Here is a 121,896-nt window from a genome sequence, read left to right on the forward strand (position 1 = left end):
AGGAGCTGGTACCATTTTTTCTGAAATTATTCTAAATGAGTGAAAAGGAGGGACTCTTCCCTAACTCATTTTATGGGGCCAGCATCACCCTGATACAAAAATCTGGCAGAGGTACATCAAGAAAAGAAAACTTTAGGCCAATATTCCTGATGAACATCCATGCAAAAATCTTCAATAAAATACTGCCAAACCAAATCCAGCAGAACATCAAAAAGCTTATCCACCATGATGAAGTCAGCTTCATCCCTGGGATGCAAGCCTCCTTCAATGTATGCAAATTAATAAACGTAATTCATCACATAAACAGAACTAAAGACAAAAACCACGTGATTATCTCAATAGATGCAAAAAAGGCCTTTGATAAAATTCAACATTTCTTCACATAAAAAACTCTCAATAAACTAGGTACTCATGAAACTTACCTCAAAATAATCAGCCATTTATGACAAACCCACAGCAAATATCATAACAAATGGGCAAAAGCTGGAACCATTCCCCTTGAAAACTGGCACAAGAAAGTGGGCAAAGGACATGAACAGACACTCTCAAAACAAGACATTTATGCAGTCAACGAACATATGACAAAAAGCTCAACATCACTGATCATTAGACAAATGTAAATCAAAACTACACGACAAGTAGCCCAAAACTTTATAAGTTGCCTACCAGGGTCACTGTAATGGAATTTATGATCTTAAGAAATTACTAGTTGTATCATAAAAAATGACTGAATTGTAAAGTTAACTTCCAATAGCTTGTATATAAAATAAAAATGGACAGGAAAGAGAAAAAAATGGTTAACATATAGAAACAAAAGCATACATATAAAAAACAAATAAAAATATTTAAAACTGCTACAGTTCTTATTCTATAATTGGTCACAAAGTCATAACTGATACCTACCATATTTCCCCAACCTCTACCAGAGCCTGGAGGAATCTTGCCTCCATTATATAGAAGCAACTCAACTTCCCCTTGGTAATTAGGATCAATCATTCCAACTGATAGCTTAATGTCTTTTTGTTTTCTGTTAGTTCTGTGATATAAGGCAGTAAAATGAGCCCTTTGATAAGAGAATATATAAATACAGGGTCCAAATTAAAATAGTTTCTGTTCTAATCCTCTTATGATATTTGAAGACTTTGCTGCCATTACTATACATGCAAATTGAAATCCAGAATATCTCCCTCTCCCAGTCAGTAACTATTAGTAACCTCCTGGGGCCAATAAAATCCACTTGCTAGCTATATATCAGTCTAGACAGTAGTTCATAGTGGCTTAGGTCTCTCATTATCATGTTGACAAGCAAAACACTTTTGAACTTCAGAGGGAGTCGGTAGATTAGATTTATCTATCTGATTTACCTATTTACTTACTTCTCATTATGGCATCACTAGAATAGCCGCATGACCACTCATCTCAGAAACTCAAAAATACTCTTCCAGGAAGCAGCTTAGAACATTCAGGTGTTGATTCTAGCCAATTTCTGAATTCAGAAGAGTATTTTTCTGTTGAACTTCAACATGTGCCTCTTTAAATTCTCCCTTTCCGAGCTCATAAAGTTTTCCATAATATAGCATGCCATAATGGGATTCCTGACATTATTCAGTAATTCACGGTTCATTTCAGATCATATCACCAATTTATTGTCTGTGATCTTAAAATGGTTATAATTCTATCTTACAAAATTGTTATAATTTAGCTCCTCTGATACCATGAAAAAATTCCATTGAGCAGATTCATCTTTCTTTGGGGTAAGTTGATTGATTTAAAAAAAAAAAAACTATCACAGAGAACAATCTGTCCCAGAACAGACTAATATTTCTATCAGGGAAAGTAATTTCATCACTCTTTTATTCCAGTTTAATTAACACTAAAAATATGATGTCATGAATTAAAAGAGAGACAAGTGATCCTAGAAGAAAGAACTGATCAACACGGATTAACTACTGGAGAGGATTCTGGTAAGATTAAGTTCTAAAATATGCCTATTATATTTGCCAATTTAAGTCATTAGCAAGGACAGTTTGTGTGATGTTATGACAAAAGTAAATTGCAGTGAGTTAAAACGCATTCAGGAAGTGAGAGAGAGAGCAAAATAAAGAAGCTATTCATAAAGTCTGGGAAAAGGGAAGTAGATAGGGGCACCCTCTGGAAGGGATATGGAGTAAAGATATGTTTGACATGGGGAGACTTCAGAACCTTCTCGTAATGAGGGGCAGTATTCATCAGATAGGGATGAATTAATGTCTGAGGAGTCTGGATGAAAAAATATTTGGTTGGCTGCCCCTGGGACTAGGGCTAAATGGGGTATATGCCTAGAAATTAGTTAGCTAACCCCAAAGAGTACTTGGGTCCTATTCCCATTGCAATGTTAAAAGCATTAGACCCTCAAGGATGCTTGTAGAGTAGGGAGGGCATAAAGAGCAGCACACTAGGACCAGGTATCTCAGGGATCTAACTTATACTAAATCCATAATCTCCAGGAGTGTTGAGCAAGGGCAGGAATCTGTTCTGAACAACAAAAGGGTGAACATAGGCAGCTGTGGCCAGGAAGGTAGAAGCAGCTACATAAGACTGCCAGCCTGAGAGCTTCTTCATAGCCCCTACTGACATAGTAAGTAAAGCAGTCAATGATCTGAATCTTGAGAGGTGAGGGAACAGACATGGTCCATGTCCTATAATTCTGTCCTAATCTCTGAACTTGATTACATGTCTTATCTTTGGTTTCCATAGTCAGCTTTCCTTGTTTGATTCTTCACCTCCAGTTTCCCCTTTTGCTCAGACTCTCCACCTTTGTAGGGACTAAGATCTGTGATCAGGAAACAGGAGAGAAATGAGGCTGAGCTAGGATGATCAGTGAATAAATGATAAACCAAGGGATCTAGAATAGTACAATAAATTCTTTGTGCAAGATTCCCAGAACGAAAAGTAACTCCGAACAAAAGGCTATTTTGTTACATTTGATAAAATACATGCAACTTTAAAAACAAAAGACACTATATTTGATGTAAACTCTAGCTGAATTACCTGTTAAATTCAACCAAAAAGTCCAAGATGTTTGCCATCATAATTAGTTTACACAGATTTTGAATTTCCAACCATTTCATTAAGACATGAAACAAAAATTAAGAGGCATCAATATTTGTAAAGAAGGAATTTATATTATTGTTTGCAAGCAACTTTTTATTCTACCTAGAAAAAACTTTAATATAAATGGGAAAATTCTGAGAATTGACAATAGTTTAGCAAAATGGATGATATACAAGACAAAATAACAAAACATATACAACTGCACCTCTATAAAATAGTAAAGACAAGATGTTTACCAACAATAGATAATTGGTTGATATAATACCAAAAAAAATCACAAAACATTTAAAAGTGGCACAAGTTTAGAAAAGTGGGTAAATGCAAGAGGAAATAAAAACATTGTAATATATATTCTAAAGCATCACATTATCACAGATATATAGATACATTCTAATGTATATTTCTGTGATATAGATCCCCTTGAATTTATCTTTTTTAGTGTTATTATATCAATTAGAATGTATAATGCGGGCTGGGCACGGTGGCTCACTCCTGTAATCTCAGTACTTTGAAAGGCCAAGGAGGGCAAATCACCTGAAGTCAGGAATCAAGACCAGCCTGGCCAAAATGGTGAAACCCATCTCTACTAAAAATACAAAAATTACCTGGGAGTGATGGCATGCACCTGTAATCCCAGCTACTCACGAGGCAGAGACGGGAGAATCACTTGAACCCAGGAGGCAGAGGTTACAGTGAGCCGAGATAGTGCCACTGCACTTGCACCTGGGAGACAGAGCGAGACTCCACTAAAAAAAAAAAGAAGTATAATGCAGAAAAACGTATTCACTAAAAACATTCCAAATACTAATAATGATAATAAGAACATTGCAATACAAAATTTCAATGACACTTTTTTTCAGATTTAAATAAAGGCAGACAGGATCTATATTTATGAATGAGAAGGCTTGATAATATAAAGATATCAACTTTTTTTCAAAATTAATCTACAGATTTAACACAATCCTAACCAAAACCATGCTATGTTGGAACTCAACACAGAATTCTAAGGGTAATCTGGAACATGATTACATAAAAAGGGTTTTAAATTAAGGGAGTAATAAGAGGAATATAGTTCTGTTATGTGTTAAATTTATTATTAAACAAAATTTTTTAATTTAGTTTAATATTGACACAAAAATAACCAGAAAGCAATAGAAACAACAGAATCCCAAAAATGCAATTTTATCTATATGTATGTAAATTCACTATGTGACAAATGACATAATAATCACTTGGTGAGAGCTGTAGAAGCCATTGTCTAATTATTTGAAATCTATTTATTTACATAGGTCTCATTAACAACAAAAGTAATTTCATGTAAATAAGTTATGTCACAAAACCAAAAAGCCAACTATTAAAGATATAGGGAAGTAAATATGGATCGAAATTTGAGTAAAGAACAATATTTTGCAATTGTTTCTTGTTTGCATTGTGGAACACTTTGAGAATTTGATGAAAAATAAACGGATCCTTTCTCTAGAAAAGTGTAAATATAGACTTACAAATTAAGGAAGTTCACAAACTTCCATGAGACTATCTATAAATTCTTGGTTAAAGAGTCCTATTTTAACCATAAAAGATAAAAAATTCATAAAGGGTAAATAGTATAAATAATATTTTAAAGGTTAAAAATGCATATATGTATATATTTACAGTATGTAAAACCAAACGAAAATTGGGGGAAATGTTATAAAATGATTTGATAACATTCAGTAGTCATTGAAAACATGTTTATAAAAATTTAAAATGTCTATAAGGAGTTTCCCAGTGAATTGGAAAGTTTATATATACATAATGTTAAGAAAAAGCACAGTTTGAAAGATCCTATTTTCATGAAACAGGAACTGTGTAAGAAGACTGCAAAGAAAAATGATAAAAATTAAATATTTTGAAACGTTAAATCTTTGCTAAGATTTTTATTTATAGCTATTTTTCTGCATTTTTTGTTTTCTAAAAGTGTTACTGTTTTATTTTTCTTATTTTTTATCAATTTCATGGATAATATACGCTTACCACAATGAATAAATGGCATAGTCATTCATTTTTCTCAGAAGTAGTGAGGGATGGACACTTGATCTTACACTTAATACCATGAAATGAAGCAAAGGCAGAGATTTGGGAAAGATAATATTAATACCTAAATATTTAACAAGATGAGATATTATTCATAGATAAAGGCAATATAAAGAATTCTCAGATATTCAAGGACTCCAGGCATTTTGTCCAAGTACACTTTTTGATACAACTGCTTGAAGATATTTTGCAACAATTCAAGAATAAACAAAATAAGAATGAAAAGAACCAAGTGTTACAGGGCCAAGAATGAGCCATAAAATTACTTAATTTTAAAAAGTCAAAATGTGTGCAATAAATGCTTGCTATGTTTCTAAATTATTCCACAGAAAAATCTGGAAGTGGTGGGAAGTTCATTGGTGATTTTCCCTCCTTACACCTTTTATTAATAAAATTGATTATTTGAAAATATAATTTTAAGTATATCTTTAACACTAGCTTCATAATCAGAAGAGGAAACAAATGATATTCCTAAAGGGTACTGACCTATGGGCTACAATTTGACGCAGGGAGTGCTGGAAATAAATGCAAAAGACTAAAATTTTTTCTATAGATTAGTCGCTAGTGTTTTCAACATATGATTCTTATCTAGACAACTCATTCAACCTATTTCCTCATATGCGAATAACAATACCTCTATGGCGAAGATTAAATGAGAGGGTTTGCTGCAGATACCATTTGCCAGCCACAGGCATTTTTTAAAAGAAAGGCATGGTCAGGGTTTCCACTATGGCTACTTATTCCTAACGGTTCCCAAGAATGGAAACGACACCTCTGCCCTCTAACTTTACCTGCTGAAAATCAGGTTCTTTATAATGTACATGTCTCATACTTTCTATCCTTATTCCCCACCTCCCAGAATTTCAGGAAAATAAAGCTAGAAAACTTTCACTTTTATTCTAGTCAATATTCTACTAAAATTTTTATCTTAGCATCTATTTTGGCCCATCTGTTCTTACCTGAACTGTTTCTTAGGGTCTCAAGAGTGTAGAGAATGCACGATGTTAAAAATGACTGAGTTATTGTGGGTAAGCCTTATTTCTCTACAGAAGTTTTGACCCTCAGTTGAGCTAACCACAGTCTTATTCTGTTTCCCCTTAATCCATAGGCAGATGCTGAGAACAAAATATCTCATGATATGAATATTGGCCTAAGTATAGCCAATAGCTCAGGGTTTCAAGTGTCTGAGTTCATTCTGATGGAGTTCCCAGGCATTCATGAGTGGCAGCACTGGCTCTCTCTTCCCCTGGCTCTGCTCTACTTCTTAGCTCTTGGTGCCAATCTCCTCATCATAATCACCATTCAACATGAGACCATGCTACATGAACCCACGTACCATTTGCTGGGCATACTGGCAGTGGTAGACATTGGCCTGGCCACCACCATCATGCCCAAGATCCTGGCCATCTTCTGATTTGATGCCAAGGCCATCAGCCTCCATGAGTGTTTTGCTCAGATCTATGCCATCCACTCTTTCATGTGCATGGAGTCAGGCATCTTCCTTTGCATGGCAGTGGATAGATATATGACCAGTTGTTATCCCCTTCAGTACACTTCCATAGTTACTGAAGCTTTTGTCGTCAAAGCCACGCTGTCAGTAGTGCTCAGGAATAGCCTGTTGACCATCCCAGTGCCGGTATTGGCTGCCCAGCGATACTACTGCTCCAGGAATGAGATTGATCACTGCCTGTGCTCTAACTTGGGGGTCACAAGTCTGGCCTGTGATGACACCACCATCAACAGGTTTTACCAGCTGGCCTTGGTCTGGGTTGTGGTTGGGAGTGACATGGGTCTGGTCTTCGCTTCCTATTCTTTGATTATTCGCTCAGTGCTGAAGCTGAACTCTGCTAAAGCAACATCTAAGGCCCTGAATACCTGCAGCTCCCACCTTATCCTCATTCTCTTTTTCTACACAGCTATTATTGTAGTATCTGTCACTCACCTAGAAGGAAGAAGGGTTCCCTTCATCCCTGTTCTCCTCAATGTGCTGCATATTGTCATTCCCCCAGCCCTCAACCCCATGGTATATGCCCTTAGGACCCAGGAGCTGAGAGTGGGCTTACAGAAGCTGCTTGGTTTGGGCGAGCATGTGTCCAGGAAGTTAGCTAACTTTAAATAGCAGAATATTATATGCAATGCTGAAGAAAGAGCACAGTCTTTGGAGTCCAACACACCTTGTTTAAAATTCCTTCTTTCCCAATTGCTAGGAATATCGATTCATCTTAATTAATCTATTTTGTATAGAACATAGCATGTTCAAGGCATTGCTCTAATCATTTCACATGTATTAACTTTTTTAATCCTGTAACAACTCTATGATGCAAGCACAATTGCTATTTATACACTTTGTGGATAGGGAAACTGAGTTGGGAAACTTGCCCAAGGTCACAGAGGAAGGAAGTTGCAGAGTAAGATTTCAACGGAAGCAATCAGCCTTCAGTGTTCCGTCTCTTAACTCTTTCTTTCTATTTAACCTCACTACTAATTTTTTAAATGCAAATTAAGATAAACAAGGTGAAATTACATATTACTTCTCTTTAATAAAAGAAAATTCTGTTTTAAAGTTGGCCACAGTTTTTCTCTCTAATGGTAAAGAGAGTATATTTTAAATCCTCCAGAAGGACTCATTCTAGTGGAACTACTTATATAGATGTAAATCAAGAATTTGACAGGAATTATTTTGTGACTTCACAAACTCTTTACCAACTCTTGAGTTAATTTGCATTAGAGCTCTAAAAGGAGTATCTCAAACACTTTTTTTTTTAACTCTCAACACAACTTGAACTTCTTTAATGAATTAAGAAATCTCAACGGAGCCTTGTAGTTCAATGACAGACAGACACCAAGGGTCTCTAAAGGGGAACTTTCCCCATAAGAAAAATGATGATTGTTTGGAGACAGAGAGAAAAGAAAGTTAGCAAAATTGTTTCTTATTTATTTAAATGCTAGGGTATATAGCTCAGCAAAGGTGAAATATTGGCTGCAGGATGAGGTTGGAAGTCTCTCCTGACCCAATCACATGGCAGACTTTGAGAAGAGAAACCTAACACTTCTGCCAGTAAATTTGGAAGTCCATGTGTGAGAACTTTAAGCCATTACAATTCAAGCACTTAAATCATCTTCCCTTTGATAGAGTCAGACAGCGACAGCAAGGCATTATGGTATCTTTGGACAAAGCAGAATGGGACCCTGTGCTTCCACCTGTTTTTTACAGTGACTTCACATATCAAGAAGAGAAAGTAATTGTACTCTATCACTAAGGATCTTTTCCTGACTACAGTCTTATAAATGTCTCATTATAAGAATATGCTAGCAAAGACTTGGAATCAACCCAAATGTCCATCAGTGACAGATTGGATTAAGAAAATGTGGCACATATACACCATGGAATACTATGCAGCCATAAAAAAGGATGAGTTTGTGTCCTTTGTAGGGACATGGATGCAGCTGGAATCCATCATTCTTAGCAAACTATCACAAGAACAGAAAACCAAACATCGCATGTTCTCACTCATAGGTGGGAACTGAACAATGAGATCACTTGGACTCAGGAAGGGGAACATCACACACCGGGGCCTATCATGGGGAGGGGGGAGGGGGGAGGGATTGCATTGGGAGTTATACCTGATGTAAATGACGAGTTGATGGGTGCAGCACACCAACAAGGCACAAGTATACATATGTAACAAACCTGCACGTTATGCACATGTACCCTACAACTTACAGTATAATAATAAATAAATTTAAAAAAAAAAAAAAAAAAGAATACCCTCTTCAAAGTATTCAAAAAGGAATGGGTTGGCTAGGTGCAGTGGCTCAAGACTGTAACTCCAGCACTTTGGGAGCCCGAAGCAGGCAGATTCGCTGAGGTCCGGAGTTCAAGACCAACCTGATCAATATGGCAAAACTCCCGTCTCAACTGAAAATACAAAAATTAGCAGGGTGTGGTAGTGCATGCCTGTAATCCCAGCTACTAGGGAAGCTGAGACAGGAGAATTGCTTGACCCAGCAGGAGGAGGTTGCAGTGAGCTGAGATCGTGCCACTGCACTCCAGCCCAGGTGACAGAGGGAGACTCCTCCTCAAAAAAATAATAATAATAAAATGAAAATAAAAATAAAAAATAAAAACAATTGGGTTATCTGTTTCAAAATAAGACTAACATTCTGCTCATTCAATTTAGGGGTATGCAAGTCATTAGAAAGAGCAGTTTCACTGGGCGCAGTGGCTCACACCTGTAATCCTAGCACTTTGGGAGGCTGAGGCGGGGAGATTACCTGAGGTCAATTCAAGACCAACCTAGCCAACATGGTGAAACCCCAAGTCTACCAAAAATACAAAAATTAGCTGGGTGTGGTGGCAGGCACCTGTAACCCCAGCGACTCAGGAAGCTAAGGCAGGAGAATGGCTTGAACTCAGGAGGCAGAGGTTGCATTGAGCCAAGATCGTGCCACTGTACTCCTACAGCCTGGGCAAAAGGGCAAGACTCCCTCTCAGAAAGAAAGAAAGAAAGAAGGAAGGAAGGAAGGAAGGAAGGAAGGAAGGAAGGAAGGAAGGAAGGAAGGAAGGAAGGAAGGAAGGAAGGAAGGAAGGGAAAGAGCAGTTTCAACACAGTGATAGGACAAGATTTTAGATGTATGGCCATAGGTTTTAAAGATGAGGAAGTGAAGGCAATATGCAAGAATGTCTCTTACAAGAGGTTGGGTCAGTGAAACGTAGACCTTAGGGATACAGGAGAGAGTCTAAGAGGTGCCATGGAAAGACCTAAGATGTACATGGAATTGAGGTATTTTTTGAAACTGGCAGTCCTTGGAATCTTTGTATACTGAGGAGCATGATTTGAGAGAGAGGAAAAGACTGTTAATATAAGAAAGGGAATATAATCACATCAGCTCTTTTATTTTGAACACACACATACATTAGTTACAACACTATTGATATATTAGTAAACAATTTAAGCCTAACTGAATTTTACATTTGCTTATGTTCAATTTCATCCACTAGAAATACTGACTGAATGCAGTGTCAAAAGACAAAATTACAACAAATTTAGGTTAAAAATACAATTGGCTTTGATTTATTATTCTAGAATCAGGTAGCATTTCATTGTATAAAACAGAATGAGGGTTCTGATTAGCTCAGCAGAGGAGGTTGACTTTTTAGGCAGAAAAGAGCTGAAGAAAGTAGAAACAGAGAACAAGAAGCAGGTTGGACGTTTCAAAGTTTCTTCCACTATGGAATTAAAACAGAGTAGACATATCCTTTGCCCATTTTTTGATGGGGTTGTTTGTTTTTTTCTTGTAAATTTGTTTGAGTTCTTTGTAGGTTCTGGATATTAGCCCTTTGTCTGATGAGTAGATTGCAAAAATTTTCTCCCATTCTGTAGGTTGCCTGTTCACTCTGATGGTAGTTTCTTTTGCTGTGCAGAAGCTCTTTAGTTTAATTAGATCCCATTTGTCAATTTTGGCTTTTGTTGCCGTTGCTTTTGGTGTTTTAGACATGAAGTCGTTGCCCATGCCTATGTCCTGAATGGTATTACCTAGGTTTTCTTCTAGGGTGGTTATGGTATTAGGTCTAAAATTTAAGTCTCTAATCCATCTTAAATTAATTTTCGTATAAGGAGTAAGGAAAGGATTCAGTTTCAGCTTTCTACTTATGGCTAGCCAATTTTCCCAGCACCATTTATTAAATAGGGAATCCTTTCCCCGTTTCTTGTTTCTCTCAGGTTTATCAAAGATCAGATGGCTGTAGATGTGTGGTATTATTTCTGAGGACTCTAGAGGACACTCATACAGCCAACAGACACATGAAAAAATGTTCATCATCACTGGCCATCAGAGAAATGCAAATCAAAACCACAATGAGATACCATCTCACACCAGTTAGAATGGCGATCATTCAAAAGTCAGGAAACAACAGGTGCTGGAGAGGATGTGGAGAAATAGGAACACTTTTACACTGTTGGTGGGATTGTAAACTAGTTCAACCATTATGGAAAACAGTATGGCGATTCCTCAAGGATCTAGAACTAGAAGTACCATATGACCCAGCCATCCCATTACTGGGTATATACCCAAAGGATTATAAATCATGCTGCTATAAAGACACATGCACACGTATGTTTATTGCGGCACTATTCACAATAGCAAAGACTTAGAATCAACCCAAATGTCCATCAGTGACAGACTGGATGAAGAAAATGTGGCACATATACACCATGGAATACTATGCAGCCATAAAAAAGGATGAGTTTGTGTCCTTTGTAGGGACATGGATGCAGCTGGAAACCATCATTCTCAGCAAACTATCGCAAGAACAGAAAACCAAACACCGCATGTTCTCACTCATAGGTGGGAACTGAACAGTGAGATCACTTGGACTCAGGAAGGGGAACATCACACACCAGGGCCTATCACGGGGAGGGGTAGGGGGGAGGGATTGCATTGGGAGTTATACCTGATGTAAATGACGAGTTGATAGGTGCTGACGAGTTGATGGGTGCAGCACACCAACATGGCACAGGTATACATATGTAACAAACCTGCACGTTATGCACATGTACCCTAGAACTTAAAGTATAAAAAAAAAAAAAAAAAAAAAAAAAAACAGAGTAGACTTCCATATTATGCTGACTCAGGTTGACTGAAATCTTTTGTTATTTGATGGAAAACTGGCCCATTTCAAAGTTTAGTTTGATTATCTGGCACCTAGCACAAATAACTCCATTCTGGTTTGAGCTGGTCTACTGGGGCCTAGTATAGAAGGCTAGTTCAAAATAATAGTATCCCATAAACTTTGTTTAACCATTCCCCCGCTTTGGGTCATGCACTCACCTAGGTTAGAGCATCATTGTCACTCTCCATCACCATTGTTTTGAGTTTACAGTCTCATCATGTTATTCATAGATTACAGTGTCCTTGTTATCATGCATCTTCTGGAGTTTGTCATCCAGGCAGGGAGAGACCATTTAGCATTCAGCACATGGCTGCATGTAGCTATTAAGACTTTCTGAGAAGATACAGCACACCAGGAAGATTACTACTACTACTATTATGACTGACATGATTTGGCTAGGTCCCCACCCAAAGCTCACCTTGAGCTGTAACAATGTGCACATGTCAAGGGCAGGGCCAGGTGGAAATAACTGAATCATGGGGGTGGTTTCTCCCATACTGTTCTCCTGGTAATGAGTAAGTCTTACAAGATCTAATGGTTTTATAAACGCGAGTTCTCCTGCACAAGCTGTCTTGCCTGTCACCATGTAAGACATGCCTCTCCTCTTCCTTCATCTTCTGCCATGATTGTGAGGCCTCCCCAGTTATGTGGAATTGTGAGTCCATTAAACCATTTTCCTTTATAAATTACCCAGTCTCTGGTATGCCTTTATTGGCAGCATGAGAACAGGCTAATATGTTGACTCTAAGGAAGATAACACCAAACGTTTGAGTATGCCCTTCGGCCAGAGTCTCCATGAGCAAAACCAACTAAAATTAAATAGATCGAAGAATGAGCCACATCAGGAATCTACCCACTTTAACCAAGTAGCCTACTCATTTATTTTTTGAAACTAAATCTCGAAAATACCAGTGTATTTATCCATGTTTAACGAGAAGTGTTAGCAACTGCACAGACTCCTTCCTGTCCAGCTACTAAATAGAAATTCTGTTATCTAGTATCCCATAACTAAGTTAAATAAAAGCAAGGAGTGAGAATATGTGGGTCTAGAAGTCTGACTCTATAAAATAGAGCAGTAGTGTAATTTGAACAAGCAGTTATATTAGGGCTGTTACTAAAGTTAGTCACTGGGTGGACTAAAGGATCTCTCAGGTCATGTAAAAAAGCTGGATTTGGCATGGCATATCTGACATTTTGTCATGTTGCCTATAGAAGCTACTGATTGTGAAATTCCATAACTACAGCAGGAGGTAGGCACAAGTAAGAAAAACTTAAGAGAGGTAAGGCCAAGTGCAGTGCCTCATGCCTGTAATCTCAGAATTTTGGGAGGTTGAGGTGGGAAAGTCACTTGAGTCAAAGAGTTTGAAGCCAATCTGAGCAACACAGTAAATCCTCATCTCTACGAAAAATTTAAAAATTATCTGGGCAGGGTGGTACATACCTATAGTCTCAGCTACTCAATAGGCTGAGGCAGGAGGATTGCTTGAGCCCAGGAGTTTGAGGTTATAGTGAGCTTTAATCACGCCACTGCACTCCAGCCTCAGTGATGGAGTGAGACAATGCATCTTTAAAACAAAAAAAAATTAGAAGGGGTAAGAGTCTCATGATAGGGAGTCTTGTCTGATGTCTTGGGAAAAGCTGTGCACAGCATGAAGTTGCCAACTTCTTGTCCTGGTTTGCAGGTTCAACATCTGTGGTTATAACATCACACGTTTTGGTGGACTCTCTGAGTGGCCCAACATCAGGTACAAGATTTGTCCCTTGAAATTTACATCTAGTTGTCCAGCTTCACCTTATAGGGATTCATGAACAGAACACTTCTTGCTCTTAGTTGGAGAATTGTAGCTAGATACCGAAAAAAATTAGAATAATTCAGGATCTAGTCCAGTCTACAGGTAGATAATAAAAACTCAAAAACAATGAGTATTAGTTACAATCTAATAACAGGTGTACTATAGTTTTTATTTTGGAACATAGTTTGTCTCTCTACAATCACCTCTATTTCTACAAAAGATACAGTAAGTCTAATTTGTTTGCAAAATAAGCTTAATATCATCAAACTTGGCTTGATTATTTACATAAAGGACACAAAACTAGTGATTGACCACATGGCTTTGTTAAAGTTTGTTTTACTGGAACTTTTGATAAGGAATCCTAGATTGCACTTTTAAAAACCTCAAGAATCAGAAGCCAAACCAAGGCAGACTTCAGAATTGGCTGAAGTACTTATAGGTTCATTTTACATACATTCTCAAATATGACTTCCTAGTCAAAGCATTGGTTACATAACCAATATTTCCAATTATCTATCCTGTCATAAAGAGAGAAGACTATTCCCGAATTTATACAAATAACTATATTGCCATAAAAATAAGAATACTCATAATAATTTCCAAATTCTGAAGAGATCAGATGGGAGGAAGTAAATATTTTCATTTTTGTTTAAGGAACTTTACCAATTTGCTAGAAACTTTAGATAGCTTAAAAGAAAAAGGTTTCCTTAAATCTGGAAAACAAAACATCAAAAGAACCAGCACAATTCCAAACTTAAAAGTCATTAATCCATCTTCATCAGTTCATTCAATTCCATGTAATTAATTCTCGTTCTGCTTGATTTTGGTTAGTAGTTTTATGAAGCCATCAGTTTCTTCATTAGAGTTTTGGAAATTCTTACCCAGTTCAAAGGTATTATCTGAAAACCATCAGAAACCTGTTTCTGTCAGAGTCCTTCCCATGAATCTCCTTAAGGATGAAGCACTTTAGGAATATAATGGCTTACAAAACAAAAAATTTTTTAGAAAAGCATCAGAATAAAGTAATTAACTATAAACAAAATGGCATGGTTAAAGAAATGATAAGAGCTTACTATAACAATGACACAATTGGCAAAGAAATTTTGTTACTTTTGTGGCATACATCTTTTTTTTATTATTATTATACTTTAAGTTCTAGGGTACATGTGCATAATGTGCAGGTTTGTTACATATGTATACTTGTGCCATGTTGGTGTGCTGCACCCATCAACTCGTCAGCACCCATCAACTCGTCATTTACATCAGGTATAACTCCCAATGAACATAACCAAAATTATGGCAGATAGCCTTATACCAAGACATATCAGATTGCTAGGAATTTCAAATAGTTTCTGGAACACATATTAATAACATATTCATACAAATGTAACTCAAAGAAGGTTAAATATAATTTCTTATTTAATAATACTTCCCATATAATTTAACATATCAAATAGTTCAAGGTCAAAAGATGTCATTTGGAATTTGATTTTGGAAAGTTAGTAAAAAATGTCAAAAGATTTAAAACACACGGTTATACAGAATCATCAGTAATTATGAAACAATGAAAAGCAAATACGGAAAAGTTACACAGTTTAAAAAAAAAGTAGCTCTTTTAACCTTAAGAAGATTCTATTTTTTAAGCAATCAAAAGAGCTAATAAAAGACAACATAAAGTAAAAGAAATTATCTTGGTAAAACACAGAATTTCTTCTTTATTTTTCCTTATGCAGATCACTTAAAGGGTAAAGAAAATCTTTCTTAGTCTTCTATAAACACTCCAAGGAAACCCTGGGTTATTTTGTGCTTTTTTTTACGCAGCCATAAAAAAGGATGAGTTCATGTCCTTTGCAGGGACTTGGATGAAGCTGGAAACCATCATTCTAAGCAAACTGTCACAAGGACAGAAAACCTAACACTGCAGGTTCTCATTCATAGGTGGGAGTTGAACAATGAGAACACATGGACACAGGGCAAGGAACATCACACACTGGGGCCTGTCAGAGGATCGGGGGCTGGGGGAGGAATGGCATTAGGAGAAATACCTAATGTAAATGATGAGTTGATGGGTGCAACACACCAACGTGGCACATGTATACCTATGTAACAAACCTGCACGTTGTGCACATGTACCCTAGAACTTAAAGTATAATTTTAAAAAATGAAAGACTAGATGCTTTTATATTAATGCTCATTTTTTTAAAACTCATAATAAATTCATTCGGTTTTAGCCCACCTGACCACACATGAAGTTTTTTTCACAATCCTTCTACATATAATGGGGAAAGGATAGTTTCTTTAATGAATGACGCCTGGAAAAATGAATTTTCACATACAAAAGAATGAAATTGACCCTTATCTTACACCATACACAGCATCAACTCAAAATGGATAAAAGACCTAAATATAAGGCCTGAATCCATAAGTTTCTAGAAAAGAGCATAGGAAAAAAAGTTCTTTGACATGGCCTTGGCAACAATTTTTTTGGATATCACATGAAAACCCCAGGCTACAACAACAAAAATAAATAAATGAAATCATATCAAACTAAAAAGCTTCTGCACAGCAAAGAAACAAAAATCAACAAAATGAAAAGGCAATCTAGAGTCTGGTAAAAATATTCACAAATTGCATATCTAATAAAGAATTAATATTCCAAATTTATAAAGAACTCTTACAACTCAATGGCAGAAAAACAACCTAACTGGAAAATGGCGAAGAAGCTGAATACACATTTCTCTAAAGAAGACATACAAATAGCCAAGAGGTACATGAAAAGGCATTCAATATCACCGATCATCAGCAAAATGCAAATTTAAACCACTGTGAGATATCACCTGTCACTTTTTAGATGACAATTTTCAAAAAGATAAGAGAAAACAAAGTTGGCAAGGATGTGGAGAAAAGGATGCCCTATTCCATTGCTGGAAAAAATGTAAGGTAGTACAGTCGTTATGGAAAACACTATGGAGGTTTCTAATCAAATTAAAAATAGAACTACCATACGACTCAGCAACTCCTATTTTGCATATATACCCAAAAGAGATCATTGTGGTTAATTTTAGTTAATTTCAGCACATAGCACAATAGCAGCTACCCATCCCCCACCATCAGTCCCATGGCAGACAGCTGTGCACGTGCTCTAGGAGCAGCTTGCACGCAGCTTGGAAGGGTCTGAGTGTGCAAAAATACACCCTGTCCTCCAAACATCATGGATCGAGGTTCTTATCACTGATTGCTGCTTCTAATCACAATGATACAGACAGACAGGAGCCATTGCTGTTGTACCTTCACTCATTTTTTCAAACTTCTCCCCCTCATCCAGCTGAAGTGACTTCCAGAGAATTTAAAGGGCTGGTACACTTTCCCTGCCTGCCCCCTTTATTTTATTTCCCCTTTTGGAAGCTAGACATTAATTACTAGGACATTCAAAAGGCACTGCATATGTAATGAACTTTAGAAAGTGATTGTGCATGTCAGGAAAAAGCACGGGCTCAGAAAAGACTTGAGAGGACCCTAAGTTTTCACCTCAGGCTAATCCTGAAGATAGCCTATAATCATAACAAATAAATAAACAAGAAAAATCAAACCCTAGAGAAGAAGAAGAATCTAATTTCCAGAGTTACCACATAATTAGAATCAAATATCCAATTTTCAATTAAAATTTACAAAGTATACAAAAAAAACCCAGGAAATTGTGGCCTATTCAAAGGAAAAAATTAATCAGCAGAAACACTTGATGAAAAAGAACTGATGGCAGAACTACTAAACAAAGACTTTATTTAAAATAACTGTCTTAACAATGCTCAAAGAACTAAAGGAAGATGTCAAGAACGTTAAGAAAACAATGTAAAAACAAAATGTAAATATCAATAAAGAGATAGAAAACCTAAAATGAAACAAAAAAATAACCATTCTGGGCTAAAAAGGACAATTGAAATATTTAGTAGAGAGATTCAAAGGCAGATCTGAGCAGAAAGAAAAATTAACAAACTAGAAGATAGAACGATAGAAATTATTAAGTATGAGAAACAGAAAGAAAAAAATTCAAGAAAAGTGAACACAGCCTAAGGGCTTTACAGGACAGCATCAAGCCGACCAACATAACCAAACAACAACCAGCATTATAGAGTCTCAGAAAGAAAAGAGAGAGGAAAGGGAGCAAAGGGAATATTTGAAGAAATAGTGGCTAAAAACTTCCAAAATTTGATGAAAGACATAAATATGAAATTAAAGAAGCTCAATAATTTCCAAGTAAGAAGAACTCATAGAGACCCATATCAAGACACATTATAAGCAAACTCTCTAAAAGACAATGAGAGATCTTTAAAGGAGCAAGAGAGGAGCAACTAATATCACATACAAGTGATGTACAAGAGGATTATCAGCAGATTTCTCATCAGAAACACTGGAGCATGGTAGGCAGTGACCAATATATTCAGAGTGGAAAAAAAAAAAAAAAGCTGTCACCCAAGAATCCTATGTCCAGCCAAACTGTACCTCAAAGATGAGAAAGAAGTTAAGGCTTTCCCAGAGAAACAAAAACTGAGGGAGGTTGCTACCATTAGCTCTGCCCTGCCAGACCTGATGGTTTCACTGGTGAATTCCACCAAACATTTAAAGAACTAATATCAATCTTTCTCAAGCTTTTCCAAAAAATTAAAAAGGAGGGAATACTTCCAAACTCATTTTACAAGGCCAGCATTACCCTGATACCAAAGCCAGAAAAAGACACTACAGGAAAAAAAAAAAAAAAAAAAAAAAACTACAGACCCATATCGCTTATGAACATTGCTGCAAAAATCCTCAACAAAATACTAGCAAACCAAATTCAGCAGCATACTAAAAGGATTATATACCATAGCTAAGTGAGATTTATTACTGGGATACAAAGATGGTTTAAAATATAAATCTCACTTATAAGTGGGAACTAAAAATTGAATACACATGAACATAATGGGAACAATAGACACTGAAGACTACTGATGGGGGAAGAAATGAGGGAGGCATGAAAATCCACCTATTGTGTACTATGCTCACTACCTGAATGATGGACCTGTACCCCAAACCTCAGCATCACACAACATACCCATGTAACAAACCTGCACATGTACTCCCTGTATCTAAAATAAAAGTTGAAAATGAATAGTCAATATTTATTAAAAGTAAAATAAAACTTGACATTATAAAAAAAAGTAACAGCACAGAAGGGTAAGGTTATGGGCCTATATTGGAGCAGTTTCTACATTTTATCAGAACTGTTTGTATTAATCTGAAGTAAATTGTGATTTTTTAAAAATCCATAGAACTGCTAAAAATAGCAAAAACATAATTTAAAATCAACAGAGGAAAGAAATTGGTACACTAAAAATATTGATTTCCCACAAAATAAGTCACATAGTAGTAAAAGAGTAACAGAGGAACCAAAAAAGGGAACTTGAGACATAAAAAGAAAAATGAGGCTGGGCGTGAGGGCTCACACCTGTAATCCTAGCACTTTGGGAGGCTGAGATGAGCAAATCACCTGAGGTCAGGAGTTCGATACCAGCCTAGCCAACATGGCAAAACCACATCTGTAATCCCAGCTACTCAGGAGACTGAGGCAGGAGAATTGCTTGAACCCGGGAGGGGGAGGTTGCAGTGATCTGAGATCGTGCCACTGCACTCCAGCCTGGGCGACAGAGTGAGACTCCTTCTCAGGGGAGAAAAAAGAAAAAGAAAGAAAAATGGCAGATGTAAATCCAGACGTACTGACAATAACACCAAATGTGAATGGACTAAACACTCCAACCAAAAGCACTTTGGTTGAAAAATAAAAGTAGTTTGAAAGAAAAAGAAAGTAAAAATATAAGCTATGTGAACAATAACCATTAGAATGCTGAAGTTACTATATCAATATCAAATAAAATAGACTTTAAGACACAAAATATTTCTGGAGTAATTTTTGTTTAAAAGGTCAATAAGTAAAGATACATTCATTATAAAATGTATAAACATTGCCCCAAAACGTATGAAGCAAAATCTTACATAATTGAAAGAAGAAGCAGACAATTCAACTATAATAGCTGGCATTTTAATATGCCACTCTCAATAATTGACATAGTAGAATATTGGCAAGAATTTTGAAGGTTTCAGCAACAAACACTATCAACCAACTTAACATAACCGACACTTACAGAACATTCCATCCAATGATAGCAGACTATAGATTCTTTTCAAGTGCACATGAATATTTTTCCAGGACAAACCCATGTACTTCTATTGTAGAAGGATAAGACTTAAACAACAACAACAAAAAAAAAAAACACCAAAGAAAAAATAATAACAGGATAGAAATCAATGAAGTAGAAAACAGAAAAATAAAGGAAATCAATGAAACTAGTAATTTTATCCTAAATATTGATTTCAAGAAAATAATCTATTAAAACATTTTTCTTTAGAAAAATCTTCATTGCATCTGTATTCACAAGATTAAATGCATTATGTCTACGGAACTTTATAATCACAGAAGAAATTTCTTATGAAATAATATAAATTTTTAAAAGAAAACTATAAAACATATCCAATAAGATATCTCTTATCTAGATGAGAAAGTACTTAAAATTTTACACATTTTTGTGGAAGAATAATAGATTTTTTTAAGACTACATATTTTTATGAGTTGCTACTCAAAAAATTTCTAGATATAAGCAATAAACTAGTTTAGAAAAAAAGCAACTCTAGGCTATCTTTTGAAGTCACTTCTTCAAAATGTAATTATTTATTGACTGTGAAATGCTGGAAATACAATAGTGAACAAGAAATCCATCACCTCGCCCTCATACTGTTTATAGTCTAAAAGAGAACCTAGACAGAAAACACAGAAATACATCTGAATACAGGGGTCTCTGAGAACCAGATCTAGATCCTGCACCTGATTCTGCCTCTGATTTGCCGCTTGACTGCAGTCAGCAACTTCTATCTGCCCTGCTCGCCTTTTCTGAAAAACACCTTCCCTATTCATATGGTTGACATGGAGCAACCATGTCTGTGTTAATGGCATCCCACCCTTCATCACAGCAATCTGGATTAGGAGTAGGAACCTGACATTAGCTGAGCCAAGAGATCCTTCCCCAAAATGTTTAGACTGTCACTCTCCAGCGGACAACATTTTCAAAATGTAAAACTGAAAAACTGCTTCCAGGCTATGGAGAAAGCCAATCTTAGCATGATATAAAAATACCAGACTGAAAATAGATATGGCAGATGGAGGAGGCTAGTTCTAGTCCTTCCTATAGTCTAATATCCTTGCCCTTCCTACAGTCTAGTTTCTCAGTCTTTCCTTCTAGTCTATAAGCCAATAAGTTCCAATTTTGCTTGATGGTGTGTGCTCTATTTTGGTCAGCTGCAGCCCAAACAACAGAACAAATAGTGTCCTTTTCAATTTATTTACCCTCCCTAATTTTTTATTTGTACATTGGAAATAGTAATTGTGTAAATATGTAACTAGGATTTTAAGAAGTTCAAAAGATAACAAAAGAGAATATGCCTTGAATGTGCTATCCCCTATACTGGTAATTAAAATTAATTTGCAATAAAATTCAAAGCCTGGAAAAAATATTCTAAGTGCCCTTTTGGTGGAGCCTAAATGATTTTTTTTTTGGCAGAGTCTCACTCTGTCACCCAGACTGGAGTGCAGTGGCGCAATCTCTGCTCACTGCAACCTCTGCCACCCAGGTTTAAGCAATTCTTGTGCCTCAGCCTCCAGAGTAGCTGGGATTACAGGTGTGTACCACCATACCTGGCTAAGTTTTTTGTATTTTTAGTAGAGATGGGGTTTTACTGTGTTGACCAGGCTGGTCTCGAATTCCTGGCCTCAAGCGATCCACCCTCCTTGATCTCCCAAACTGCTGAGATTACAGGGATGAGCCACCAAACCCGACCTCCTATTTTTATCTCTAGTAAAACTCTGGACAAAGCAATGTGTCTAGCACAGGACTCTGCATCCCACAGTGGCCTAAAATATTCTGTATGAATAGTTCAGTTGGTAAGAGGAAAAAATCTTCCAGACCATGAACTGAGGGTAGTCTTCAGGAAACATGGATGAATCCACTCTTGAGGATCAGCTCTTTGGAGGACAGAACCTGGATGTGGAGCAGTGATAGGAACCATGAGGCCATCAGGACTGAATGGTTTAATGAAGGACATCACACAGGGGCTTAAAAACCCAGAGCAGAGCTACAAGTAAGGAGCCCTTACACTAAGATGGATGAACTTGAGAGCTATTGAGAGATAACTGTGAGGAGAGAAGCTGCATTTTTTCTAACAAGACAGGCTGCTGCTTTCAACAATGGTTAGCAATTTCAGACCCCAAAGAATAGAGGTAAGGAGAGAGGCAATCACTGAAAAGGGTTCCAATTAAACCAATAGCTTCTATGTTTCCATCTGGAAGAGGCATAAGAGTAACAGTTATATCCTATATGAAATACTTGGCAGATTAAAAATTACTTCAAACACAATCTCATTTAGTCTTCATAAAATTCTGCTCAATATGCTTCTTCACATCCAAAAACTTCTGAGAATCAGAGTGATTCAATGACTTACTATGTTAATAAGGTTATAACTTCAAATTTTTGGTTAACACAATAAAACATGATTTGTTGTTCACAGAGAAAAGAAGAAAATGATGATGCTGCTGGTTGAATTGTGCTACTGATTGGCTCTCCTTCGAGTACTGCCTTAGGATTCCAAACTCTTCTTTATTTGAAATGCTGCTATTTTCAGCATGTGTTCTCTGATGTCACCATGAACAAGAAAGAGCACATGAAAAGCTACACTGGATATTTAACTACCTCAATGTGCAAGTGACACACATCACTTCTGCCCACATTTCTTTGGCCATCCTAGTTATGTGGTCCCATCTAGAAAAAAAGATTGGTATTTTTTTAACGTATCACTAGCTTGTTAGCTGTTTCCCAGGAACAGCTCTCTCCTTTGGAAGGAGCAGAATGGCTTAAATATTTCTGCATCATGGCCTAATTGACTGCTGGAGATCGTGTGAATGAGTTTACACCTGGGAATGTGATTGGCATTTAAGAGGACTATGAGTTCTCTAGACTGTCTCACCCATCTTCATGGCTGGAAGTAAATAACAAAAATGGAGGAGTAACAATATAGACGCAGAATTTTATTTGCAAGTGAGAAGATAATAATCTGATAACAGAAATTGAAAAAAAATGGTGATCTGTGCTATGCAATAGAAAAATAGTTGGTATACCTGCAGCATGTCAGGAGAATAGATCAGCTGCCTCCTAAACTTGTAGCTCTAGCAGAAAAGATGTTGGAAAATACAGTGTTGGTAATATATGTTGGCAACATTTAGTGAGGTAGCCAGATGGAAAGAATTGGACAGAAAAAAATTGAAAAATTGGGCACTTTGCAAGAGAAAAGAGTGAGACTGGGGAGTATGTTAGTTTACTATTGCTGCTGCAACAAACTACCACAAACTTAGTGGCCTAAAATAACAAAGTTTTTAATCTTCCAGTTCTGGGTGTCAGAGTCTGAAACGGGTTTCACAAGGCTAAAATCAAGGTGTGAGCAAAGCTGCAGTCCTTTCTGAAGGCTCTGGGGAGAATCTGTTTCCTTACTTTTTCCAACTTCTAGAGGCTGGTCCACAATTCTTGGCTCATGGTTCTATTTCACCTTAAAAGATGACAATGGCCAGTTGAGTATTTTCCAATCAATTGCCCCAATATTGACTCTTCTGCCTCCCTTTTTCATTTATAAAAACTCTTATAAATGAAATTGTGATTAAATTGTCTCCAACCAAAGAATCTTATAACCTTATTTTAAAGTTTGTTGATTAACAATTTAAATTCTATCTGCAACCTTAATTCCCTTTTGCCATATAACCTAACATAGGCCCAGGTCCCAAGGATGAGGTAACACATTCTCAGGTAGAAAGAGAGGGCATTATTCTGCCCACCACAGAAGGTTTAAAAAAAAAACTCAGAGCCTTGAAGAGACGGAAAAGTGAACTTCTCTTCTAAACTCCAAACAAAAACAGATAGTTATATGGTCTGGCTGTGTCCCCACCCAAGTCTCATCTTGAATTGTAGCTCCCACAATTCCCAGGTGCTGTGGGAGGGACCCAGCTGGAAGTAACTGAATTTTGGGGGCAGGTCTTTCCCATGCTGTTCTCGTGACAGTGAATAAGTCTCAGGAGATCTGATGGTTTTATAAAGGGCAGTTCCCCTACACATGCTCTCTTGCCTACCACAATGTAAGACGTGCCTTTCACCTTCTGTCATGATTGTGAGGCATCCCCAGCCATGTGGAACTACAAATCCATTTAACTTCATTTTCTTTATAAATGACCCAGTCTCGGGTATGCCTTTATCAGTAGCATGAAAACAGACTAATACAGGTGTTTTTAAAAACCTTCAGCAATATCTCCCAAAATTTTTTATTAACTTAAGTGCTTAAGGATAAAGATCCTGTTATGGGTATGGTATCCAGTAAGCATCCCAGATGGATAAAGCAACTAAAGCAACTGAGAACAAAGGTCAAATTAAAGATGGGACCATCACACTAAAGCATTATATTTCCAAGTGAGTCTCCAGTAAGTTCAGGGAAATGTACATGAGAATGATAAAGGGAAAAATAGAAAACTTGAGAATTATGTATTTAAAAGATTTTGGAGTATACTTACTGGCACATAAGTGGAACCAAATAGATGAAAAGCCTACTAGGTCTTAATAAACATATACAGTATTGCCAAAGAAACCTAGAGCTCAGTTAATAAAGACTTTCACTGTTTAAGAACTAACATAACTCTTGCATCTCAATCTTTCTGCAATGACAAGTGGACTGAGAAGGCTGTGCTGTCCCAAGAAAAGGGTAACTCCCAATGCCCCTTTTATTATTTGTTTAACTCTTTTTTATTTATACTTTATGTTCTAGGGTACATGTGCACAACATGCAGGTTTGCTACATATGTATACATGTGCCATGTTGGTGTGCTGCACCCATTAACTCGTCATTTACATTAGGTATATCTCCTAATGCTATCCCTCCTCCCTACCCCCACCCCACAATAGGCCCCGGTGTGTGATGTTCCCCTTCCTGTGTCCAAGTGATCTCATCGTTCAATTCCCACCAATGAATGAGAACATGCGGTGTTTGGTTTTCTGTTCTTGCGATAGTTTGCTGAGAATGATGGTTTCCAGCTGCATCCATGTCCCTACAAAGGACATGAACTCATCCTTTTTGTGGCTGCATAGTACTCCATGTGTATATGTGCCACATTTTCTTTTAGAGATGGGATCTCACTCTATCACCCAGGCTGGAGTCAGTGGTGGGACCACAACCCACTGCAGCCAGGAACTCCTGAGGTCAAGCAAACCTCCTACCTCAACCTCCTGAGTAGCTGGGATGGCAGGTGCATGCCACCACACCTGGCTCACAATGCCCATTTCAGATGTAGCCTAGGAAGAAAACAAAGAAGTTTCCAAAGAGAAGCTTCCATTGGCAACATAGATGCATGAACAAGAGAGTACCTCCGAAAGGGTCTAATTAAGAAACTTCTCTAAGACCACAGGTATGGAGCCTTCCCAATGTCTTCCCAATAGGGATTTCAAAATTTCTATGAATTTTTTTAAGATTTAAATTTTTTGTAGAGAGGCGTCTCACGATGTTACCCAAGTTGGTCTCAAACTCCTGGCCTCCAGGATCCTCTTGCCTCTACCTCCCAAAGTGCTGTAATTGCAGGCCTGCTTATACTGAATATTCTCTACACAAAACCTGGGTTTCTAACTTTCATGACTTTTCTTAAGTTTTTACCCTAACCTGGAACATACTTTTCTATCTTTAGTGTTTGTCAAAGTCCTACTGATCTTCCAAGTCACAGCTTAAAGTTTTATTATAGGGGAAGCCTTTCCCAGGTTCAAATCCTAGCCTTCTGATTTTCTGATTATTGGCAAAAAGAGTTTTTCACATCTCAGAAATTTAGCCTGATCTGTGAAATAGAACTATCCACACTTATTTTGCAAGAATTAATTTAAATACTTTCTGTAAACTGCCCAGCATAGTGTCTGGAAGAGAAACACTAAACAAATGCTACTTATTGCTATTACGTGGATCAGTATAACTTAATAGACATGTTAGAAACCAATAAAAATATATTTAGAATTCAAAATGTGATAAAGTAGCATTCACTTTAGTGGGGGAAAGGAAAGCCTATTCGATTAATGGCTTTGAGATATTAGACTATATTATTTTTGTAAGAGAATAAGATTAGTTCCCACCTCACTCAGTAAACAAATAGAAATTCCAGATTAATTAAAGATGTACATTTTTAAGGTAAAACTATAAAAATATTTTTTAAACTTCAATGAGGGTCTGAAGCAAAAACATGATAAAATGTTTTGAAGGTTGGAAAGATCTAACTGAGAAAAGAAAACAAAATTTCATAGAAAGTAGCCACTGAATAATGCAATTGTGTAAAAACTTAATAAATAAATAACAATTTTCAGAGGAAAAAAACACAAAACATGTAACATACAAGAGGTTAATATACTCTTAAACACTAAAAGTTGGTATAATTAACAAAAAAAAATTAGAAAATATGCAAAGAATCAAAATAGATAAAGTCAACGCAAAAAACAGATGACCAATATACATATGAATAGATGTTTGACCTCACAAAATTTCAAGAAATGAAATTAACATCATCTTGAAATGTCATAATTCTCTTATTATATTGGAAAACAGCTGCCACTGCTGGTGGCAGCCAACTTAGTACAGTGATTTTGGAAAGTAATTTAACAGTAGCTATTAAGAATTCTAATTGTTCAAATCATTTAATCTGATAATATCACTTTTGGCAACTACCTGCTGAAATTACAGCATAAGAACATAGAGATATATCTATAATGATATTCTTTGGTACACTGCTGCAATGGCAAAAGAAACTGCTAAAACTCTCATATCCATCAATAGGACAATAAATAAATTATGGTACACACATTACAATGGAATGTTTTGCTTCCTTTAAAAATTAAAAAGTATTCATCGTGGCATACAGTTTGTTTGTTTGTTTATTTATTTGAGACAGAGTCTCACTCTGTTGCCCAGGCTAGAGTACAGTGGCATGATCTCGGCTCCTGCAAATTCTACCACCCAGGTTCAAGAGATTCTCCTGCCTCAGCTTCCCAAGTAGCTGGGACTACAGGCACACACCACCGTGTCTGGCTAATTTTTGTATTTTTATAGAGACAGAGTTTGGCCATGTTGGCTAGGTTAGTCTTGAATCCTGACCTCAGGTGATCCACCCGCCTCAGTCTCCCAAAGTGCTGGGATTACAGGTGTGAGCCACCATGCCCAGCCTTCTGTAGTTAAGTTTAAAAAAGCAAATTGAAGATTAAAATGTGTAAGGTAATTCTTTTTTCTGTCTATCAGGTCAGTTTATATTATGAATAAGAAAAAATCCAACTCGATTTTGGCCTGCAACAAAGGGAATGTCTTTGGCCTGTAACTGAAAAATATGACTCTACTATCAGGTTTATCTAAAGATTCAAGATATTATCGGGGGCTCCACTTCTTTATAACTCTCTTAGCCCTCCAGGTGTTGACTCTGCTAAGACCAGAAATAAGGTGAGATGAGTGAGACACTTACCTTGAGTGCAAAATTTAAGTGGGTACTAAAAAACACAGTAAGCAAGATAAATAATTTAATATAATGTTTTAGAAAGAAAATTAATGCAAAAACTTCACAATGAACACAGTATTAAAATTTTAAATAAAGATAGGATCTGACAGTGCTATATACTGAGCTATTGTTTGGAGTCTGAAGCCCTTATAAATGTTTTCATGTATTGTTAATAGCTAATTTTTTCCATAATTTTATTTTGGATATATTATTCATTATTTCTTCTACTAAAGCCAGTAAAATTTGTTTAAATTCTAATTTTTATCTAAATAAAATATTTAAATTTATACTGATGTTATGAGTTTTAATATACTTACTTTTAAATATTTCAATATATTTTAAATACTTTAATATTCCAGAAAAAATATTAACCCTAGTCCTAGCCCTGCATAGGAGAAATGTCTGCAGCAGTTCAAGATGTCAAGATATACACTTTAGATAGTGTGTACTTATAATACACTGTCCGGAAGAATTGTGAAGATCTTGTCTGAATCAACAGTTTATTGGATTTATTTCAGGAAAACCTAAAAATCCTAGGAAGCAAACATTTATTCCCTGCCCCAAAACTTACCCCAGTTGAAGAGAAAGTTATTCTCCAACATGGGGAAGGAGCTGCCAGATGCACTCTCTGGAGTGAAACAGGACGTTATTTGTACCTCATCCTTAGGAATCCCTGGGGTGAGGAGATAGCTTCTACCCTACTAGGTCTTTAGGGAGTGTTTGATTTAATTAGACAGAAGCAGACCCCAGCAGAACCAGTCTCCAGTGATCACTGCCTCAGGAACCAAAGAGGATGGGTAATTTAACCGTCATTCCTGCAGCGCTCCGTACATACTGTGTTTCCTAATGACTCCATATCTCTGACTAACATATAAACACAGAATGGATTAGAGCTGCTACTGGTTAATACATAGAATACTAAAGCCCAAGCTGTACCTACTAGACCTCAATAAACATATAAACAAGTGGATAGATAGAAGAAATAGTAGGTTAAAAGGAACTAAGTGTATGGGTGGGTGTGTGTGCGTGTGTGTGTGTAAGTGATTCCAGTTATAAAACTAGATAATATTTAACAAAGGTTCAGAGGTCAACCACCTCACTAATATTTCAATCCATAAATATACATATGGATGCTCTATGTTAGATATTGGAACTATAATGATGAGGAAGACATATTCTCTGCCATCACAGAACTCAAGTTCTGGTGGGTTCATAGAGTTATTAATATTTAGTTGAGATGATAAATGTCATTGGTTTGGAGACCAAGAAGATAAAGTGATTACCTCTGAACTGGGGGAATCAGTGAAGAGTTCAAAGAACTCTACCATTTACCAGATGAGTGACCTTGACTACTTATTCTCTCTATGCCTTGGGTACCTCTGTGTATTAATCAGAGAAAACAGCAACACTCTCTAATGGGGTTGTATGAGAATTAAATGAGATAATGCAGCAGAGAGCTGAACATGGTTTCTAGCATAGAGTCATCCCTTAATAAACATGAGTTGTTGAGAGGAGCAGAGCAAGGTGGTCAAATAGAAGCCTCCACTGAGTGTCCCCCAACAGGAACATCAAATTTAACAACTATTTACACACAAAAATACAGCTTCATAAAAACAAAAAATCAGGTGAGCAATCACAGTGCCTGGTTTTAACTTTATATCACTGAAAGCAGCACTGAAGAGTGTAGGAAAAATAGTCTTGAATCACTGACGCCACCTCCCCCCACCCCCCAGCAGCGGCCACCTGACACAGAGAATCTGTGCACTTGTGGGAGGAAGAGCACAGTGATTGTGGGATTTTGCATTGGAACTCAGTGCTGCCCTGTCACAGCAGAAAGCAAAAACAAGCTGAACTCAGCCAATACCCACAGAGGGAGCATTTAGATAAGCCCTAGCCACAGGTGAATCATCTACGTCAGCAATTGGAACTCAAGCTTTGGTAAGTTTCACCACCACAAGCTAAAGTTCTCTGGAGTCCTAAATAAGCTTGAAAGGCAGTTTAGGGCACAAGGGCTGCAACTCATAGGCAAGTTCTAGTGCTGTGCTGGGCTCAGAGCTAGTGGACACGGAAGGCATGAAATTTAGTGAGACACCAGCTGAGGTGACTAAGGGAATGTTTGTACCATCCCTCCCCCAACCCCAGGCAGCACAGCTCCCACAAATGAAAGTGACTCCCTTCTGCTTGAGGAGAAGGAAGTGTAAAGAGGACTTTGTCTTGCAACTTGAATACCAGCTTAGCTACAGTTGGATAGGACACAGGCAGAGTCATGAGGCCCTCATTCCAGGCCCTAGCTCCCAGATGACATTTCTAGACACACCCTGGGCCAGAAGGGAACCCACCATCCTTAGAGGAAGGACTAAGTCCTGGCAGGATTCATCAGCTGCTGACTAAAGAGCTTTTGGTCCCTGAATAATCAGCAACACTACACCGGTAGTACCACCGTAGTAGCCGTGGGCTTTAGGTGAGACTCTGAGACATACTGGCTTCAGGTGACACCCAGCACATTTCTAGTTGTGGTGGCTAAAGTGAGAGATTCCTTCTGCTTAAGAAAAGCAGAGGGAAAAGTAAAGGGGATTTTGTCATGCATCTTAGGTACCAGCTCAGCCACAGTGAGGTAGAGCATCAGGTGGACTCTTACGGTCCCCAGTTCTAGGTCTTAGCTCTTGAATATCATTTCTGGACCTGCCGTAGGCAAGAGTGGAGCCCACTACCCTGAAGGGTGAGTCCCAGGTTTGGCAGCATTCACCATAAGCTGACTGAAGAGTCCTGAGCCTTAAGTAAACATCAACAGTAGCTTGGCAGTATTCCCCATGGGCTATGGGGTGATGGCCATGGGAAGAAGCTATTCTTCCTTCCCTGGTATCTCATGATTTGAGTGCCAGCATAGCTGCAAAGAATGGAGCACCAGGTAGATTTACAAGGTTTTTTTACTCCAGTCCCTGGCTCTTAGACAGCATCTCTAGAGCTGTCCAGGCCCTGGGAGAACTTATCACCCTGAAGCAAAGGGCATAAGACTGGCTAGCTTCATTGCATGCTGATCGTAGACCCCTAAGGCCTTGAGCAAACACAGGTGGTAGCCTGGCAGTAAATAAGGGAAGAGAACAAGAGTCTCTACCTAATAATCCAAATAATTCTTCTGGCTATTGTTTAAGACTGACAAGGTGGTACTTCTATAAGTATGCAAAACACCAATGTTACTAGGCTTGGGGTGCCTACTAATGCAGATATGGCTTAGATCAAAACACCCAAGTCTCTCCTTTGACTGGAGCAGTGAAAAAGAACAGCAACAAAAAAATTAAAACAACACCCAAGTCCCTTGAAATAGCTGTAAAGTCTTACCAAGAAGAACACGTGCAAAAAAGCTCAAACTGTGAAGATTACAATAAATACCTATTTCTTCAATGTCCAAACACTGACAGACATCCACAAACATCAAGCGCATCCAGGAAAGCATAACATCACCAAGCAAACTAAATAGGTCCCCAGGGACCAATCCAGGTGAGACAGAGATATGTGACCTTTCAGACAGAGAATTCAAAATAGCTGTTTTGAGGAAACTCAAAGAAGTTCAACATAACACAAAGAATGAATTCAGAATCCTGTCAGACAAATTTATCAAAGAAATTGAAAATAGTTTAAAAGAATCACTTAGAAATTCTGGAGTTAAAAAATGCAACTGACATACTGAAGAATGCATTGGTTTCCTAAGAGCAGAATTGAACAGGCAGAAGAAAGAACTAGTGAGCTTGAAGACAGACTATTTGAAAAAACACACAAGAGATAAAGAAAAAAGAATAGAAAAGAAGGAGGCACACCTACAACATCTAGATAATAGCCTCAAAATCAGAAATCTGAGTCACTGGCCTTGAAGAGGAGGTAGACAAGCAGGTAGGAGTAGAGAGTTCATGCAATGAGATAAGAGAATGTCTCAGACGTAGAGAAAGACATCATTATTCAAGTATAAGAAGGTTACAGAACAGCAAGCAGATTTAACCCAAAGAAGACTACCTCAGGACATTTAATAATCAAACTCCCAAAGGTCAAGGATAAACAAAGGATTCTAAGAGCAGCAAGATAAAAGAAAAAAATAACATACAACGGTGCTCCAACATGTCTGGTAGCAGACTTTTCAGTAGAAACCTTACAGGAGAGTGGCATTGTTACAGGACAGGGGTTCTGATCCAGACCCCAAGAGAGGGTTCTTGGATCTCACACAAGAAAGAATTCAGGGTGAGTCTGCAGTGCAAAGTGAAAGCAAGTTTATTAAGAAAGTAAAGGAACAAAACAATGGCTACTCCATAGACAGAGCAGCCCCAAGGGCTGCTGGTTACCCATTTTTATGGTTATTTCTTGATGATATATTTTAAAAGAGGTGGATTATTCATGCCTCCCCTTTTTAGACTATATAGGGTAACTTGTAAACTGTCATGGCCCTGGTGGGAGTGTAGCAGTGAGAATGACCAGAGGTCATTCTCGTTGCCATTTGATTTTGGCGGGTTTGGCCGGCTCCTTTACTGCAACTTGTTTTATCAGCAAGATCTTTAGGACTTGTATCTTGTCTTAACCTCCTGCCTCATCCTGTGATCTAGAATGCCTTAACTGTCTGGGAATGAAGCCCAGTAGGTTTCAGTCTCATTTTACCCAGCTCCTACTCAAAATGGAGTTGTTCTGGTTCACGTGCCTCTGACATTTCCTCCTTCCTTTTTACAAGAGAACCCTTAGTCCTAGGGGTTGCAGAGTGATGAAGGTCCATCTTCTGTAACTTCTCCAGGGTGAATAAGGGTGATGACATTCCTGAGTAACTATGAGGGTCTCCTGCGTTCAGGGTAGAGAGGAGCTCACTCAGAAAGCATCAGTATAGCAAAGGTCATTCATGACTCTTGAGTTTCGACAAGAGATGATACCTAGAAGATTAAGTGTTTAGTTTAAGAAAACATTCAGTAAGCTTGTCCGTATTCCTACACAAAGAGTACAATAGCAATATATTCCACAAGAGTAAAGCAAAATAAATAAAGTTATTTCAAGTAAACTAAATTAGAAGGCTTTTCATGAACTGGGCAACTGTTGGAACTAAGCTGATATGGAGTTGTTAGCTAATCGTAATGTGCCCAGAATTAGAATGCTGATCCAGAATTTTACATTACCCATCCCTCTTGTTTACTCTAAGCAGCAGTCAGAGATCACTGATTGGTTCACTGGAATAAGCAGGGTTACCCTAAATTGCAGAAACAAACTTAAAAACAACTAATGAGACTAGAATTTAATAAAAAGTGTACCATAGTTCTTGAAACAATATTTCTCTCTCCAGTTTCCAATGTTTACTAAAGACAAATCATAAGACCAATTTGTTTTATTATACTTGGCCTGATTATTTTTATAAAGTACAGCGAGAATAATTATTTTTCACAAAAGCCCTTTTTAAATTGGCTTTGATGAACTCTGTTCCATAGAAGGAATCTCACATAAGACTTTTTTAAACCCGAGCCCTGGCATGGGTTTTTACCCTCAAATACCTATGAGTATGGGTAAACTCCTCTCCTTTTGAGGTCCCAAGATAACTTGGGACTCCTGGACCTGTGAGAAAGTGACCTTCTTTACTTACCATATAGGTCAGAAACCCTGTACAGGGACTGTGTAGGCAAGGCATGAGGCCACTTCCCCAAAGGGCTTTTATTGGCAATATAAGTCAAGTTTGATTCCTTAAAGGAAAGCTCACCATTCCAGTCAAAGCATTGCCAAAATAACCAGTTTCTCCAATTATATCCTGTTACGAAAGAAAACAAATTCTTACCGCACTTATGCAAATAACTATATTGCCATAAATTAAGAATACTCACAAATTGTTTCTGAGTTTTGGAGAAATCAGGTAGAGAGAAACAAATATGCTCCAAATTTTGTTTAGAGAAGTATACTTTACTCAATTGTTAAAAGCTGTAAACAACTCAAAAGAAATGTTTTCTTTACTCTGAAAAACAAAACAAAGGACCAGCAGTGTTTTAAGCAAAGTTAAAAATATTAGACTTCTTCAATTTAGTCCATGTAGTTATCTTCTGTTTGACAGTTATGTACATTTTAGCTCTCTATGAGAATTCTGAAACTTTTTTCCTCTATTCTGATGTCGCCACCTCCAAAGTTATCAGAAAACCTGAATTTAAGAACACATGTTATAGTTCTGTAACTGATTATAAACCAACTTCTAAAGAGGATTAAGACAAGGAAATAATTGTTTTTGGATGACAAAACATCTTAAGACAGCCACAGGTAAAAATACAATTGACAAAGAAATTTGGTTACCTCTGTGGCATACAATAATTCAACACAATTATAATTATTACTGATAATGTAAACTAAGTGATATCAGAATTATGAGTTTCCTATAATTTTGGATCACATATGCCAATTACACATTTGTACAAATACAGCCCAAAGAAAACCAAATACCAGTTTTACAAATTTTTGTTAAAGAGGAGATCATAAGTAGGTTTTTGCTCTAAGAAAAACCTGTTGTGCTTTTATTCCAATGTTCAGTTTACAGAAAAACTGAATACCCCGGGCCAGGTGTGGTGGCTCACGCCTATAATCCCAGCACTTTGGGAGGCTGAGGCAGGCAGATTACCTGACATCGGGAGTTTGAGACCAGCCTGTCCAACATGGAGAAACCCCATCTCTACTAAAAATACAAAATTAGCCAGGCGTCGTGGCACATGCCTGTAATCCCAGCTGCTGGGGAGGCTAAGGCAGGAGAATCACTTGAACCTGGGAGACAGAGGTTGCGGTGAGCCAAGATCATGCCATTGCACTCCAGCCTGGGCAACAAGAGTGAAACTCCATCTCAGAAAACAAAAACAAAAACAAAAACAAAAAACCTGAATACCCCTTTAACTTTAGCCAATATGTTCACACAGAATCTCTTTTACAATTAATTTTTCACAAACCTTTCACAACTTCCTTAAACCTTCAGCTTTATCCTAACTTAAAACAATCCTTTAACTCTTTAGGCAAGAAAAATCCATATTCCCATGCTTTCTTATAATCTTTTGTTTGTTTGTTTGTTTACCAAAAACACATTTCACTTTTCCTACACACCTTGCATGTAAAATTGTTTCTTCGGTAGTCTCAATTACATGTTACAATGTTAACTCTTACCAACTCTTATTTTTGGTGAAAACCTTGGTAAGTTCAAGATTTTAATTATGTGCCAGGTGTGGAGCCTAGACACACCTAGGCATAAGTGCAGATAAAAGCTGACCCTCCAGCATAGCTAGGGGACATGGCTAACTCCACATGTGTCCAGGCTTTACCTTACTTAAGCAGGCAAGTTGTACAGTAAGAGTCATAGTGTCATTTTACAAAGCATTTAGGAGGCCTAACAACCTTTGAATTGTACAACATTTCTTGCATAAATTCCCTTTTATAAATCCTTTCATGACTTACAAAAATCATCTGAGACATTCTTGAACTTTCTGACTTGCCCTAAACATTCCTCCTTTAAACAACCAGTCATTTTACTTTAGGACAAGAATTTACTATGTAGGATCCTTTCTTATATAAAATATCTTTCTTTATAATCTTTATATAGCTAAGGGGCATGGCTAATTCCACATGTCCTTAGGCCTTATCTAGAATCTAATGGTTTTAAGGTAGGCAAATTGGACAATTTTAAAAAGTTAAAGAAGCAGTTTCTGATCTTAAAGCATTTAGCAAACTTAATATCTAACCTACATAATTAAGACTAAATGTTTTTACTTTATCAATCATTATTAAAGCTGTTTTTGTTTCCCAAAGATGACTAAACTTACATGAACTAAAAAGCATTACAGTTTTTATTTTGCTTTCAAAATAGTTGATTTAAGTGCTTGTTTTTTTTCAGCCAGTTAATTGGAGCTCTTTTATTTAAGCATTACACACAACATATATATAGCTACACAGAAAGACAGAAGATTACTACAGTAGGTATAAGATTTTTCAATTGCGGCCGGGCGCGGTGGCTCACGCCTGTAATCCCAGCACTTTGGGAGGCCGAGACGGGCGGATCACGAGGTCAGGAGATCGAGACCATCCTGGCTAACACGGTGAAACCCCGTCTCTACTAAAAATACAAAAAACTAGCCGGGCGAGGTCGCAGGCGCCTGTAGTCCCAGCTACTCGGGAGGCTAAGGCTGGAGAATGGCGTGAACCCGGGAGGCGGAGCTTGCAGTGAGCTGAGATCCGGCCACTGCACTCCAGCCTGGGCGACAGAGTGAGACTCCGTCTCAAAAAAAAAAAAAAAGATTTTTCAATTGCCAGTTTTTAAGTTTCTTTTTTTTCTTTTTGAGATGGAGTCTCACTTTGTCATCCAGGCTGGAATGCAGTGGCGTGATCTCAGCTCACTGCAACCTCCGTCTCCAAAATTAAAGTGATTCTCCTGCCTCAGCCTCCCAAGTAGCTGGGATTACAGGCGTGTGCTGCCACACCTGACTATTTGTATTTTTAGTAGAGACGGCGTTTCACTATGTTGGCCAGGCTGGTCTGGAATGCCTGACCCCAGGTGATCCACCCAGCTTGGCCTCCCAAAGTGCTGTGATTACAGGCAAGAGCCACAGCATCCAGCCAGTTTTGCAGTTTCTTAATTGAATTGCTGGCTTTAGGGTGGAGCCCTTAGACGAACAGGGCCAGGAAAGGGGTCTCTGGTGCCTCCTGTTTTTCCCAAGTAGTCCAGGCTGTAGAGCTTGAATATCTGCTTTTAATTAAACTGATTTTTAACCATAGCAGTTTTTAATAAAGTCCTTTTAGAATTTCTTATGCAAACGGCCCATATTTCTGGCTTTTGAACTTTACCAAAGGTAACTTCCCGGGTGCTTAAAGAAAGGGAAATTTAAGACAGTCTGTGGAGAAGAAGAGACTAGACAAGGTCACACAGATAATAAACCAGAAATAACTTACTTCCTATGTGGGGAATCCAACCCAACCACCACTGTGAAAGAGTAAAACCTTAGCTACTGAGCTACACAGCACAGGGCAGTCTCCATTCCTTTTCCCAGAAGGAGTCCAGAGTAGTTCATTTTGAGATTGCAAAGTGTTTTAACTATTTGACATATTTTTTAGAGCTAACTATGACATGAACTCTAAAATTCCTGTTCCCTGGAAGGTGGAGACCAAGAGAAAGTATGCCACATGGTTAAAAGGTCAAGCTCCTAAGGGCAAAAAACAAGGTGGAGACTTCATCCCATTTTTTTGTTTGTTTTTGCTGGGTCATCTTGAAAAGTGGGTTTATAGGTGTTCTAAGCCTATGTTTTATGCTAAAGTATCCCTCGACGCAGAAAATGGATTCATCGCACAAAATACACCAGCTTAAGACTAACCTTAGAATTCTTTTTCATATTAGTGAAAACTTTACAGAGGAGATAAATGTTGATATTTTTTCCATTCATTCAACTGTTTGTACAGAGAGAAAGAAGCTGGAAATCTGACTGGTAAGAAATTCTAACCCTTTTGCCGGCATGCCAGGCTTCTGGCTTCCCTTTCACTGAGTGGCCCTAGTGATCTGGCTTGCAGCACCATTGCCCTGGGGGCCAAGTCATATCATAAAGGAAAATTATTTTTTCTTTGTTCTGGCCAGAGCAAAATACATGTGATAAAACATAAACATTAGCCACTCTGCTTAGTAGCCAATAGAACCATCAAGGATTAAATTTGCCCCTAAATGGGCCCTGTCATTGTTAATCCAACCTCTGACTTGGAGTTTCCACACGTGGTCTCTGGGCAAGATGGTTGCCTGAGTAACAGAAAAGATAGGAAAGGAAAAGTAGAGATGGAAAGTATTGCCTGTGGCAGGGTGGGGACAGTAAAGAGCTTAGGGAGGCCAGAGAAAAGATCCACTCATTGCAGCAACAGTGAAAAGTTCAAGCAGTCACTTGTCGGTAGCGAAGGAATCTTTTCTAGCAGTCCCATCAGCTCTCAAGTTTCCCATTTTAGGGAGGAAAAAGCTCCCTATGTCCCATGATCCTGTACATGCCCAGCCCTGTCATCCAGAGCCATCAGCAATGAGTGCAAGGCAGATTAGCCCAAAGAGAATAGCAGTTAACATTCATTAGTGCCAAACCTGTTCTTAGCCGAGAGGGACTTTACCGAGAGGGGCCTCTAACTCCCTAAATCTTAGAAGGGACTCTAACCCTCCTAAATTGGGTCTCTAATCCAAGGTCTGTCAAGCGTCCTTGCCTTTTATTAAGAGGGGCCTCTAACCTACTCTGTTTTAGGAGAGACTCTAACTCCCCTAAGTAGGGCCTCTGACAGAAACCCATTCTTCACCTAGGTACTCCACCACTTGCCCAAACTCATCCAATCAGTGCTGCAGTCTGTTTCCTTCAGGTTGATGGGCTGGGGTGTGGGGGTGGGGGTGGGGGAAGCAGGGGGTGAGTCTCCTCAGTATTGTCCCTTTTATGGTTTGTGAGAAAGATGTTACTGGACCCCATCACTTACCTAAAGTTAGCCTTTGGGACAGGGGTTTCCACAGTTATAGTCACTTCTGTGGTCGCCAGAAAGATGTTATGGGACTCCAATCCCTACTCAAAGGTAGCCGTTGGGTCAGGATTTCTGCATTATAGTCCCTTCATGGTCACCAGAAATATGTTACAGGACAGGGATTCCAATATAGACCCCAAGAGAGGGTTCTTGGATCACACACAAGAAAGAATTCAGGGTGAGTCTGCAATGCAAAGTGAAAGCAAGTTTATTAAAAAAGTAAAGAAATAAAAGAATGGTTACTCCATAAATGGTTACTCCATACCCATTTTTATGGTTATTTCTTGATGATATGCTTTAAAAAAAGGGGGGGGTGTATTATTCATCCCTCCCCTTTTTAGACCATATAGGGTAACTTGCTGACATTGCCATGGCATTTGTAAACTGTCATGGCGCTGGTGGGAGTGTAGCAGAGAGAACAACCAGAGGTCACTCTCATTGCCATTTTGTTTTTGGTGGGTTTTGGCTGGCTCCTTTACTGCAACCTCTTTTATAATCAAGGTATTTATGACCTGTATCTTGTGTCGACCTCCTATCTCATCTTGTGGCTTAGAATGCCTTAACTGTCCGGGAATGCAGCCCAGTAGGTTTCAGCCTCATTTTACCCAGCTTCTATTCAAGATGGAGTTGTTCTGGTTCTCATGCCTCTGACAGGATGATATATTTAAGGTGCTGGGAGAAAAAAAAAAAAAAAAAAAACTTTTAACCTAGAATAGTATATTTGGTGAAGATATCCATTAAGCATTAAATCCCCCAAGCAAACAAAAGTTGGGGGATTTCATCATCACCAGACCTATCCTACAAGAAAGGCTAAAGGGAATTCTTCAATCTGAAAGAACACAATGTTAATGAGCAAGAAGAAGTCATCTGAAGTTATGAAGCTCACTGGCAATAGTAAACACAGAAAAAAGCACACGGTAGTATATGAATCTCAAAAATCTGAGACAGGTATCAGTTAATTTTGAAAGTTTATTTTGCCAAGGTTGAGGACAGGCACCCATAACACAACCTCAGGAGGTTCTGATGACATATGCCCGAGGTGGTCAGAGCACAGTTTGGTTTTATACATTTTAGGGAGATATGAGACATTGATCAACAAATGTAAGGTGAACACTGGTTCAGTCTGGAAAGGTGTGATGACTCAAACAGGGAGGGGGCTTCCAGGTCATAGATAGAAAAGAGACAAATGGTTGCATTCTTTTGAGTTTCTGATTAGCCTCTCCAAAGCAAATATTCAGATATGCATTTATCTCAGTAAGCAGAGGGGCGGCTTTGAACAGAATGGGAGGCCGGTTGGTTCTAAGCAATTCCCCCCTTGACTGTTCCCTTTAGCTTGGTGACTTTGGGGACCCAAGATATACTTCTTTCACAAGTATAGCACTGCAATTGTAGTGTACAATCTTCTCTTGACTTAAGTAGAAAGACTAAATGATGAAAAATAATAACTATAATAACTATAACAACTTTTTAAGACAGCACAATAAGACATAAAGAGAAACAAAAATTTTAAAAGTAGGCAAAGTTAAAGTGAAGAGTTTTTGTTAGTTTACTTTTTGCATGTTTGTTTATGCAATCAGTATTAAGCTGTCATTAGTTTATTTTTATTTATTTGTTTATTTATTTTATTTATTTATTTTTTGAGATGGAGTCTTGCTCTGTCCCTCAGGCTAGAGTGCAATGGTGCGATCTTGGCTCACTGCAACCTCCACTTCCTAGACTCAAGCAATTCTCCTGCCTCAGTCTCCCAAGTAGCTAGGATTACAAGTGCACAACCCCATGCCTGGCTAATTTTTGTATTTTTTAGTAGAGATGGGGTTTCACCATGTTGGCCAGGCTTGTCTCGAATTCCTGACCTCAGGTGATCCACCCATCTCAGCCTCCCAAAGAGCTGGGATTACAGGCATGAGCCACCCCTCCCACCCCACCTTGTCATCAGTTTAAAATAATGGGTTAGAAGATAGTATTTATGGCCGGGCATGGTGGCTCACACCTGTAATCCCAGCACTTTGGGAGGCTGAGGCAGGGGGATCACAAGGTCAGGAGATCAAGACCACCCTGGCTAACATGATGAAACCCCATCTCTACTAAAAATACAAAAAAATTAGCCAAGCATGGTGGCAGGCACCTGTAGTCCCAGCTACTTGGGAGGCTGAGGTAGGAGAATGGCATGAACCCCAGGGGGTGGAGCTTGCAGTGAGCAGAGCTTGCACCACTGCACTCCAGCCTGGGCAACAGAGCGAGACTCCATCTCAAAAAAAAAAAAAAAAAAAAAAAGAAGAAGAAGAGAGTATTTACAAGCTTCATGGTAACCTCAAGTCAAAAAACATTCAATAAGTACACAAAAAATAAAAAGCAATAAATTAAAGCATACCACTAAAGAAAATCAGCTTCACTAAAAGGAAGACAGGAAAGAAAGAAGCATGAGAAGACCACAAAACAACCAGAAAAAAAAAAGTAACAAAATTGCAGGAGTAAGTTCTTACTTATCAATAATAACATTGAATGTAAATTGACTAAACTTTCCAATAAAAAGACACAAAATGGCTGAATGGATTCAAAAAAGAATTAACAATGATCTGTTGCCTACAAGAAACACACTTCACCTATAAAGACACAGAGACTGAAAATAATGGGATGGGAAAATATTTATGTCAGACAAAATAGATTTCAAGGCTAAAACTATAAGAGACAAAGAAGGTCATTATATAATTATAAAAAGGTCAGTTCAGAAAGAGAATATAACAATTTAAAATATATATGCGTCTTACACTGGAGCATAAAGTTAACATTATGAGAGCTAAAGAGATAGATAGGCCCCAAAACAATAATAGCTAGAGACTTCAACACCCCACTTTCAGCATTATCCAGACAGAAATTCAACAAAGAAATATTGGACTTAATCTGCACTATAGACCAAATATGACCTAATACATATTTACAGAACATTTCATCTAATGGCTGTAGAATACACATTCTTTTCCCCTGCACATAGATCATTTTTAAGGATAGACTATAAGTTAGATCATGAAACAAGTATTAAAACATTAAACAAATGAAACAAGCATCTCCTCTGACAAAAATGGAATAAAACTAGAAATCATTAACACAAGGAATTTTGAAAATTATAAAAGCACAAAGATGTTAAACAATATATCATTGAACAACAAGTGGATCGATGAAGAGATTAAGAAGGAAAATAAAATAAAAATTTTCTAGAAAATAAAAATTGTCTTGAAACAAATGGTAGTGGAAATATAATTTACCAAAACCTATGGCATACGGCAAAAACAGTACTAACAGAGAATTTTATAGCCAAAAGTACGTACATCAAAAAAGAAGAAAGACTTCAAATAAACAACCTAATGATGCATCTTACAGAACTAGAAAAGCAAGAGCAAGCCAAACCCCAACTTATCAGAAGAAAAGAAATAATAAAGATCAGAGCAGAATTATAAGAATTTGAAATGAAGAAAATACAAAAGATCAATGAAACAAAAGTTTGTTTTTTGAAAACATAAGCAAAATTGACAAACCTTTAGCCAGACTAAATACGAAAAAAGAGAGAAGGTCCAAATAAATAAAATCAGAGCCAAAAAAAAGGACACATTATAAAAACTGATACTGCAGAAATTCAAAGGATGATTAGTGGCTAGTATAAGTAACTATATGCCAACAAATTAGAAAATCTAAAAGAAACGAATAAATTCCTACACACATACAACCTGCCAAGATTGAACCATTAAGCGATTCAAAACATGAACAGACCAATAACAAGTAACACAATTGAAGCCATAGTAAAAAGTCTTCCAGAATTTAAAAAAAAAAAAAAACAGAAAAATCTTGGGACCTGATGACTTCCCTGTTGAATTCTAGCAAACATTTAAAGAAAAACAATAGGATTAGAGACTTAAATGTTAGACCTAATACCATAAAAACCCTAGAAGAAAACTTAGGTAATACCATTCAGGACATAGGCATGGGCAAGGACTTCATGTCTAAAACACCAAGAGCAATGGCAACAAAAGCCAAAATTGACAAATGGGATCTAACTAAACTAAAGAGCTTACACACAGCCAAAGAAACTACCATCAGAGTGAACAGGCAACCTACAGAATGGGAGAAAATTTTTGCAATCTACTCATCTGACAAAGGGCTAATATCCAGAACCTACAAAGAACTCAAATAAATTTACAAGAAAAAAACAAACAACCCCATCAAAAAGTGGGCAAAGGATATGAACAGACACTTCTTAAAAGAAGACATTTATGCAGCCAACAGACACATGAAAAAATGCTCATCATCACTGGCCATCAGAGAAATGCAAATCAAAACCACAATGAGATACCATCTCACACCAGTTAGAATGGCAATCATTAAAAAGTCAGGAAACAACAGGTGCTGGAGAGGATGTGGAGAAATAGGAACACTTTTACACTGTTGGTGGGACTGCAAACTAGTTCAACCATTATGGAAAACAGTATGGCGATTCCTCAAGGATCTAGAACTAGAAGTACCATATGACCCAGCCATCCCATTACTGGGTATATACCCAAAGGATTATAAATCATGCTGCTATAAAGACACATACACACATATGTTCATTGCGGCACTATTCACAATAGCAAAGACTTGGAATCAACCCAAATGTCCATCAGTGACAGACTGGATGAAGAAAATGTGGCACATATACACCATGGAATACTATGCAGCCATTAAAAAGGATGAGTTTGTGTCCTTTGTAGGGACATGGATGCAGCTGGAAACCATCATTCTCAGCAAACTATCAAAAGAACAGAAAACCAAACACCGCATGTTCTCACTCATAGGTGGGAGCTGAACAATGAGATCACTTGGACTCGGGAAGGGGAACATCACAAACCGGGGCCTACTATGGGGAGGGTGGAGGAGGGAGGGATTGCATTGGGAGTTATACCTGATGTAAATGACGAGTTGATGGGTGCTGACGAGTTGATGGGTGCAGCACACCAACATGGCACAAGTATACATATGTAACAAACCTGCATGTTATGCACATGTACCCTAGAACTTGAAGTATAATAATAATAATAAAAGAAAAACAATACCAATCCTACTCAAACTATTTTGAAAAACAGAGGAAGAGGGAATACTTCCAAACTCATTCTATGAAGCCAGTATTACCCTTATACCAAAACCAAAGACATATCAAAGAAAAAAACTATAGGTCAATATAACTGATGAATACTGATGCAAAAATCCTCAACAAAATATTAGGACACTGAATTCAACAGCACATTGAAAAGATCATTCATCAAGACCAAGTGGGATTTATCCCAGGGATGCCAGGATGGTTCAACATATGCAAATCCATCAATGTGATACGTCATATCAACAGAATGAAGGACAAAAACAACATAATCATTTCAATTGATGCTTTAAAAGTTTTTGATAAAATTCAACATCTCTTCACGATAAAAACCCTCAAGAAACTGGGGACACAAGGAATATAGCTCATGCCATATACAAAGGACTCACAGCTAATATTATACTGAATGGGGAAAAACTAAAAGTCTTTCTTCTAAAATCTGTAACATGACAGGAATACCCACTTTCTCCAGTGTTATTCAACATAATACTGGGAATCCTAGCAAGAGCAATCAGGTAAGAGAAAAAAATAAAGGGCATCTACATGGGAATAAAAGAAGTCAAATTATCCTTGTTTGCAGATATATTATATGATTTTATGTTTGGAAAAACCTAAAGATTCCACAGAAAAGCTATTCAAACTGATAAACAATCCAGTAAAGGTGCAGGATACAATACTGACATACAAAAATCAGTAGCATTTCTATATGCCACCAGTAAACAATCTCAAGAAAAAATCGGGAAAACAATGTCATTTATAACAGCTACAGATAAAATAAAATACCTAGAAATTAACTAAAGAATTAGAGGAGCTCCATAATGAAAACTACAAAACATTGATGAAAGAAATTGAAAAGGGCACACAAAAAAATGGAAAGATATTCCATGTTCATGGATTGGAAGAATCACTATTGTTAAAATGTTCATACTACCCAAAACAATCTACAGATTCAATGCAATATCTATCAAAATACCAATGACATTCCTCACAGAAATACAAAAAAAAATTTTCTATGGAACACAAAAGATCCAGAATAGCCAAAGCTGTGCTGAGCAAAGAGAACAAAACTGGAGGAATCATATTACCTGACTTTAAATTATACTACAGAGCTATAGTAACCAAAATGGCATGGCACTGGTATGAAAACAGATACTTGGAGCAATGGAACAGAATAAAGAACCCAGAAACAAATTCATACATCTACAGTGAACTCACATTCAACAAAGGTGCCAAAAATATACACTGGGGAAAGGACATTCTCTTCAATAAATAGTGCTGGAAAAACTGGATATCCATATGCAGAATGAAACTAGACCCCTATCTCTTGCCATAAAAAAAATTCAAATCAAAATCCATTAAAGACTTAAATATAATACCTCAAACTATAAAACTACTAAAAGCAAAGAGTGGGAAAACTTTCCAGGATATGAGAGTAGGCAAAGATTCCATGAGTTTTATTCCAAAAGCACAAGCAACCAAAGCAAAAATGGACGAATGAGAGCACATCAAGTTAAAAAACTTCTGCACAGCAAAGGAAAAAACAAAGTGAAGAGACAACCCAAAGAATAAGAGAAAATATTTGCAAACTATGTACCTGATGAGGGATTAGTAACTAAAACATATAAGAAGCTCAAACAATTCCATTAAAAAATCTAATAATGTGACCAAAAAACGGGCAAAATATCTGAATAGACATTTCTCAAAAGAAAACATACCAATGGCAAACAAGTATATGAAAAGGTGCTCAACATCATTGATCATCAGAGAAATGCAAATCAAAACTACAGTGAGATGACATTTCACCCTAGTTAAAATGGCTTTCGTCCAAGACAGGCAATATCAAATGCTGGAGACAGTGTGGAGAAAAGGGAACCCTCGTACACTGTTGGCAGGGATGTAAATTAGTACAACCACTATGGAGAACAGTTTGGAGATTCCTCAAAAAACTGAAACTAGAGCTACTATATGATCCAGCAATCCCACTCCTATGTACACCCAAAAGAAAGAAAATCAGTATATCGAAGAGATATCTGCACTCCCATATATGCAGCCCTATTCACAATAGCCAGAATTTGGAAGCAACCCAAGTGTCCATCAACAGGTGAATGGATAAAGGAAATGTGGTACATATACACAATGGAGTACTAGTAAGCCATAAAAAAAAATGAGATCCTGTCATTTCCAACAGCATGGATGAAACTGGAGTTCATTATGTTAAGTGAAATAAGCCCAGCACAGAAGGACAAACTTAGCATGTTCTCATGTGGTAGCTAAAAATTAAAACAATTGAACTCTTGGAGATAGAGAGAACGATGGTTACCAGAGGCTGGGAAGGATAGTGGGGATAGTTAACGGGTACAAAAAAAAGTAGAATGAATGAATAAGACCTAGTATATGCTATCACAACAGGGTGACTATAGTCAGTAATAATTTAATTGCATATTTTAAAATAACTAAAAGTATAATTGGGCCAGTCTCAGTGGCTCATGCCTGTAATCCTAGCACTTTGGGAAGCTGAGGTGAGTAGATTGCCTGAGCTCAGGAGTTCAAGACCACCCTGGGCAACATGGTGAAATCCATCTCCACTAAAAATACAAAAAATTAGCCAGACATGGTGGCGGGTGCCTGTAGTCCCAGCTACTTGGGAGGCTGAGGCATGAGAATTGCTTAACCTGGGAGGTAAAAGTTGCAGTGAACCGAGATTGCACCATTGCACTCAGTGACAGAGCAAGACTCTATCTCAAAAAGTAAATAAATAAAAGAGTGTAATTGGATTGTTTGCCAAAATATAAATGCATAAGATGATTTAAAATTTTTTTAATAAAATAAACATTAGCTGTTATTGTAATATTGTTATCATTAATATTATGTTAATATTAGTGTGTTATTATATAGTGGTATGTTTTGTGATAGTGATGGAAAATAAGTTAGGACAAGATTATTAAATTAATGCTTAGCTTAGAATTTACTATGTAGTCCTGTGATTTCCAAACTATGTCTAATGGAACACTAGTTTATTTTACAGATGTAAATTTATATGCTATCAAAATTATGCCAAAATTATATGGACATTGATATAGGTATCTATGGTCACAGAAGTGTGGGAAACACTGCAAACTCTAACTGTCTCTTGGACAGCCATGTTCATGACTCACAGAATATCAGCATTTTCCACAATTATTTGACCATGGAATTTTTAATAGAACATTTATTCATATCTGATATCTACTGCTACAGAATATTCTGTGCAAAACACTCTGTAAATAATGAAAAATCCTCCAAAGTATTTGACAGAAAGTGGCTTGGTCAGCCCTGTCTTTTAGAACATTTATTGTAGAGTCATTTCATAGTTTAGGCAAATGTGTAAAAGATTGAAAACATTGATCTCAGCTAAGAAAGTAATGCAATATCTGAAGTGAAAGATGAGAAAAGTAATAAGTAATTAGTAGAGGTAGTGTTGAAAAGACTAACGATACTAATAAGTATTAACAAAATATTTCTCAGAAACTATGAGCTAAAGATTACATTAAGTATAGTCATAAGCTTTATTTCATTTAATCTTCTAAATAATTCTCTGAAGGTAACCTATAAGGTACCCATTTTATAGATTTAAAAATTGAAGACTAAAAATGTTAAATAAATTGTGAAAGTTCACATAGCTAGAAAATGATGATGACAAAACTTGAGTCCTGATAGGAGTCCAAATACTATCCACATACTTGTTTAGTGGCACAATCAATATAAATATCAACCAATAGCATTTTGAGTATCAGCCCTAAGAGAAGGAGGTTTAAAAAGACTATAGGGTTTCCAGCTCAGTGAAGTTGATGGGATCATCATAATCTAGTTCCCAAGAAATGAAATGTAGGAAGAAAAGTGGAGTGGGAGTTCTATGTCCTATGAGAAATAACCAGTTAATAGATGGATTTATGTGTCTAACACTCAAAAGAGAGTTTTAGGCTAGAGACAGGGATATGGGACTCACTAGTGTTGGTGGTGGCTAAAGAAATGAGTGTACATGACCTTTTCTGGAAAAGCATGAAAGAATGAGGGTCGAGACTGTGAATCCCAAGAGAGTACTCCAATTTTGCCAATCTGGCCATGAACAATGTGCTATAATTCCTAATTCTGGGTCTGGTCAAAAACTACATATAAGGGAGAATCAAGAGTACCCTGTTTCCTCCTACTTTGTCTTTTCCCCGGTCCCTGAGTTACAGCAGAGAGAAGTACTGCAAATCAGCAGTTGCTTTGGCTCAATTATGCCAAACTGCCTTCATGAGGAGCTGATTTACTAATCACTGGTTTTGTGGACTGATTTAGCTGGTCATTTCAGTGTACCATAGAGATGCCTGTTCTGACCTCAAGGAGATAATTGTGTTCCCATTCGTTTTTCAAAAATGTAGTATTTGTCAGGCATTTTGTAATGCTTTGGGAATGCAAACATGAATAATATACACTCTTCTGATTTCAAGGAGTTTGCAGTCAATTGAGGGTACAGATAAATGACCTCATTACATTACAATTTATTATGCACATTTGGAGAGTTGTACAAGATACATTAGACATGCAAAGATAGGACCTTTGGCTTGCCTGAAGAAATTATAAAAGACTTCTCAGGGAAGGCAGTTCTTGAACTAAAATTTGAAGGAGAGGAAGTTTTTCCAGATGGCCAAAGGTCATGCATGGCTGTTCCTCAAACTCACCTGCCGTTATGGTAGTGGGTGGCAGGCCACTTGATTCTGTACAAAGAATCAATGCACATTTAGGATTTTTTTAAAAAAATAAAACCCCTTAAAATGGTAAATATAAAATTATTTTTATCCACTTCTTTATAACCTCATTTCATGTGGTGTTCAGATCCCTGTGCTTCTGGTGTCTATCTAGTCTACTGAGGGTACCAAAACCTCATATCAGAGGCATATACACTTAGTTATTATTTCTGGGTTGTAGGGAGGACTGTGTAAAGAGATTAGAGAAAACAAACAAGAGAAGGAGGAAGAATTATGAGAAAAGAAAGAAAAGTGGGGGGAGGAGGATAAAATATAAAGAAGAGGAAGAAATGTCTTCTCAGTCCAGGAAATCTCTGTATTTCACATCTAGCTTCCTTGAGGGAGCTGGACATCAAGATTCATGAGGATCCATCAGCCCAGAGGGGAGATACAGCACCAAGTCTTGATGGTGGGCTACACCCTCACATATCTGCTTAGTCTTCACACCATAGACAATGGGGTTCAGCATTGGTGGCACCACCACATAGAGATTGGCCAGCAAGATATGGACATGTTGAGGAATATTACGCCCAAAATGGTGGGTCAATAAGGTAAAGAAGGATGGAACATAAAACATAAGGATGACACAGAGGTGGGAGCCACAAGTGCTGAAGGCCTTGTGCTGAGCCTCCTGGGAGGGCAAACGAAACACTGCTCGGAGGATCAGTGAGTAAGACACAGCGATGAGGATCACATCCAAGATGACCATGACAATGGGCACTGAGAAGCCATACCAGATGTTAACAGTGATGTCAGCACAGGCTAAACGAGCCACTCCAATATGCTCACAGTAGGAATGACGAACAATGTTGGTTCGGCAGAAGGGCAGCCGCTTCAGCAAGAATATGACTGGGAAGATGATGCAGAAGCTTCGGGTGATGATGACCAGAGCAATCCTTCCCACAACAGGCCAAATTAGCACTGCAGTATATCTCAGTGGGGCACAAATGGCCACAAAGGGGTCAAAGGCCATGGCTAACAGGATAGCTGACTCTCCCACAAACATCATATGGACAAAGAAGACTTGGGTGACACAGGCATCAACAGCAATGTTATGGGCATGGAGCCAAAAGATTGGTAGGGCCTTGGGCACAGTGGTAGTAGACAGCAGGATGTCCATCATGGCCAGCACGGAGAAGAAGAAATACATGGGCTCATGAAGGTTATGTTCCATGACAATAACCACTATCAGGATGCTGTTTCCCAGGGCTGCAGTGATGTAAATGAGGCAAAGAGGTATTGACAGCCAAATGTGATAAGCCTCCAACCCAGGGATGCCAAGTAGGACAAAACCTGCAGGATGGAAGATGGTAACATTGCTGTGACTCATGATGCACTTTATGGTCCTCTCTATAATGACTTAGAAGCTGATGAGTCTCCTGAAATTGAAGGAAACAGAAAGCACTCCTGAATATGTATAAATATCATAAAAGACAGCATAGATTTCTAAATTGCTGGACTCTCCAGGGGCAAGTTCTCCCAGAGAATGTTCACTTGGTGTAGGAATGGCTTCTGGTCCATGGTCCTTCCTTTGCAGATAGAGCTTCTGTGGCAATAATGCTTCAAGTATGAACAGAGATGGCAGCACCTGCCTTCAACCACCCTGCCCCCAGAGTTTGGCTGCACCCTCCCTTTCTGACCTCATTCTACTATTTTCACACAAGCAGCATTTTCCACCTACCTATGTTGTCCTTGTCCCTTTCCCTAAGATTTTGTTCTGCATTTACCTTTAATTTCCCTCCCCTTCTACTTCTGTTCACCAAAATAACTCCTTAAAATAACCTGAAAATCACTCCTTAAGACATACCACTTTGTAATGGTCTGTGTTCATAGCAATATGTCTCCTTCCTAAAAGCCTATTAGCTAAACTATATTTTAACTTTGTTATATTTAATCCTATTAAGTTTATCTGGCTATTGCCTTGAACATTTCACAGGACACTTGCACTTGTGGCCCCCTGTGCAAGGAAGTAGAGTATCAAGGGGAAATCCAGAGGAAGCCTAGAGGGGTACATTTCTCCACTCTGATCCAGATTCATATCTTCCCTAACGCAGTGAGCAATGGGGCAGCCAATGAAACTGAGACAGGCAATTTTCATCACCAGCTCCTCATGGACTTCTCATGCTCCTCCCCAAATAGTTGTATACAGGAGCCTCCTGGTTATGTCTGGGCTTCCTTATCTACAGAAGCCCCCAGGAAAATGATTCTGAGCAAAAGAAATCAATGTTTCGCCCACCTGTAACCCCTGCTGACTCCACTAATACTGCCCTTTTTCCCACCCCACTGTTCCCCAACCCTCAGAAAGAACTATGTTTCCCTGGTGCCAAGAAGGACTAAGTATAGAGCCCTTCTTGGCTTTCCTGCCACTCAGGTAATATTTGTTTCCTTCTGAAGTTCTGAACTATCTGCCAGCTATTAGGACTAGGGAAAGAATGTGTGATTAAGAATCTAGAAGGGAGGATATGAACAGACATTTCTCAAAAGAAGACATTCCTACAGCCAACAGACACATGAAAAAATGTTCATCATCACTGGCCATCAGAGAAATGCAAATCAAAACCACAATGAAAGATAACATCACCAGCTGAATGGCAATCACAAAAGTCGGTGGAAACAATGTGCGCCGGAAGAGACGTGATGGAAATGGTGAACACTTTCGTTGAAATGCGCCGGCGGACAAACGTTCACCATTGGCGAAAACAGCATGAAAGATCACATCTGGTAGTCCGAAGCAACATGAAGCGACTCCAGCCATCCATTGCCGGGCTGGCGTTCAAAAGCGATTATAAATCATGCCGCCATAAATACGGTCAACGCATGGTTTACGCGCACTATCAATCAGCAGTTGACTTCGGAATCGTCCCGTCTGGTCGGCGACAAGACTGCATTTACAAAATGCACATATACATGGGAATACATGCAGCCAAAGAGCCGAAAGCCTGTAACTTTAGATTATTGACGCAGTTGAAACTGACTAGCAACTATCAAAGAACAGAAAACCAAACAATCAGATGTTCTCACCATAGGTGGGAACTGAACAGTGAGATCACTTTGACCGGAAGGGGACATCACACACACCGGGGCCTACTATGGGGAGGGGGAGGGGGAGGGGGAGGGATTGCATTGGGAGTTATACCTGATGTAAATGACGAGTTGATGGGTGCTGATGAGTTGATGGGTAACACACCAACATGGCACAAGTATACATATATGTAAATAAACCTGCACGCTATGCACATGTGTACCCTAGAACTTAAAGTATAATAATAATAAAAAATATATATATACAAAAAAAAAAAAAAGAATCTAGAAGGAACCTGAAGAAAAGGGACCATAGAGACAGTAAAGACAGAATCAGAAGTATAAAGGTACCAAATAAACACTAGATTGATCTTCTCATAATGGTATTCAGAGGGTCCCAAAGAAGAGATGCAAAGACGAATAAAATCCTCAGTTCATTAGTCCATCCCTCTGCCTCTATGCAAATGAACTTGCTCAGAGCACTGTGGGCTGTGGGGAGGGAGCAATGGGACTCCAGATGGGTGCAAGGAAGGGAATAGAGTCAGATTCAGACAAGTAAAGGCCACAGGCAGGCTAATAAGTTGACATCATTCAAGCCAGTATATTTTAAATATTTGGACCAGGAACAGTGTCTCATGCCTATAATCCCAGAAGTTTGGGAGGCCAAGATAGGAGGATGGCTTGAAGCCAGGTATTCAAGACCTGCCTAGGTAACATAGCAAGACCTTGTCACTACAAAACAATTTAAAAATTAGCTGAGCACGGTGGCACACACCTGTAGTCCCAGCTACTTGGAGGCGGAGGCAGGAAGATCTCTTGAGCCCAGGAGTTTGGGGCTGCAGTGAGTGAGCTATAATGGCACTACTGCACTCCAGCCTAGGTGACAGAGCAAGACTTTGTCTCTTAAAAAAAATTTTATAGATATATATATATATATAATATTATATATACACATATATGTATACATATGTGTGTGTGTATATATATGTTCAACTTCTACTTAAAAGAGAGCCTGAGCTTTGCTGAAATGAGCATATAGAAGAAGTCATTAGTAGCATTGCTCTGGCTCTATTTTAAAGTATTGAACTCAAATTTATGTAAGCAAAAGCCTCACCAAAAAAACAAATTCATTTTCCTTAGGAGGAAATTTACTGGACATTTATTTTCTCACAACTTTCCCAACCCCTCCAGTTATTAACATATTCCTTCTCAATAAAACAGTAAGACACCTGATATACATCCTCATCAAAACAGCTCTGCTCTCTGCTTATGACTCTGTGATGTTTTATCACCGCAGGGTGGAGAGAGGGGCAATGAGGCCTAGATGGCTGTTAATGAGGTCCTGGAAAGGAGGTTACTGCCCGTGGAAAGGACTTTCATTTTATTCAGTGGCTTCTTAGAGCTCCAGCAAAGCCCTGCTGCCTCTCTGTCAAGCACCTTTGGAGGGTTCAAGCCTCATTTTGGAAAGAGTTAAGGGTGAGAAGACAGGAAACTCACAGACAGAAAGAGGAATATCCAATATCTCACAGAAGTACCTCCCAGAGCTTCCAAGAGAACTACCAGCTGAGCGAGAAAAAAAGAGCCAGAATAGTAGAGATGGGGAAGAAGCCAAGCTAGCTGGCAAAGAACACAATAAAGAAGGTGTAGATATTAAGTTCTGGAGCCAGAGTTTCTGCATTCATTTCCCAGTTCTTCCCTAACTGACTAGATCTTGGACAAGCCACTTTTTTTTTAGGATTTACAGGTACATTTTTATTTGCAAGAGTAGGCCAGTGGTCCTCTAATAGACCATACAAGTTTATTTATTTATTTATTTATTTATTTATTTATTTACTCTTTTTTTTTATTATACTTTAAGTTCTAGGGTACATGTGCATAACGTGCAGGTTTGTTACATATGTATACTTGTGCCATGTTGGTGTGTGTTGCACCCATCAACTCGTCAAGCACTCATCAACTCTGTCATTTTACATCAGGTATAACTCTAATGCAATCCTCCCTACCCTCCCCGTGATAGGCCCCTGGTGTGGGATGTTCTTCCTGAGTCCAAGGCGGAGATCTCACTGTTCGGGGTTCCCACCTATGAGTGAGAACATGGTGTTTGTTTTCTGTTCTTTTGATAGTTTGCTGAGAATGATGGTTTCCAGCTGCATCCATGTCCCTACAAAGGACACACAAACTCATCCTTTTTATGGCTGCATAGTATTCCATGGTGTATATAAAAGTTACATTTTCTTCATCCAGTCTGTCACTGATGGACATTTGGGTTGATTCCAAGTCTTGTTATTGTGAATAGTGCCGCAGAATAAACATAATGTGCATGTGTCTTTATAGCAGCATGATTTATAATCCTTTTGGCATATACCCAGTAATGGGATGGTTGGTCATATGGTACTTCTAGTTCTAGATCTCGAGGAATCGCCATACTGTTTTCCATAATGGTTGAACTAGCTTACAATCCCACCAACAGTGTAAAAGTGTTCCTATTTCTCCACATCCTCCAGCACCTGTTGTTTCCTGACTTTTAATGATTGCCATTCTAACTGGTGAGATAGTATTCTCATTGTGGTTTTGATTTTGCATTTCTCTGATGGCCAGTGATGATGAACATTTTTTCATGTGTCTGTTGGCTGTAAGAATGTCCTCTAGAGTCCTCAGAAATAATAACACACATCTACAGCCATCTGATCTTGATAAACCTGAGAGAAAACAAGAAACGGGGAAAGGATTCCCATTTAATAAATGGTGCTGGGAAAATTGGCTACTAAGGCAGAAAGCTGAACTGGATCCTTTCCTTACTCCTTATACGAAAATTAATTTAAGATGGATTAGAGACTTAAATTTTTAGACCTAATACCATAACCACAATTCTAGAAGAAAACCTAGGTAATACCATTCAGGACATAGGCATGGGCAACGATCATGTCTAAACACCAAAAGCAACGGCAACAAAAAGCCAAAATTGGACAAATGGGATCTAATTAAACTAAAGAGCTTGCACAGCAAAGAAACTACCATCAGAGTGAACAGGCAACCTACAGAATGGGAGAAAATTCTGCAATCTACTCATCAGACAAAGGGCTAATATCCAGAACCTACAAAGAACTCAAAACAAATTTACAAGAAACAACAACCCCATCAAAATGGGCAAAGGATATGTCTACTCTGTTTTACTCCATAGTGGAAGAAACTTTGAAACGTCCAACCTGCTTCTTGTTCTCTGTTTCTACTTCTTCAGCTCTTCTTTCTGCCTAAAAAGTCAACCTCCTCTGCTGAGCTTAATCAGAACCCCATTCTGTTTTATACAATGAAATGCTACCTGATTCTAGAATAATAAATCAAAGCCAATTGTATTTTTAACCTAAATTTGTTGTAATTTTGTCTTTGACACTGCATTCAGTCAGTATTTCTAGTGGATGAAATTGAACATAAGCAAAATGTAAAATTCGTTGAAGCTTAAATTGTTTACCAATATATCAATAGTGTTGTAACTAATGTATGTGTGTGTTCAAATAAAGAGCTGATGTGATTATTATATTCCTTCTTATATTAACAGTCTTTTCCTCTCAAATCATGCTCCTCAGTATACAAAGATTCCAAGGACTGCCAGTTTCCCAAAAATACCTCAATTCCATGTACATCTTAGGTCTTTCCCATGGCACCTCTTAGACTCTCTCCTGTATCCCTAAGGTCTACGCTTCACTGACCCAACTCTTGTAAGAGCATTTTTCCTTTTTTTTGTTGAGACGGAGTCTCAGCCTGTCGCCCAGGCTGGAGTGCAGTGGCTTGATCTCGCTCACTGCAAGCTCCGGCCCCGGGTTCACGCCATTCTTCCCTGCCTCAGCCTCCCCAGTAGCTGGGACTACAGGCTCTCACCTCGCCCGGCTAGCTTGTATTTTTTAGTAGAGATCGGGTTTCACCATGTTAGCCAGGATGGTCTCATCTCCTCGGACCTCGTGATCCCGCCTGCCTGGCCTCCCAAAGTGCTGGGATTACAGGTTTGAGCCACCAAGGCCTCGCCAAGAGACATTCTTGCATATTGCCTTCACTTCCTCATCTTTAAAACCTATGGCCATACATCTAAAATCTTGTCCTATCACTGTGTTGAAACTGCCTTCCCTCCCTTCCTTCCTCTCTTCCTTCCTTCTTCTTTCTTTTCTTCTGAGAGGAGTCTCGCCTTGCCCAGGCTGTAGGAGTACAGTGGCACGATCTTGGCTCAATGCAACCTCTGCCTCCTGAGTTCAAGCCATTCTCCAACCTCGTGAATCTGGCAATATGTGTCTTGAGTTGCTCTCTCGAGGAGTACCTTTGTATGCCTTCGTATTTCCTGAATTTGAATGCTGGCCTGCCCTACTAGGGTTGGGGTTCTCCTGGATGATATCCTGAAGAGTGTTTTCCAACTTGGTTCCATTTTCCCTCACTTTCAGGCACCCAATCAGATGTAGATTTCCGTCTTTTTACATAATCCATACTTCTTGGCTTTGTTCATTTCTTTTTCTTCTTTTTCTTTAGATTTCTTCTCACTTCATTTCATTCATTTGATCCCCTCAATCACTGATACTCTTTCTTCCAGTTGATCGAGACGGTTACGAAGCTTGCATTTGTCAATTTATTTCGTGTCATGGTTTCATCTCTGTCCATTCGTTTATGGCCTCTACTAATTATTCTGGTTATTAATCATTCCACTCTCTTTTTTCTGCTTTCTTTTTAGTTTCTTTGCACTGGGTACGTAATTCCTCCTTTAGCTCTGAGAGTTTGATGGACTGTGCTCTTCTCCTCATCTCGTCAAAGCCATTCTCTCTGTCCAGCTTTGATCCGTTGCTGGAGATGAGCTGCGTCTGGAGGGGGAGATGCGCTCTATTTTGGACTTCCGCTTTTCTGCCCTGCTTTTCCCCCATCTTTGTGGTTTTTATCTGCCTCTGGTCTCTTTTGATGATGGTGACGTACTGATGGGGTTTTTGTGGTGTCCTTCCTGTTTGTTAGTTTTCCCTCAACAGTCAGGTCTCAGCTGTAGATCTGTTGGAGATGTTGAGGTCCACTCCAGACCCTGTTTGCCTGGGTGTCAGCAGCAGAGGCTGCAGAAGATAGAATATCACAACAGCAAGTACCTGTCTGATTCTTGCTTTGGAAGCTCTCTCAGGGTGTACTCACCTGCAGGAGGTGGGGTGTCAGTCTGCCCTAGTGGAGGATGTCTCCCAGTTAGGCTATTCAGGGTCAGGGACCCACTTGAGCAAGCAGTCTGTCCATTCTCAGATCTCAACCCGTGTTGGGAGATTCACGCCTCTGCAAAGCCGTCAGACAGAGTTGTTTGCGTCTGCAGAGGTTTCTGCTGCTTTTGTTGTTGTTGTAGTTGTTGTTGTTGTTGTTTAGCTGTGCCCTGTCCCCAGAGGCAGGTGGAGTCTACAGAGACAGGCAGGCCTCCTGAGCTGCTGTGAGCTCCACCCAGTTCGATCTTGCCAGGGCTTTGTTTATCTACTTAAGCCTCAGCAATGGCGTGGCACCCTCCCAGCCTCGCTGCTGCCTTAAGGTTAGATCACAGACTGCTGTGCTAGCATCCGAGGAGCAGTTCAGGGCGTGGGACCCCTCCTGGCCAGGTGTGGGATATAATCTCCTGGAGTGCCCATTTGCTTAAAGCACAGTATTGGGTGGGAGTTACCCGATTTTCTCCAGGTGTTGTGGGTCTCTGTTCCCCGGCTAGGAAAAGGGATTCCTCCCCTTTGCACTTCCCAGGTGAGGCAATGCCTCTGCCTCTGCTTCAGCTGGTCGGCTGCAACAGCTGACCAGCACCATTGTCGGGCACCCTGCAGTGACAGTCCCAGTGCCCTCAGCTGAAATCACCTTCTGTGTTGCTCTGGGGAGCTGAGACTGAGCTGTTCCTATTTGGCCAACTTGCTCCACCCCTCTTGGACAAGTCACTTTACTTCTGCATGCCTCAGTTTTTTTATTTGTAAGATGTGGATAACAAAAAAACTTCATGTGGTAATTGTGAGGATTAAATAAGTTTGTATTAAGTTCTCAGAAAAGTAGGTTATTATTCTTGTTTATATCATCATTATTATTATTATTATTATTACATGTGTTTGGCCATCATTCTGTTGTATTTTTTCCAGTAGGCAAAACACCTTAATGAATATTTAGCAACATTAAAGTGTTATTCTTCATCCAAATATGACCAAGGGAAACTCCTTTCCCAGGAAGAAAGATGAGGAAAGGGAATGAAGGAAGTGCCCAATGAAAGGAAAATAGCCTGAGACCAGATCTCAGATGAACCTGGTGTCTCAAAAACCAGACCCAAGGGCTTTGGGTGGTACACCAGGCATGTCCAGTAGTGATGGACTTAGCTTGGGTGAGAACTACCTGGAAGTTTTCCTTCAAATGCTCTGAAAAACACCCACCTGTCTCAACATAAAGAGAAATTATCTCCATCATTTACAGAAGCCTCAGGAACATCATAGAATAATGGGAGTCAGCTTCAACTGTAGAATTAAGGAGATTTGGAGATGGGAATCATAGAGGAGATTTGGTCCACACTTTAAAGGCAAAATGGAGCCACTTCTCTGTGGCTCCTGACCAGACTTCCTAACCAGCTCTATTTTTTGGTAATAACCATTTCCTCTTTAGGGGGTTATATAAAGGTCTTTTATGTGTTTATGCAATCTCAATTCAGAAGACTCTCCTACCATCATAACAATGTATGAAAATGTGCTCACAGACTACATGTGATATAACCTTTAGGTAACTATATAGGAGTTGAGTTACTTTTTTGCCTAGTTGTATTATCAAGATATTTATTTATACAAGTATCAGTTTCACTTTGCCATTTTCTTTGTTATGTGCATTTTAGATGTCAAGCATTTTTCACCAGTCTTAGGTTCTTCAAAATGCACTGTCTCTGTACACTAAAGCCATGTCCCTAACGAATAAAACAGCTGCAAACCTCACTACCCCACTGCCCTTTGCTTATAAGACTACTCTCTGTTTGCAGCACACTATCTCGCAGGCTTTGTTATATGTGTCATAAGAAATTTGTTTCTAATAACATATAAGGTCCCAAAATTTATGAATTATTTACCCTTCTAATATATTGGGGAAAATTCAGATTTACGCCTTTAATAAGCTCACTCTTGCCCACATGCACTTAAAGCCAGCATGTAAGAAGATGTTTTCATAATCTAAAGCCAGTGCTATCCATGCTGCAGAGGCACTGAAATTCCCTTAATTCAGACAACACTTAATAGTAACTCATGGTTTTTCAATTATTTATTTTTTAGCTGACAAATAAAAATGGAATACATTTATGTTGTACAACATGATATTTTGATAAATGAATACATTGTGGAATGGCTAAATCAGGCTAATTCATGCTCATTACCTCACATATTTACTTTTTGTTGTTAAAACAAAATCAACTCTCTTAGCAATTTTCAAGTATATAATATATTGTTGTTAACTATAGTCAGCATGATGTTCAGTAGACTTTTTAAACGTATTCCTCCTAATTGTATTGTTTTTTCATTTGACCAGCATCTCTTTAATCACCCCTGAACCTCAAGCCTCTGGCAACCAGCATGATTTACTTTTGTAATGAATAAACATCTTAAGAAAAATTTCCACCTATCCATTTGTTTTACTATCTATAAACATTTTGGGTATTTTGTCAAAATTTGAGTAAGCATATGGTGATGTATCATGTGTAAATATCTTCTATGTTGTTGTGATGTAGTAGCAAAAATGTGGAGAACCCCAGCTCCAAAGTGTCACCTCTTCCTTCCCAGTGTCTATATCATATCTGTCCTACAAGATGCAGGACAAAAAACAGAAGAAAGAAGATTTTTCAGGTTTAGACACATGTGACACCCAGATTACCAAAGAAAGTTTCCTTAAGACTTTGAGACTGAGGAGCCCATAGCACTAAATACAGAGCCTGACACATTGTAGGTTCTTAGGAAATATTTGAAAAAAAAAATAATAATAAGCCATGGAATTAGTGAATTAATCTTTCTCCAGTAGCTTTCCTTGTTTCCCCAAAACAAGGTGTTGATCAAAACCCTAGCCATTTTCATGAATAGCACCCACTAATATACCCTTCCCTGGTATAGCCTGATTCTGATGGCTCTAAAAACTGCCCTCAAACCCTTAAACAGGAAGTTTTCTCTTTCTCACATGCTCCTGGTGCTTTTCCTGGGCCCTCTCTGCGTTCCTATTCCTATCTCTCATCAGTGTCTACCACCTAAACCCACTGATGTATCTCCCAATGCCCACACTCCCTACTCTATGCTCTGTCATGCTGCAATCCCTCTCTCATCCTTTGTCTCACTGACCCCTTATCTTTCTCCCACATACCCATTTCTTTCTTCACAACTTCAGCCTTTGTCCTTTACAGATACTCCTAAATACACAAACACTCTCTCTCTCTCTCTCTCTCTCTCGCTCTTTCTCACATACACACACACACAAACACACACCTGCCAATATCTCCCTCTGCCACCACCAATGCTCTTAAACTCACCTACTATATCACAATATCAGCTGAAGGATTGAGAAAATGGTAGGGAAGAGTTGAAAAAAAAATCACTTTGCTTATTCTGAGGAAAGAAGAATGAAAAGAAAAGAGAAAGCTGGAGACTGTTCGTGTTGACGTGAGGAGGTGTCACTGTTCCTACCCTGTACAGGACCCTTATATCTGCAGACTGAGAAGCTACTTGCTTCCTTCTTCTGGAGGCAGGTGTCAGAGTCACCCCTGGGATCATTGAGCATGGGGTCAATGAACAAAAGGAGACATAAAAACATTTCCCCTAGTGCCAATAGGGAACAATAACTCTAGGGATAATTAGTAGCTCCAGACAGAAAGCACATAAAGTATTAGAAGACACAGCATAGAGCAGTGACAGAGATCTCAACAATAAAATAACATTTAACAGTTAACATTTGTTGATCGATTACTACATCCCTGTCACTACATTAAGTTTTTAACATAAATTATCTCATTTAATTATCAGAACAACCCAATGAGAAAAGGCACTATTATTATATATCCATTTTGCAGATGAGAAAATGGAGGCTTAGAAAGACTAAGTAGCTGATAAGGAGAAAAGACAAAAGCCCTCAAGTGAACATGTCAAAGTGTTCTGACTCAGTCTGAAAACACTCATTAATTCCTCAGAAGGTCTAATTTTGGAGGAGTAATTTTGAAGCAACCCTACAGGGTCAATCACTGAAGATAAGTTCAAGAAAAAGCAGAATAAATGGAAGATTGATTAAAAGTTTTGCACCATTCAAAGCAAAATTTATAAGCACATAAAAAGATGCTCAATGTCACTAATTATCAGGGAAGTGCAAATCAAAATCACAATGTGATATCACTTCACACCCATTAGGATGGCTACCATAAAAAATCTAAAATTTAAATTTTAAAACAGAAAATAAGTTTTTGCCAGGATGTGCAGACACTGGAGCCCAGTGCACTGTTGATGGGAATGTAAAATGATACAATCACTGTGGGAAACAGAACAGTGGTTCCTCAAAAACTTAAAAATACAATTACCATATGATTTAGCAATTCTACTTCTGGGGATATATTCAAAAGAATTGAAAACCAAGTCCTGAAAAGATAATTGTACAACCATGTTCACAGCAGCATTTTTCTTTTTTTTTTTTTTTTTTTTTGAGACGGAGTCTCGCTCTGTCACCCAGGCTGGAGTGCAGTGGCCGGATCTCAGCTCACTGCAAGCTCCGCCTCCCGGGTTCACGCCATTCTCCTGCCTCAGCCTCCCGAGTAGCTGGGACTACAGGCGCCTGCGACCTCGCCCGGCTAAGTTTTTGTATTTTTTAGTAGAGACGAGGTTTCACTGTGTTAGCCAGGATGGTCTCGATCTCCTGACCTCGTGATCCGCCCGTCTCGGCCTCCCAAAGTGCTGGGATTACAGGCTTGAGCCACCGCGCCCGGCCAGCAGCATTTTTCATAATCGCTAAAACACAGAGGCAACCATGTCCATCAACAGATGAACAGGTAAGCAAAATATGATATATACCTGCAATGGAATATTATTCAGCTTTAAAAGGGACAGAAATTCTGACATATGCAACAATATGGATGAGCCTTGAAGACACTGAAGACATTGAGAGTAGCCAGTCACAAAAAGACAATTGGAATCATACAATTCCACTTACATGAGCTACTTGCAGTAGTCAAAATCATTGAGACAGAAAGTAAAATGGTGGTTGTCAGGGGCTTAGGGAAGAGGGTATGGGGAGTCATTGCTTAGTAGGTATAGAGTTTTAGTTTTACAAGATGAAAAGAGCTCTGGAAATACATTGTGGTGATGGTTGCACAATATAGATGTACTTAATCTCACTGAACTGTACAGTTAAAAATGGTCAGCATGGTAAATTTTACAATATGTATATTTTACCATAATAAAAAACTGAAGAAAAAAGCAAATTTACCTTCTATGAGCATTTAATTAAAGTACTCCAACACTGTTGGGAGGAAAATAATTCTTCTCAAATCATCTTGTAACTTTTGGAGCAATGAAATAGCTAGGAATCCAACAATGGGGGAAAGGGGGTGGAATACCAGTGTTAGATATCTACCAAAAACAAAAAACAAAAAACAAAAAGTTTTGTACACGAATGTTATAGTGGCTTTATTTATAGTAACCAAAAATTGGGGGAAAAAAAATGTTCACCAACAGGAGAATGGACAAATCAACTGTGATATATTATTCAGCAATTAAAATGAACAAACTACTAAAACATGTAACAATACAGACTAAACTCAAGATCTTTATGTCAAGTGAAAGAACCCAGATACAAAAGTCTACATGCTGTAGGATTGCATTATATGAGGTTCTGCAACAGATAAAACCTAGTCTACAGTGTAGAAATAAGAATAGCAATTGTCTCTGGGGGTAGGAAGAACCAGAGGACATTTCTTTGATGAAAATATTCTACCTTCTGAGGTGAGTGTAAGTTACATAGGTGTCTGCAATTGTCCAAAGGACTTTTGAGGGTATTAGTAAAGAATAAACAGCAATGGAAAGAATAGAAATATGAGTAAATTCTTCCCATCAGTTCTTTATAATATATGCAATAATTAGAACAAATTATAAACCATCTGATACTAAAGACAATGATATTTAAAAGTGGGAAGAGTAAAGGAACTTAAAGGTTTCCACAAAAGTTGTAAAATATCGATACTAGCAGACTGTGATGAGTCACATATGTATATTTTAATACACAAAGCAATCACTAAGAAAACTATAAAAAGCAATCCACTGAAAAACACTATAAATCAGGCGTCCTGTGGCCTGCTAGGAGCCAGGCCGTACAGAAGGAGGTGGGCAGCAGGCAAGTGAGCATTACCGCCTGAGCTCCGCCTCCTGTCAGATCCGCCCCGCGTTACAGTCTCATAGGAGCCTGAACCTTATTGAGAACTGAGCATGCGAGAGACCTAGGTTGCGTGCTCTTTATGAGAATCTAGTGCCTGATGATCTAAGGTGAAAGTTTCATCCCGAAACCTTCTGCCCTCCCCCATCTGTGGAAAAAATTGTCTTCCACAAAACTGGCCCCTGGTGTCAAGGTGCTATAAATAAATCAAGACAAAATCCTAAAAATGTTCAAGTAACCCACAGAAATGGAAGAAAACAAATAGAGGTATAAGACACAGCAGAAACAAAGAGAAAACAATAAAATGGCAGGTAAACCATAACATATTAATAATTGCCGTAATTGTAATGGTCTAAATACACCAATTAAAAGCAGATTGGCAAAGTGGAAAAATAAAACGTGATCCAACTATATGATGTTTACAAGAATTAACTTCAAATTCAATGACATAGATAGGTTGAAAATACAAGTTTGCAAAAAAAAAAAAAAAACGTATCACGCAAGTATTTATCCAAAAAGAAAGCAAGAACGCTAATATTTCAGATAAAGTGGACTTTAGGGCAAAGAAAATTACTAGTGATAAAGTCACACATTACAAAATGATAAAGTAATCAATTCACTATGAAGATATAATCCCAAGTATGTAGGCTTCAAACAACAGAGTCTCAAAACATTTTCAGAAGCAAAAACTGAAACAAATGAAAGGAGAAATAGACAAATCCACAATTAAAATTTGGGACCTCAAAAGCCCCCTTGCAGTTGAAGTTCTATCTCAGCAACTCCTAACAGAACTACAAGACAGAATGTCAATAAGGATACAGAACTACCAAAAAGTGAAATTACACAGGCTATGTTCCTGACAATACTGGAATCAAACTGGAAATCAATAACAGAGGGAGAACAAGAAAGTCTCTAAATAATTGGAAATTAAATAGTAGACTTCTAAATAAAGTATGGGTCAAAAAAAGTCATAAAATAGTTTTTTAAAAAAACAGAACTGAATGGAAATGAAAATATAAAATATAAAAATGGGTGGAATGTGGCTAAAGAAATGCTAAAAGAGATTTTTAGCACTACTTGCCTACTTTAGAAAAAAGAAAAGGCCTCAAATCAATAATTGAAGTTCCTATCCCAAGAAACTAGGGGAGAAAGAGAAAAATAAGCCCAAAACAAACAAAAAGAAGAAAGTAATAAAATTAAGAGCAGAAATTAAAGAAAGTGAAAAATAAAAAAATAGAAAAAATCAATAAAAGTAAAAGCTGGCTCTTCAAAACATCATTATAATTAATAAGCCATCTAGCAAGACTGACAAAGATAAAGAGAAGATACAAATCATCAATATGAGGAATAAAGCAGGGGAAATCTCACCGTAGATTCTAGTATTACCACAGAAAATAAGGAAATAATATGAACAACTTTATGCTCACATATTTGGCTGTTTAGAAAAAATAGACCAATTTATCAAAACCCACAAATTTTCTTTAAACTCAAGACAAAACAGATAATCTAAGAATAGTCTCATAACTATTTTTAGAATGGAATCTTTAATTAATAAAAACAGAAATCTCCAGGCCCAGATGGTTCCACTGAAGAATTCTACTAAACTTTAAAGAATTAACACCAATTATTACATAATTATTTCCAGAAAATAGAAGACTAAGAAACACTTCTCAAGCAGCCAATATTGCCCCGAACCAAAATCAAATGAAGACCATACAGAAAACAACCGTCAAAACAATATTAGCAAATTTAATCCAACAATGTATTTAAAAAATCATATGCTACAACCAAGTGAGATTTTTTTCCAGGTTTGTAAAGTTGGTTCAACATTCAACAATCAATCAGTGTAATCCACCATATGAATAAGCTCAAGAAGAAAAACCATAAAATCATATCCATTGAAGCAGGAAAATCTGTTGTCAAAACCCAATATCCATTCATAACTAAAACTCTTAGCAATGTAGAAACAGAGAACTACCACAACTTGATAAAGAGCATTGACAAAAAACCTGCAGCTAACATCATACTAATGGTAAAAATGGAATGCTGTTTCTGTAAGGTCAGGAACATGACAAAGATATCCACTCATCAGTCTTGTTCAACATCATACTGGAATTTCTGGCCACTTCAATAAGATAAGAAAAAGAAATAAAAGGCATACAGATGGGAACTGTCAGTAGGAATGTAAATGGTATACCCGCTCATAAAATAGTTTGGGTATCTTAGCTCAGACTGCTGTAACAAAAATATCACAGACTGGGTGACTTTAACATTTATTTTACTTCTGAAGATTGGGAAATCTAAGATGAAGGCACTAGCAGATTTAGTGTCTAATAAGCAGCTTCCTGGTTCATAGCTAGCTGTCTTCTCACTGTTTCATCATATGGCAGAAGGGATAAGGGAGCTCTCTGGGGTCTCTTTTACAAGGGTGCTAATCCCATTCATGAGAGTTCTGTTCTCATGACATAAACACCTCCCAAGGCCCATTGCCAAATACCATTGCATTGGGAATTAGGTTTTAACATATAAACTTGGGGTGACATAAACATTTGGTCTATAGCAGGCAGTTTCTTATAAAACTAAACATCTAAATATGCTACTATATATGGCCCAGCAATTGTACCTTTGGGCATTTATCTCAGAAAAATAAAAATTATGTTCCCACAGAAAACTCATATATAACAGTTCACTGAAGATTTATTGCTATTAGCCAAAAACTGGAAACACCCTGGATATCCTTCAACAGATGAACAGTTAAACAAACTGAGGCACATTTATACAATAAAATACCACTTGGTCAGGCACGGTGGCTCACGCCTGTAATCCCAGGACTTTGAGAGGCCAAGGTGGGTGGATCACCTAGGTCATGAGTTCAAGACCAGCCTGGCCAGTATGGTGAAATCCCATCTCTATTAAAACTACAAAATTAGCTGGGTGTAGTGGCACATGCATGTAATCCCAGCTACTTGGGAGACTGAGGCAGGAGACTCGCTTGAACCTGGGAGGTAGAAGTTGCAGTAAGCTGAGATCATGCCACTGCACTCCAGCATGGGCAACAAGAGTGAAAACTCTGTCTCAAAAAAAAAAAAAAGAAAGAAAGAAAATACCACTCGGTAGTAAAATGAATGAACTATTTATATACCAAGTCAAAAAAAAAAAAAAATCCAGAAGGTAACATACTGTATGATTTCATTTATATAACAATCTTCAAATGACAAAATTATAGAAATGAACAAAAAGAAAAGAGTAGTGGTTTCTAGGGGTTATCACTGGGAGTGAAGGAGGGAAGCAATGAGGTGGATATGCCTATAAAAGGGCAAAAGGAGGAACCTTTGCAGTGCTGCAGCTATTCTGTATCTTGATTGTACCACTGTCACCATACTGGTTGTGGATACTGTACTATAGTTTTGTAAGGTATTATTATTGGGGGAAATTAGACAAATATTACCTGAAATCTCTCTGTATTGTTTCTTACAACTGCATGTGAATATATAGTAACTTATAATAAAAAAGGTATGTGTATATGAATTTGGCTACAGTCATGCACTACATAATGACATTTCAATCAAAGACAGATTACGTATACAATCATGGTTCCATAAGATTATAGTGTCATATTTTTGCTTTACCTTTTCTATGTTTAGAGACTTACCATTGTGTTACCACTACCTGCTATGTTTAGAACAGTAACATGCTATACAGGTGTGTACCTTTGGAGCAATAGGCTATACCCTACAGCCTAGGTGTGTAGTAGGCTATATCACCTAGATTTATGTAAGTACACTCTATGATGTTCACAAAACAGCTAAATCACCTAATGATGCATTTCTTAGAACATATCCACATCACTAAACAACACATAACTGTATTTAAAAAGAACAGCTGTATCTATTGACCTAAAGAATGTATGCAATATGTTATTGTTAAATATTTAAGTGTAGTACTCAGTATAAAGTAGGTGCTCATTATTTATTGAATGACTAAAAGGAAATTATGGAAAATATATATTATTTGATTCCAAAATTATAAAAATAAAAAATAAAAATATTTATGTTCATATAAGTACAGATGAGCATGGAGAAAGGTGTGAAAAGATGCATAAGAAGATGTTAACAAAAATTAACTTAGTAGTAAAGGAGAGGTTGGAAAGAGGAGGACAGGATGAAGAGATTATTAAAATTTTCTTTACATATCTTTACATTTTGGTTGTAGTAAATACTTGTAAAATTTGTATTTTCATAGATAATAAATAATACTTTTAAACATATTTAAATGATTTGGAAAAAAGCAAACAACCTAATAAAATGAAAAGCAAAAAATATGAATGGCATGAATATGACTGTAGGATGAGTTGAGCACAGTGATGGTCAAATGTAACAAAATTTGCAAAATGAGGTAAATGAAGTTCTTCAAGGATGTTGTGGTGAGGGCCCAAGGAAAGAAAAGAGTTGAGAGGTTTGATGACAACAGATGAAGCACAAGAAACAAGCATCAAAATGAAGAAGAAAACTCTGTGATGACATGTTGGCCAGAACTAAAGAGCCTATGGAGTCCATATTCAGGCTCCATAGACTACAAAAAAACTCTATAATATTACCTTCTCCACACAAAAATGAAGAAGGATGGGCTAGGAACACATACACAAAGGTGGTTGGCCAATACGGGAAGTGGCAGTGACACATTGCAGACTTAAGTAATGTGAAAATGGACAAAACTGACATTTACAATAAATTCTCAGCCCTGGCCAGTGACACACTTGGAGTACAAGAACATCTACAGAGTGGCTTACATTGCTGTGAGTACACAAGAGAAGTGAGAGGAGAAAAAGGATGCTGGCCAGGAAATTACAGAACATTTCACTGACTCTCTAGGTAAGCTGGAAATCACAGTTGCAGACCTTTGGCAGGGAGGTTTGTATGATACAGAATTCACAATAGCAACTACAGAGGGGAGGCAGAAAGTCCTAGCTGTATTATGGACAAAAAGCTATAATGGAAAAGATAAGGAAGATAATTATTTGGGTGGATGCAAGAATATTCAAATAAAGTCAGAGGTCAAGAGAAAAGCCGTCTTATTTCCCTGCAGATTGTAGGCAAAGCAATGTGGCTGCTCCTTCAACCCTAAAGGGTGCATTGTCTAGGGAAGGGAGGGGGAAATGCAGACTGAGGAGAAATGAAATTACCCATGAGAAAAAGGTGAAAAACAACCTGATTTAGTTTTATGAAGCTTGTATAACCCTGATGCTACATAATCATTAAGAAAACTTGTTTTGAACTCACACTGACCTAAATTCAAATTAAGATACATTAGAAGTTTTGTGATCTGAAGTAAGCCACCTATGCCTCAGCTATTTCATCTGTAAAATGGAAATAATAATAGTGTCTACCTCATAGGGATATTATATTGAGTGAGCCGATATGCATAGAGTGCCTGGCCCAGTGCCTCACTCACAGTAAGTGTTCAACACATCATAAACTGGGAGGCAATACTAAGTGTTGTCAAGGTCTACACACTATAAAAAGAAAAAATATAATACCGTCTTTACACCGAGGATAAGAAAAAATAAATAATATACAAAAATCACATGTCCTTGATGTACTTTCAGCTAAAATTAAAATGTTCTGTAAGACAAATGAAATTATACATAAAATTAAAAGGCAACAAACTGGAAGGTGATATTTCCAACATAAAACAAAATGTTAGCATCTAGAATACATAGAGAATTTCTACAAATAAATACAGGGGAGAGGAACACTAAATGACTAACAAATATATGAAAAAATATGTTAAAATGAGATAATATTTCTAATTAATTCAATTCACCTGAGCACCAGAACAAAAAAAAAAAAAAAACAGAGAAAAATAAAAATAAATCAGATTTATAAAAACATGAGTCCGATAATACAGTGTTTTCAAGGATGTTATAAAAACCAAGATCTTTCATAAAATTGCTAGTGGGAATACAAACTAGAACAACTATTTTGAAGAGCAATTTGATAATATCTGCTAAAGATAAAAATGTACATGCCTTATGACATTCCAATTCTAGATATATGCTCAAGAGAAGGTTTCACATATGTGAAAATGGAGACATGTATAAAGATATCCATAGCAGTGTACATAGTAAGATAACCAGAAACAATTTGAACTCTATCAATGATAACTATTTGGCATAATCATATGCTATAAAACTACGTACCAATTCAAAGGGATAATAAAGATCTGTTTATTCACATAAAAAGAACTCAAAAACTTAACTTGCTGTATACAGTAATAAATAATTTATGTAAACACTTAAAAGCACCAAGTATTACAGCAAAAGCATTAAAAGCTGAATCAGAAGAGTACACTCTGAATTCATGATAATTATTGTTTCTAAGGTGAGAGAATGAGACACTACAGGGGATTAAAAAGATACATTTTTACCTGTAATTGTTAATGTCTTTATTAAAAAGGAATTGAAAGCAAGTAGGAAAAAGCGTTAATAACTGTCAATTCTGGGTATGTTGATACATGTGCATGTTCTTATTCTTTATACTTTTATATCTATTTGTCATTTCTCAAAAGTATTACAAAAAATAAAATACAAAAAAGCACATTATAGACCAGAGGATCAGTCATGAGGTTGCTGCAGTATTCCACAATAAGGTTGTGAGGTGTAAAATAGGTTATATTACATTGGAGACAGAGAGGAGTCAGATACACAGCTCTTAAGGAGATAGGTCTTAGTGGCTGTTTGAATGTTTAGTTGGCTCAGGCTTCTGTAACAAAATACCATAGACTGGGTGGCTTAAACAACAGACATTTCTTTCTCACAGTTCTGAAGGCCAGCAAGCCCGGGATCAAGCTGCCAACAGAGTAGGCTCCTAGTGAGGACTCTCTTACTGCTTACAGTGTGCTGTCTTTTCCCTGTGTCCTCACAGTGTGTCTCTCTCTTCCCCTTCTTATAAAGACACTAATCCCATTCATGAGGGTCCCACCCTCATGACCTCATCTAACCCTAATTACCTCCTGAAGGTCTCATCTGCAAATACCGTAACCTTGGGGGTTGTGGCTGGAACACGTGAATTTAGTAGGGGGACACCAACATAACAAATGTAATGATAAGAGAGGCTGTTTACCCATCTGCAGTACTTTGCTTGATATGTAATGAGTTCTGAACAATGATTGCTGAATTCTGTGAATGACATTTATACTTTTCGTGGTTGTAAAGAGTCACCCATGCAATGTGAATTCAGAGGGAGGGGGATAATCATGGGAAAAGATAAAAGTGTTATCTATTACCTCAGAGAACAACATCAAGGAATTAATTTCTTGAGCAATAACCTCAACCCAATCTTAACAAGGTGAGTCACTTCAAAAGCCCTCCTCTAAATGCTAGAGAACACTTACAGGGAACTACTTGTCTTCTATTTTTAAAAGTCATTGGAAGACCATCCCAGCAGTGTTCTCTTCAGCCATTACTGGTCAGAGAGGCTTAGTCAAAAAAACATCTCTTGAAGGAATACAACAATTTGCTAAGAGAGTTTCAGGGTCCTAACCCAATTTTACAGGTATAGCTTTGCCTTGGAAACAAAGATGGCAACTGTGACCTCGGCATTCATAGAGTCACTTCTATATATGGTCAAAGTTAGTGTCAGTCCCAGAATCTCTGGATTCTGGGTAGAGGAAGGAATAAGCCTATTGCAGAAGAAGGAGACATGGATAAGGAGCGTAGACAAGATTAAAAGAGATTTAATTAAAAACTAGATGTGATCTATTCCATATCCCTACCATAACCTGACTTCTGGAAGATCCCATTATGACGGAGAGGGAAAACATTTCCCTTCTCAAATCTACAACCTCAATGCAAGCACATCTACTATCCTCCTAGGAACTGAGGATGCCCAATGCTCCAGAGCTTTATGGAATACTAAAGATCTGCTCATGGAAGGGCTGGGAAGCATGAAGTAGAGGAGGAAAACTAATGCTAGAAGAATGGGCATAGTGGTTCCACGACTCCTTCCACATCTCCATAGGCTAGGGCAAACCTGATCTTACAGGATCTCTCTACCTCTCCTGAAACTGAGTGAAGCAAGCCTGGGCTACTGTGGTGCCATTAGTCACAAAAGGATCTCATACTGACCCAGGAATTGGGATTTGACAATTGAGTTTGCTTTAGTAGGTTTCTAGAAGAGGATTTAGTGCTGTATGACACCACGAGAACCCAAGATTTCTGATCTGTAATCTATCATGTAAAGTGATAAGCTACTTATATGTGCTCTTGCTCATGGATCATTTTAAATGGAAAACAATAGAACAGGCCCACATGGAGCCAGCTGTTATCTAAGAACACTATTCTATAGATGTTGGTGGTAGTTGCATTAGTCAAAAATGTAAGAAAATCAGAGTCAGTCTCCAGACAGAACCCTCCTATCCTATTTTCCATGTCAGTCTAACAGCAACTAAGAAATCCAAAGAGCCTCCCTTCTCCCCACCCCACCCAACTCCTCACAGAGAGCTGACACCCTGCTCTGGGGGTGTCAGCTCTTGCATATAGCCCCCACAAAGTCACAGGTGTCAAATCCCCTCCTCTAATGGTCAATGTCACAGGAAAAGACCAGACAGTTGGTTCCCAAGGTGTGCTTAGACAGCTTCTGTAAGTATGAACTGGAGCTTGGGAGACTAACCAAGGAATCTTCTAAAGACGAAGTCAATGATATCTCACAGCGTATCTTGGATTACTGGAGAATAGGAAATACATAACACAGTAGATTTCCAAGAACCTAATGACTTCAAATTTGGACTTGTTGGGCTTATGGATTCTGTAATTTATTTTATGAACAATCTTTGCACAAAGAGCAAGTGTCCAAGACAGCCAAAACTTTTATTAGTGTTCTCTTGAGGCCAAGAGCACTTTTTCCTAACCCTCTCCTTCACAGCTCTTAACCCACCACTCCCACCTGCTCAGTACTCCTCTCCTCCCTGAATTGGTGACAGCTCACCATTTACTACCAAATAATTACAGCTCTTTGTACATCTCTCCATTCAGCAATCCTAGGATCACCTGCCAATCCCAAAATCTCCTGAACTCCTTCTTGCAGGAATGGGTGCATTTTGCTCCAACTATTCTAAAAATTCCTACTCATGTTCTAAACCTCAGCAACAATTTTTGAAGTAGTGGCTAAGAGCAAGTATGCTAGAGCCAGACTGAGTTAGTATCCTAACTCTGCTGTCTACTAGCTATATGACCCTGACCAAGTTAATGCCTATCTCTTAGTTTCTTTTGTAAAATGGAAGAAAGAATTGTGCCCACCTCAGATGACTGTTGTGAGGTTAGGGCTTAGAGCAGTGCATGTACCCAGGAAACTCCACAAAACTTTTAACCATTACTGTGATTCAGAGATTTCCCTGACTCCCCCAGGAAGAGTGAAAGTCTTCTTTCTCTGTGCTGCCATCGTATCTGGTGTTGACTTGAGTTAAGGCAATCACCTTAACAACCCTTCAACAACTGTTTAGATCACTGTGTCCATTAGACTGTGAACTCCTTGAGAGCAGCATGGTCTTGTTATTGCCACTGTATCCTCACATGACACAAGGCCAGGCAGAAAATAGATTCAACTAGTTCTTCTATAATGCTAGTTTTGAAATACAAATAGTTCAAAGACAATTGACATATGTATTAGGGAACTGAGAATAATGTGAATTTCATGTTTTCTTGCATGTAACTCCACTTTCAAGAAAGTAGGTGAACACAGAAAACTGAACGCAGCTGAACTGAACTGAGTAAGAAAGCTCAACATGCACACATGCATGTACCTCAAACATCGATCAGCTACTTCAGTTCACCACTTGTGTTATGAGCCACACCCATTCACATCTGGTATTACAACTTTCTGTCCAATTTCATTTCATTTTATTTATTTTTTAGAGACAGGATCTCACTCTATCACCCAGGCTGGAGTACATGGCATGATTATAGCTCACTGTAGCCTTGAACTCCTGGGATCAAGTGATCCTCCTGCCTCAGCCTCTCGAGTAGGTAGAATTACCGGTGCATGCCACCATGGCTGGCTACTTTTTTAATTTTTTGTAGAGATGGGCTCTCACTGTGTTGCATGGACTGGTCTAGAACTCCTGGGCTCATGATGCTCCTGTCTTGGCCTCCCAAAGACAGGAGGGATTACAGGTGTGAGCCACTGTGCCCAGCCCATCTTTTTCTTAAATGTGTCACTGATGAAGTTTTTGAGTGTTGTGCCCCTACCTTCATTTTTCCAATAGGTCCTGTGGTCTTTATTGCATAACTTTACATAGTGTGATGAGTTTAACAATATGTCTCCTTATAATAAAAAGAACTGTATTCAACAGACTTGTGGTTGATGGTAAATAACTCTTTTTTCTTCATGGATACCTAAGACTCCTGAAACTGTAGGAACCCCTATTCATCAGCAAAAGCTGTTTGGACTAGCAGTCTGTCCCACAATTAAAAGCAATATATATTTATTCATAGCTAACTACATGCCAGACTTGTGGTGAGCAGTAGAGACACTGTGGCTAATAAAAAGCAACATCTGCAACTCTTTTGGTCTAGTGGGAGACAAGAATTGAGAGACAAGAAATTACAACAGATTGGGCTAGATGCTATTAAAGAATAAAGCAACGAATTTTCTCCTGGAAGGAAAGACCTCCCTGAGAAAGTGTTCCTTTCCCAGATCTTTCCACCCGATAGTCTCTTTCCTGGCTTGCCCCCATTTCTGCCTCCTTACTCTACTTCCTGAGTCACCAGCCCATCAGCACTGAGCAGAGAGACACAAAAAGAGTTAATGTGGCACAGGTGGGAGGGAGAAAGGCCCTGAGGAAAGCAGGTAGAACAGCCACATAAAGAGCCCCACAGGCACTGATTAAAGCAAAAAGAAGCTGCCAACACACAGTGCTTGAGATCTTTCCCAGTCAAGCCTTCTGCTGGTGATTTCTTCCTCATTCATTTATCCATTCAACATGTATTAAGCTTCTTGGGTGGGCTAGATCCTGGGAGAAGTCAATCTACTCGTCCTGCCTCCTCCAATGTCAGAGATGCTTCTTCCTCAGATGGCTGCTACTCTGAGTTGAGTGCCATTTTCTCCCTCTATGTCACCTCCTCTCCCTCTGGCATGCCAGGAATGAGACTCTAGTGGGACCCACTTTCGTATCGTGAAGAAGGAAAGGAAACGGAGAAGAAAAGTCCCGTTTCATACTGCCATCTCTCTCTCTGTTGCTCCCCAGCCCCAATTTCAACTCTCCAGCTGGTGTTCAGCATCAAGTTCAGAACGTAAGCACCCTGCACCCCAAAAACCAAGCAAGTTTTCCCTTGCCACACCAGGCTCCCAGATTCACTCCAGATTCCATCTGCCTCCCACTACGGTTTCTCCCTTTCTTTCTACTCTGCCTCCTCTCTTCCAGGATGGTTGGTGCAGAGAATGGGCAATTGCTCAGAGCTGGGCAAACCTTAATATCACTGTACCCACCAGCTCTATACAGCTGAAGAAGCTGAGGTCCAGAGGTCTTGCCCAAGGATACACAGGCAGGGACAGGACAGCTGGAAGCCTGATTCCCCACCCTGCCCACAGCACTGGCTTTCTCCTCATAGAGACTGAGACTGACTCTATTTGGACCCTGAGGAAGAAAAGTATTCATCTCCGCTCCACCCTCTGCTGACATCCAGTTAGAAGGCTCTCTCTGGCTATCTATACCAGCCACTGCAGCAGGCAGCCTCTTCCTCACTACCCCTTCCTCCCACTACAATACGTATAAACTTTTAGGAGCAAAGGATTCTCCTATCTAAGATAGAATTTTGACTTTAATTATCCATCCAAACCCCCACTAACCAAAAGTTATAACCCTGTGATCCTCCCAGCCCTGCACTACTCCTACACATATGCCATGGATGGGTTTGTGCCACTGTGACACCCCCAAAATCTCTCCCCTTGTCTTTCCTATCAGGAGTCATGCCCCCCACGAGCCCTCAAGTTGTGCCCACCACAGAATGACAGAAACTCTACAACTCAATTCCACCTTCCTACACCCAACCTTCTTCATACTGACTGGCTTTCCAGGGCTAGGAAGTGCCCAGACTTGGCTGACACTGGTCTTTGGGCCCATTTATCTGCTGGCCCTGCCGGGCAGTGGAGCACTGTTGGCAGTGGTGTGGATAGACTCCACACTACACCAGCCCATGTTTCTACTCTTGGCCATGCCAGCAGCCACAGACCTGGGCTTAGCCACATCTATAGCCCCAGGGTTACTGGCTGTGCTGTGGCTTGGGCCCCGATCTGTGCCATATGCTGTGTGCCTGGTCCAGATGTTCTTTGTACATGCACTGACTGCCATGGAATCAGGTGTGCTTTTGGCCATGGCCGGTGATTGTGCTGTGGCAATAGGGTGTCCACTGCACTACCCTGTCCTGGTCACCAAAGCCCATGTGAGTTATGCAGCCTTGGCACTGGCACTGAAAGCTGTGGCTATTGTTGTACCTTTCCCCCTGCTGGTGGCAAAGTTTGAGCACTTCCAAGCCAAGACCATAGGCCATACCTATTGTGCACACATGGTGGTGGTAGAACTGGTGGTGGGTAACACACGGGTCAACAATTTATATGGTCTGGCACTTTCACTGGCCATCTCAGGTATGGATATTCTGGGTATCACTGGCTCCTATGGACTCATTGTCCATGCTGTGCTGCAGCTGCCTACCCGGGAGGCCTGTGCCAAGGCCTTTGGTACATGTAGTTCTCACATCTGTGTCATTTTCTGGCCTTCTACATACCTGGTCTCTTCTCCTACCTCACACACCACTTTGGTCATCACGCCGTCCCAAAGCCTGTGCACATCCTTCTCTCCAACATCTACTTGCTGCTGTCACCTGCCCTCAACCTCCTCATCTATGGGGCCCGCACCAAGCAGATCAGGAACCAACTCCTGGACACCTTCACATTCAGAAAAAGCCCGTTGTAATGTCCAGTGGTAACAATGGAGCCTAAGAGTGGAGGTGAGGGGACACTCGGAGGGGAGTCTGGGGGTGTGAATTATGTTATCTTCATCCCACTGTCTGCATATGACTGTTACCATCATTTAACAGGTAATTGTTGTGGAGTCCCTACTATGTGCAACACTGGCATCTGTAAACTTTGACTTAAACATGTATTCTGCTTGGGAGGAGGCAGGAGGTAGAGGTCAGGGGGCTACACTACCATGCAGGAAAAATCAGTGAAGGATCATAATAAACAAGATCTAACTTAACTCCCCTTCCTGCTCGCCACCTCCATTATTTCAGTCTAAGTCTTCCCATGCTCCCACACAAAAGCTCCTCTATAGATCTCAAACTTGATGGATGTGCTTGGCACTGCCGCAGATGGTGGCGCTGTCCCTGGAGTCAAGTGCTTGGGTACCTGTCTGAAATCACAGCCCTCTCTACTCCTGGAGCCAGATTCTGTTTTCAGACTGCCCTCAGGAAACGAGTTATTATACAGGCTAGTCTCCCACCTTCTGATAATCTAAATAATGTGCCCTGTGGTACCAATTTGGCCACTTCAAATTCAAAGAATCCTCTTTTGGTCTCATCTGTAATTACTATTCTTCCTTACCCCAACTCCCACCAAAGCCCCCAAAATTAACAGCTAGAACTTCTTCCCCTTTGACTGCAGCTTCAGAGGTCAGGGGTCCACTGAAAGAAATGTTGATATCCCAGAAAATCACTGCAGCCACATCATCTGATTGCCTGAGGCTGCATTACTACGGTTTCTTGTCAATCTGCCCTTTTGTGCACCCTCAACAAGAAGGTACAATCCCCAAATAAAATCCCCATTGGCACCCCCATTTGTCTTCGCCAACATCATTAGAAGCACATGACGTTAGTGCAATATGATAAATGAAACATTTCGCACTTCTGTACCTGCCAGAGCAAGAACAGGAAGTGTGGCGGTGTTGCCCAACAGGGGATTCATTTTCAGCTAAGACACCACACTGGAAGGGACATTACATAACAAAAGGTCTTTAATACCATCATGGAGTTCAGAATAGGTATAATATAATAAGTATAATATGGCAGGGAGTCAGTGTTATGAGATCAGAAAAAGCTGCAGACTGCAAAGGCAAACCCAAGCTCTCCAGGAAAACTATCATAACCACAGGTATTGGAGTTAGACATGAAAACCTGAAGCGAAGAGCAACCCAGTCCGCTCAGCACAGATAGCTGGACCAAGCTGGACCACAGATAAGGAAGCTGCAGATCAGAAAAAGATGATGCCATCTCCGGTGCCACACTGGGTCTTACCAGGTCATCAATAACAAGGACTAAAGAGTCTAGAAGCTCTGTATGATTTTCAGAGGCATCATCACACTGCACACAACTAGATACAGAGGAAATCTACAGTCAACCTAAGTGTGGGCTCATTCATTCTCAAGACTAATTTTTTTTCATGAGGTTCTGAGTTTAAACGGCCTCCAAGCAATGATTTTGCAGATAACTGTGACACAATTCTAATCCTAATGAGTCACAAGTCTTGTTCATATCCTTTTCTTACTCTAAATTCCCCTTTATTGCAGTGAGCTGTGATCACACCACTGCACTCCAGCCTGGTGACAATGAGACCCTGTCTCATAAATAAATAAGTTCCCCCTTAATAAATCTATCCTAAGAAAATAATTGACATGTGAACAAGCATATATGCAGTAAGATATTTATTGATTATAAATAAATATGTGTGATAATCCTGTGTCTCACATATATACAGGTATACGATTTTTTGCCTTTCCCCTCTGATACATGAAAGGGAAATCATCTGCAGCCAACATTCATAAACAATGAATTCTGTCACCCTCCCACTACATGAAGACTCTCTTCTAAGGCACCTTCAAATCCTGGTTGTGCACAACTTTTCAAGGTAGCTGGTTCCAGAGCTGTACGTTGTCCATTGTAGCGACTTTCTTCCTTCAAGCTAAAAATCCACTCCCTTGGACATTTGTATCTTGTTCCAAATTGAGATTGCATACATACCTGCCATATGATAGTTTCAAGAGTTTTACCACACTCTCATTCCTCATGACAACCTGAGAATTAATTATAAGCCCACAATCCCTCATCCATAATTCCAAAATTTAAAAAAAAAACTCTGAAGAAACAATATTTTTTATAACTTTGGCCCAAAACCTGACACCTCAACCATCATGATCCTATTTATAATCTTTATTTATCTTATTTAGTGTGAATATTCATACATCTAACTTCAGAAGTGTTGATGTGTTTGATTATAGGGCACTGTCCTGAATCCCACTGGGGTATTCCTTAATACAGGATATATATATATATATATATATATAAAATATTCCTTTTCTATAATCTGAAAAAAACTGAATTCCAAAATATCTGTCCCTAAAAGTTTCAAATAAGGTATGAGGGGTCTGTGTGATTATCCTTGAAGTCTGAGAGACATGAAGAGACTTGTTAAGGCTCTTTATCACTCTAAAGTCTTTGCTGTCAATACTATTCTATACTGCCCTACAGGTTCATACTGAGAACCTCATGTTCTCTGGATAAAAAGATCCATCTGTTTGTTACCCTCATGCTCTCCATTCAGATCACTCTCAGATACCCTACAGATGATCTCTCACGCCACACCAGAGGCAAATCCTATAAGCAGGACATGGCCCAAAGAGCCCAGCCCTTAGGCTCACCATCTCCATCCAGGACCCAGTTGCCATCCATTTTCCTTCAGTAACTTTTAGACTCAGTCTTTCTGAGTCAAAAGGAAAGACCAACTGACTTAGTGTTGGGGTAGATCAGTAGGGAATTTAGGGATCTTAGGGAATCATGACAATCAGGCAGCAGAAGAATGTATGGGTTTCTGACTGAGGAGTAATCAGACAGAAGTTTTCACTCCCAATTTCCCCTCTGAGCCCCTCTCCCAAAAGTCCTAAAGAGATACTCCTCGTCCTTTTTTTTTTTTTTTTTTTTTTTTGTATAAATTCAAAGGGTACAAGGGCAATTTTGTTATATGCAGACTGCACGGTGGTAAAGTCACCACAGTCCACCATCCCTGCACCAATCTCATTCCTCTCCTTCTCATTCTGGAATCCCCTTGGGATCTGGATGTACACCATTCTCTATCAGTCACTCTCACTGTCTCTATATCGCTACATCTCTGTCTCCTTGCACCATTTGTCAGTTTTATCCCATATCTATGTCTCTTGTTCTTGTGTATGTCTCTCTCTTGCTCTATCTCCACCTGCCTCACTCAGAATTCTTTCCTGGAGAGAACAGAGGTGCAGCTATACTACACCAGGTGACCTCTTTTTGTCAACCATAATCAAAATGTGCTAAAGGGGCATTAGAAGGAAGGGATTTGGTTTCACTTGTCTTAACAAGAAACTTGGGGTTTCTGATTTGGCTCATCATGGCTCCTCTTATCCTGCCCATTTCCTTTTCACTAAACCACTTAGTACTTTCCATCTGGCACTCACTCCTCCCACCACACACTAAAGTGAGCCAAAGGAATGTGTTAGTTAAAGATTCAGTCCAGCAGACTTTTACCTGAATCCTAGATCCTCTATAAACTCATCATATGCTTTGAAATAATTATTTAACCTCTCTGAGCCTATTTCTTTACTTGTAAAATGAGATAACAGTAGTAACTACTTCAAGAGGATACCAAATGGATTAACTAATATAATGAATTCAAAGTATTTGGCACAGCCCCCAGCACAAAAGAGCTCAACATTAATATTTGGTATAATTCCTCTCCTGGAAATATTTGATATTAATTCCTCTCTTGGAAAATAGGACCACACCCACTGTAAAACCTTTGCTCAAAGACCCAGCACCCATATCCATAGCTCTATCTAAGGAGACCTGCCCTCCCGAGGCCAGTTACATCTCCTTTAGGAAAACGTTCCTAACGCTCTTTCCCACCACTGCAGGACCTTTGCCTATGCCCCCACTCATACCACCTCAGCCAGCTCAGATGACAGCCAACTTTGTGGGACCGCTCTACAGAGCTATGCAGGGCTGGGCTAGGCAAGGATACCACCTACACAAAAGAGGTCTTCCTGGGCACAAAGGAGACTCTCCAGAAGGACTCAGAGAAAGGACTCCTTGAACAGATAAGGTATGGAGTAGAAAAGTAACTACAGGAAAGGCTCTCTAGAATGGTTCTTCTTCAGCAAAACACACTTGAGATCTCTGGGCAAAGATGCAAAGGAGATAACATATAGCTAATATTCCAGCTTTTATCTAGCTACTAGGCACAAATCAGACTAGGACATGGAGTGGAGCACGAAGAAATTTTTCCTCAAATTTACCTGCGTAATTCTGCCTTCCTGAAGATTCTCTCGTTACTAAGGCAACATTATCCCAATTATATTCTTACCCTCCACATTGTCACACTGCTGAGCACAGCAACCTCCTACACATTTTCCTGGTTTTCACTGCAATTGTAACCCACCCATTAATAATGGTTTTCAACCTAAGTTATGCATTATAATTGCCTGAAGAGCTTTTAGAAATTGTGATGCCCAGGCACACCCCAGACCAATTAAATCAGAATGTCTGGCATCAGTAATTGATCCAGGCACCAGTAATTTTTAAGCTCCCAGGCAATTCCAAAGTGCAGCCAAGGTTGGGAACCACTGCTTGGTTCTCAGTATAAGTCCTGATCTACATAGTCATGCATTGCTTAACAACAGGGTATGTTCTGAGAAATGCATCCTTACGCAATTTTATCATTGCACAAACATCATAGAGTGTGCTTACACAAACCTAGATGGTATAGCCTACTACACACCTAGGCTGTAGGCTCTAAGGTATAGCCAATTGCTCTTGGGCTACAAATCTGTACAACATGTTACTGTAGTGAATACCATAAGAAATTGTAACACAATGGTATTTGTGTATCAAAACATACCTAAACATAGAAAAAGTAAAGTAAAAACACGACAATATACTCTTATGGTGTCAGACCACTGTCAGTCACATATCATTTTCCAAAACATTGTTATGTGGCTCATGATTGTACTTCTCCCATGTCCTTTAGGACCCCAATCCAACCTCACAGAGAAGCATCTGCAGCTAAGATAGTAAATTGCTTCAGAGATGCTGCTGAAGGGAGGAGAGACCTGATCCTGTTTCCTTAAAGAACTCAGACAAAGAACTACACACACACATACACATATACAAACACACCCTAACAGACACCTGCATTTTCTTTCCCTAATGCAGGAGGATGGATAAGTGACTCAAGAGTATGAATTACACGCTGCAGTGAAGCTAGGAAAGTCACTGTCCTCCCCCTATCCAAGGCACAATTATCTAGCAGGACCTCTATGATGTCATGCAATGGCTTAGAGCCCAAGACCTCAGGTCTCACCTCCCTGGGCCACCTGGGGTTCCTGCAGCAGCCACTGCCCGGCCCAATCCCTCCCATACTCCACCATGTTGGTGGGTACCCCCCACCTGCTGACATTGGATGAAGCTGATGCCACCTGGACCCTCATCAAGGATAAGGTAGGTGAAGTAAGGAGGCTAAAGAGGAAGTAACAAAGTATGACCTCCATGGGTCTGAGCAGCTTGTGAGTAGGAAGGGGTGGGAAGTCTGAAGACAATAATAACCAACATTTACTCAGTGCTTCCATATGTGCCAAGCACTGCAGTAAAGTTATTGGCATGGACTGCCCCCATTTAATGACAACTGTAAAAATAGTAAAAACGTTCACTGAAAAGCAGTGTATAGGGAATTATGAACAAAGAGGAGACACGCTAAGTCAGGGGTGAGACAGCAGATCAGGAAGGCTTCCTGGAAAGAGTGACATTCTAGCTAGGCAAGCAGGAGTTATTCACACAAAGAGGGAGAGGAGAACCTGACAAATAAAAGGTACTTAATAAATATCTGAATTAATGAGAAGGGGGGTGGTGAGTATATAATAATTTAATAGTAATTAAATGTAGAGCATTTGTAAAAACGAGAGGAAAAATAATAATTCATATTTGAGAACTCCTAATAATCTTCTAGAGCAGAGTTCAAAGAAGCAGTAGTAAAAATAAAGCCAAAGAGATATAAGGGCTAATCTTAGAACCTGGACTTCCTACAGAACCAGCTTCCTATAGAATCTGAATTTTATCTGAAACTCTTTCACAGATCTCTTCCACCTTAACTTCCACAAAATAAGAAATTTGGATTTCGAGGCAGATTTTTATATTTTAAGGAGCAGGACAATCTCAGCTGTATCTGGGTTGCAGGTATCCAAAAATCCTACCAAATCACTTTTCAGTTGCAGGTTGGATGGCAGGAAATTTCAGATCAGATAATTTAGAATCACATTCTGACTATGTGATTTGAAGGAAGGTGAATTTATAACATTCATAGAAGTCAGCCTACCAGGCTTAAAAAAAAAAAAAAAAATCTTAAAGCAGTGCCTACCACACTCAAAGAAGATTTAATGGCATGCTGCTTCCATTCCAAATAGGGTAGCTGCTTACCACAAAGGCCAGCTTCCCAGGGAAGCAAAATCAGGAGAACTCAAGGTCTTCCCAAGTATTAGAGCAACTGGTTTCAGCAGTGTAGAAGGTTGGTCCTGGACTAGATCAAGCAGAATTAGACTGAAAACAAATAGAGTCTCCCACTATTAGAAAGCTATGCCATCTCTGAGTATCAAAAAACTCATTATCCTATTTAAACTGAAAATTGTCAGGAAAATCGGAGTAGAGATATGCAGGATAAATCACTGGCATTATGGGGCAAATTCAAGGATTAGGTCACCTTTAAGTGACCTGGTTTCCTGTGTCCAAAACCACTGACAGTTTACTGAACATATGGTAAAACATTTGGCTAAACAGAATGTGGCTCAAGAACTCCACATTCAGAATTCGATGGAACCAAGGGACATCTAGGAAAACAATATTCCACCATCACTTTCCTGGGATGCCCCTGGAAAACCTAAATTTGTGGGCCTAAGGTCCATACAATTTCTATCCAGAAGCAAAAGTTCTGTAGGAGCACATAGTAGTCTTAAATAGTGATTCTACCAAGAACACAGTCTCCCTAACAAAGAACTGCTGAGCTCCTTATTTTTCCTATTTTAGGATAACCACTGGAGCTGTCAAGGTCAGGGAGAGTTAGAATTAGGCAACTTAATGCCTGTCAGCATATAGGAAGAGCATATGGGGAATAAAGAGCCTCCAGGTAAACCGAGATTCACCCTTTTAGCAGAAACTTGGATAATAAGCACCAGGTATTTTAAATGTCACACTCCTATCAGAGGGGGCTCTTCAACAGACACTCCCATTTATCTTACTTGTGCAGGATCCTTGACACCAAAGGAGCAGTTACGGTGAGATTCTGATGTCATGCTTGGTGCACCTGATTTCATGGTCATGGCGCAAGCATTGCATCCAAAAATGTCAACCCACCAGTGTTCTGCTCTCTCCCCTGGAAACCCCACTGGTCCTTCTCAGAGCCCCACCCAAAAGGAAGCATTCCAGTGAAGCAAAGGAGAAGGAATAATGGGAAACTCTCCCATGCAGACCACAAAAGAACATCAGTTATTCCTTTGGCCAGGTGACAAGACAGTAGTCTACAAGCTACCTCAGCTTATCCAAGGTGCAGATGCAACTCCATAGTTAGCTACCTTCCTCTTATGCTAGGAGGCAGTACTTCCAAAACAGCTTTGTAGCAAAAAGTAGATCAGCCTTAAGGAGCCACTGGTGAATTCTACCAGAAGGCCAACAAAGAGGGCAATGCCATCAGTACGGGGATAGCCATGCGGAATTTGGGCCTGGAGGTAGGGAGTAGAGTACAGCACTGTAAGCACTGGGCTCAAATATACGAGATGCCCTAAGAGGAAACTCTGTGTGCCCTTGCTCCCTAGTAGAGCAGAGAACCAGAAACGTCAGCCACAAAATCCTGAATGGGTTGAAACCATACTTAAGTACAATTACTAGACAGGCTCTTATGTTTCCCAGTTAGTCATGAAAAATAAACTTTCCAGGGTTACCAACCCCAAAAAGGCCATGACAAAACAACAACAAAACACACACACACACACACACACACACACAATTAATTAAAATCCCTGAAAGCATACTTTAACTAACATTATAAGTATGAGGCCTCAAATTCCCTATAAAAACTACCCCTTGCAGCTAGGGTAGAAGGTATATACTATGAGGTAACAGACATGGTAAAAGAATGGACATTCCGAATCTATTTCTGTGTAACCTACTATTGACATCACCCATGTAACCAGTCACCTAAGAAGAATCCTTGAAGTTTTTTTTTTTTCTTTTTTGCTTGAGACTCTGTTGAGTGCAGTGGTGCCATCTCGGCTCACTGCAACCTCCGCCTCCCAGGTTCAAGCAATTCTCCTGCCTCAGTATCACAAGTAGCTGGGATTACAGGTGTGTGCCACCATGCCCGGCTAATTTTTCTATTTTTAGTAGAAACAGGGTTTCACCATGTTAGTCAGAATGATCTCCAACTCCTGACCTCAGGTGATCCACCTGTCTCGGCCTCCCAAAGTGCTGGGATTATAGGCATGAGCCAGCGTGCACCGCCGAGGATTCTTTTTTCCATATCTCCTAAGTGACCAAGTTCTACTAATTCTATAACCTAAATATCTCTAGTATCTTCCCCCTCTATTTTAGTTCAGGACCTTATCATGCCTTGCCTGGAGTATTGCCATACTCTTAGCTCATCTATCACCCTTATTTTATGCCTTCCTATTAAAAATTAGCTTTCTGGCCAGGCGCGGTAGCTCACACCTGTAATCTCAACACTTTGGGAGGCCGAGGCAGGTGGACTGCCTGAGCTCAGGAGTTCAAAACCAGCCTAGGCAACAGAGTGAAACCCCATCACTACTAAAAATACAAAAAATAAGCCAGGTGTGGTGGTGGGTGCCTGTAGTTCCAACTACTCAAGAGGCTGAGCCAGGACAATCACTTGAGCACAGGAGGCAGAGGTTTCAGTGAGCCAAGATCGCACCACTGCACTCCAGCCTAGGCAACAAAGGAGACTCAATTTAAAAAAAAAAAAAAAAAATAGCTTTCAAAAACACCTATCTGATCCTGTTCCTCCTACCCAGAGCCCTTCAAGCAGCTTCCCACTGCCTTCAGGGCAATTCACTTGACACACACACAAGCCTTTCATAATCTAGTTCCTGTGTGCCTGTCCCTCTTCATACCATACACACAAGCATTATAAAATTATGTGTTCCTAAATGTGCCCCCCTTGGTTTATAAATTCAAGTTTTTTCACTGGCTGACTCTTATGCCTGAATTGACCATTCTCCTACCTAGATAATTCCATCAAAACTCAAGTATCACCATCTAGAAACCTTCCTTGATCCTCTATGAAAGGTAAAGACTTCAATCACTTCTTGTCTCCTTCACATCTTGCTTTCTATTAATATTTTACATAGCTGTTTACATTTTTGTCTTCTCCATTAGACTAAACTATATCAGGACAAAGACAAAGTCTCATTCTTTTATGTTTTCCCATTACCTAGATAGTTTGACATGTAGACATTCAAAGTTTTGCTGCAGGAGAGCTGGGAGATAAGCAGAAAGCACGAATCTGAACACTATAGAGATGTAACTGAACAGTGAACACTGGGGGTCAATTTAAAGTAGGCAACCAGTTAACTTCTGACCCTAAGTCCCTGACCTATAAACTGGCCACCTGCAGGTCATCGAGGAGCACTTTGGGCCCAATGCAGTAGCAGTCCCTTTCCTGTCAGATGCAGTCTGCTATGACCTACTGGGTGTGCTGGTAAAACAGTCCCGCCCAGCCCATACCCGCCTGGCTTTGCCAGGTCGGCAGGGTCGGAGGGCACTGAAACCAGTGGGGCCACTACCAAGCCTCCTGGAGCAGGCAGGATCTGAGGGTGCCTTCGCCCACTGCACTCGGGAATACTCACCAAATGGCCAAGCAGAGATAGCCTATGAAGAGATGCGAATGTTGGATGGGCAGCCATGCAAGATCCGCCTACAGATGGGTGGCCTGCGCAAGAAGGTTGCCTTCCTGTTGCTGCCACCAGGGCAGGTGAGCCTACAGCAGACTCTTTCCTGGCTCCGAAGCACCCACAGCATCTATGTCATCTACCAGGTCTTCTCTTGTTCCTGGCTGCAGCTGGGGCTGATGCCTACAGCCCATGAGCCCCAGCTCCTCCAGCTACATCGGTCATTACCTGTTGCCTTCTCCTGCCTCAAGTTTTCACTGCAGTCCAAGGGCGTGCTGGGACCACAGAAGCCTCTGACTAAAGACCCATTGCTCCATGGGGCCAACTGGGTCAGACCCAACCTCAGCATCATGCCACCTCTGGCCCCCACATCAGCACCTGCTGATACACCTGAAGCTGCTGATGTGCCCCCACCTGTCCCAGCTCCACCTACACCACCTCCCCAGGAAGGGCCAGAGGGCAAACCCACCAGATTCTCCTACAAGGGCCGAAACCCCTTCCGGAGGGGGCCCCAGATACTGTCAGGTACTGCTAGGGGAAAATGATGATGAGATGGATGGGAGGGACAAAGCGAAGGAGGGAGAAGGCATGAGAATTAAGTATGTGGGGAATCCATTACTCAGCACAGGGCTCTAGTGAAAGAGATGGAATGAGGGAGCCCGGGGAGGGTGAGATGGAATGAGAAGGCCCTGGTAAGGGGATTGGGATGGCACAGAGGACCAGAGGGAAAAGCTAGGGAGGAAAAAGACCAGCTATAAGTCAAGCTGTGACTATCCCCAACCCTGGCAGAGAACTGGCTCTTCAGCCCCCGCAGCCCTCCACCAGGAGCCCAGGGTGGGGGCCCCAGGGACCCCGACGGGCACTCCATGTCCCTGCCCCTGCTGCAGGGTCTATCCTCGGAGTTCGACAGCGACGACTGAAGCTGAAGCAAAAGATTCCGGGGGCAAAGCCCCCAAGATCTGGCATAGGGGTACTGGTCTCTAATAAACATCAGCTGCTGCCCCCCCAAACCATCCTGGGCCCATGCTGCTTATTCCTTCTGGGATCCAGAGAAGAGGGAAGAGTCCCTTCACCCTCTAAGGGCATAAGGGGTACCTTGAAACCTTGGCAGCAATGTCCTCACCAAAGAGAAAATACCCCTGACCACCTCCCCCACTATATACAACCTTTTCTGGGGCCCCAGCCCCACAGAAAAAGAATGGGAAAGAAAAATGAGCACAGAATAGAGATTTCCCTTTTATACATATTGCAACAAGTTCTCCATAAAACATTCATCTGAAATAAATTAAAAAGTCCTTTTGCCACTGCCTCGAAACATAAAAAGGAGCCTGTGCCCTAGCCCCAGCCCGGGCCCAGGCCACCCATGGCCCTGATTGTCCATGGAAGAAAGTTAAGGATTGAGGGGCCCATAGCCTGAGATGAGAGGGCCAGATCCTTCCTCTGAAGTCTCCAACAAGAAAGGTGAGGTGACGGCATGAGCCTGGGAGATGGCAGCCAACTCCTTGAGAAATTCAGGGAAAATGACTGCACAGTAGACAGCATTCTTGACTCGAAGAGCCTCACCTTGGCGTTCAGGGGCCCCGCCCCGGGCAGGTAGAACTGGAGTGGAAGCCCCAGGAGAGCCCCCACTTAGGCCAAGTCCTGCTCCGTCTCGCCCAGGCTGAAGGACCAATTGTGCCGCCTGCCGGGCCCTGGTTGGACTGTGTGCATGCCGCAGGAGTAACTCCCCCAAGGATGGCCTCCGGCTCTTCACTGGGAATAAACAGGGGTATCATGAAGGTGCTGGGATCAAGGAACCTCCCTTGGACTGAGAGGGGAGATTCCCCCACCCCCTAGGTTCTTGGACTTCTCCTTTAGGGTTCTGAGGAAATGGAAAAAAGGACAAAATGGACCAGAAATGAACCTCAGGTACCATTTCCTGTCCCATCCCTGAAGTTGACTCTGAGGACTAGAGTGAGGAGTTCTTTCTCACTCTAACACCAAAAATACTACCTGCCCAGCCTTTTTCCCTCTATCCAGCCTCCCCACCCAGCCAACCATCCTTCTCAGTCTTTAACTAATCAACACTTTAGCCACTTCATTCCCAGTTAAGATCCATTCCTTCTCCATGCCCTCTGACCCTGATGAATTCTCCTCTTTCCAATCACTAATCTATCACCACCAAGCTATTTCTCCTCTGTCTACAGCATGCCCTGATTTCATGCTTCCCATCACCCTTCTGAACCAGTCAACCACCTCTTTCCCAGCTTATCTATAACACCCAATCCACATCCTCTGCTCCTACAATACCCACAGGGGCTATATATGCAATTATAGTTCAGTGACAATTTCACTTCTGTCATACTCTACTATCCCTCCAAAATCTGCTCTTCACCATTCACCACTTCACCATTCACCAATCCCTGTCCTGCACCAAAGCCTCTCTCCCACTGGTTGCAGTCAATTTCAAGTCAGCTTAGACTCAAGTGAGCCATTCAAAACAATGTCCTCTTGCCTCTAACATTCTGCCTAGATTTCTGGGTCTGGATCCATATCTACTATAAAGGCCTAGATTCTAATAACAATTCCCATTTCCTACATCTAATACTGGCTACAGAAATACTATACCGATCTATTAAATTTGGCATTCAGAGTCCTTCACAATCAGGCTCACACTCCTACAATTTCTTGTCAAACTCTCCACACCCCATCTTGCTTTTGCATCCACATCTATCACCCTGGAACCCTCCAGGCACTTTTCATGCACCTGTAGCTCCCTCTGCCTAAATTTTCTTCTCCCTAATTTTTTCATCATTCTAGGTGAAATTTTATAATCCCCACTTCTCTAGGAAGCCTCCTCTTGATTTGTCTTCCACTGAATCCCAATTTTACTTCCCTTAACTCAACATACTTAATTTATTTCTATGTCTTCTACCTCACACACTAACCTGTGAGCTTAAGGGCTTAGACTGTGTCTTGTCTACCTTGTCTACCTGGCCCCTCTACAGTGACCCCAGCACCAGAACTGTAGAAGGAAGAAATATTTACAATACTAGACCATGAAGAAATCATGCAAAACAACTTTACCTGAGACTTCACAGCTGTGCAGTAACTTTTGTGGTACTCTCTTCCCAACCCGTACACTTTTCTCATTAAGCCTCCACCTCTGCTTTCAGCGTATCATTTTGCCTTCTACTTTGATTAGTAAATAAAGAATGATGTGAAATCCCTTTCTCCTCTATACTTCACAACTAACTGGCACCTGTCAGTTCCTTCTTGCTCTCTGCTCATTTTCCTCAAAGGGAGAAAAACAAAAAGCCTTTTCCTGTCCAAAGTTAATCCTTTTCTATTGTTCTAGATCCCATTACTCCCAACACCTTTAGGACCTTCCTACTTCTGGTATTACATTCCTCTAGTCACTCTCCAGATTGTACATTCTTTGAAGGCAGAAATTACATCTTGTACCTCCCTGAATTCCCTGTACCAAAGACAATGCCCGGCACACATGGCAAATGTTCAAGATACTTGTTAAGCGAAAAGTCTAGATTTAAAACTTCATAACCACATTTAATTCTTCCTCCTTCCTTACACCACTCACCAAACTCTACCAACACTTCCTTCTCATTTCTGCCTCATTAAATGCTTCCCTTCCATGTCCACTATTCTAATTCAAGCCTCCCTGGTAACATCTACATATGGCAGAAGCCTCCTGATGCTTCCTGACTCTTTTCTCCTAGCTTGACTTCATCTGAGCTAACATAGTAATCTCTCCACTTCCAGCTTTAGAACTTCCAGTGGTTTTTCACTGCCTAAAACATCCCAACTTCTACTCTGAGAAATTGAGCTCCAGCCAAATCTCTCTAGCCTTACTACCAACTATTCCACCATCTTTTAAATCCCCTACTCCAACTAAACAGTCCAGGATCTCTCCTGAAAAAAAAAGATTCCCCACTCCTTTGCCTACTTAAGTCCTACCCAGCTCTCAAGGCCCATGTCAAATGTCATGTCCTTTACTAAGCTGTAATAATATCGCAACCTAGAGACTACTCTGTCCTCTTTCTTGTCCCCAAATTCTAGAGTAGTTTTTGCTAGAACTTCTCATCTGGCTCTTAATAGATAGAACTATGTTCTGTCCTCTGCCCAGAAGCCTGAAAACAAACATGAAGACTCAATTTTCTATAACTCACCAGGTCTTGGCACAACATTTCACTCTTAATAAGAGCTCAATTAACCTGGGTTAATAGGCTATTTAGGGAGGGCAGTTACAGGTGTGGTGGGATAGGCCTCACCTAGGGGATCAGAACGGCGCGGGGCAGGTCCTGCTGCAGGGCCCTCAGCCCAGTCCAACTTGCCACGGGCAATGAGGTACTTCTTGGCTTTGGATAGCAGTGCTGGGAAGTCCTCCTGGGAAGCCGCAAAGTTCTCAATCTTATTCTTCACAGAGCCCAGCACCTATGAAGCACACCTTCATGACATTTCTGAGCACCTCTAGACTGATACAGTCCTTTCTAGTCCCACTGGACCTGTTCCCAGCCCACCCACGGTCACTCCAGCTGCGGGCCAGGCCCACCATGGAGCCTGGACGCACCCACGCATGCATGCATCGCACACCTGCAGCAGGGACTTGACACTGGGCTGGAAGACCATGTTGGTGTTGAGCAGGAAAGAGCGGAGCAGGGGCTGGGGGTGACAGGCCAGCTGGGCCACCAGCCCCGTCAGCAGGAAGTTGACATAGACGGAGTTCTGCAGCATGTTCTCGAGTTTGGCAAAGAGCACAGCCATGAAGGGGCCTGGGTTGGGGGGAGGTGGGCACAAGGATACAAGGCCTGAACACAATGCACGTCACACGCATTCCTCCCCAAAACAAGAGACCCCCACCAGATGAAAATTTTTTGTATGTCAGCCTCTGGGTATGTTTAAATATCCTGTGGCCACCTATTCTGGAGGAAATAAGATGGCAGACACCATATGGACCCACAAGATTCCAGATGCCAGCTTTACACACATTCAAGCTGACGAGCCAGATCTTAGGCTCTGAAGTCTGAGAGATCTGGTTTCATTGGCTTTGCCCTTTACTAGTTTGGACAGGTCAAAACTTTCCAAGCCTTATTTCCTAGTTCGTAAAATAGGAAAATATACCTACCTCATAAGGTGATGAATAGTTATCAATATAAAGCATTTAGCCTCAGATATGGCAAATTTTAAGTGTTCAATTATAATCGTAGATACAATTACATACTCTGTTTTTATAAAAGACTCACCCAAGAGGCACAATAGAAGAACAAATAGCTTGATAAAGTAACTAGGTCCAAAAAGAATTAGGTTCCACAAAAAACGGAGGATAACACTAAACCTGCTCAGAAAGAAAGCTAGAAGACGGTGTTGCAAAGACAAAGTAACTATGTGAGCCAATTTAAAGTTAGGGAAAAAAAATCTTTGGAGGACCAGAGAAGACATCAGTTTTGTCTTTCAGAAGCTGGGAACCAAGAAGGTGGAACAGAATATGTAGTAAAAGGATAGCTTAGTGCAGGGGCAGAGAAACTGACTGAGGACAGACCCTTTGGTGGGAGAGAAGAGAAGGGAAAGGATCAGTATTATCCACTGGGAAAACTGACCTCAGCTAAGCCAGATCACCAGCAGTAGGCCTCTATAGCCATCAAGTCCTTCTGATCAGTGATTTTTTTGGCGAAAGGGAGTATATCTAAGAACTGTACTATGAATTGAGACAGAAGAATGATGGAGGGCAGGATGGAGTGAATCCTGAAAAAGATCCTAAAACATTTTTCATTCCAGGGGCACATGTCTAACATTAGCTTCAAAACAACTCTAGCTTAACAGAGTCCTAAGATACCCCATAATTTTGTCCTATTCCTTTCATTTCCTGGAATTTTCTTGCCAAAAAAAAAAAAAAAAAATTCGAAAAGCTCAGATAAGTTTACCAAAGGAAAACAAGACAAAAGCTTCAACTAATACTTCAAGAGTGTGGTAAAACCTGCACGTTACCGCCTGGTGGTACTGAGCTGAAAGGAATAGAGCAGAGGCTAAATAAATGGAAAGACAGATTTTTTGTAGGAGGCAAGAGGGAATTGGCACAACTCCATGGCAGAAGCTGGTGCTATATGAGCAGGATGACCAGCATCTCCCAGGCCCAGTCAGGACATGAACTTATCAAGGCATGACAATCTGACTATGAACCTATGAACAACTGGAAGATGAGTGTTTGCCTTAGTCAACTTAAATCTGCTATGCACCCAGAGATCCTAGTGAAAAGCTACCACTTGCTGAGTTCTCACAATGTGCCATAATTGTAGTAAATGATTTATATGCATCTATAGCAGAGATGGAAACGTAAGGTATGCATAATCCAAGGCCTGTAATCTTAGCCTTAGCCATTATTTCTCAGAGGTGGGTTTGTTTTTTGTTTGGTTTCCTGGTTTTCCTGGCCTGAGGTTTGGAATGGCGGGGCAAGCTGGCTCTCATACAAAAACAAAGAGGAGTTAGTCCAACCACTCAGATCAAGTCTAGCTCCAGGGCATCCTTGAGAGTCCAAATGAACTCCACCAGGGAGCTCAGGGCCACGTTTTGTCATTTGCCTTCGAAGAGACTGCACCCCATCTGCTTAAGACAGTCTTAGTGTTAGTAGACAGTCATGGTAACCAAGAAGGTACAAGGAAGTGAACAGGAAAAACTTGAAATCAAGTTCTTCTTTAAAGAGATGGGGAGGAAGGAGCTGAGTAGGGAGAAAAATACCAGAAGGTTAACCGTAGGCCCCAGGAGAGCTGACAGAAAACCCAATACCCAGACACACTGGAGGGAATGGCATAGAGAGTGTTTACAGGTGCCTCTCCACACAGGACAACACATATATCTTCCATATGGTTCAGAAATATTGTTGTGATTCACCAGGAAACACCAAACACAGAATATCCTAATCACAAATCACAGGAAATGGCCAGACTAAGGAAAGAGGAGGAACATGCACATAGGACAGACATACAAGGCTCAGATGTAAGTCAATACTCAAACCAGCACAAGCATGGAAGACATACAGACAGACACAGGGACACAAGTATGACATGACATGTATCTGGAAGTGATGCAAGCAAGATGCATAAGGGACTAGGCAAGTACACAGAAATGACATGGCCAAGAGGTCCAAGAAACCAGCACAAACATGTCGAGAACATGCAAAGAGTACACAGAAGGGAAGGCCTAGGCTAAGTAGCTTACCAGTGAAGGGCTGGCTTGGCAGTTGGTTGAGAGTCCGCAAAGGGCTGCTGAGGAAGGGTCCAGGGGGCTCAGGGGGACAGGTGAAGCTCTCATAGGCCTCCTCCTCCTCAAGGGGCAGTGGAGGTTCTAAGGGGGACTCTGAGCCAGTTCCCCCATTGCTCAATGCCACCTCTAGCTCCCGGAGCTCCTGCCCAAAGCCCTCCAGTCCTGCCATGCCCTCGGAGGTGCCCTCTAGCAGTTCCCCAACTCCCTCCTTTGGCACCAGACGAACCTTCTTGGCCCCCTCAGGCCATGATCCTGGCACTCCATTGAGCTGGAGAGGGGGCAGGTGACCAGGGCCCTCCCCTGCACCCCCAGCCAGCCCCTTACTCCCCAGCTCTTCCTTCTCCCCTTCCCCCACATTGTTCCTGTCCTCCTCAGGCAGTAGGCTGCGTTTCTTAGTCCGGGAGCCAAAAGGACTGGGCTCAGGAGAGGGCCGCTCGCCATCATAGGGGGCAGACCAGGTACGACAGGCTCGGACACAGCGATCCACACCACGACGTGCCTCACGCAGATACTCCAGGTAATTGTCTTCCAGCTCTCCAGGCTCCTCTGCAGGGGTAGGCCATCGGCCAGGGCTGGAGGCTGGGGATGCAGAAAGCCCTGGTGAGCAAGGGGCTGGGCCTGGAGACTCAGAGCCACCCAGGCTCTGCTGCCGCAGGAAGAGAGCCAGACGAGATGGTGTGGAGGGCCGGGGTACTGTCACCACAGAAGAGGAGTCCACACTTGGGCTTCCAGGACCTGCAAAGGGAAAAAATATAAGAGAAATCAAGGAGACATAGGTTCAGGAGGAGAGATAAGACACCTCGGGAGACTAAGAAAGAAGACAATGGGAAGGCAGAAACACTGAACCTATTCAGACAGCTAACTCTCCAACCTCCTAATTAACCTTATCCTCATCCACCACTCCCACTCACCACCATCACCACTGAAGAAACAATGGAAACAGGAAGAGTATACGACTAGAGAGAAGAACAAGAATAGCTTTGCCCAGAAGTCCCACTCTAATTTTCTTTGGTGAGTGTTAAGGATCCTCCCTGCAAGACACCCTCATCAACCTCCCCAAAGACAGAATGTCATTCATGGCCATCTTCCTCCCCTCACCCCAGCCCATCCTTGTTACGCTCCCCCAGAACCCAGGCCATACCCGTGATGTCCTCCCTTCTCCCTGTCTCTCTGCTAGGCCCACCTCGTGCCCATGAGGCATGCTCTGGACGAGGTGGGCTGGGGGCGTGGTGCCGACAACAGCGAGGGATTAGGGAGAGAAACTTGTCAGCTGCTCGTCCATATAGGTCTACATCACGCACAGCTGGCTTCTGGCTCAGCATAACGTGGTTACATGGAACAAGATACCTGAGAAAGACAACACAAAGGGGACACAGGGTAGATCAGGAAGGAAGGACAGGGCCTAGAAGAACATCAGGCCAATGAAACTGTATGGTTAAGCCAGGCTCTAAGTGGAAACTCATGAGCAACCCCAATACAGCCCATTGCCCCAGCAATGCACAAGACTCTGAGGCTTCAGGGTCAGCCATCCCTCAGCCCTGCCCCAACAGATACCTGAGAACCAGCTGCAGCAGGACATCCTCACAGCTGAGGTTCAGGAGGGTCCTGAAGAGACTCAGAGAGACCATGCAGAGCTGGGTGGGGGAGTGGAGGGGAGGAAGGGAGTCACCATAAGAGCTCTCTGCCCTCCAAGTCATTCACCAAATGGGAACCCCCCAACCCCAAGTTGGCCAACCAACCACTCCTAGAGGAACTCCTAGAGGCCCATGCACCACGCATAGCACATAAGTCATTCAAGTATTAGCTAGATGATCACAAGATCTTTGTGAGCAAGACTTTACTGTTCATACAAATGAAGCATCTCAGACCCAATGGACTTCTACAGACTCTCTAGCTACAAATACCTGGTCAGCAGAGACTCCAGCAACACCTGAATGAAAATCCATGAGAAGAGACTCTAAGAAATACTGTGATTGAGTGAATGACTAACAGGACAACAGAAACATGGTAATTAAGTGAATGCCTGCCAGAAGGGACTGTAGCAACACAGTAACTGAATGCCTACCAATAAGAAACTAGAGGGAACCCGGAAGATTCCCAACTGGGAAGTAGGTGGGGCTGCGAATATGAAGTCTGAGTCACCTCTCTAACACTAGTGTATCTCTCAGAAGGCAGGATGAAGAACAACTCAAGGGCAGCTGACAGGAAAAGGAAAAAGTAGGTGGGTCAAGATTAAAGGAAACCTTTAATTTTAGAAAAGGAAGAAGGTTAGTTCATCTCTGACTAGGCAAAGAAAACACAAATGTAACCTCTCCCTCACTTCTCTGAATCTTCCTAGCACTATCTCTATGCTTCCCTTATAGCAAGTGTGTCAGACACCTTGAGCTCCCTGAAGATAACAAATGGGTCTTGGTCTAGGGCACTACCTGAACAGTTTAGGCATTCATTATTTGCTAAATGATCATGAGAGAATTAAAAGTCAACCACACAACAAGAAAAACACATGATAGCAGTTTACATTTTGAACAGCATGGATGTTCAGGAGGCTATCCTAAATGACCACTTTAGCTAGCAATGAAAAAATTCAGACTCACTGAAAAGTAGTAAGTAGATAGAAAAGTGGTCCCTCAAAGATGTCCACATCCTAATCTCCAGACCCTAAAAATATTTCACCTTATGTGGCAGAGACAACTTCGCAAATGTGATTAAGATTATGGAATTTGAGATGAGATTATCCCAGATATCCACAGATAATAGAGATCCACAGGTATCTATTATCTATGGATGAAAGGGGGCCATGAGCCAAGGAATCTGGTTGCTCTACAGGCTGAGAATGTTCTTCAGTTGTCAACCAGCAAGAAAACAGAGATCTCAATCCCACAGCTGCTAGAAAATTAATTCTGCCAATAGAAATAAGTAAGGAAATGGATCCTCCCCTACGGCCTCCTGAAAGATCAGGTCTCAGGATGGGATCAGACACAGATCCCATCCCCCCAAATTTTGATTTTAGCCTGGCAAGATCCATGTCATACGTATGACCTACAAAACTGTAAGACAATAAATCTGTTTTAAGCATTAGGTTTGATAATTGGTTATGACAGCAATAGGAAATAAACACAGGCTGGTTAGCCAAAATTAGTCACTTCAAGGCACACAGGCTATATAAGTTACAAAGTCAAGCCAAAGAATCAAGCTTGAAAGGACCACAGTGGAAAGGAAAGCATCTGCATGTTCAACACGGGCATCCTGAAATTAGAAGAGATCTGTTCCTCCAAGAACCAGGAACCAAGAAGAAACATCCCAAGAACATGTAAGGCTCCTAAGACCAGGGGACCAAATGGGAGCCTAAGAGAAACAACTACTAAAAATAAATGAAAGATAGCGAGTAAGAATCAAAATTAGGATAAGTTAAGACAAAAGGAAGATGGATAGAAACAACAGATAAAACCTCAAAAAGAAAATCAACTGTCTCTAAACATGAACAGGAAAATCTGAGGCCAATCATGGCCTAATTTCAGCATAATGAGGGAAAAAAAATACTTCTGGTATCTTTGTAAAATTAAAGCTTTAATACCTATTCCCTATTGGTTCCAATATATCTTAACCCAAGGCATCTATCATGATTACTTTTTGGAAAATTTTAAAAATACACATGCCCTGAGCCTACTCCCAAAGATTCAAGAAATCTGAGGTACAGCTCAGAAGCTGTTGTAGTTATTAGTTGCCATCTTCAAAGATTCATAGATGTTTCTAAAGTATACACTTGGTTTGTAAACACTGGTTTAATCAATCAGTCTGGAATATTTCTTATACACCCTAACTTAGCTTCAGAAACTGCACCTATACAAAACACAGCTATCCAGGAAACTGACCTGGAACTCTACTACCAAGTACCTCATTATCTCAAAGTTCTCCAGAGCCCTTAGTGATGAAAGAACTTCTATTTTAAACACATGGATCCAGGGAACTTTAACTTATAATAAAAAAAGGAAGCAAAAATGGTCCCAGAGGCAAAATAAATGCCATGAAGTCCATGGCAAAATTAATGCTTTATTCTCCTAGAAAGGCTTAAGTCTTTATAACTTGGAATCTATCCACTCCCATGTTATATATATTTCTATTTGTTAATATCCAAAGTTCTTGCCATGATCTTCCAGGTCATGCATGATCTGAATTTTACTCCTCTATTTTTATCTCATTCCTTTCTTCCCCTTGCTCACTACACCTCTAGTCTTTCATTTCCTCAAACATGTTAAGCCCTTCCCCCATTTGATGTCCTTTGCATGCTGTTCCCTTTGTTTTTCTGTTCTTCTATTTGATCAGTAAGTTAACTCCTTTATAATCTTTATGTCTCAGTTCAATGTCATCTCTTCAGAGGTCTTCCTTGACCACCCTATTATTTCTAAGCAGGTTTTTCATAACCCTGACCACAACTTATTAATGTGTTTGCTTGTCTGTCTTCTCTACAAAGTAAGCTTCAGGAAGTCAGCAGCAACAATGTCTACCTTATTTATCATTGTATCTCCAGTACCAGCAAACAGTATGGCACACAGTGAATGTTCAATAAAAATGTTTAGAAAGAAGGAGCGAAAGTAGATAGATGGGTGGATGAGTGCTCCAAGTAATAGTTCAAAAGCAGCAAATCCAAAGAAGAAAGAAGGTAAGCATATCAGTAGCACCTGGATCATCTATCAAAGCAGACACACAACTTAAAGTGCTCTCAAGTCACCCATAGCAGGCCACAGAGTGACAAACAGTTTAAGAGAACTCAGGCCAATACTACATTACAAACACAGTACAGTAGCAAAACCTATAGTCATGATGAACAGCCAAAGTCATCCAGAAAAGGTGACTGTGTTCTAGATTCATCTATTATAAAAGCAGGGGAATAGATTAAAATATGTACCCGAAATGGTTAAAAGTTTAATGCTGTAAAGTTAATGCCACTTAATTTTGAGGTGACTGCTGGAGATAAAGGTAAAAGAAGGGCAGGAATACCCTCCCAGAACAAAGGTCAGAGAGAGAAGATGGCTCATCCAGGTAACCCAGGACAGGGGTAAGGGCCATACCCGGGAGTTGCTGCCAATACGGGCAACGAGGGTGTCGAGGATGGTGTGGGTGTCATGCCGGTGCAACAACAGGAATCGCAGGAAGGTACGGAGCAAAGCAGGCTCTGAGATACTCCGTAGGAAAAGTTCCAGATAGGCGGTACTGGCGATCATCTCCTCCACAGAGGTCTGGACAAAAAGAAGGGAAAGTCTGGAAATGTACAGCTTCCCTGCACATACAGGGCCATGCTCCCTGGATTCTAAGACAAATCAGGAGCAGACAGGGGAAAAGGGAGGAGTACTCTACCCACCACCTCCTACATTAGTCCTGGCACTGAAGTTACCACTGCAGCTTAGCCCCTTATCTGCCTTGCCACCCATGACTCTCACCTTGTGCAAGGCAGGACCCATGACAGGCACCAGGAACCCATTATGGATATAATCAACCAACTGCTTCTGCACCAGGGGGTGAGCCACCTGTAGGAGTGTAAGAGAGAACCGGGAGGGTTATGAGGCAACCACTGCCTGGAAGGGAGTAGAACAGTGCACTACAGAGAGGCACCCTACTTCCAAGATGGAAAAATGACAGAACTCCAGGGAATATATCCCTTCCTACCTCATCTCCCAAGAATGATCAAGGGCCAGACTTCCAGGAAACTCCAGTCCTACCTGAATTACTGCATTGCAGAACTCTAGGGAACTCATGAAGAGTGCAAGGGCTGGCACTCCCAGCCAGTCTTCCCGTCGCAGACAGTGCCAATCATCCCCTGGAACCTCAATCTTTCGAGGCAGTGATGAGTACAGGGCACTGAGCCCTGTGGCCAGCACCTATGAGAAGTTACCAAAGGCTCATATATAAAATATATTTATAAAATATAAAAAGTGGAATAGGGGAGCTATTAATCCAGACTTTTGATGGGAATAGGGGTATAAGTTATTACCAAAGCAAGCATCTGGCTACCCAATGTGCTGGAAACTCACCTAGAATTCACGAGCCTACGAAGAGCCTTAGTATCTGCCCTATCCATCTAAGCCCATGACTCATCCCCACTACAACTCCAGGGGGCTGCTTTCAAATCCAGGAACTATTTCCTAGAGGAACGGGCCCTGGTACATAGCCTCTCCCCCTCTCCTGGATAGGAAGGTGCTGTCCAGTATCTACATGCCATACCCTACCCTCCATGCCAGGGGGTGCTAACCGGGCAGAAGTAAGAGTGATCCGCGATGTAGCGGCCCACAGTGGGGCTCCCAGCTGACAAAGCCATGAGAAGAAGTAGGGCATCACGGGCCTGCTGGCCCAAGGTGCCCTCTCGATGCACAAAAGGGACAAGGCGAGAAAAGAGAAGAAGACGGGGAGCAGCTCCAGGCTCAGGAGGTGGCTGCAGGAAGAACTCGAGCAATGAAGGCTCCTGGGCCACACAAACACACAGCTGGCTGAGAAGTAGCACCAAGCCTTCATCCAGTGCTGGACTACTGGGCACAGGGCGGCCACAGGCATCCAGCAGAGTGAGCAGAGCCTCACGAACTGGACCATGCCGCAACAGTGGCTGGTGAGCTTCGCTCACTAGCATCTCGAATAGTTTCAGTTGCTCAGCCCGCCGTTCCTCGACCCCATCCCCAAGCTCATCCCATTGCAGCTGCCATGTCAACACACGGGTCAGCAGATCCTCATGCAGAGCAAACTCCAGCAGGGGGCCAGGGCCTGTGGGGGTCGAAGGAACTGCACGATCCTCTGCCAGCAGTGTCAACATCTGGTAAGTGTGGTTGCGCACAGCACTGAGATCATCTGCACCCCCAGGAGGTGCCCGAGGGCCTTGCCGCTCCAGGATTCGCACCACCTAGGGAAAAAGGACAGAAGATGGAAGGAATCTAAGTTGATAAGGTGACTAAATGGGATGAGGAGAATACAGAAGGTTGGGAGAACTCAGGTGGTCAGCAGACGAAGCCCTGTGCCATACAGTCTCCTACCTGGGACCAGTGATTCTTGAAGACCATGAGGCAGGTCTCAGGGTCAGCCATGACTGGGGTTTGGAGATTGGCCCCTTGAGGTATACGGTGCCCAGGGCCCCGGGAGGCCAGTCTGCTCAGCCAATTCATCCTCTCCATGAGGCAGGCTGGGCAGGACTGGCAGCCAGAGGCCTGTACTTTGAGGATTTGCCAGCTGGAGGTTTTCTCCACTTGTGTCTCCAGTCTGCTTCATCCGGTCTGTAGGAGCCAGTAGCTGCCCATGGAGCCAGAGGTTATACCAGGCTGGAATGGCAAGCCATGAGGTCACTGGCCAGTCCAGATTTCTAAATCTAATTCAGAGAAGAGATAATGGAAGGGATAAATAGAAGCTCACTTTCCAGAACTCAGACCCACCACCCCACTGAAAACTCCACACACCTATACATACATACACACACACGCACGCACACGCACACACACACACAGTCAGCAACTGACATGTCTAAAACAGAACTCAGATTTCTACCACCAAACCTGTTACTCCTTCAACTTTCTCCATCTCAAAAGAAAATGATACCAAAATTCACCTAAATGCTCAAGCTGAAAACATGCACATTATCCTTCTTTTTTCTTTTCTTTACTTCCAATATCCAGTTCATCAGCAAACCCTATCATCTCTACCTTCAAAATATGTCTCACTATTGCAGTAGCTTCCAATCTGGCCTCCATGATTCCTTTATTATCCTCCTGAGAGTTATCACAACAACCAGAGTGATATTTTTAAAACCTAAATTATATGACCTGTCCTCTGTTGAATACTCTCCAATAATTTCCTAACACACTATAACAGTTCAAATTCCTTATCTTGGCCTACAGGAGCCTAAATAATGTAATCTGTATAACTTCCTACCATTCTCCTTCTCACTCACACTTTAGTGACACAGGCCTTCTTGAATACTTTTTGTTCCCTCTGCCTAGACTAGAATGTCCTTCTCCTGCTCTTCACACTGCTGTCATTGCTTATTTTTTTGTTTGTTTGTTTGTTTTCAAATGTTATCTCCCCAGAGAGGCCCTGCTTAACAATTCTATCTAAATAGCACATCTTCTCACCTTCACTCTCTAGCTTCCTAATCCTTTCTTCTTAGCAGTTTCACTCTCGGAAATGATTTATTTATTTGTCTATCTTCCACACATTAGGTAGCTTCTTGGAGGGCAGGGTTTATCTTATTGTGTCTGTTGTATCCCCAGGGCCTAGGGACTCAATAAATATTTGTTGAATGTATAAATGCTGAAGTAAATGAGTGAGTGAATGAATGAATGAATGAATGAACAATCAATCACCAGCCTTGATCTGACTCTAGCCCTCTGGGACTACTGAAGAAGAAATGTCTTTCTGTCTATCACAGGTGCTTCCCTAGAAACCTACCCAGTGACCCATGGGAGATGAGCAAATAGACCCTTAACTGACTGAATACTCTTAAGAGGAAGAATTCAGAGCCAACCAATACAGCAGAGCTGTTTCCCTTCCACTAAGGAAGACAGATACATTCCCATCTCCACTCCTGCCAGACACATCCAAAACTCACTCCCAAGAAAATGTTAAGATATCCTCACAAGAAAAAGGAAAAAAGCACCAAGTAGCTATTGCAAGGAACTATGGTTCCTTCTCCTTTACAGCCACCACACCCTCATCAGTACTGTCTCTCACAAGCATAAACCCTTGAGAGGAAAGGGGTGGTTCAGTTGTCCTTCTTCTTTATACTCAACAAAGGCTGAAGGAATCCAGAGACCTGGCACCAGCCCCACATTTTGCCTTAAGGTTATATTAACAACATCTCCCTTCACCCAGATACTCTCTCACACAATTTCCAGCTCACAACTAAAGGAAGGTAGCAACTATGTTTAAGGAAAATTTCTATAGAATAGGTGAGTCTTACAAAGGGAGGGGCCAGTCCTAAAGAGCAGGTAGGACTTACTCATTGATTAACTCAATGTACCTCCATATGGATAAAATACTGGTCACTGTTCTAAGTAAGCACTGGAAATAACAAAGATGGATAAAAACAGTTGAGGTAGCATAAACGTAAATCCAACAAATATTGTAAATAAAGGTATTTATAAAAAGGGTCATGGGGGCATGAAGGAAAGCAACTAACTCTGCCTGGGGTGCTATTAGAGGGTCCCACACAGTTAATATTGAACTTATAATGAGATACTAATTAAGTAGAGAGCAGAAGAAAAGGTTTTCTTCATATTAAAAACATTATGTACAAAACTATGGTACTGTGAAAGAACATGACAAATTCAAAGAACAGTTGCAAATTTAGTGTGCCTTAATTACAGACTATTCAGAGAAGAGAAGCACAACATTAGTTGAAGGGTAAATATGGGTGAAGGTTATAAATATCACTAAATATTATGCTAAGGAGTTTAGGTTTTACTTATTGACACCCTAGAAACAAAGGAGGTTTTTAAACATGAAAATGATAAGATCAGATTGGCCTTCAAAAATATATCAGATAACAGTATAAGGTGGAGCAGAAGAGAGATGGATTGCAGTGGACAATTTATAAGAAGCTGTTTCAATAGTACATTTGAAAATAAAAAAGTAAGGCATCAACTATGGTAGTAAGAGAAATATCAGGAAAGATAAATCTGAGATTCAACTCTATCTTAATATGTTCCATGCAATACTGAAATTATTTATACCAGTAACACCTCTGCCAATCAATAGCAAGTTCCTTGACTAAATAAAAATATCATTCATTTTTCTTTGATATCGCAGTGCAAACATAGAGCCTGAACTCAAATATGCCTGCAAAAGTGAATGCTGAATTAATAATTATTACAGCAAACATATATTTACTACATGCCAGGCTCCATTCCAGCACTACACGAAGTAGCTAATTTAAACCTCATAAAAACTCATTTAAGTATTATTATCCACATTTTACATATAAGGAAATCAAACCCCAGGGAGGTTAAATAAATTGCCCAACATACCCAGCTAGTAAGTGACAGGACTAAAATGCAAATGCAGAGTATCTGCCTCCAGATTTAAATTAACCGCAAAGTAAAAGCAATTAAGACCTGGCAAATAAATGGGGAATGAGAGAAGACTTTCATAGGAAGTATAGGAGATTCAGTAAAAGATAAAGCCATTAACAGACTAGAAACACGTAAGAAGGGGAACTGTGTTTTAGAAAAGAGGTTGAGTACAGTTTTGAGTATGTTAAGTTTTGAGATATCTACAGGATATTCATGATGTCCAGAAAGCAAGCAGGAATACCATACTTGAGATAATGAATAAAATCAAGACAAAAGATATAAATTCAAGAGTTAGCAGCTTATAGGCAACTATGAAACTATGGAAGTAGACGGAATTATGCAAGGAGAACAGCAGATCATGAAGGAGGTAAGGGTAAAATCCTGGGGAAAACCAGGATGTAGGAACGTTAAAAAGGAGGAGTCTTTAAAGAAGACTTTGAAGGTAGCCAGAAATAAAAGGAGAAATTCAAGAAATGATGATCTAGACATCAAAGAAAGGAAGTTTCAAGAAACTGGAGGTTGCCCATAGTGTATAGTTCTATAGAAAGATCAAGTAGAATGAAGACTGAAAATGGCACAATCAAGTTTTTTACAAACTTAGTCAAATTAGTTGGTTAAAGTATAGGAATCGAAAAGTAAGATGTACTTTCAGGAAATTCAGTGAAATGAGAAAGGATAAAAATAGGGCAGGCCAGGCACAGTGGCTCATGCCTGTAATCCCAGCACTTTGGGAGGCCAAGGCAGGTAGATCACTTGAGGTCAGGAGTTTGAGAACAGACTGACCAACATGGTGAAACTCCGTCTCTATTTAAAAAATACAAAATTAGCTGGGTGTGGTGGTGCACACCTGTAATCCCAGCTACTGGGGAGGCTGAGGCAGGAGAATCGCTTGAACCCAGGAGGCAGTGGTTGTGGTGAGCCAAGATCATGCCATTGCACTCTAGCCTGGGCAACAAGAGTGAAACTCCGTCTCAAAAAAAAAACAAAAACAAAAACAAAAAAACCAGGGCAATAGCTTAAAGAAGTTGTGGTAAGGGGAGTCAAGAAAAAGCATTTTGGTTTTGCTATAGGATGGGGAGTTATAAGGGTATCTGTTAAGTGAGAGTAGTAGTCTGAAGAAAGGGACAATTTATAAATAAATAAGATAGAGATAAATGACATTAAAATCAGGTATATTCAGAAAAATAGGTAAGACACCTTCTCTGAGAAAGGAAGAATAGAGTAATAAATAAAGGATGGGTGCTACTTCACGCAAATCTGAACATGAAGAAAGAGAGAAGCTAACATTCAATCCACCACCAACCCCACCCCGCCTTCCCTCCCTCACTCACCTAGAAGATTGTGGGTGGGAGAGAAGAAAATGGGTGAGAAGGTGGCAAAGCCACAGAAGCACTGCTCAGTCTTTCATACATGGTTTCTTAATAAATCATCAACACAGCCACAAAGACTAGTAGCCATCAGCAGGGATGCACTGGAACAAGTACTTATCCATCCACCCAGCTATTTATGGTATGGACTGGAAAAGTCAATAGTTGAGAATAGTGGTAAGCACTCTCCCCTATGGCTAGCCCTTCTTACAGTTATTAGCCCTGGGATACTGCATCATCCCCTTGTTGGTTTCCTTAAACCCTACCCATATCTTTGTAAATAGAGTCCCTTTATTAAATTCTTCCCAAACTCAGCTTGAGCTATCTGTCACCTGCAAACAGCCTCACTGAAAAAAGAGTATTACTGCTTATGGAACACTCTTCTCAATTGTATCTCATTTGAAGAATGAAAACAAAGACAATCAAACAAGAATAACACAGAGTAGTAGATAAAGTCTGAACTCTGGAGTCCCTCAGTGGTTTGAATCTCAGTCCACCATTTTCCAGCTGTGTGACCTTAAATAAACCATTTCACATATCTGAGCCTCAGCTTCCTCATCTATAAATTCCTAATGAAATAATTACTGCTAGTTTTAAAAATTAAATCATATAATAACTTAGGTAGCATTCCAACCATAAAGAAGATACTCTGTAAATTACATGTCCCTTTCCTCCTTCCTTCTCCTGATCCTATCTGACCCAGATGCCCATATCTCTAAGAGAAGAGATATAACCTGCTCTGATGTGCCCATCCTTATCGCCTCCCATACATACCTCAGTCAGCTGAAGAAAGGCCAAGCATTCAGTCTCAGTAAAGTCTTAACATATCCAAAACTAAACTGCCTCCAGCTTCTGGAATTTAATTCCGAACATTAACTGCTCCTAGCTTGCAATATACCTGAGGTGCCCATTATTGGTCCACCACTTGACCAACAAAGGGCACTGCTCATGGAACCAAGTAAGATTAGCCTCCAGGACCCTTCCTCACCCGCCTGCCCACCCCAGTTCTACAATGCCATTTCAAAGACCTCAAGAGAAGATGTTGGAATCAGCATCTCAGATTCCAAAAGCCAACACTTAAACTGGGCCCTGTTCACATACAAAAAAAGCTTAAAAGAAAGTCATAGTTTGGTATTCCTATCACCCACTTAGACTCTCTGCAACATTCAGAACAAGATAAAGAAGAAGTTAAAATCACCACCCTCTTATGGTGTCCTTTCCTCCCATAGCAAAGTCCAGGAAAAAAAAAAAAAAAACACAGCAGAACCCCCCACTCTCCAGATTTACCTTCAGGCTCAGCCACAGAGTAAAAAGGGGCAGGAGCTGATCTCTCAGACCCAAAATGGCCAAAATCAAGCACTCACCTTACAGCCCAAAATACAGTCTTACAGCCACACACAGCAAGGGTGACAACGAACCTCAGAACAGCAGATACAGGGCAGGAAGTGGCTCAGCCTCACTTATGAACCTTTGCACTGGGAGAGGCAGAGAGGAGGGAACTGGGGGAAGGGATATACCTGCAACACCTACGTTGGACAGGGAGAGACCAAAATGATCTTCCAAGAACAGGTCAGTAAAATTCTGTGGTTTCTCTCTCCTTACGATGGCTCTTCCTAGGCAAGAAGGATGAATGGGCTGTTACCCTAAATACTGAAAGGTGAATGACCTGATTAAAATCTCATAGGAATACAAAGGAAAAAACAAACAAACAAACCAAAAACACCACCTACTAGGAATTTACTACAGCTCAGTTTACACATACCTTCCCTGCTTTTCCATCCCTCAGACAAATGGGATGTCAGGGTATGGTCCCAACTCATTCCCTTCCCTCCCCACAGTATCGCTTCTGCTTCTTGCAGGGATCTCCTCATCTGACTCCAGCACAGCCCATCTAATTCACAAAAGTGAACCTCTATTCTACAGTGACTCCTCTTTACAGCAATGAATCCTCATGTCACACACAGTTATCTCTACCTTGACAAAGATGTCAAAAAGGAGGTGAAACTGAACTAGATCCTAAAGGATAAGGAAAGTTAGCTGGGCAGAGAAGAAAAGGCATTCCTAGTAGAGGAAGCAGCTACTACAAAGATTTCAAGGCTCATAAAAGCAGCACGGTTTTAGGGAACTCTGAACAATTTCTTCAAACTAGAACACAGACTAGGGAGTGACAGATGAGACTGGAGAGGTGAGCTGAAGCTAAATGATGCCATATTAAGAAATTTGGATGTTGTCCTACAGGACACAAAGAGCCAAAAGTTTTTAAGCAGAGGAGTTCGGTGATCAGATGTATATTTTCAGAAAAATCATTCTAGGGATGGACTAGAAAAGAGCAAGTTTTAACACAAAAAATTGTTTTAAAAAAAATCACATGAGGTGAGGGGGAGCTAAACTAAAGCTTTAACAGTGAAGATGTAGCAATGGAGATATAGAGAAGAGAGATAACACAGAGGGAAATGTATTAAGATTTTAGCAAATGATTGAATGCAGGGAGTAAAAGAGCAGGAAGTATGAAAGATGACAATGTAGTCCTTGCCTGGACTGAGATGGGGATATGAGTGCAAAGGCGGCCTTTTGGGGCAAAGACTATGAATTCTGTTTTGGACATGTTAATTTCGAGATACCTGTGGTGAGATGGGGCCTCACTCTGTCACTCAGGCTGGAGTGCAGTGGCGTGACCTCATCTCAGTACAACCTCTGCCACCCAGGCTCAAGCAATCCTCCCACCTCAGCCTCCAAAGTAGCCAGGACCACAAGTATGTGCAACCACACCTGGCTAATTTTTGGTGGGTTTTTTTTTTGTGGTGGTTTTGTTGTTATTGTTGTTGTTTTGGTAGAGGCAGGGTTTCAAAATGTTGCCCAGGTTGCTCTCAAACTCCTGAGGTCAAGTGATCCGCCTGCCTCAGCCTCCCAAAGTGCTAGAATTACAGGCATGAGCCACCACGCCCGGCCTATTATGATATATTTTCACATTTCACATTCTCTCTCTAAACTGAAATTATGTTTTCATGTGTCTAACTCTCCCAACTAGACTGAAAATCCCTTGAGTGCTCAGATGACCATGTTTTATTCATCTTGTTATCCCATAATATGTGAGCATCACAAGCACAAACTATGTGTTCAAGAAGTATTTGTTGAATGAATAAATGAATTCATTCTCCTAGTACTTAGTAGAGTGTCTGGCACAGAGCAGACATGGAATAAATGACTAACACAGTACCCTAAACATGTTTCTATCTCTACATTATCATCCTCGTGTATGTTTCGTCCTCTCAGACCTACCACTCACTATATGACACAAATCAAAATCCATTATACTTAATGCACTACTATTTCCACAGAGTTTGGTATAGCAAACAACAAGCTTACCAAATCCAGTGCTTTCTCCATTATAACCAAGAATTTAGACAGTCCCTAAGAGCCATCTGATATTTGATTTGATTCATCCTATCACTATCATGATATGATCCACTATCAAGATGTGATCCAGGTATTATATATACCTGTTCCAATGTCCATAACCTTCATCCCTATGTCACCCTCACAGTCCCTTTTCTGTCTTTTGGAAATTGAACAATTACAAATCATTAAAAAATCCTCCCACATCACCTTCAGTGTCTATTATAAATTTTCTTTACCAAAGTCTCTCTCTCTCCGAGACAAAATTCTGGGTTCAGCTTTCCCACTGTATCCCTATATGACCTCTGGTTATTGAATTTAATTTCTCATCTATAAAATGAAAGTTCCTGTCTTTGTCTACTTTACAAGGTATCTATATAAATCAGTATAATAAAATTTGAAATCCCTATGTAAAGCATGAATGTTGTTCAGATGTCAAGTTACACAGAACCATTGTAAAAATGTATGCTTCCTCAACCTAATACAACAGCCACACCATCATCACTTTAAATTTCTGAAGTTCATAAAGCTATAGAAATAATTTTTTAAATTAAAAATTGGGTTGTCACTTTTTATTTACGTAAATTAGATCTTTTTTTAACCCACCATCTACTGTTACCATTACTGCATCAATGAAAGAGCACTTCAACACCAAAAGAATATGAATGATAATCTCTGATAATAAATTTATCTTATAACTAACCATGCTGTCTTTGTTTCTCTCCCTCCATCTTGGATAGATGATAATTTTATCATGTACAGGGACCTTGGTCCAGTGTTTAGGAATCACTACTCTAAACTCTGAACTATAAGTTCTGACTGTCTGGGCAAGTTGCCAAGTGTTCTACCAATATGGAGGCCTGTTTGCCCTCCAGAAAGAAGCAATGAGAATATACCACAGCATAGAGGAGTCGGCTCTGAAGCTGACTCTGGAAAATAATGGGGACTGAGGCTGTCTAATTCTCGGGGAATGGTTTCGCCCTGTCCAATGTAGAGTTAAGGAAAGACTTAACTCTTCCTGAGTGTGGAAAGAATCAGGATGTCCCAACCCCATGACAGACTAGCAGTAGAGAGGAAAATTTAGTAGTATGAAAGCGGCCGTTATCACTGAATGCCAACACAACTTTCCAGAATTTCATGTGCATTTGGGTTGGTGGGGAGAAGAGGACCTAAAAGAATGCTAGTAAGATGAACCCAATTACAGGGTGTGGAGATGAAGAGATGAATTTTCAGGTGGTTGAAATGTTCAGTATCTTGAGAGTGATGATGGGTTTCACAGATGTTCACACGTGTCAAAACTCATCAAACATACATTTTAAATATAATATATGCTAGCTTTTTAAAACATTCAACTGTAAGAAAGGACAGCAAGGCCACCCTGTTCGGAACCCTAAATACAGTGCTGTATAGGGCAAACCATATGACCTCCATAAAAGTAGAATTAGCAACTGAATATGGTCAGTCCAATCAAAGACCCACAGTTAAGCACAGGTAAGGAGCAGCAGTCGAATAAGGTTGTCCAGAAGCAGGTAGAGAGAAAACACAAGCTGTCACAGCGCAAAACCCTTCATGAGAGGGCCCATCTTCAACTATGCAGTCCAGAGGAGGAAGTCGAAGGAACTGAAGTTTCAGTGATTACTCTATTGAAGACTGAGCCTCAAATATTATTTTCATTACCATAGTACTATTGCCCAACACACCTTCATTTTCTTGTCCTCCAGAATATGGAAAGTCCATGGGAGCAGAGGAGTCAGGTGCACAACACTTCCATCCAAGCTGCCCTACTTTGCCTAAACTATTGCTCTTACTGAACATGACAGTCCATCGAGGGAGGCCTCAGAATCAACCTCTCACCTTTATCCAAGTCTCACAGCCCTAATTCCCTCCATCCATGCCCCGCCTTTAACTCCCTCACCAATTTGCCGCCACCCCGCAGGCTCCCAGCTGCGCCTTTGACTCTCCCTCTCCTCGCGCAGGCCTTATCCCCTCACACTAGTCCCAGAGTATCCTTCAACTCAGCCCTCAGTGGCCCCAGCCTTAGTAAACCGCGTTCAGGAGTCCCTTCAACTTGGCACCTCCGAAAGCAGCCAGCCTCTCACAGCCCCTCATTTGTCCACTCACCTGTAAGCTCTCATCTTCCTTCTCTTATCTTAGCCACTCACATCCGGACCCTCACCACCTGCCAACACCTCACAACCAGTACAGTAACCAAACCCGGTACTGTCTTTTCCCAGTCTCTCATCCTCCCAAGCGCCTGCCTCTCCAGGCCCTCTGGCCCATGCGTACTGTTCACTCACGGAACGCCGAACCTGGCCGGGCCCGCTTGTTGCGGCAGTGTTAGGTGAGTTCAGACCGCCGCCATCGCTTCTCAGGCTCACCAACCGCGCCCCGCCCCACGCCACACGCAGTCCGCGCCCCCGCGCACCACACGTAACCGCCCGGGGACGCACGACTGGGCAATGGCGTGCCAGCTCATTGGCTGAGCCCGACCAAACCCGAGCAAGGGCGCTTGTTTCCTGGCAACGGCTGAACGCAGGGGCGGGATCGCCGACGGCTATCCGAGGGAGGAGCACCGCCTCTCCTCTTGGTTCCGCCCCTTCGTACGTAAATCCCGCCCCTCAGAGGGACTCCGGCGTGTCATAGGGGAAGGCCTCAGGGAAGGTGGAGGCCCGCAGAGCGGAGGCGGAGCCCGGGAAGGAAAGGTCGAACCAGAGGGCAGAAGGCGGGACCTAAGGAGAGACGCGACTTTTACAGGCAGGGAAAGATCAGAAGAGCGGGGCTTGAGAGAGATGGAGCCGGAAGAAAGACGAGAAAGGGGTGGGGCCACGGATTCCGGGCGACGCGTGGAGTGGAAGAGTGGGTGTGAGGGGCGTGGCTATCACGAAAAGACAGGAGGAATCAGTAGGTGGGCCCGGCCTGCGGAAAAGCGAGGCCTGGAGAGGGCTGACTGCGGGCACTCTAGTTCATTTTGCTGCATCGTCGTGCATAGCTTGGTCTCTAGTACCCCAGCGATGACTGCCCCTGGCTCGCCCAACACCTTTGTGCTGTGCTGCTCCGTGACCCCTTGAGCACTTAGTCAAGGAACACGGAATAAGTATCTGCATGCCCAGCTGGATTCCAGATCAGTTAGAACCGGTCTCTGCTCTCCGGGACCTCAGAGAATTGCAACGTAGTGTAATAAGTGCATTACTACGGGGGCCATCTAGAAGCAGCACTTAGCATGATTTGTATGTATAGAGGATGAGAGGAAGGTATGGTGAAGGAGCTTAAAGAAGATTTCCAGGAGGAGTTGGTGTCTAAGCCGAGTCTTGGGAAACAAGCAAGAGTAAGATAAACTAAAATAGAAAAATAGAAGTTTCAGATAAAGTATGTAGTTTTAAAAGTATTTTACCGGCTGGGCGCGGTGGCTCACGCCTGTAATCCCAGCACTTTGGGAGGCCGAGGCTGGCGGATCACGAGGTCAAGAGTTCGAGACCAGCCTGACCAACATAGTGAAACCCCGTCTCTTCCGAAAATACAAAAGTTAGCTGGGCGTAGTGACGTGCTCCTGTAATCCCAGCTACTTGGGAGGCTGGGGCAGGAGAATCGCTTGAACCTGGGAGGCGGAGGTTGCAGTGAGCCGATATGGCACCACTGCATTCCAGCCTGGGCAACAGGGTGAGACTCCGTCTCCAAAAAAAAAAAAAAAAAAAAAAAAGTATTTTGCCAATGTTAAATACCTGGTTTTTATCATTGTGCTATAGTTATATAAGATCATAACGTTAGGGGAACATGGATAAGGAATTTATAAGAACCCTGTATTATTTTTGCAACTTTTCTGTAAGCCTAAAATTAGTTCAAATAAAAAGTATTTAAAAAGAAATCGAAGTTTCAGACCAAAGGATCAACATATACCAGAGAAAGGAAGAATGGACAGCATGTGGGAGGTGCTGTAAGAACTGCAGTCAGTACAGTGTGTCTGGAGCCTAGGCAACATGTCAGGAAACATTGTGAGATGAGGCTGAAGACATGGACTGGAGAACTTTATAAACCATGTTAAGGAATTTAGATTTTATTTTTGGGATGATAGCTATAAAGAATTTTATACATAGATTGATAGTGAGGGGGACTTTGCAAAAGACCAAACAAGCTGATAAGGCTCAAACTAGAGTAGCAGAAACGCAGAGAAGTGGACATGTGGACTTCTAGAAGGTAGATCACCATGGTTTGATGATTGGGTGGATAGAAGAGGAAAATAAGAGGAAGAATTAAAAACTAATGCTTAGTTTACATAAATTCAAAAACAGGTAAAACTAAACTGTGATATTAGAATTCAGGTAGTGATTATTCTTGGAAAAACATTGACTGAAAGGGGCAGAGTGGGGCTCCTGAGGCACTGGTGATATTCTGTTTCTTGACCTGAGTGCTTGGTTATATGGGTGTGTTCACTTTGTGAAAATGTATTAAGCTGTACACTTAAGGATTATACACCTTTCTCTGTGTTTGTTTGTTCTGGTTACTATGCTCTGTGACAAACCAACCCAAACTTAGTGTCATAAAAACAATAGCCATTTTACTATGTACACAAATTCTGGGAATTTGGACAAGATGCAACAGGAATGGCTTGTCTCTATTCCATGATATCTGGGGCCTTATCTGTAAAGCTTGAACATCTAGGGGTGATTTGAGGCTGGTGACTGGAAGCATCTGGAGGCTTCTTCAGTCACACATCTAATTCCTGGGCTGGGATAACGAAAAAGCGAAAGTCAGTGGGGAAACTGTCAAACAGAACTTCTCACAATATGATGGGTAGGTTCCAAGCGGGAACATCCTGAGAGGGAGCTACCAGACAAGAAGCATTCCAAGAGAACCAGAGGGAAGCTGCATGGCCTTTTATGATCTGGCCTTAGAAGTCATACAACATCACTCCTGCTATACTCTATTGGTTGAAACTATCACAAGGGATTGGTGTCGAAGAATTTGTGAACATTTTTTTTAACTGCCACAATGTTATACAGTAATAATAATAAATGCTGTCATAGGTTTTTTGCTGAAAGGGCATAGACAGGAATTCTAGAAGAAAAAGTGGAGGAAGATAATGAGCTCAGTTATAGACCCAATGGGTTGAAGGTGACTGCGGGATATCCAAGTAGGAACATCCAGTGAGCAGTTAGTCATATAGAAAACCGCAGCTCAGGGAGAGTTCTCAGGAGCCACTGTATGGGAAAGCAAGTCTGTGGGTGACTGACATCAACCAGACAGCGTTAGGAGGATGGCAAAAATGGAAAGCCTAGAACAGAATCCAAGAAAAAAAAAAACACCGTCATAGAAGGAATAGACAGAGGAGCTTATGAAAGACACTAAAAATAAATAAACAGAAAACTAAGACATTATGGCATCACAAAGGATTTTATTCATTTTGTTGCATTATTTTGAATATTGTCTTTTTATTTTAACAAGCGTAATACTTTTCAAAAAGAAATTAAGAAGCCATGGGAAAAGAGAGTTTTACAAAAATTAATTAGGGACCACAGGTTTTTCTTCTAAGAAACACTCCAAAAACACAAACCTGATTTTATCACTGAACTGTGCAAAACTCTTCACAGGTTCTCTGTTGCCATTAGGTAAAATCCAAGCTTTATAACATGGCTGACAGAACTCTTCCTGAGCTGGCCTCTGTCTATCATTCAACCTCATCTCTCACCGCTACCCGCTAGGCCATCTTAAAAAAGCCAATTGATGTTTGCCCAGTCACCCATGCTTTTTGATATCTCTATGCCTTTGCCCACTTTGTGCACTCTGCCTCTAGTGCTCTTCACCCTCCCATCTCTGTACCCAACTCCTATTCATCCTGTAGAACCCAGGCTCTGTAGGGACACTTCATGGATACTATAATAACCTTCTGTGTATCCACCTAACAGAGTACTCATCGGTAGCCTGGCAATGACTGCTGCTGTTTAATTACCTAATGTGTAATTACCTGCTGGCCTGACTATTTCACCTAGCAGACTGTGAGCTTCTGGAGAGGTGAGAGTGTGTCTTATTCATCTCCAATTCCTAGTACTTAGCACAATATTGGCCTGGCACACAAAACACTTGCCTATGGGTGTTATGATTTTGACTTGTTGACTGAGAAAGATGATAGCAGTGAAAGGAGCATCAGGTTGAGGGAGAACTTATAGTGTTTTGTTTGTTTTGATGTAGGAGATATTTAAGCAGGTTCACAAAAAGAGAAAAGTTGAAAGATTAGGGACCATAAAACACACGGAGTAGTTGGTAGGATGAGGTACTAGAAGTAACAAGAAGGAAATGAACACAAAAGAACCATAGGATGGCCCCATCGCACTATGATAGTGGTGTGATGGGGGAAGATGTAGGTGGAGGTAGATATGGGTGGGATGTAGGTTACAAAAATAGAGCTCACTTCTCATGTGAGAGACATCTCTTTGTCCCTGGAGAATAGTTTAGCACCTGACATAGATGAGCCATTCAGTTATAATTGTTAAATAAATAAATAGTGAGGCCCAAACAGAGAATGTACAAAGATAAAACAGAGTGTTTGATCCTACACTAAAACTCAGGTCTTCTGACCCAGAGGACACCTATGTAGCTCAGTTGCTGTGGAAAGAGGGGAGGAGGAAAACAGAGACAAGACCCAGGCTTCCCTCTGAGGCATGCACCCCCACCTTCTCCAGGGATCTTATTAGAGGTGTTTAGCTGGGCAGGCAGAGTGCTAGAGCTAGACCGTCTCCACCCCTTCAGTAGCGCTAGCTCTGGCTGTGTTGCTAAGAGCCTCAAAGACAAAGAAGTCACAGCAGGAGCCCAAGGGCAGCCTCCTTCAGGCAGTCAGGCACTAGCCCCCAACTCCCAAGTCCCCTACAGGCAGAGAGGGTGTGAATATCTCACACCCCAGCACCAGACCACAGAACTATGAGCCAGGACACCAAAGTGAAGACAACAGAGTCCAGTCCCCCAGCCCCATCCAAGACCAGGTAAGAAGTCCTGGTCCCTTGTGTGGGATCTCTCCTCATTCCTCTTGGTACCCCAGTCACAACTACAACTTTGAATACCTGGTGAATAAATGAAGCAAGACTTTCCTTCTTACAGGAAGTCGCTGCCTGTCCTGGACCCATCTGGGGATTACTACTACTGGTGGCTGAACACAATGGTCTTCCCAGTCATGTATAACCTCATCATCCTCGTGTGCAGGTGTGGCAGGGGTGCTAAGGGAGGGGCTGGAAGCCAAAAAGAGGACTAAAGAGAGGCCAAGGAGAAGGGCAGACCCTTGGTGGGGCAGGGAGGAGGAGCAACTTCCATGGGAGGGTCTGAGACAGAGGGTTGAGGGCCTTAGGGAGATGCCTCACACACAGAGGGTGCCCTTAATCCGATCATGATTAACCCTGCCCTGCAGAGCCTGCTTCCCAGACTTGCAGCACGGTTATCTGGTGGCCTGGTTGGTGCTGGACTACACGAGTGACCTGCTGTACCTACTAGACATTGTGGTGCGCTTCCACACAGGTCAGTGAGCTTCTAGGAATGACCGTTTGTTCCACCTTCCCTTCCTAAAGATAGCCACTTAAGAAGTAACAAGAAAGGCACCCCCCGCCATGCTAGCACTTTCGCGTGCCTCTAGGCCTGAGAGTATCCCAGTGCTCACCCCAGAAACCCCAGAGCAGAGTTATACCCGGCTCCACCCTGTCCTTCAGACAGTCTCCCTGGCCTGCCCTGGGCAGCTCATGCTCAGTCCAAGCTTGACTACAGCAGGTCCCCTTCCTACCCGCCACCTCTCCCCAGGATTCTTGGAACAGGGTATCCTGGTGGTGGACAAGGGTAGGATCTCGAGTCGCTACGTTCGCACCTGGAGTTTCTTGTTGGACCTGGCTTCCCTGATGCCCACAGACGTGGTCTACGTGCGGCTGGGCCCGCACACACCCACCCTGAGGCTGAACCGCTTTCTCCGCGCACCCCGCCTCTTCGAGGCCTTCGACCGCACGGAGACCCGCACAGCTTACCCAAATGCCTTTCGCATTGCCAAACTGATGCTTTACATTTTTGTCGTCATCCATTGGAATAGCTGCCTATACTTTGCCCTATCCCGGTATCTGGGCTTCGGGCGTGACACATGGGTGTACCCGGGCCCCGCGCAGCCTGGCTTTGAGCGCCTGCGGCGCCAGTACCTCTACAGCTTTTACTTCTCCACGCTAATCCTGACTACAGTGGGCGATACACCGCCGCCAGCCCGGGAGGAGGAGTACTTCTTCATGGTGGGCGACTTCCTGCTGGCCGTCATGGGTTTCGCCACCATCATGGGTAGCATGAGTTCTGTCATCTACAACATGAACACTGCAGATGCAGCTTTCTACCCAGATCATGCGCTAGTGAAGAAGTACATGAAGCTGCAGCACGTCAACCACAAGCTGGAACGGCGAGTTATTGACTGGTGAGAAGGCGGGGTTCCCGACCAGGACAGGGACCAGTGTACGTGATGGAACCTGAGGGAGGTGACTGGGTACTTAGTGCCTAGTGAGCCAGGCAAGGTAATCAAAATGTAGCATTCAGCTGTGGGTTTGCTGGGTGGGGCTTGGAAAGAGGAAACTTCTTTCAACTGAGGGAATCAGGACTTGGGAGAGGGGGTGGGTAAGAGACTGAAAGGGAGAGGAGCTCATACCCAAAAAAGGATAATATGGAGAGCATGGAATGGGAACTGCCACTGCCTGGTAGGGCTCAGAAGGCTCTGGAAGGAGTGGGTGAAAAAAGGCAATCCCCCTGAGAATGGTCAGCAACAAGATCATTGACTACCTATGGTGATCCATACTGTGGACTGAACAAAAGGAAGTGTCACAAAGTTGGGGAAGGAGAGCAGAGGGTCTCCAGAGAGGAGGGGGACCTTGGTGGCTGAGGTAGCTAAGGGTAGGGGTGGAACAAGACATCACTGATTGGTGAGTAGGGTAGAGCCTGACAGGAGGAGGTGAAGGGTTACGCAAAGTGGTAGAGGTGTCTATGCCCTGGAAAACAGATGATCCAACTGTCAGGTACTCCCACGACCCCTGTTAGATCTCAGTATGGTGAGATTCTTCGCTGGAGCTGAGCTGAGCCCTGATGGAAGGGGTGGAGGCAGACATACAAAGGGCTGGTAAGGAAATGGCACTGTCCTCACTCTCAGGTATCAGCACCTGCAGATCAACAAGAAGATAACCAATGAGGTAGCCATCTTACAGCACTTGCCTGAGCGGCTGCGGGCAGAAGTGGCTGTGTCTGTGCACCTGACTATTCTGAGCCAGGTGCAGATCTTTCAGAACTGTGAGGCCAGCCTGCTGGAGGAGCTGGTGCTGAAGCTGCAGCCGCAGACCTACTCACCAGGCGAATATGTATGCCGCAAAGGGGACATTGGCCGAGAGATGTACATCATCCGAGAGGGTCAACTGGCCGTGGTGGCAGATGATGGTATCACACAGTATGCTGTGCTCGGTGCAGGACTCTACTTTGGGGAGATCAGCATCATCAACATCAAAGGTGGGTATCCCAGTATTTGTTCCAGGGATGAGGACAGGGTGGGGGGAGGGGGGAACAACAGAGCCCAGTGCTGGGACCAGATAGTACTTCAGTCCTAAACTTCTGATTGAGGAAACCTGGCCCTTCTCTGAGTCACTAGATGGCTCAGGAGAAAACCAACACATAGAGGATCCATTCCCTGAGAAGCTGAGCCAAGACCAGTGAACAGGGTGGGTTCGTGGAAGAGAGAGTAGACTTGCTCTGTGGATATTCACCTGAAGCACCAATAGACTAGTGAACAGTGATAAAGATAATAATAATAATAACAGCTAATATTTATTACCTGCTTACTGCATGCCCTGTTCTAAGTGCTTCACATGATATTAACTCGTTAAATTCCTGCAACAGTTCTATAAGATAAGTACTATTCTTATCCCAATTTTAAAGATAAGGAAATCAAACTCAGTGAAGTTGGGTAATTTGCCCAAGGTTTCACAGGTATACACATGTGGGATGAGTGGAAAGAACAACCTTTTTACAGACAAGTGGAAAGAGAAAGGTAGAAGAGAAGAAGTTCCCATTTACTGACCATCACCTTTGGCCAAGCCAGGTACTACCTACTGGCTTACTTTTTCCTCTCATCAGCCCTGTGCAGTAGGAATTGTTATGCCTAATCATAGGTATTAGGCATGAGGTCGTGCAAGCAGGAAATCCTACAAATGGGGTGAGCACACTGTCACAGACTGAGAGGCTGGATGTGCTCTGGCTCTCTCAGCATGAGAATTCTACTCAGGGATTCTGAAAGCCTCACATCTGTCCTCCAATGATCCCCTCAGGCTCCACATCCTGTATGTGGTAAGATGCTGTCTGTTTGACTTTGGACAAGTCATTTCCCTATTTAGGCCTCAGTTTAATCACCTATCCAATGAGGATAATAATAAAAACCCAGAGTTACCTGTGAGAATAAACGAGCTATGTGAGTGAGACATCCAGTGCAATGCTTGGCATACAGCAAGTGTTCAACAAATAGTAGCTCCCTTTCCCTTGTCCAAGGTCCTTCTAGCTCTAAGACTTTGCAATAATCAGCCTCACCTATCTCCCCACCCATTCTCCACCAACATCTTTCTAAACTGCAGAGGATATCACACAGCTCCCTGCTTAAAATATTTCAATAGTTTCCTACAGCCCTCAGCATAAGGCCTGAACTTCATGTCATGGCTTATGAGACCCAGCGTGACCTAGATCTCCCCTCTCTCTACCGTCCCCACACTCTGCACTTCTCCCACTCTGAGCTGCTTACTATTTTATGCATCCAACTGACTCTTTTCTACCCACTTCCCTCTGTTCCTGCTCCTCCTTCTGGCTAGATTGCCCTACCCCGACTTGTCCTCCTCCCCCTAGTTACTTCCTACTCAGTTCAGGTGTATTAGACTGTTCTTGCATTTCTGTAAAGAAATATCTGAAACTGGATAATTTATAAAGAAAAGAGGTTTAATTGACTCACAGTTCTGCAGGATTTACAGGAAGCATGGTGCTGACATTTGCTCAGTTTCTAGGGAGGCTTCAAGAAGCTTATAATTGTGGCAGAAGGCAAAGGGGGAGCAGGCATGTCACATGGTGAGAGCAGGAGCAAGGGTTGGTGGAGGTGCCACACTTTCAAACAACCAAAACAACCAGATCTCATGACTCACTATCTCAAGGATAGCATCAAGCCATGAAGGATCTGCCCCCATAATCCAATCACCTCCCACCAGGTCCCACCTCCAACATTGGGGATTACATTTCACATGAGATTTGGGCAGGGACAAATATTCAAATTATATCTTAGGACATCCCTTCCTCCAGACTTCCCTAAATTCCTTGCCTTATAGTTTGGTAGGGGTTCTTTGCCTGCCTTTCCACAACACCTGATGAATTGTCTGCACTGCACCAGCCATACTGTTATGCAACTATTCCAATATAAGTGTATCTCCTCTAGACTGAATTATTTGAGGCAGGTCACTGATACCCACCCAGCACAGAGCCTGGTCCTCAGTATTTTACTAAATGAAAGAATTAATGAGGCAGAAGGAGAGGCTCAGAAGCACAAATATGGAGGTGAAGGCCCTGGTTCAGGAGTGAAATGCCACCTTCTCACCCTCCTGCTAACTATCCTCCATCTGCCCATGGGCCACAGGGAATATGTCTGGGAACCGCCGCACAGCCAACATCAAGAGCATAGGTTATTCAGACCTATTCTGCCTGAGCAAGGAGGACCTGCGGGAGGTGCTGAGCGAGTATCCACAGGCACAGACCGTCATGGAAGGGAAGGGACGTGAAATCCTGCTGAAAATGAACAAGTTGGACGTGAATGCTGAGGCAGCTGAGATCGCCCTGCAGGAGGCCACAGAGTCCCGGCTACGAGGCCTAGACCAGCAGCTGGATGATCTACAGACGAAGTTTGCCCGCCTCCTGGCTGAGCTGGAGTCCAGCGCACTTAAGATTGCTTACCGCGTTGAGCGGCTGGAGTGGCAGACGCGAGAGTGGCCGATGCCTGAGGACCTGGCTGAGGCTGATGACGAGGGTGAGCCTGGGGAGGGAACTTCCAAAGATGAAGAGGGCAGGGCCACGCAGGAGGGACCCCCAGGTCCAGAGTGACCCCATACCTATCCCCAGGATTCCCACCTCCTAGTGAATCCAGTTGTAGTAAAGCCTAATTGCTGCAACTCTGTCATCCTGTCTGTGGGATCACAGACACAGGAGCAAATTGGTCTGTAGATGCCCAGTTAGAGACATAGGAGTATAGTGTACATTCAGCCCCCACTTACCAATACACACACACACACAGTTGCTCATAGACCTGTTGGCCCCAAGACTGTGCATTCCATCTAAAATGCTCTGGAATTTCCATTCTCAGAGCACACAGCACACATGCTTTCTCACAAGCACTGATGTATCTTACACCTACATAATATATACACATTCAGTCATGCACCTCCTAAACACACATATGCTGGCAGTCATACACCAATAGACACAGATGCCCTTCACAGGTGTGCACACACTTGTGAAAACACAAAAGCACACCCTGGGCCCTCTAGTTCTAAGATGTCTTTTGAATGTTTCCCATATGGGCGATTCACAAGTATACCCTGAAAGTTGCACTTCAATAAAGTATTTGCCTCCTCCCTAAGCATTTATGGGGCTGGAAAGAAAAGGCAAAGTCAATGGTGGGCCGGGATGGATTCTGTCTGAATTCTAAACTCTGAAGCCTGAATTCTGAGTCTCAGAGATGATGAGCATGAACTGTGTAGTATCTAGTGGGTTAGAGTCAGATGTGAGGTACCTTAAGAATAGAGAATCAATATTCAGCCTAGGCAAAGCAGGCTCTCACATCACACTGCTGTAACAGTGCCCATGCACACTGGCCTTTGCATCCCACACCAGAGCATATGTTCTCGATTTATAAGCTCTGAGAGGTTTCATCTAGTTAAATGGGCCAGAGCAGATACTTCTTCTTTTTCTTCCCTCTGGCCAGCCCTGGAGCCTAGATTCAGGGCTTCCCTGTGTTCAGGGCTGATTCCAAGAGAAGAATAGTTCCATTCTCCCAACAGAAAGAGGGTGAATAGTTCCAACAGGACCATTCACCTGGCCCAGCCATACCATGACAGTTGTTGGAACTGGTGTTGGTGCTGGGGGAAATCCAGCCCTTCTTCTTTGCACAGTATTCCAAAACATAGGGGAGAGTAGAGACTAGGTTCAGTGGAATATTACAGTCAGAGGCAATTAGAGATGAGGGTGTTGGGAATTTTGGAGTTGACTCTGGTATACTTGGAAGGAGGTCTGTACTTGGGGCAGGAAAGGTATCATAGGGTCTATGGGGAGGAGTCTGAAGTCACATCTGAACCAGATTCACCCTGAGTCACCATTGCAGCTCCTCCAGGGCCTGGCCAGTCTTGAGGTCTGAGCTGTGCCAGGTGGTAGTTTAAAATATATCCAGGATTTAACCTATAGATATAACTGAGTGATGTATCTGTACTCTCAGGAGAGATTATGAGGTAATCACCTTTAAATCATATTAAAATAAAATCAAAAATAAAATATATATATTAAAATATATAGTTTTTTGTGATATGTCTTCTGCACGAAATATAAGATCCACAAGGCCAACACTGGGTTTTTCTTGTTCATCTCTGTGTCCCCAGGGGTGTGCCTGATACCTAGTAAGTACCCAGATATATGTTTGGTAAGAAGAGAGAGTTGAAGCAGACAGAGGATAAATGTTGGAGGAAGATGTGTGTCAATTTCTTGAGAGGTTTTTCTGTCATCTCTGCCCTCCTATCGTCTTGAACTAGAATGGATGGGTTCATCGTAAAGGCCATTTGGGTGGCATCTGATGGATTTAAGGAGTTGAGAACAAGTTTTTCACTGACATATTACAATGTGCACACCTGTGCCCAGTGAAGGCTCTCTTAGAACAGTTGGCCTCTGCCATGCCATCTAATTCTGGTCTATAGCACTAGCAGGGTGATAACTGGTTATCTGGCATTTTGTGGTGGCGGAAACAAAACTCTCAAAGGGCCAGCTATCCGTTTTGCTTGGCCTCTGCTATTCCAGGATGAGGAGATCAGAATCTTCATGGTGGAGCCACCGTATCATAAGACACCTTGAATAGCATCAGTTGCTTTCTGAGGTCCTCTAGTTGTGGAATTGGTTTTTTCACCCTGTTGAAGACAGTATTTGGGCAATTTGGGACAGGCTGAGTAGAATTAGGTCAGGATGTACAGAAGTGAACACAATTTTAAGTTCCTGGAATAACCAAGAAATAAAATAAATTCTTTTAGTCCAAAGAATATTAACTAATGTGTATCAAGCACTAGGCTATACACTTATAAATGTGGCCAAAAATTTTATTAAAATTTTCATTTGGATTTTGTTGATTTTATCCCTCCTCCCATCATAAGAAAGGACCTAAATCTTTGTCCCTTAAAAGTTAAAGCTTTTTGAATTACAGGATCAGAAGCAGAAATTAACAGAAACTTTTTGCCAGAGATTTTGTGGGGGTCTTGGGGTTTTCTTTGTTTTGTTTTGTTTTTGAGATAGGTCTCACTCTGTTGCTCAGGCTGTAGTGCAGTGGTGCCATCTTGGCTCATTGCAACCTCTACCTCCCTGGCTCAAGCAATCCTCCCACGACAGCCTCCCAAGTGGCTGGGACCACAGGTGTGCACCACCACGCCTGATTAATTTTTGTATTTTTTGCAGAGATAGCGTTTTGCCATGTTGCCCAGGCTGGTCTCAAACTCCTGGA

General features: G+C 41.0%; 6 protein-coding genes across 12 annotated transcripts; 4 read left to right on the forward strand and 2 right to left on the reverse strand.

Moving 5' to 3' along the window:
* The first annotated feature begins 5,568 nt into the window (after positions 1-5,568).
* LOC101016135 (olfactory receptor 688) lies at positions 5,569-8,558 on the forward strand. Its single transcript, XM_021926933.2, is given in 1 exon segment — positions 5,569-8,558. A coding segment is annotated over 1 exon segment (981 nt). The 5' UTR covers positions 5,569-6,304; the 3' UTR covers positions 7,286-8,558.
* A 37,942-nt stretch (positions 8,559-46,500) lies between these two features.
* Positions 46,501-49,796, reverse strand: LOC101015775 (olfactory receptor 52B2). The gene has a single exon (XM_021926932.2). The coding sequence runs from the start codon at positions 49,041-49,043 to the stop codon at positions 48,066-48,068; it is 978 nt and encodes a 325-aa protein (XP_021782624.1). The 5' UTR covers positions 49,044-49,796; the 3' UTR covers positions 46,501-48,065.
* A 24,327-nt stretch (positions 49,797-74,123) lies between these two features.
* Positions 74,124-75,088, forward strand: LOC103877698 (olfactory receptor 52W1). Its single transcript, XM_031653260.1, is given in 2 exon segments — positions 74,124-74,882; positions 74,885-75,088. Coding segments are annotated over 2 exon segments (963 nt in total).
* Positions 75,089-80,490: 5,402 nt separating this feature from the next.
* On the forward strand, positions 80,491-86,088 carry C12H11orf42 (chromosome 12 C11orf42 homolog). Its single transcript, XM_003910305.5, has 3 exons — positions 80,491-80,630; positions 84,805-85,603; positions 85,868-86,088. The coding sequence occupies exons 1-3, from the start codon at positions 80,559-80,561 to the stop codon at positions 85,996-85,998; spliced, it is 1,002 nt and encodes a 333-aa protein (XP_003910354.1). The 5' UTR covers positions 80,491-80,558; the 3' UTR covers positions 85,999-86,088.
* Positions 86,089-86,297: 209 nt separating this feature from the next.
* On the reverse strand, positions 86,298-109,587 carry FAM160A2 (family with sequence similarity 160 member A2). Of its 3 annotated transcripts, none has more exons than XM_003910303.4 (12): positions 109,425-109,587; positions 99,349-99,677; positions 98,580-99,218; positions 98,050-98,208; positions 97,771-97,857; positions 97,402-97,569; positions 93,887-93,966; positions 93,516-93,679; positions 92,288-93,067; positions 89,669-89,847; positions 89,347-89,509; positions 86,298-86,830 (listed from the first exon to the last, which is right to left on the reverse strand). In XM_003910303.4, the coding sequence occupies exons 2-12, from the start codon at positions 99,484-99,486 to the stop codon at positions 86,469-86,471; spliced, it is 2,919 nt and encodes a 972-aa protein (XP_003910352.2). In that variant the 5' UTR covers positions 99,487-99,677; positions 109,425-109,587; the 3' UTR covers positions 86,298-86,468. The 3 variants fall into 3 exon arrangements, with proteins under 3 accessions (XP_003910352.2, XP_003910353.2, XP_021781879.2); XM_003910304.4 differs by having other exon boundaries at positions 86,301-86,830; positions 93,474-93,679; XM_021926187.2 differs by lacking the exon at positions 86,298-86,830 and adding an exon at positions 86,831-86,939 and having other exon boundaries at positions 93,474-93,679.
* Positions 109,588-109,672: 85 nt separating this feature from the next.
* CNGA4 (cyclic nucleotide gated channel subunit alpha 4) lies at positions 109,673-121,676 on the forward strand. 5 transcript variants are annotated; one of them, XM_021926189.2, is made up of 7 exons: positions 109,673-109,738; positions 111,931-114,109; positions 114,225-114,326; positions 114,529-114,635; positions 114,912-115,557; positions 116,281-116,630; positions 118,786-121,676. In XM_021926189.2, exons 2-7 carry the CDS (start codon positions 114,048-114,050, stop codon positions 119,244-119,246), a joined length of 1,728 nt encoding a protein of 575 aa, XP_021781881.2. In that variant the 5' UTR covers positions 109,673-109,738; positions 111,931-114,047; the 3' UTR covers positions 119,247-121,676. The 5 variants fall into 5 exon arrangements, with proteins under 5 accessions (XP_021781881.2, XP_021781880.2, XP_017804177.2 ...); XM_021926188.2 differs by having other exon boundaries at positions 109,674-109,738; positions 113,039-114,109; XM_017948688.3 differs by having other exon boundaries at positions 109,675-109,738; positions 113,039-113,144; positions 118,786-120,888.
* The last annotated feature ends 220 nt before the right edge of the window (positions 121,677-121,896 follow it).

This window comes from Papio anubis, chromosome 12 (genome assembly GCF_008728515.1).
Source record: "Papio anubis isolate 15944 chromosome 12, Panubis1.0, whole genome shotgun sequence".
Taxonomy (NCBI): domain Eukaryota; kingdom Metazoa; phylum Chordata; class Mammalia; order Primates; family Cercopithecidae; genus Papio; species Papio anubis.

Excerpts from the sequence above, each read along its gene's own strand:
- LOC101015775 (XM_021926932.2), bottom strand. The coding sequence starts at position 49,043 with ATGAGTCACAGCAATGTTACCATCTTCCATCCTGCAGGTTTTGTCCTA.
- C12H11orf42 (XM_003910305.5), top strand. The coding sequence starts at position 80,559 with ATGTTGGTGGGTACCCCCCACCTGCTGACATTGGATGAAGCTGATGCC. Across the intron at positions 80,631-84,804 it reads GGACCCTCATCAAGGATAAG|GTCATCGAGGAGCACTTTGG; the intron begins GTAGGTGAAGTA and ends GGCCACCTGCAG. Across the intron at positions 85,604-85,867 it reads GGGGCCCCAGATACTGTCAG|AGAACTGGCTCTTCAGCCCC; the intron begins GTACTGCTAGGG and ends CAACCCTGGCAG.
- FAM160A2 (XM_003910304.4), bottom strand. The coding sequence starts at position 99,486 with ATGGAGAGGATGAATTGGCTGAGCAGACTGGCCTCCCGGGGCCCTGGG. Across the intron at positions 98,209-98,579 it reads ATCACTCTTACTTCTGCCCG|GTGCTGGCCACAGGGCTCAG; the intron begins GTTAGCACCCCC and ends AACTTCTCATAG. Across the intron at positions 89,510-89,668 it reads GTGTCAAGTCCCTGCTGCAG|GTGCTGGGCTCTGTGAAGAA; the intron begins GTGTGCGATGCA and ends TGTGCTTCATAG.
- CNGA4 (XM_021926189.2), top strand. The coding sequence starts at position 114,048 with ATGAGCCAGGACACCAAAGTGAAGACAACAGAGTCCAGTCCCCCAGCC. Across the intron at positions 114,110-114,224 it reads CCAGCCCCATCCAAGACCAG|GAAGTCGCTGCCTGTCCTGG; the intron begins GTAAGAAGTCCT and ends TCCTTCTTACAG. Across the intron at positions 116,631-118,785 it reads CAGCATCATCAACATCAAAG|GGAATATGTCTGGGAACCGC; the intron begins GTGGGTATCCCA and ends CATGGGCCACAG.